At 40.0% G+C, this 107745-nt stretch overlaps 3 protein-coding genes across 5 annotated transcripts; all 3 read left to right on the top strand.

Annotated features, from left to right (window-relative positions):
* The first annotated feature begins 815 nt into the window (after nucleotides 1–815).
* On the top strand, nucleotides 816–29927 carry N4BP2 (NEDD4 binding protein 2). Its single transcript, XM_072125353.1, has 17 exons — nucleotides 816–962; nucleotides 5518–5790; nucleotides 5886–6771; nucleotides 8414–8538; nucleotides 10417–10505; nucleotides 15689–15765; nucleotides 16987–17136; nucleotides 18204–20089; nucleotides 20996–21081; nucleotides 21844–21889; nucleotides 22479–22657; nucleotides 22785–22897; nucleotides 23185–23302; nucleotides 25111–25299; nucleotides 25394–25562; nucleotides 26243–26366; nucleotides 27337–29927. Exons 2-17 carry the CDS (start codon nucleotides 5583–5585, stop codon nucleotides 27380–27382), a joined length of 4491 nt encoding a protein of 1496 aa, XP_071981454.1. The 5' UTR covers nucleotides 816–962; nucleotides 5518–5582; the 3' UTR covers nucleotides 27383–29927.
* A 4859-nt stretch (nucleotides 29928–34786) lies between these two features.
* On the top strand, nucleotides 34787–61014 carry RHOH (ras homolog family member H). 3 transcript variants are annotated; one of them, XM_072132431.1, is made up of 2 exons: nucleotides 34787–34864; nucleotides 60079–61014. In XM_072132431.1, the coding sequence occupies exon 2, from the start codon at nucleotides 60197–60199 to the stop codon at nucleotides 60767–60769; it is 573 nt and encodes a 190-aa protein (XP_071988532.1). In that variant the 5' UTR covers nucleotides 34787–34864; nucleotides 60079–60196; the 3' UTR covers nucleotides 60770–61014. The 3 variants fall into 3 exon arrangements, with proteins under 3 accessions (XP_071988532.1, XP_071988535.1, XP_071988514.1); XM_072132434.1 differs by lacking the exon at nucleotides 34787–34864 and adding an exon at nucleotides 54196–54327; XM_072132413.1 differs by lacking the exon at nucleotides 34787–34864 and adding an exon at nucleotides 58496–58617.
* Nucleotides 61015–79716: 18702 nt separating this feature from the next.
* Nucleotides 79717–100507, top strand: CHRNA9 (cholinergic receptor nicotinic alpha 9 subunit). The gene is made up of 6 exons (XM_072132395.1): nucleotides 79717–79813; nucleotides 81447–81722; nucleotides 98512–98657; nucleotides 98954–99108; nucleotides 99252–99784; nucleotides 99918–100507. Exons 3-6 carry the CDS (start codon nucleotides 98544–98546, stop codon nucleotides 100487–100489), a joined length of 1374 nt encoding a protein of 457 aa, XP_071988496.1. The 5' UTR covers nucleotides 79717–79813; nucleotides 81447–81722; nucleotides 98512–98543; the 3' UTR covers nucleotides 100490–100507.
* Nucleotides 100508–107745: the final 7238 nt, after the last annotated feature.

Below are 107745 nucleotides of genomic sequence, written 5' to 3'. Positions count from 1 at the left end.
GGAGCATCACTGTGATTACTGGCTACAGTGGCTACTGCAGCATCACTGTTTCCTGGGGGCATTATTGTTGCTACTGTGGACAGACACTGTGACTAATGGCTGCCGGGGCCTGTTGGTGTGACTATTGGGTACTGGGGATGGCTGTGAGTATTGTCTACTGTGTGGAGGATGGCCGCGTCTCTGCCGGCTGTTACAGAAGACCGAAAAAAGAAGAGGAGCATATAAGTTTTTTTTGTCCTGGGCTGGCCGTATACTACAGGGGGCAGGCTGGCCGTGTACTGGGGGGGGGGGGTTTAGCATTTTTGATTTTGATAGTAAATTTCCTTTAAAATGTATGAGTGTGCATCTCCAGAAATATAGTGCATGCAAGAAACGGGCAAAACTTTTGGCCACTTGCCCTTAATGGACATGAGGCCGCGGTCACACGTACCGCTAGACGTCCGTTCATAACGCGACGCTAGCGCACAGGGGGAGGTCCTCGGCCCGAACGCACATGCGTTAACAGGGAAACGCATGCGATCGGCTTATCAATCGCATGCGTTTCCCTGTTAACGCATGTGCGTTCGGGCCGAGGACCTCCCCCTGTGCGCTAGCGTCGCGTTATGAACGGACGTCTAGCGGTACGTGTGACCGCGGCCTGAATATCCACATTATGAAAGAAATCCAGAAACTACTCTCCAAATCCTAAAACAGGTCTGACTTCTTTTGTCCTCAGCAGCAGCAGTAACATCCTATAAAGAACATGAACTGCATAGAGCCCTCCACGCCGCACGGGGGCGCTCCGCAGCGGTGACCTCAGGCGGGCATTGTTGTCGTCCGCTCTGCGCGCTCCACCTTGTTGTGTACGTGAAGGTAGAGTCACGTGGTGCGCTCGGTGCGGCGTTGGCGATTCCTGTGCTCGGTGTATGTGTCTGGAGGTGGACGCCGCGGGGTGTGAGGGGGTGGAGTGCCCGGTGTATAAGGTAAATAGGGAGCAGGAGCGGTGTGTGCGGCTGCACGGCGGAAATGGGAAGGATTGTGGGACTTGTAGTTTACTTGGAGCAGGTTTCCTTTAGTCGCTGTGTGTGCCCTAGAGCCGTGTTCAGACACACCGGCTTGTAGTAAGGCAGCACCCGCAGTTACTAGCGGCTGAGGACCCCATATTCGTACAACACAGTCCACCACTGCCAATAACTAGGAACAACTACGTACAAAAGCCAATGTAGTAAAGTAAAAAAATATGGATATGAAAAAATAATCACCTATTCTGCAGAGTATGATGTTGTCAGGGTCCGAATACCTGCTGGACGGTCACGCTGATCCCAGATCCATTTATTTAACTTACAAGGTACGCAATATAATGTAGGCTTAGGCCGGCGGCGCACGCAGCGTTTAACGCGTTTTTGGGCCGCTTTTAAGCAGTCCGTTAAACACATGTGTTTTTGACCCGATTTAATTACGATAATTGGTAAAACCAATCAAAAATGCGTTTAACACATGCGTTTAATGGACTGCTTAAAAACAGCCCAAAAATGGGTTCAAAACACAACGTGTGCCGCCGGCCTTGGGTTCAGAAACCCAATTCAAGGGCGACAAGGAGAAGGTTCTCAAGATAAGACACGTTTAGACCTAAACACTTGCCCTCAAGAGACATGTGTTTTGCATTGTTTTTCGGTAAAACGTTCCGTGTGATCAGAGCAAACTCCTCCTTATTGAGCTTGAATCGGGTTATAAAGGCAGATTGTGAATGTGCCCTCAGTGCAGCTCCGTCCAATGAGGCTGCATTGTAATACCAAGTATAGCCACTGTACATTGTACAACGCTGCAGACTATTCCACTGATCCCGCACAAACCATTTAACACTGGGTCAGAGGTTACCTTTATACTGCACCCTAAATATCCAGGCAGAGCATGTAGTCAGGCCGCATCATCCCGCTGCAGTATAAAAACTTTTAGACCACCTTAACAAACAACTGCAATATGCACCCATTATTTCCACCAATTATTTTTTTAATCAGTTCTTTCCTCCTGTATATATCAAGCAGACTGATGAGTCTCCCCGTACTGACCTCACACTTTCTGACATCATCAAGGAAACTCTTCCATTTAATGTGGTTGTCCAAATGTTGAAAAACATGGCTGCTTCCATCCAAGACCAGCGCCACACCTAGCCATGATTTGTGCTGGTATCGAAACTCAGCTCTAGAGATGAGCACGCCCGACGATCAAGTTTGGCTAGCTGATCCGGACAGATTGACGGCCTAACAACCAATGCGGCAAATTGACTGCCATAATAGCTAGTTATTGGTCAGGGCCATGGCTAGTTGTTAGGGGGCGTCCATTTGCCGTATTGGCTCTTTGGGCGAATCAGGCAGCCGTACATGGAACACCAGCGCTCATTTATCTCTCAATATTGGCACAAACCATTGTCAGGCATGGGCGCTGTTTTTGGAAGAAAGCAGCCATGTTTTTCAAACCTCTGGACATCCCCTTTAACAATCTTGGGTTTCCAAACTATACAGAGGAAGCAGTTTTAAATACTCACTGGTAGTGGAAACTTCCTTTAAAAACTGCTGACACAGAGTTCACATTCACCAGCTTTATCTTTGGTAAAATAGGAGACTTAAATGTTCTCAGATTTAAAAAAAACATCACCAATCCTTGATAATTTTTACAACGGTGGCAGTCCAGTGTTCCCCTGCTGCTTGAAGAGGTTACAATCCTCAAACACTGTTACTTCCATTCTTGATATCCACTCTACAATGTGCAGTGAAGGGCCAACCAACACCCAACTGATCGCTGCAGTCTCTTTGTGCCATAGTTCCCACAATACCCCTCAGGTCCTGCCCCTAGGCTGCAGATACACCTGTCTACCAATTGCCTGCCTGCACATGGCCAGCCCCTTTGTGTTTTGGGACCACTACAGAAAGGGGATAATCCTCGCTGAGCGTAAAAACTGGCTCCGAAATTCACTTGTTGACTATCATTTTCTGTTACATACAACCCAGTGGCATAAAGAAGTCTAAAAAAAAGTGCAGATTGTGGAATACAGATGGTTCTCACACACAGATATATGCAGAAATGTGCACTAAAAATCAGGTGTGTGAACAGACACAATTGGATTGCAACTACAGGATTGGGCTGGTGACACACGTGGTTTTTTTGTTGCATTTCTGCTGCAATTTCGAATGAATTGAAAACACATGCGTTTTTTCAAATGTTTGCTTGTGTTTTTAAAGGGGGAGATTTATCATTAGTTCTATGTAGCTTCTTGGTGTATAATTGTCGCATCCGTTTTTGCGTTTTTTCTTAGCGGAAAAAAAAGGCAACTCTAAAGTCACGCAATGGTGGAAAAAATACACCACAGAACGTGCAACACCACATTTATCAACTGAGAATTTTCAAATGTATTTGCTCAATTTTAAAGTATTTGCTCAAAATCCTGCCTAATGAGAAATCTCCCCCATAATGCTTGATGTGCGGTAATTGCATGCAGATGTGTCTCTCGGAATTCATAAAAATGCCCTGCTGTTCGTACATGACATAGCATGCGTTTCAAAATGCAGACCACAATCACATGCGAAAATGCACCTCAGAAAGCACAGACCAAATAAACACAGGGGAGAAATCGCCAAGGTAAGACACTTCGAAAAAGCCAATATGCAAATATGATGCATTTTTCAAGCATGCAAATACGCAATGAAAAACATGTAACAAAAACGCCACGTGTGTCACCGGCCTTAAATAGCCAGGATCAGAGAGGTCAAGCCGCTGTATCTGTGATGAACACTCACCTTTGAGGCTACTGTCACAAGTACTTCAAGCGATCAGCAACCAGAAGCCGGTGTCTTGCATTGTTTTAATGCAAGACACTGGGTTCTGGTTACTGATCTCATGCATTTCCTTAGAAAATGCAACATTATAAATGCAACAGTATGTGTGACTGCACCCTGATATCAGCTTTTTTACCAGGGACATATCACATGATTGCGGGGCTCAGTATGAGAAAGTGATCTCCAAACACTGAACATTAAGGGCCAGTTCAGACAGTAGCGATTCTTAAATGCTCCTCAGAGCGTTAAGAGGCTAAGAATTAGCTAATGGTTTAGTGGCCCAAATCCCCCTGACAGGTCCTCTTTGAAAACATGGCAGCTTTCTTCCAACAACAGCGCCACACCTAACCATGGTCAATGCCGTTATTACAACTCGGTCGTATAGAATGAATAGACCTTAGTTGCAGTACCACAGACTACCCGTTGGTCAGGAGAGGAGCTGTTTTTGGATTAAAGTAGCCAAAACAACCTCTTTAACTTCTTACTGATGTTTGACGTACACGTTGGCGCACGAGAGAGAGGAGGAGGGGATACACAGCGCCGTATTACAGGGAAACATAGGACACATCCGCCCTTTGCCAGCTTATGGGGACGTATATACACCCCCTAGCGGTCGTGCAATGATGAAGTGAATGCATCATTACACAGACGATTATTGTGCTATTATAATTAACAACCTCTATATCAGTCATGGCAAACCTTTTAGAGACTGAGTGTCCAAACTACAACAAAGAGCCGCTTACTTTAGCTGTCACTTTAAAATAGCTCTGTGCATAGCAAGTCCTGGGCTGTCTGGGACTGCAGGAAGATACCTGGAGTCATCTCTGGTGATGGCCTGGGTGCCCACAGAAAGGGCTCGGAGTGCCACCAGTGCCATAGGTTAGCCATCACTGCTCTATATGTATAGGACATTAATAGCTTTTATAACACAAGAATCCTAATAATGTGAACAGTAAAGGGTGAGTGCTGGCTGCTGATAGTCTGTACTGAAGACCTTGGCTGCCGCTCGTGAACTGATAAGAGTTGCTAGAAATATGTTATTTTGCCAAAGGACAGTTTTCAGAAGAGCTGTGCACTTCTAGCAGGTAATAAAGGGCTGATTATTGCATTTCACTTCTCTATACATTTTCTGCCCTTTGACTAGGGATTGCAGGGTTGTGGAAGATCTTGGGCTTTAAATTGGTGTTTCTGCAAAAAGAAATTGGGGAGCATATGGTATATTATGTGGATATTCCACAGATGTTAGACTTTGTTATTTGGAATGTGCTGCTAGATTGGTCACTGAACAATACTATATAATTGCTGTATTTTTCGGACTATAAGACACAAAAAAAATTCTTTTAATTCTCTCAGAAATCAAAGGTGCGCCTTACAGTCCAGTGCGCCTTATATATGAACCGCACTTACAGACAACAGCTGTCTTGAACTGTGCACAGGTCTGCCACCTGCTGGTCATACATCCTTATAATCAGGTGCACCTTATAATCAGGTGTGTCTTATATATGAACCTAGACATTTTAGCAGGCATTTCTTGAAGGTGCGCCTTATAATCCGGTGCGCCTTATAGTCCAAAAAATACAGTAGCCAATTACTATATTAACCCCTGGAATCTCCTGTGGTCAACCCCTTTTAAGTATATATCTATCTGCAGTCAGCTACGTTTCTATGGCCTCCTTTCTTACATACAATACTTTTACCTTTCCAGGTATATTTAAATATTAACAATGGAGATTAAATAAAAGAGAAGATTGAAGGATTTATATAATTGAAATGCCTAGAAAAAGAAAGAGTTTATCTACAAGTCCTAAGAGAAGGGTTTCCATCAGCGACTTTTCTCCTGTCCCGTCTTCCTCGGGCAGCCAGCCGCGTCCTCCAGCAATGAGCAGTAACCGGGAGGAGGTTTTCATGAGTCTGTGCGAGATGTTTCCCCACCTTGACCCCTCCTTGGTTGAGATGGTGCTAAGTGAATCTAAGGAAGGTAAGTCAAGATCACATACATCTATGTAAATGTATAAATCTAGGAAGTGATATCGCAGAAAGATTTTAATTCTACTTTTGCGTCTTTGATCCTAGTCGACGTTGCGATTAGCTATTTATTGGAGCTATCTACATCTGCTAAAGAGAGTACTACAGAGTCTACAGGATTTGAGGAGGTCGCCTCCTTCCTTAATGGCTCTCGGACTGAATCGCAAGATCCGGAAAATTTTGGAGATGTCCCCGAACAAATAGAAGACGCCTCTTATATGGATGGAACTGTGTGTAATGACTTGGATACTTTGCTAGACGAAGCGCTTGATAGGTATGGCTTAAACATTGAAGAGGACAACGCATTGCTTCATAATGCAGGGCTGGATCACAATACCTCACACCACACCGATCATACGTTATCCTCCGATCAGTCTGTAGCAGAAGATTACACATGTACCTGGGACTCTGATGTGTATGAAACTGCCACAAAAGTAGAATCTGATAGGAAGACTGCACCAGATCCGATGCTCCACTCTGTAACTTGTTCCCAAGAAGATGTTGGGATTGTTGAGAAACCTACAGAGGTAGAGCAGCAGCGTACGGGGACACTACCACCAAAGCAACATATGACACCTCCAAGTGCATCCCCAGTGTCTCACATGAAGTGGAATCCCATGGCATCCTCCTTCTATCCAACTCCCAAAGGGAATCCTTCCTTCATAGCACCAGTAGTTGTCTCTCCTGCACAGTGGACATATATAACAGGTAGAAGAGAACCCGTTACAGGGGTTTTCTATAACCCTCCTCCTCCACTTCCTTGTGTATGGAATTTTACCAATTTCCCTCAATCCCATTGGAACGCTGTGAACATAAAACCTATAAAAACCGCTCCGAGTGGTCCGCAGGTCTCCAAAAAAGCCGTCCCGTTTGTAGGAAAAGTTCTTGTTCTTCTGCGCGGTGCCCCAGGCTCAGGAAAATCTACATTAGCAAGGTAACATACTTTGTCATTTGTTTACTGTCCTGTTTCTTAACCCTTCAATGACACACCTGAAAAAGCTCTAAAGGGAACCCGTCATCAGGAACCCTTTTTCTGATGAAACTTTACCTATCTGTATGGAGAACTGTGTCCCCAGTCCCATTGGAGTGGCCAGTGATCAGTGGTTCTGCCCCACTTTCAGAAAACTGCTCTCTCATATATCGATTTCAAATTTTAAAAAACCTCCCATCGCTTCCCCCCTCAAGACGTCATAAATGTCTGCCCCCTCCTCACTGGCCTCTCCCATGGGACTAGGGGTACAGCTCTGCATACAGAAAGATAAACTTTCATCTAACTTATCTTTTGTTCCGTAAAAGACAGTTTTATAATAAAAACTCTTTGCCAATGTGTACACTATTGGGGGAGCCAGAAAAGAGCTCTTGATGACAGGTTCCCTTGAATGACCAGGTCATTTTTTAGCAAACTTATATATGTTTTATGACATGATAAAATTAAATCTTGAGGTAAGCGGCGCTGTACAAAAAAACACCCACAAACCTGTATCACTCGGTGCAGCGCTCCTGTTTACCTGAGGCAGGGATGGCTGGTTGCGGCAGGTGGGTAGAATTTATTTGTACACAAACCAGAGCACAGCACCAAGGGACGGTGGCGCGGGACACCGGGAATGCCGGAAAAGGTAAGTACAGCTTTATTTTTTGTTCCTTAGCAAGCCTTTTAATGCAGATTTAAATTAAAAAGATGTATTGTATATCACTGTCCTCAGCTGGTTGTGCTACAAAACCTACTGTTTAGCTACAATCTAGTGCGTACTCCTTGTACATCCGGCACACAATTAATGGAAAGAGATGTATTGTCTTTGGATTAATCATTAAAGGGGTTTTCCCACCAAGCAAGTTAGGCCCTATCCACAGGATTGAGCCTAACTTGCTGATCAGTGCGAGTCTAAGTGATGAGAGCCCCACAGATCACAATAACAGGGGTCTGACTGGGTCTGAGGTACCTTTGTCAGACCCCTAGTTGCTCCCCGAGATGTCTTTTCTGCTCTATTCATCTCTATGGAGCTGATGGAGATTGCGCCCCATTACACCCTATATAGTTACAATTGTTATAATATGTAAAGCTTTTCCAGAGAGGACATTTATCACCAGATGAAGGATTGTAAACCAAGCATACAGACATACTGGTGTGCGCCCATTCTGGCAGGATCTGCTCTTCTTTATTCTTGTAAACAAGTGCACAGGAAGCTAAAAGGGCTTTAAAAATTATGAGGCTCATTTGCATAATTTTAAAAGCCTTTTCTTTGTAAAAACCAGGGCATAAGAAGCTAAAAGAAGAATAGATCTTGCCAGAGGGGGCGCCACCAGTATGTCTGTATGCTTGGTCTACAATCCTTGATCTGGAGACCGCTGTCCTTTGAAGAAGTGCATAGCAGAATGTCAAAAATTGATGTAGACATTCAGGCTTCAATGACCAACAGCGAAATGTACCTGCCTTTGCTAAAAATCACAGGGCTGGGCACATCTTATATATATTGGGTTTGGACCCTAAACCCCAGCTGTGATAACTGCACAAATAAATTATTATATTAATTTCTTGTATTCATTTTAATTTATTAGACAGCTTCCTTGTCTTCCAGGTTATTATTAGAGCAAAATCCATCAGGAGTTATTCTAAGCACTGATGACTATTTTGGCCAAAATGGTGAATATCAGTACGATATAAGCCTCCTTGGTGAAGCTCATGAGTGGAATCATAAGCGAGGTATGAAGAGTTTGTCATAATGTGAATTTTTTGCATCCTGTACTGTTAACTGTGTTTTTGTTTAATTAAATTGAAATGTTCAAGGGGCACATTTATCCTATGCTGCTGCTAATTGCGCCAGCGTATGATGCTGCCCCCGGCACGCGCAGGATTTATCAGGAGGCTCCGAAGGATCTGACCTGGCGTAGAATTGTGCCATACGCAGGTGTGGGGCGTTGCTGCACAGCGCGGCACTGTCTCCTCCAACCGCAAAATTGGCCCGAGAAGTCACAATTGCCGATGCCTCTATTCAGACGTAGAAGCTGCGATAAATGTGGCCCATAATCTGTGGGTGTCTGACTGCCAGGTTCCCCCACAATCCCTTACCCACAGCCCTTCTGATCTGTTTTACACGTCATAGTAATTCTAGGAATGGCTGTCCCGTAAGTTGTTTTGGAAGTCCCATAGATATAAAAGGGGCATAGGACCCTCCATTCTGTCCTATGGGAACTCTTGAACTGCTGTTCCAGGAATAAATACAAACCAAAGTATATGGGTTATCCATATAAAAATCAAAAATCAGAACATGAAATGTAATCAAGTATTTAATCCATATTAAAGGGGTTTTCCCACGAACAAAAGTTACACCCTATCCATGGGATAGGGCCTAACTTGCTGATCAGTGGGGGTCTCGGTGATGAGACCCCCACAGATCACGAAGTAAAAGGGGTCCGATGGGGGTCCCACGTACTTCTGTCGCGCATGACCCTTCTGCTCCATTAATCTTTGTGGATAGTGCCTAGCTTTTGTTCGTGGGAAAACCAATTTAAGGACAACAGTACAATAAAACCATGCACCTAAAAAATACAGAATACAACCAAAGTGGTGGTGGTGATGGTCAGTCCCATACGTTATAATGATAGTCCTACACAAGGTTCCCAACCACAGAGAAATCATACACAGTTGAAAGCAGATTCACCCACCAGGGCGTTGCACAATGTGTACACAAGGGACTCCTATGAGCACCACCACAGCACCCCGACCATACGGGCTGTCACCTCCTCAAAGGGGGCTTTTCCTGGAAGACCTATTTACTTTATGGGCGGCTAAGGGGGAAACCATTAGTTTATCTTTAATAAGTAAATTCTAAGAAAATTTTTACATAAATTTTTTTAACATTTTACACAAGCACAGTCCTAGAGACCACAGAACATAATGGGTATCACAAATACCACGTGAGTCCTGTGTTCTCCTGACTTTCAGTAGTAGGTGGGTGTACACAGTGAACGTCACCTACCTTTGTGAATTCTCTCTTTTTATCATTCACTGACTCGTGATTTAATCACAGAGGAAGTACAGCTAGCACAACCCCACGTGTAAGCCCTGTCATCATTTTTGCTAACAAATCATAGATAATATTTCGTTTAATATAATTGACATTGGATCTTTTTGAACTCCGTCTTGGCGAGCTCTGTGCAGCGCTGCGTAATCTGTGTGCGCTATATAAATAACAAATTATTATTATTATCTCCAGAGACAGAACATAATGCGCTGTCTGCCCACCCTAATGAGTTTCCTACCTCTGGCTTGTGTAGTTTGTATAGTAATAACCTTGTTACACAAGTTTTGCAGGTTGGACGCTGCTCTGTCTTTGTTTACTTATGGCATACACAGTTTTCCTCCTCTTGGTGTGTATATAATTTGTAGTAGACAAACAATACTGGGTTTCCTACCAGGCAGTCTCTTTTAGGACACATACAGAGACTAGATAGGATCTCACAGTAGCGCGATCTACACCCGCAGCCGCTCTACCTATCCACTTGTCAGTACATTGTAATTGAATATTGCATAGTATTCTGCGAGTACACCTTCACTCTATTGTATGCTCTTATGTTTCAGCCAAAGACGCCTTTGAGAAGAATGTCTCACCTATCATAATAGACAATACCAACTTACACGGATGGGAAATGAAGCCATATGTTTCTATGGTCAGAACTTAAAAAAAAAAGTTACCAAAAAATTCTGTTTAATGTCTGAATATTGTTACTGTGTACGCGTAATATCACTTGTGTTATTTGAGTATTAAGCAGATCTTAATATCTGCTGTTCTGTGCAAAGTGGTATCCCTAGAGCTGTAGCTATTTTTTCATGCATAACTATTGGGTCTTATGATACAAAATGTGGGATCACCATAGGGTCTGATGTTATTTGACTTAAATCTTTTCCTTTTAAAGGACCTGTGTCTTACATCCTGGCAGGGAGGCAGTTCAGTAGCTGAGGGCAGACGTAATATGGCAGCTTTGGATCTGCAGGAGCTATTAGCACACTTTTGAAGTTACTTTATATAAGAGAATTTTCCTCTTTACGACCACACCAGGATCATGATGCCAGGAGCTACAGAATTGGTGGTCTGGTCAGATATAAGAAAGTTTTACCACCGTACGTACAAGACACTAATATTGTTTTTCCCTGGTAAACATTCGCCTTCTGCTTGGAGAAGCCGTGTGTGTACTGGGCATGAGTATTATAGTAGTTATAGGACGTTACAGGAAGTCCCAAAGCACCTGTTGGGCAGGTCATGTGACCGGCAACTCTTCCAGACAGAAGAGGAAAGTTTACCAGGGTGAAAACCAAATAGGTCACCCTATTAGGGGATTGTACTTACCCTGGTTAACATTCTTGTGGCCAGCAAATTTTAAGGAAACGTCAGGAGTGGAGGCTCTAAAAGATGATGTTATTCTTAAAGGACATCTACCACCAGGATGAAGGATTGTAAACTAAGCACAGTTACATGCTGGTTTGTGTACCCTCTGCCAGGATCTTCTCTTCTTCTGGCTTCTTATTCCCTGATTTGTACAAAAATAGGCTTTTAAAATGATACAGATGAGTCTCTGGCTCATTTACATAATTGTAATAGCCTTTTTTCTTAAAAACAAGGGTATGGGACGCTTAAAAAAGAGCGGATACTGCCAGAGGGAGCACACACCAGTATGTCAGTGTGCTTGGTTTACAATCCTCCATCCTGGTGGTAGATGTCCTTTAAGTAATATTATCTCTTGTTCTGTAGTTCCTAGAATTACAGTTCTGGTGTGGTTTATATTATGAGGTTGTGGATTCTAGAGGCCACTGATCCGATTTTATCAATTGTTTTACATAAATCATTGGCTACTGGAGTGCCAGTAGCCAATGATATGATATGAGATATTTTACAGGGAAAGGATTGGGTGAAGGGTGTGTTAGTTGTGTCTTTTAAAATAGTGTGGGGTCCATGTGAGTATTAATACAAGTGCTTAAATGTGTATTCCAACCAAGTGGTATTGCCCTCTAGGGGTAGGTTGGTCAAAGCCTAAACAGGGGATTCCAGAATAGTTCCTAGAAGGGGGGGGGAGGTTGAATGGAGCTGAGGTCTAGCATTTGGTCTTTTGGCTAATAATGCTAGAAATGAGAGAGAATGCTGAGAAGTGAATTGGAATGGATGGTGATACAGTAGGAATTTTATTCTAACTATAAGCTTAGAGGACTCCAAGAAATGAAATCCTCAGCGGCTGCAATGTCTGCTGCCAGAGGAAGATATAGAGGCAATTACATTCCCCAGCTGCTGCTCTATATTATGCCCGGACTACTGCTTGTAAATGGGGATAATATGTTAGAGAACTAATAATAATTATATTATTATTTAATACTGTGTAGGTTCCCTGAATAGAGCTCTACATGAGATGCCTTGTTCTAAGTCTACGTTCACACGTGGGTTTACATTTTGTCATGAAACACAATACCTAATTACAGGCAGTCCCCGGGTTACATACAAGATAGGGTCTGGAGGTTTGTTCTTAAGTTGAGTTTGTATGTAAGTCGGAACTGTATATTTTAGCATTGTAATCCCAGCCAGAACTTTTTTGGTCTCTGTGACAATTGGATTTTAAAAATGTTGGGTTGTCATAAGAATCAATATTAACAATAAATCTTCATTACAGACACTTGTGATAACTGTTACAGCTGATCATTGTAGCCTAGGACTAAAGAATAATAAATTACCAACATCCAGAGGTCCCTTTGTAACTAGGGGTCGTATGTAAGTCGAGTGTTCTTAAGTAGGGGACCGCCTGTACATTGCTGTATACAGTCTATTTGGTCTTTTAGGGACAAGTTAACATTTTCCAGTTTGTGGTATATTCTCTTGTCATATTAGCCGTGTATACGCATATACAGGCAGTCCCCAGGTTACATACAAGATAGGGACTGTATGTTTGTTCTTAAGTTGAATTTGTATGTAAGTCGGAACTGTATACTTTATCATTGTAACCCCAGGCAAAAAATTTTTGGTCTCTGCGACAATTGGATTTTAAAAATGTTAGATTGTCATTAGAAACAGGATTAACACTAAAGCTTCATTACAGACACCTGTGATAACTGTTACAGCTGTTTATTTTAGCCTAAAGCTAAAGTACAGTAAATTGCCAACATCCAGAGGTCCGTTTGTAACTAGGGGTCGTATGTAAGTCAGGTGTTCTTAAGAAGGGGACCGCCTGTATTTTGTTTTGCAGAGTTGCAGATGGAATATGTGCAGTATACAAGTTTTACAGAAACTACAGAGATGTACTACTTCCGTAAATTCCATAGAAGCGGAAGGGAGTTTTGGAAATGGTGTAGAATAGTGTGTTACTCTATTACTTCTGAGATGTAGAAACATGGACCACAGCTGGATTTTACTAGATTTGTCAATGGAAAAATAGGAGGGAGTCTTGGGGGGGGGGGGGGGGGCTTATTAGAGAGTTAGATACAGATCCCACCTGAAACGCTTCTATTCTGATCTTATCTGCATGATGCAGAACATCATCATCCTTATGTAAAATCTACAGCAGATTTTTTGATTTGATCATTAATAAGCATAAGTACAGCTCCTTATTAGGACACTTACCCTTTTCTTTTTCTTAAATTAACCAGCCACGTTTGCTATGGCCCAGTTCACATCTGTGTTCTGCAGATTCAGTTACTCCTTCCAGAAAAATATCTCTGCGATCGGCATCTTATTTACCGCTATTAATAACTGATGGGTAACAGAAGATACCAGAATGTCAATTAACCCCTTTGTGACCGTTTTGTCATTGGTGCCTGAACGTCCAGGTCAATTTTTGCTGTTTTGTTATGCGCTTCTTTAAATGACGATATCTCAGAAAATACTTTACTTATAACAATCTTTTCAGTTTTTTTTTTTTCATGACATGTGGGACTTTAACTTGATAGGATAGTTTATTAATTACATATTTTGCCAATAATTGACTACAAATGTGAAAATATAAGCTTTTTTTGTCATTTTTCTGAAAAAATTGTAACTTTTTCTAAACTATTTTTCAGCTACAGATGCAGAGGGTGCATGTACTTCTACAAAATAAAAGTCTTTCCTGTAGCTCCTTCTACATTCTGCCTTTAGCTGGTGGGCTGGAGGGGGGCACATTTTCAAACAATTATATCTCCTGAACCCTGGCACCTAGAAACACAATTCAGGGAGAGTCTCCTTTTTAATATGATATATGGATTGTGCATGGCTGCTTAACAGAAATGTAGATATCCACTCTTAGTTACAATCTGTACAAGCCGTACATAAAAATCTAAATTTTTAGGACAACTTTAAGGGTGGGTATCTCTGGTTCTGTGAAGCATCATACACAATCCATCTCCAGGTTTTAGGAGAGAGAGGCTTTTAAAGTTGGCGATTGTCATAACGTTTATTAATGTTGTTTGTGCACAGGACATGTGCAAATAGGATATATACAGTAGTATGGTAGTCGTGGAGGGGGTTAAAGGACATCACTAGGATGACTGTATGCAAATGAGCCCGACGGGCTCCAGGCTACTTTAACACCTATAAACCCTGGAGACCCTCGGGCTCATTTGCATGGAGTCCTTCATCTTGGTGGTAGATGCCCTTTAAAGTCTATAGAGAGCTGAAGGTAAACAGGTGACCTTCCATCTTAAACAGAAAGGTGTGAACCGGGGCTAACATGTCTGATGTCTCATGAACAGTAAAACAAAATTACTCTTATTTCTGCACCGCTAAAATTATTAATAGAGGCTTATTAATCATCTACTGAAAATTAGAATTCTTCCCCCAAAAAAGCAAACGCTCATACGTCTGCATTGACAGAATAATGTAAAAATGTTATCTAATCGAAGTCGCAGACGGGAAGTAAAACATGTTTGCTTACATGGCCCCGGGTGACCTTGACCTTTTAGCTTCACATCAGGGGTAGACGTCCTATCATTTCCTGACAGGTTTGTGTGATCTGCTAGCACTCTTTAGTAGCCAGGCTTGTCTAGGAAACCCCCAAATATTACCTCATTAAACTACCAGCTGCCTCAGTTAGGGTAAGAAAGGTCCTTTCTAAAATTTATGTGAAATTTCTCCAATTTGCCTATTAAAAAAATCTTCAAAGGAATATGCAAAAATATGCACAAAAAAAAAGAATCCTATTTGCCTAAGATGAGTCCAGTTTAGAGGCCACAGGGGGGCATCCTTTAAGCAGCCTCTAAACTTGACTAATTAGTAAATCAGTAAAATGGGTGAGATTTTACAAAAAAAAGAGGGAATTCTAGAAAGGACATTTCATACTGTACCAGAAGGGGGCTGCTAGTTTAATGGGGGTCAAATCTGGAGAAAGTTCCCTTAAAAGTGCCCTCACCTTTTGCTAGCCTCTAATGATGGTAGAATTGTAATGACTTATTAGCCAGGTATTATTATTCATAAGTGGCGTAAAAATATTTGCTCTCAATGTGCAAAATCCACTGCAAAACTGTACAGGATTTAACCATTTGTTGACTATAGTGACTATAGTGATGATTCTTGCAACAACAAAAAAAACCAGTTATGCGCTAATATGTGCAACATTTAGGCTGTATTTTATATCCAAAACTAGTATAAAATCTATGATAAATTCTCCTCATAGTTGGGAGGGATGTGAATTTACAGGAGCCATTTATTTCCAAAGAGTAATCCACCCCCCAAAAAAACAGGTAACAGGACTATCACATGAGTGCTGTTGGATCTTTTTAGCTAAAATACTAAAACAGTAAATGTAATATTGATGGGCTGTTAAACAAAGCTCTACCTTGTTTCTATGTAATGGGAAGCGCAAATGATAACACAATAATATTGTTCTGTGTTTATTACTAGGCTATGAAGCACAAATACAAGGTAACATTTCGGGAACCTGACACTTGGTGGAAATTAAAGCCAAAGGAGCTTGAGAGGTAACATTTAGTACCAAGAAGTTTATATATGATGGTTTGGATCTTAAAGGGATTTTTGCAGTTAATTGATATGAAAGACCTATAGCAGAGGTGGTGGACCTTTTAGAGACTGAGTGCCCCGATTGCAGCCCAAAAATCACTTATTTATTGTAAAGTCCCACATAGTAAATTAAGTAGTAACTTATTGCTTATTGCTTATTGCTACAGAGGGACAGAGAAGACACATTGATGGAGGGGAAATGAAGGTCATCATTGTAGCTTCCCTCCAGGGGCCCCCAAACAAGAAAAAATGTGGCACCTGGAGCAGGATCTCCAATGATAATCCGACTTGGGACTTTTGAAGGCCCAATTTCTCCTTAAGTTGCAGAACATGAAGATTTTGACCCCCCCCCTTTCCTGACTAACAATCCCTGCTCTGCCTCCTTGTACTTGGGGACGGTTTGCACGGTCTGCAAGTTTTTACATGGTGACCAGTGACATCATTGCAGGTCTCTCAGCCTTCTAAGAATAGCAAACTGTACCCCATGTATGTGATTACATGAGATCACAGCAGCCTCCATGGAGGATAGAGAGGAGTAGAAGTTCATGGAAGATGCTGTGACTTCATGTGGTCAGATACATGCATGGGGTACAGTTTGCTATTGTTAAGACGCTAAAGTACCTGCGATATCACTCTGATCATATGACATGAACTGTGACCAGTAAGGAGGCATAAGGTATGGGGAGATTAGATGGGAGGGGCAGCTGAGCAGGACACCCCCCCTCTGATGCAAGGTAAGATAAAGATATAAGATAAAAGGTGATTTATGTGAATGTAACCAAAACAATTTTTAGCTAAAAAAGGTCAGTCAGTTAATAAAACTATATGGGAACCTGTCACTCGCTGTATATTTGTAAATGTGCTGACAGGTTCCCTATAAAGTGGACAGAAGGGACCCCATCCTTTTCCAGGTAAATTGCATTAAATAATTAGCCGTGTAATGTCCGACATATTGTATACAGCCCAGGGCCTATGGCCTTCTTAATCCCCCCGTGATACTGCTGCTCCTGAGACCTCAGCAGGTTATCAGTACAACATGGATTTATAACAGATATGGGGGATAGTATATCATGGGGGTAATGGCGTAGCATATCAATGAGACTAATGCAGTTTTTGGCTCCTGTTTAGTGAACGTGTAACTTTAGTAAATTATGTTGTTTTCTGTTTTTTTTTTTTGGTAGGCGGAACCGTCATGGCGTAAAAAAAGAGAAGATAATAAAAATGTTAGAAAACTTCGAACGTGTGACCGTCAATTCTATATTAAATCTCTCTTATCCCAAGTCATCCAAAAATGCTGATAATTCTCAAAGAAAAGCTGATGAAAAAACAGGGTGAGTTTTCTCCTTGTTTACTCAAACTACAAATTTAATCTGTTGTTACTAATTGCGGTGCAGCCACATAGCTGAACTAAGGAATCATATTCTATATCAGCAATTATAAGCCAAAATCAGAATTGCAAACAGAACTAAGGGCGCATTCACACTGACATATGCTCGCAGGGCTACAGCCGGTTCGGGCATACATCCAGCGCCGTGGAGAGGAGGAGGATTATTAATTAATTATTAATTAATAATTTCTTTATATAGCGCACACACATTACACAGCTCTGCACAGTGCTTGCCAAATCAGTCCCTGTCCCCATGGTGCTCACAATCTAATCAACCTACCAGTATGTTTTGTACTGTGGGAGGAAACCCATGCAAACACAGAGAACATACAAACTCTTTGCAGATGTTAACTCTGGGGCTTGAACCCAGGACTCCAGCGCTGCAAGGCTGTAATACTAACCACTATGTTATATAGAAATGCTTGTGATTTTTTTAACAACATATATTTTCTCCCTTCTGCCTTTTAAGAGAAATTCCCAGTTGAATCCATATACTAATGAGGCAGTTAAAGCACTAAGGCTGTGTCATCAGCACCTGAACCACTGCTATTCCTGATGAAAACCAATCCCTCTTCTTCCATTGTCTCTTTATAAATGTCACAAGGGATATGGTTCACAGGGGAATGACCCAGTCAGTGCTCCACATACTATGAACCTCATTTGCATATGGATTAAAATGGGAGTTTCTCATAAACCACAGAAATAATAATGGTATTTTTGAAATGATAGTTAACGTTTCTATATCATTAAATGTAAATGATCTAAGTTTGTATTTTGGGTGGAAGTGGCATAAAATTTTCAGGTTTACTTTCCTATTACCAAAGGCAAAAAAAAAAAACATTACATGGTTTCTATTTTACACCATGTAACACTTAGACATACAAATCCCATCTGATATATAGACTGTTTGTAACCTCTGTAAGAATATCTTGGGCTTCCTCTATTAACACCTACAGCTTATGATGCTTTATCTTAATTGTACTGATGTGTACAATGTTGTTGGCTTTATAGGGATGCCAGTGCCTTACCACAGTCCATAAAAGAAGGAGAGATGTCTCTTTCTGAAACCCCTGAATCAGGAAATGGTGCAGATTTGTCTAATGCATCACCAGACATGGAGAAGAGCACAGAGGTGTCTAAAGAAGCTCCAGCAAGGATGGATCCATCTAAAGACGAGGTGGCAGAATTGAACCTAAAAAATGTGACCGCTACAGAGGGTGACAACTATATGAGGAGTAGTGAAAACTGTTCTGCTGATGTTTCTTGTACAGAGGTGGTTGGAGATGAGCAGGTTCCACATATAGATGGTGGGTCATCCCTGCTAAGTCAAAGGCCAGAATTGCTTGACTTTGTAGGAGACTGGCCTGTAGATCAAACCATGAGTCAGAGGGCTCCAAGGAGTAGGAAAGCCAGAACTCGACACGAAAAACACAGTCCTGTGCAAAAAAGTAGTGAAAACGATAATCTCATAGACAACAATGAAGAACAAACCGATAAGACAACTGCCTATGAACTAATAGATAACGGATCTAATGAACAAGACCGGCAACCAGAACTGGAACATCATGTTGACTCTTCCGTTGTGAATTATGAATTCAAAGAACATTTATTGCAATTGGAAAATAAGTTAAGTACTTTATTATCGCTACAAAATATTGAAAATTGTGGTAAAGATGGTAACGGAGATGAAGATATGTCAGTTTATAAGAGCTCAGGTGTTCAAGAGCAAGTAGCAGGATGTACGGATGGCGTGTCTTGTGTTAATGAAGAAGTTAAAATGAAGCCAAGGCATCCCAGACGTAACTGTAGACAATGTAAATTAGCGCTAAATTTCACTAATCATTGTCCCGACTCATCCAGCCACAAGCAGCCATGCATCAGCTTGTCTAAGTCTTCACAAACCGAGCCTCAAGATTTTGCATTGGCATGGAGGATCGAGAGAAGAAACGCAGATATTTTAGACCCTGCAAAAATAATCCTAGGAAAAAGTAGTCGGTTTGTCTCAAAGTCGGTGGATGGCGGCTCAGAGCATATTCCCTACAGAGTGACGCACCATAAGAGCACCTTCGTGGAGGAGGATGATATCTCCACTTTAGGAGATGAAGACGGCTTAGATATTCTCTCTAAACTCTTTAGGTCGGTTTCTTTCGACGTATTGAAAGATTTGTTTGAAAGGTGCGATAAGGATATAGTGTGGACAACTAACCTGCTTCTCGATTCCGGAGAGAAAATGCATAAGGATGAGGAATGCGAATCTGAGGAATGGGAAGACTTAGAATCATGTTCGGATAAGGGTAACCTTCAGGATAACATTTCTGTAAGTGAGGAAACCTCTGTGGAAGAAGCTTCTGACCTTACAGAGGGCAGGGTAGAAGCTGCAGAATATTCTACCTTTGTAAACACGTTGCCCCTCGTTGTTGCAGAAGAATTAAAAAGTGGCAACGTTTTATCTTCTAATGAAATTAATCAAGGTAGAGTTTCTACAGAACTTCAAGAACTTTTTCCCAACCACAAAACCATAACCAACACCCTTCCCCCTGATATATTGTGGCCTACAACTATAGAGCCGGACCGTCCTAATCTACGCGATTCACCTCTCGACTTTTTACAATGCACCAACACATTGAAGACAAATAAGAAAGGCAGCACTGAAGATATTAGTATAAATCATGTAAATATGGCCCAAAAATCTGATGATTTGGAAATCTTGGCGGGAGTGAGCGATGAAGGACAAGAATTGGCAGCCCTTGTGGAAAAGGAAAGGAAAATGCCAAATTATAGTGACTCAAGGCCACAGCCTAAAGAGTCCTTGAAGTTTGATTATTTGGAGTTGGCTTTGCCTCCAGAATTTGCTTTTCAGCTCACCGAGTTGTTTGGCCCAGTTGGAATCGACCCAGGTAATTGAGAGATGAGGTGGTCCATAGAGCCACACCTTTTAAAGTGAATTCTGAATACTGCCACTGCTTTATAAAACTTTATTTCACATTACTTGACTCGCTGCCTGCAGCGTGTGGTGAGTCTTGGGGAGAGGGCAGCTGCAGCCTGTGTGTGCCTGTGTCTGGCTCCTCTCCACCACAATCATCCAGCACCCTGGCCCTCCACAATTCCTGCCATGTGCATTGAGCAGGCTGGGGAGGAAGGGGGTTGGTGCACAGGTGAGGAAGAATGCATCAAGGAGACTGAGACACAGGCTGCTGCAGCTGACAACCCCCTTTCCTTTCGGGACTCGCCACATGCTGCTGACAAGGAGCCAGATAATGTGAAATAAAGTTTTATAAAGTAGTTTCCTTATTCACAATGCTGACAAAGGAATTTTTTAAATCGCTATAGTATAAAATGACTTTCCTGGGCAGGAGGGCTACGCTTATCAGATAACTGGAATTGGGAGGCTGGGATCCTTAGCTATTGGGTACCTTCATTTTCTAAGGCAGAGCACAATAAAGCAGTATAGTACTGTGCACCAGAAGCCATTGCTCTTGGCTCTACTCCCATGCATATACTTTTTGACTAAATTCTCAGTGGGCAAAGGGGGAAAATAATCTGCACTGACAGTCTAAGGCTAGTGCCACGCAGGGAGTATTCACTGCAGGGTATCAGTGTTACATTGTACAATAGAAGTGTATTGGGTTAGACTTCTAAAAAATCACATCCACATACTACAGTAATAACCTGTAGGACACCAAATTTGTGCTATGAGGTTCAACCAGATATGTTTTAATGCAGAAGATTGAACGGGGGCACAATGTATCAGTTCCAGCCTAAAACTGATTATTTTACCACATGTATTCTGTTTTACCCTCCAGGCTCATTAACTATTGAAGATTGTGTTGTGCCAATAGACCTGAAACTGGCTGAATCTATCCATAAGAAGTGGAAAGAATCAATAATGGTTAGTAAATAGACTACAGTAATGTTTTCACTACTCTCTCCAGAGAATCTTGGTTCCAGTCCTGCCGCTCTGGTCCATGGGCACGAGTGGTGACATCACATAAATGTTACCTGATACAGTCACTGCCCTCAGCATCTACATTTTAGTTATCCACAAGACACTTTAAATTAGCGATTATTTAGTCTTTATTCTACATATTTGTTGGTCTAGTTTCCAACATATTTCTGCTTCCTTTTTGGTTCACCATCCAACCACCTTTGCAAAAAAGCAAAACTCTTGGTTGAACAAGGCACCAAAATGTTCAGAAAGTGTCTAAAACAGTTATAACAGTTATATGACCGTTTTAGTCATTTACACCAGAATTCTAGTGTTTTTTTAAAATTGGTTATGGAAAAGGATATCCCTTCTATGCTCGCAGCATTGAGAGACCTCCTTTACGGCAGTGACATGGAGGATTATGGGAGAGTTTCTAGACCTATGCATGGATTATTAGTTATTGATAGGAAGAAAAAAGATTTTGGCCTCACCTGTCCTGACTATCATTAAGAACTTTTCATAAGTTCGAAACACGTCAGACCATTTTTATTACCAATAGTACCACTTTCATGTTTAAAGAAGAATAAATATATAGAAGTTTTAAAGATAAAGATTCCTTCATGTTTGCCTAGTTGCTGGATTCTCCTCTTTTACCATGGATTATTAGTTGGCCTATGGTTATAATTATATTGTAAATAGTGTATATATTTTTTTTTTATTCCACAGGAAAGACAAAGACAAGAAGCGTTATCCTATCAGCTCATTTTCCAAGGTAAGGGTTTTTTTTGTTTTTTTGTTTTTTGGTGAATCAGGAAAGACACAGCACGGTGAACATACAATTGTCCCATTAGTAGTATGGTATAGAGCAGAAGGAGCAATTTTTTTTTTCTTTATCTTACCCTGTGCTAATGATTTATGGAAAGTTGTTTGTCTTTAGAAGAAGTTTCTATTTTATTCCTTTTCGTAATGTATGAAAAAATTGACAACTATGTCACATTTCCCATTGTCTTTAGAATGTATCCTGACACTGACAGTTTTTGATGTACTCCCCATTACCGTTCTTGTACCACTGTGCTCTTTGGAGTGGCTGCTTCCCAATGGCCACGCACAAGCAGAAAAGCTACTATTGCTTTTTAACCTGATGTCACAATAAAAGTGAAGTTTTACTATTACATTGGTGTCTTGGACTCTCAAACTTTCCTATTCCGTCTGACATTTTCAGCATTCAACTATCTGTATAAGATTGCGTGGAAACCCTCTATTTTAACAAGGGGACTAATAAGAGTCACTAGTCAATAAGTTTTATACATTTGCATTAGGAATAAAACCAAAATAATCTTATTTTTCCCTCTTTTCTGCAGACAGTTTGCCTGATCACTCATTCGACCTAGAAAATATTACCCAAAAATCAGAGCCTGACATATCCCAGAGAGATGCAGATTTGCTTCCATTCATGGATCAATGGAACACAAGAGTAAAGAAAGTCTCGTTACGTCAGATCATCGCGGAGGAGATGGCACTACAAGCCCACCAAGACTCGGTATGGACTGTCTTATCTAACAAATGGAGGCAATTCACTTTTATTTATTGAATAAACTACGACCCAGTATGAGAAATATGTTTGCCTAGTTTTAACTCTATACTATACATTTTTTTTTTATCCGTAGAAGAAGTCTTCATCAAGTAAAAACTGTGCAGAGAAACTGAAGGAGAAGCAGATCATAGAATTGTTCCCTCATGTGGAGCAGCAACTACTGCTGGATATCTTTAAGGAAAACAAGTAAGGAAGAGCTGAAACATGTGACCAACTATTTTTAATTACATTTCCGAATTATTTGCAAGTTAATGTTTGGGACCTGCATCTTCGATACGGGAGACGCCCATCTTGTGGTTGCAATGACTAGAGAGGGGGCTGTTTATGCCATACAATTACAAGAATAGCCCAAACTCCCTTCTCCGCTTTAGTTCTTGAAATAGATGCAGGTCCCAGAAATGGAACCAGTATCTTTTGGGTTTAAACTAACTGGCGATATATAACATCAAGTTATCTTATTCTTCGGTTCACAGTTATTCCTTTGAGAAGACTAAGGAGTTCATGAGCTCTGTCCTTGAAGCTGATCCTGTGCAAAATGTGATAGCACAAGGATTCAAGCCCGCTGCGTCCCCTTCGACTGACAAAAGCAAGGTAATTCTGCTTCCTTAATTGCTTCATGACTGTAATGTTTTAGGCTTGAAAGGGGGTTGTTCCAAGTTCACAAGTTTTCATCTATCCTTAGGATAGGGGGTAACAAGCTGATTGGTGAGTCCAACTGCAGGTACTCCCATCGGTCACAAGAATAGGACCCCCACTATCCAAAGAACGGGATCCCAAGCAATCCATTAAACATGTTTCTCCTTTTTACTCATATGTGGATCGGCAGGTCTAGTATGGGAGTATCAGAAATTGCAGACCAAAGCGCTTGGCTATCCATGGTACTCCCATTCACTTATAGTAAGGCCAGAGATAGGGAAGCACTGTACTCAGCAATTTCCAACACTCCCATACCATTGGACTGAGCAACAGGACACATGCTCGACCTTCACCAATTAGTGAGATCTGGACCCCAGTTTTCTCCAGATTGATAGGGGTTCCATTCTCATTATCTGTAGGGGTCCCAGTACGTAGGCCAATCACCTTGCTATCCTCTATCTTGTGGATAGGAGATAACGTGCAAATTTTATACAACCCCTTATGAGCCCTCTCCACACATAATGAATGATTAATAGATATTGCTGGCACCGATCGCGAGTGTTAACCATGTAAATGATGGCATGCGTGGCAACCCCGAGCTCTGTACACGGAAAAATGAGGTGCCCCACACCTCCCCCAACAGCAGCCACATTGCCCATCATCTTTCCCCCAGCAGCCAGAGTTGCTCATCATCTCCCCAGCAGCCACAATGGCTATCCCCCCCTCCCTCAGCAGCCAGTGCCCATCATTTTTGCTCCCTCCTCCTGCAACCTTAGTGCCCATCATCTTCCCCCCCCCCCCCCCCCAGCATCCACAGTACCCATCATCTTCCTCCCCTTCTCCCAGCATCCACAGTGCCCATTATCTTCCTCACCCAGCAGCCACAGTGTCCATACTCTTAGCTCCCCCCTTTCCCAGCTGCCAAAGTTCCCCACAGCAGCCCTTCCCCGCTGTGGAAAAAAACAAACTTTCACTTTCCCCACTCCCCCAAAGCCGCAGATGTCCTCTACATCCTCGCTCCTGTGTACGCCCGTTGTGCGTGAGGTAGGGGGGTGGGATGATGGGCACTGTGGCTGCTGGAGGAGGGGGGGGGTGGAGTTTGTAATTTTGAAATATATTTAAAGTACAACATGTGACAAAAAACATTCTTAAAATCACTTTGATAAATTACAGTGTTCAGCAGTCATAACCATATAAAGCGACGCATGTCAGATTATAAGTAATGGGACTGAGCCTTAGGGTGGTGCCACATGTTGGCGCTTTGATTCCGTTTTGTAACAGAATCAAAACGCACTGGGGCAGCCCGCAGAAGAGCACATATGCTTTTGCATGCATGCGCACGCAATCCGCGCGGGGTGTCTTGTATTGTGTAAATGCAAGACACCGGGCGCTGATTGCCGATTGCATGTGTTTGCATACAAAAGCATATCTGCTCGTCCGCGGGCCGCCCCAGTGCGCTTTGATTCTGTTACAAAACAGAATTAAAATGGGAACATGTGGCACCACCCTTAAGCTACAAAATGGCAGCGTCCTTAAGGGGTTAAAGTAATGCACAGTCATTGACTTTAAACCACTACACCCACAAATGCACTTAAAATGCCTTGGTTATTTGCGCCTTTTCCGGCTTTAAGGGGTTAAGATGTATCATTTGCAATGCAGAACATCATTAAACCAAGCACAGTTAGCCTTCTTTGTAATACTTTGTATTCCTATTAGACAGATCAATGACCATTAGATAAATGTGCTCATTCTATCATTAATAGGAGAAGAAATTGAAACCAGATAAGGAACCCATCAGTGAGCGCACCTTCCAGGACCTGGAGTACCCAAATTATGATGACTTCAGAGCAGAGGCCTTCCTCTATCATCAGAAGCAGCAGGAGAGCTACAGAAAAGCTGCCGAGGCTCATAACCGGGGAATGAAGCAAGTAGCGGCTTATTATGCGCAGCAGGTGAGTTGTAGTAAATGCAGGACATAGATTACAATTGTACATTGCACATATACAAGTCACTGACAAATCTGCAATGGACGTTTCTATACATCAGGGCTATCTATATGGGCAGAAGATGAAAGAGGAGAATCGGAGGGCAGCCGTACAGATCTTCGAGAGGGCTAATGAGTATCTATTGCCTGAGAATATATTAGATTTACATGGACTCCATGTGGATGAAGCAATGAAACACTTCCGCAGGGTGCTGCAGGACAAGACTGACGGTAATTATACTTCATTATATTGAAGTACTGAATGGTGAGAAGGAGGCATGGGGCCGAATAGAAGTGAGTGAGGATGGGAGGACACGCACCCTCTGACTTGCTGCTGTATCTGACTGTATGCCAGGAAAACTAATAAAGTTGATGAACAAATAGAAAATAAGCAGCACTCCAGACGTCCAGGTCAAGTAAAAAGTGGTCCTTTTATTCCATGTGCAGTAGCGACGTTTCGGCTCGTGTTGAGCCTTTTCTGGCTTGAAAAAGGCTCAACACGAGCCGAAACGTCGCTACTGCACATGGAATAAAAGGACCACTTTTTACTTGACCTGGACGTCTGGAGTGCTGCTTATTTTCTATTTGTTTGTGCATGGAGGAGTTACTGACCCGACTCAACAATGCTTGCACCCACAATTGATTGTTTACAACGTGTGCTGCCTGGACTTTCTTTTCGTAATAAAGTTGATGGCAACATAAGATAAATATTGATGAGGATGTGAGGGAAACATTTTTTAGCTAAAAGAAGGGTGGCATTTAGTTAATAGGGCTCTATGAGAACCTGTCATAAGCTGTATGTTTGAAAAATGTGAAGAACGGTTCTCTTTTAGCTTGAAACCAAGACAAAACAAGAGTTATTATAATGTTTCTTTACTTGCATGGTAAGAATATCTATCACTCTTTTCCAGAGTTTAAACAGAATGGAAGCAAGCCGCATCTCCTTGTGATCACGGGAAGGGGAAACCATAGCCAAGGAGGAGTTCCTCGCATTAAACCCGCAGTTATAGACTTCCTTACAAATCACGACTACAGGTAACATAACCACACACCATGATAAGGGTTCAGTATCAATGAATAAGGCACAAAAAGAGTTTCTGAAACTTTTGAAACGGTGACATATTCTTAGCCGCTCTCTCTGACTCGGAGACCGTTATAGGTTCGGTTTTGAGCTGAAATATTCACCCTACGGTTTCCAAAATCCACTTATTAACCACCAAATACAGGAGCCATTGTCTGCTGCTGCTGCTCTGACAGTTGGAAGCTGAGCTGTGATTGGTTGCTATTCTGCCACAGGTCATTAATATGAGCTCTGGGGGAGAGACGGTCGGAGGGGGAGACGGAGAGACGGTCAGAGGGAGAGACTAGCTTGAGCTAGTATATAATATATGTATTTATTATTTGTGATTAATAATGACAAAAAACTATGCACCAGAAAGAATGAAACTTTGTGAAAACATATTTGTGTATGTAATGATGAAATATAAAGGTTATCACAATATTGGAGTGCGGTATGCCGGCCATGCGCTGGAGAGGTGGAGGAGGTGACCCCTTCTCCCTCCATAGAAAACACCGGCGCACGGCCGCACACTAGGGAAAAGATAGTGCAGGCTCTATCTTTTCCTGGTTTACGGCACGAAACGGTGTTGCACTTTACCACCGCCGGGCAGCCATTGCCGTCTATGGGGACGTATATATGGGGCCGCAATTTTGCGGCCGCATGTACGTCCCCCCAAACGGCCATTTGAATGAAACCTTAGATTTTTACAATTTTATTGTGGAAAAAACTCATGGATTCTTATCCTGTAGTAAGGATAAGATATGATTGGGTTTGGAGACAACCACAGGTTCTTGCAGCACATTTGTCCATCAATATAGCTGATCACTTGCACATCTTCCTGAGACATAACTGCATGCTGAGTTTTACATGAATCTGACATTTCTATCTTTGTGCGTTTTTGCCTAAAACTACAAAATGAACATACATTTTTTTCCCCCCATTTAGATATCAAGAAAAGACTCCTGGCGTTCTCCGTGTGACACTGAAGTGAAACTTTTATTTTTGCATAATCGAATTCTGATCGAAGTCTGATTTGGAAATAAGGGAATAATGGTGTTCATGTTATTCTACTGCTACACCAGCATCATACAGCCAAGAGTATAATGATGTGATTCTTTACAGTATTTCTTTTTAGCAGGTTTGTGTTACATTGTATGTTAGGCTCTGACAACGTTGCGGTGATTGAAAGTGTCACCTTGCAATAACCATGTTCGGTTCACCAGCCGCAATCCTGAGTGACCTCTTAGAGAACATACATACGTCGCGGCACATATCTGCCTATAGCCACATAATGCTGCAGATATTACTGAGCTACTTCCTTTTAAAGAGGCTGTCCATTATTAAAATAATTGAGATTGTCGGGGGTCCCACTTCCGTATCAAAGGTTACTATGTGCTACCTATGTGCAGCTCAGTCCCACCCAAGTGAATTGGTGTGAGCTGCATTACCAAGCACATCCACTGTGCTACGTATGGCAGTGTCTCACTACACCTGGACAACCCCATAAAGCCATAAAAGGTTGGCTATTGCAGGTGATCAGGGTTTTTTTGACTTTCTAACATATGGACAAACTTTTCTATTTTAAAACCTGATGCTTATGGGTGGATGTCAAAATTGCTAAATTTTAGTGTGATCTTTTATGTTTCGATCGGCTCCATGTATAATATTAGTATTATGACGACGGGCTGATTTATATTATTGATTTTACATACTTCAGTTATTGGTCCCAATATTATGGATGATATTGAATCAAATGATTTTACCAATTTTGGGGAAAATGACGTATTCGTATTACCTGAATCTCGCTCACAGCACCCCGGGCGATCGGCTGTATGATGGGGCCGAGGCGGCGCTCGTGTAGGCGTTGCTGCTTCTTCGGTACACCCGCTCGTTGTATACTTTGTAGCTTCTGCACTGGATATTGCATTTACTTGAATGGTACAAAGCTGCAATATCCTAATGTAGATGTCTATGAAGTGAAACGGATGCAGTGCAGATCGCTGGGGGTGGCAGTCGTCCTAGCATCTTGTGGAACTGGAAAATCCTTTACAAAAAGCATGCTTTATCATGTGTGCTTATTATGGCGTGTCTAATAATGCGATTTCTTAAATGATGAAGGGATCAGATATTTCCTTGGAGGATATTACCGGTACACGTACGAGTCACACAGACACACATCCACATAAAGGGGGAGATTTATCAGAAGTGTCTGATGTAAAACTGTGCTAGTTTCTCATGGCAACCAATCAGAGCTCAGCTTTCATTTTATTAACAGCTGTGGGAAAGTGAAATCTGAGCTCTGACTGGTTGCCATTGGCGTTCTGCTCTCAGACACTTATGATAAATGTATACCCTATGTATATATAATTGTGTACGAGAATGTAGATTTTGCGTTCATTAGGAATTGTCTGCTCTTTCTCTATTTTTATATATTTTGGATTTTGGGGATCCAGAAAATTTTAAAAACACTGAAGATATGAAACATGGTTTTGTGGCCACAGTAAAGAAAAAACCTTAGCAGATTTTTCTTTTATAGGGCGCCACTGGAGCAATCAGTGGCCTCACTGGGAATGTCCACAAGAAAGACACTCACTGAACTCCATGGTGACGTGCCATATGTGTGGTGGTCACCCCTGTGGCCAGTGATTGGACCACCAGTGATCAACCCTCAGACTGCTGGAGAATAGGTTTGCCATTATCACTAATTGATGGAGCAGCAGGTTGAGAATGTATCCCGCTGCTCCAGTCGATTGTATGGCAGTGTTGAAAATTGCTGAGCACAGCGCTCGGGTTTCTACAGCACCCCCATTCACTAAGTGAGTGCCTGAGCATTGCCAACACTCCTTTACAAATGATTGGAGAAGCACAACCTGCTGCTCCTACCATTAGTGAGAATGGGCCTCAATTTTCCAGATTGCTGGAGGGACCCAACAGTCAGACCCTTAAAGGAGATCTTCATCCTGGTGGTAGGATGGTAGAGTAACCACACTTACATGCAGATGTGTGCCCCATCTTATTTTAGCTTTTTTTACCTTTGTTTTTACACAAAGAAAAGCATTAAGAATTATGCAAATGAGCCTGAAGGGCTCCATAGCTGGAGCCCCTCGGACTCATTTGCATAATTTTCTAAACCTTTTATTTGTAATAACAAGGGCATAACAATCTAAAAGAAGAGTAGATCCTACCAGAGGGGGCACACACCAGTATGTAAGTGTGCTTGGTTTACACTCCTCCATCCTGGTGGTAGATTTCTTCTAATAATCGGCTTGTCAGTAGAGGTTAACTTAAATAGTTGGTATATACCCTTAAAGGGTCATATTCAAGCAGCCATGTGTTTGAGCTGCCAAACCCCCTTTACATTTTTGGTGACAATTAGCCATGGTTTTCTAATGCCAAATAATCCCTTTAAATGAATCCATTTCTTAGAGGGCTGCGTCCGGCAGTGCTCTGTGGTCTACACCTTGGTCTTATTAACACTTCAGTCATTTTAGTCCTCCTCTCTTTTATCACAGTTTATAATATCACAGTCTTTATTATTTTTACAAGTCACTTTTTCTCTCTCTTATGTTCAGTCGGAACACTGATCCAATCTCATGATTCTTTGTAGGCTGAGATATTTTATTTTAATAGTTCTTATTTTTTTATTTCCCTGTTCTACTAATTATTTGCATATATATATACCTAAAAATTATTTTCTACCTTCTCCTCAACACTGTCTATTGAAAGTGACTAATTCTTATTGCAGGCCACAAGCAACACATGTATTTTTATCACCCACTTGAGTAGCTTTGTAAATAGATTTTTACACGACTGTACGTTTATTATGCCAAAGTGTTACCTCAACTCAGGTGTTTACTACTAATTTATGTATGAGAAAGAGAATAGAGCCATGCTTTAAAGGGAATCCATCAGTTTTGACCATAATAAAATGCAGACAGAGCTAGGCCATTGAGATTGCTGCGACCATACCTCTGTGTGCGTACAAGTAGCAGCAGGACTGTGAAAAATTAGTTTGCAGGTTGCTCTGGGCGGGCCTGAAGAACTTCCTGCTCTTTGCAATGAACTGTTCCACAGCCCCTCCCCTCTGCTCTGAGTGACTGCTGTAAGTATCTAACCAAAATCCTGATGCAGCTCCTATTTTAGCAGCACTGTGCAAAGAGCTGAAAGCTCTTCAGTTTGAAAGAACCGCCCTGTCACTATTAACATACGCAAAGGTATGATTTCTGAGATCTCCAGGGGCAATATCAATCACTATCTGCAGCTTTGTATGGTCAAAACTGCTGACAGATTCCCTTTAATGTATAAAATGAAAGAGTCTTAGGGCTCTGTTCACACTGTATAACATGGGGCCATGAAACAATTCCAACTGCTCCTTACTATCACTATGTGCTATTAATGATCTATCCTCACGATGGTAGGTGATCAATTTCTGGTAGCAAAACCCCTGCCAATAAGCTGTTTTAAAGGAAATCTACCATCAGGATCATGGATTATAAATCAAATACACTTACATGCTGCTGTGTGCCCCATTTATCAGGATCTGCTCCTCTTTTAACTTATGCCCTTGATTTTTAAGAAAATATGCTTTAAAAACTATGCAAATGAGCTTGAGGGGCTCCATTAACTTCTATGGAGCCTCATTTTGAAGCCTTTTTTTCGTAAAAACAAAGGCATAAAAAGCTTAAAGAAGAGCGAACCCTGACAAAGGGGGCACACACCAGTATGTAAGTGTAGTTGGATTATAATCCATGATCCTGATGGTAGATGTCCTTTAAACTATAAACACAGCAGCTCTGTCTGTAGTATATTAGCTGTCTGGCTGCACTGCAGTTTAAGTTCCCTGGCGCCTGCAGTAACCAGGAATGGCCACAACACTACAGACGGAGCTGTCTGCTTCTTGCTTCTTCTGTAGTATAAAACACCAACCCCTTATGATCACCTATTAATGGCTTATCCTGGCTACCGGTAGTTGTCGGTGTGACCAGAACCTTCTGTTTTTCTGGGATGTGAACAAATGTACAGAGTATTATATATAATATATTGTGTGTACATAATGAAATGGAATGTACAGATTTTGTATTCTCTCTTAAAACTTAATTTTCCTGTCATTGGTTCCATGATCAAAAAAACCTGTTTCCTAATGTCGCATCTGCCGTATCTTTGCTGTGCGGACTACTGCCTAAAAGGAAATTGTATATTCTATTTTTATAGTTTGGTAAAGTCATCTTTTATGGAATGTATGATGTTGAGCTTTTTTTCATTTGTAAATCGTTTTATGGATATTTTAGAATTTGACAAATAAAGCAAAGATAATTATATATTTTGTGCTTGAGTTTATTTTATTTAAAAAAAAAGGCTTATCTGCATTTAAAGGGGTTGGCCACTTTTCACTAAATCTTACTGATTAGACATGCAAGTATATGTACCAGCGTCTTTGCCTTTTTTTTTAAATCTGCAGCCTGTCCCTTTTCTCTGCATGCTGCCCTCGGCATACACACATCACTGTCCCCACTGCTTCATGACGTCATTGTGACGTTACCCTCTGTGTCTCTTTTCACAGTCTGTGCACAGTGACATGAGAGGGGAGCTCAGAGATGTAAAGAAAGAAGCATGGAGGGTCTGCACACAGTAACATAGTTCATATAGTCCATCAGGTTCAACCAAGGAAGGAAAGGGAATGGATGAAGAAGGGATTTACGGGAAACAATTCTATATAACATAACCGTCAATGTTATTTAGATGTAAAAAGACCCTTCTTGAAGCTCTGTTATCCCTGCTGTGACCAGCGCCTGAGGCAGGCTATTCCACAGATTCGCAGTTCTCAGAGTAAAAAAGCCATGTCACCTCATGTGATTAAACCTTGTTTTCTCCAGACAGAGACAGCACCCCCTTGGTATTTTTATTTGAGTTTGAACTAACATGGAACAACTTTCTGCCATATTTTTTGTATGGACCATTCATATTTTTATATAAATAATCATTCCGTCTCTTTTGGAGACTAAATAAATCTAATTGTTTTAATCTTTTATCATAACTGAAATCCCCCATTCCCCTTATCATTTTTGTGGCTCTAAGTTGTAATCTCTGCAGCTCCAGGGCCTCTTTTTTTTATGGACTCGTATATTCCGGAACGTTCCAGGTGATACCGAACCAATGCCTTGTACAGTGGTAATATTACATCCCTATCCTGAGAGTCCATACCACTTTTGATACATGACAAGATCTTGCTCGCTTTAGAGGCAGCTGACTGACATTGCATGCTGTTATTCAATCTATGATCTACTAGTACCCAGGTCTTTCTCAATGAGGGACACAGTACAAAAGTAACTAGCAGGACTGCTGAACCACTTGATGAACATTCAGGGACTAAAAAAGGCAGTAAAAACACATAGGCAACTTATTTACTTGTGTGGTCAAGCCATTTTAAGGCGCAAAACAGAAACTGGAATAGCTTTCTCACAGTATACAGACAGATAATCCTGAGTCTGGTGGATATCTTGCAGAAAAACCTGGGGCTTAGATAAAGTACATGGCTTATTGTCTTCCAGCCAAACACAGTTTTTCTGGGTAAAAAAAAGGAATTGATGCCCAACAAGCAACATAGTGACATGACTTGAAATTGAGCCCAACCAACCCCATCAGCAAATAGCCACAGTTGCTCCTCATCGGTGCAGAAAAAGGAACTAATTTAGCTAAGTGAGATGTTATGGATAGTCAGGAAGCCAAAGTACATTTCCTAAAAATGGGGTTTCCCAGCTTCAGTGTTTATGACATATACCTAAATATATATTGGGTATGGCTCAAACCTATCTTGAGAATGGGAGTCCGCTGACCAGCCTCCCACAGCCCCACAGATGAGAGAGTTTGCTGCATATGCGGGGCCACTCTCCATTCATGTCAGGTGTATAGCTTAATCACAGGGGGGAACTGAATCTATACTGTATTGATGGCATATTCTCTAGATATGTCATAAACACCCAAGCTGGGAAAGCCCTGGTAAAATAAAAACTGACATACCCTAAAAAAAAAAAAAATTACCGGTCATGGATAGAATCCATGGAATTGTAAAAAAAATGGCCCTCACCCTTCCCCCGACAACATCACTAACCCTTTACCTGCTATCCCTATAGCACTAAGCCTGTTAACCCTCTACTAACCTGAACCTGTTAACCCTTTACTTGCTAACCCCATGGGACTAACTAGACTACTAACTCTGTTAATCCTTTCCCTGCTAACTCTATGGCACTAAGAATAGCTGACTTACCCTAGCTTAACTAAAGCCTCCCCATTACCGGGGAACTAACCCTCTATCCCTCTCTCCCACCCCTCGGGAACCCAGGTCACCTTCAAACCAAAGCCCCTTACACATCCGGGGAATCTAGGCACCCCCCTCCCTACACCCACTATTTCCATCATCCCTGGGGAATCCTGGTCCTCTCCCTACCAAACCGACTCCCCGAGGCCAGCCTTAACATAGCAGAGGTGTGAGCGGATAGACCTCCCCTGCGTTCTCTGAAGGTGCGGTCACACGTCGCGTTTAACGCATGCGTTTAAAAACGCATTGCAATAGCTGAAGAGTGATTTGCCTAATTAAACAGCAGTTAACACATGTGTTTACAAAACGCAACCGTTAAGACATTGTTAACACATGCGTTAACATTTGCATTCTGTAAACACATGTGTTAACTGATGTTCAATTAGGCAAATCACTCTTCAGCTATTCCAATGCGTTTTTTAAACAAAGGCATTAAACGCAACGTGTGACCACACCCTCACTGGCAAAACAGTATGTAATGAGTGAATAATTTATAAAAACATGGGTGATTGGTGCCTTTCTGCACTAACCTTTTCCTAAATATCTCCAACATATGATACCTAACAACATTGCTCACATTCTCACCCACTTTTCAAGAGAGTGGTTAGCAAAAAATAACCTGCAAAATTTCACAACTGTTTTGTGCATAGGGGAACAGAAAGTTGTAAAATTCTATATTTTTGCTAATTTTCATTGCCTAATGAATAATGAGTTGCAATGACTGATAGATCCCTCCCCCCTGTTATGACGACGTATCTTTAATAAAGTTATGGTTCCTTTATTTAAAAAAAAAACTGGAAGTTAGTTTTCTCCATATGAAATATTAGTAACCACAAGTTTCCACTTCCTATAATTTTATAAAAACACCTGCCCCCCCCCCCCAAGCAGAACTTTGTTTACCTTGAGGGTAACCAGAAAGAAAATTAAGTAATTGATGGCAGTAATAGCACAACAACACTTCTCCTGAAACTCTGTGACTAAGTGTGACACTATTATTTCTGCTTTTACACGTCCCACAGCTGCATTTATGAAAACAGAAACCCACGAATAAACAGATGCCAACAGTATTACCGGTGCCTAAGTACATAGACCACAGCTGCTACCAACCCTACATTATCCTTGTACACAGCCGACACTATCAACCAAGCATTACACGGGGTAAGAAGACCGTTTATCTTATTAGATCTGAGATGGAAAAACCCACTGTTACAATTCAATAATCTAAACTCACAGCATTTGATGACCCATTCTCATATGGTCCATTGCCCAAACCCCCAACAACCCCCATCAAATATAAGAAGAGACTATCATTACCGTATATGTAGGCATCTCTATCCATTTACGTTGGGTTTACATTATGTTTTGTGCCGTACATTGTATATTTGTTATCCATGGCCTCCTTCCTTCTAAAATCTACTTTTTAAATTATGAAAATGAAGTCTGAAGGGCTCTGGGGGTGTTACCAGAGCCTCTCTGTGCTGTAGCTTCACAGGTCATTGTAATAAGCGTTATAACAATCACCATCATCCTTCTCTCATCCTCTCCCTCTGCCTGTGTCATCTAGCAGCCACAGGAAGTGCAGGAGGAGGGTAGACCTACTATGCTCATTGTAACAACCTGTGAAGATACAACACTGAGGGGCTTTACCTTACAGCTGATCATTTTGGAACTAACTCAGATTCAATAATACACCTTATTACAACGTCAAAGGTGTTGATACCCACACACTAGTTACAACAAAGTGCCTTATCAATTTCAATGTGGGGAAAATAAGGTATCCCAGATCTGTCACTTGGAGGAGCTGTCTAGCACACACAAACAGTTTGAGAAGGTGTGGAGACCTCAACTTGATTACTCTCCTACCTCAACTCCTGGGTAGGTAACGAAAAAAGCAGGATGGTTGACATCAAAGTATTAATAGAATACTAGAGGGCTGGAATGGAAAGAACAAACCTCTTTTCCCCCCTCCTTTCCCTTTCCCAATTACCCCCCACTTGTTTGGGCAGCTTGGTGGCTCTATGGTTAACACTGCAGCCCTGCAGCGCTGGGGACCTGGGTTCAAGTCCCAGGGTCAACATCTGCGAAGAGTTTGTATGTTCTCTCTATGTTTGCGTGGGTTTCTCCGGGGCCTCCAGTTTCCTCCCACACGCCAAAACATACTGGTAAGTTGATTAGATTGTGAGTCCCATGGGGACAGGGACTGATTTGGAAGCTCTGTGCAGCGCTGCGGAATCTGCGCGTGCTATATAAATAAAGGAATTATTATTATTATTATTATTATTATTATTATTGTGGCAATTTGCTGATCCCTTATATTACATTTGTGCTTCTTTGCCATCCTTTATGTCTCTGATTCGTTGTTTGTGAAATTGATATTGCTGTGTATGACCATTCAGGCTCTCGATAGAATCAGCTGCCTGTTACTTTGCTTTTATGTTGAAAACAAATAAAAACAGAATTGATTAAAAAAAACAAAAAACTATACTACATATTAAAATCATCACATTATTTTATCCACCCATTGAGACCCAAAAAAAGAACAGACGTGTAATACACTATACATACGCCAAAATTGTACCAGTTAAAACATCATCTCAAAATACAAATCCTCTCTGGAAGATAACGTTTATCATGCTTGATTTTGATGGTAGATTTATTTACATTTTTTTTGAAGACTAAAGCATTTTAAATAGGGACAGCTTTCTTTGTATTGTATTCTGTATTTCTTTTTAAGCCCTCTTGGTTTCTTCTACTAGGCCACACAGCCACTTCATCAATACAATGCAACCTCAACTGTATTGCATTAGTTCTGCAACCATGTTCTATAATATTTACATTTTCAATCTTTTTCTTATTTCCATGATCTCACTCGTATTTGCATATTTCTTTTGCTTTCTCTTTCTTTCTGCACTTCCTATTTGTTCAACCTTTGATTTACACTGAAATTTCCATTCATCATTCTCAGCTGACGTATGATGGTTCCTTTTCTGCAGTCCACATCTTTGCCAGCGCTGTAATAGTCTTATGTAATATGTAATATACGGGAAGAGTTTATCAGGTTCAGAATTGGTCACCTCCAACTACAGAGCTACAAACAATTCCCTGATAACATAGATATTGTAGAAATGTATGTGCAGGACACATAGTTCATAAAGAGGGAAAGGTTCTTTATTGGTATGTAAGTCGGAACAGGTATATTTTATAATTGTAGCTCTAAACAAATTTTTTTTTTTGTCATAGTGACAATTGGATTTTCAAAATTTTTGCTAATTTTTTTGATTAATTACAGACACCTTACAGGAGATCAGTGCAACCTGGGACCAATGTCAGATCTTTATAAGGCCGGGCGCCCGGGACCTTCAGCTTCCCAGGGGCCCACAAACGCCCTTACGCAGCCCTATATGAAGATCGCCGGGTCTAAATGTCTTCAGGTTAAAAAGAAAAAACTCTACACTCACCTCCGTCTTCTCCGTGTCCAGTCCGCCTGCATACACTATGATGCGGCATCGGCGCGACTACGTTACGTCATGGTGTTGCGCACGGACCAGAAGAGGAGAAGACGGATCTGCGAGGAGAAGAAGAGCCGGAGGTGAGTATAGAGGGTTTTTTTTCAAGGGGCTCTAATTTGGACATTTCTATAAAGGGAGGGGCCCTGCTGTGAACATTTCATTAAAGGGGGCTCTACTGTTCCCATTTCTGTAAATGGGTGCTCTGCTGTGGTCATTTCATCAAAGGGTGACCCTGCTGTGGTCATTTCATTGAAGGGGGGCTCTGCTGTGGATATTTCATTAAATGGGGGGCCCTGCTGTTGATAATTCATTTATGGGAGGAGGGCTCTGCTGTGGCCATTTGATTAAAGGGGGACCCTGCAGTGGCTATTTCAATAGAGGGGGCTCTTCTGTGAACAAATTTTTTGTAAAGGGGGGGCTCTTCTGTGGATATTTCTGTAAAGGGGGGCTCTTCTGTGGACATTTCTGTAAAAGGGGTCTCTGCTGTAGACATTTCTGCAAAGGGGGGCTCTGCTGTGGACATTTCAGTAAAGGGGGCTCTACTGTAGACATTTCATTATAGGAGGGCCAATACGGGCTGCGGTGGTGTCATTGGGCTGAGGAGATTAGGCCTTGGGGCACAAGGTTGGTTTGGATGCTGGAGGGCCCTATTCGTGTGAACAGCCCAGAGCCCATGGGACACTTAATCTGCCACTGCCTGGGACTATCTATAGAGCTTCACCAGAGGTTACAGTGGGCCTGTAACTAGGGGTTGTCTGTAAGTCAGGTGTTCTTGAGTTGGGGACTGCCTTTATGAGTATTTGATTCTCTACCTAAATGTCCAGAATTGCTTTAATTCTCTGTATGACCAAAACTGAGCTGCAGTCATTGCTGCGGAGCTTTTCTATGTGCATTGACTGGTGACAGGAAATCACTACCATGTTTAGTCAGATCTGTCGCTGAGGAAACCTAAACCATCTAAAGACACTTCCTGTTCTCTTCTTTTCTCATCTCTATCAATCTGAATTCGCCTTCAATATTAATAATCTCTGCAAAGAAGACATTCCTAAATTCAAAGTTTTTAACTAAAACCTAATATAATACTGATTTGTGATTAATTTTAAGGGCATTCAGAAACCCCTCTGTTGTCTACCTTGGTGGAGTATCTGACAGGAAGCGGACATGTACTTAATCATACATCACATATGACACATCTGGCGGAGTTCTTCCTACTTCCCCCTCCTCTACACCAAAGCAGCCCCTTGCAAAGTTTACAGCAAGTCCTCGTCTATTGTTCTTACACTAAGCCGATTTGAGGGTCTACAAGCAGCTATCTACTTCCCATGGCTTGAGTTATGCCTCGCTTGACATCTACAGACTCACAGCTTCTTCAGCATCCCATCAGTTTTTCAGAAATAGAAGGACCCGAGGTACAGTAATAGCTTATTGTATTTCCCATTAGTTTATTTTACTACTTTTAAATTACTTCTGATTTGATAGTAAATATCTCCAATTTTCTTATGACCAGTGATATACATGCAGGAGTGATATGAGACAGATAAGAGGGGCTCTTATACAAAGTAGATGTTGTTGTTGCTACAAGGACAATTGATTTTATACTTGATTCATAGATTGCAACTCTCCATCAAAAAGTTGAATAATAAGGAACAAAAACTATTGCTTTTATATTTTCCATAAGCAAACTCATGAAAACTATGCTAGATGCTGATATGGAAGAACAGGTTGTACATTTTATGTACAGGCGGTCCCCTACTTAAGAACACTCGACTTACAGACGACCCCTAGTTACAAACGGACCTCTGAATTTTGGTAATTTGTTGTACTTTAGTCCTAGGCTACAATAAACAGCTATAACAGTTTGCAATAAAGCTTTAGTGTTAATCCTGATTCTTATGACAACCCAACATTTTTAAAATACAATTGTGACAGACACCCAAAAAATTTTGGCTGGGTTTACAATGATAAAGTATGCAGTTCCGACTTACATACAAATTCAACTTAAGAACAAACCTACAGACCCTATCTTGTATGTAACCTGGGGACTGCCTGTATGTATTGTCTCTCTGTTTAATGAGTACAAAAAATTGTATACTTTTTAAATTTTATTTGATTGAATATGGGATTTAGTGAAAAATCCCCAGTTTTTTTCATCAACGTCAATCAAACTTTCATGAAAGTAGTCATTCATGTCCATCTTAATCTGCCGTGGGTACTTTTTGCTGTATCATACAATTTATCAAACACGAGATTCCTAAGGGATGGTCCACGAGTAGCTAATATCCCAGAAAAAAGTTTGCCCGCATGGAGACCTTGGACTTCCTGGAGACTTTCAGAGTTTTTGGATATAACCAATTTAGAGCATCAACATTTCAGTGCTGCCTCACTATTTATAATGTATAGTTCAATGTAAAATGTTCAAAACATTTTAAAATATAAATTTTTTTTCTCCTAACCCTCCAAAGTCTCATACGACAGACCCCCTATTTAGTGACAAATAAAGAGAAACCAGTCCAAAGCGCCAGGAAAATTGATAATTTTTATTTCAGAAGTCACAAAAATATACGGTGTAGAAAGGTAGTTGACATTTGAGGAGTGAGTTGGCTAGGCCAACCGCAGACTTTTATGTGGCAGTAGTTAAGATGGTTCAATGGGAGATCTTTATCTATATCTTAAATAAGAATTGAGCCCATGGAGCAAATATAAGGGAGACATTTTTAAAATCATTAAATGTAGTTTAATTTTTTTAATTAAAGTTATTCCACATACAGGTGGTCCCCCGGGTTACGTACACGATATGTTCTGTTGGTTTGTTCTTAAGTTGAATTTGTATGTAAATCAGATCTGTATACTTTATAATTGTAACACTAGCCAGAATTTTTTTGGTCTCGGTGACAATTGGATTTTAAAAATGTGTGGTTGTCATAAGAACCAGTATTAACAAAAATAATAATTGCAGACACCGGTGATAACTGTTATAGATGTTTACTGTAGCCTAAGGGTAAAGTACAGTAAATTACCAAAATCCAGAGGTCCGTTTGTAACTAGGGGTCGTCTGTAAGTCGCCTGTATCTGATTTTTTTTTTAAATTCTGACCCTTAAACTATCAGATTAACTAAATACATAACAATAATTTTCATGCACTTGTATACACGTTCACACTACATATGTGTTATAAATTGTGAATAAATAAACCATTATCCATTGTGCTATTTTACATTCTGCTCACAACGTCAGTCCTACTAAAACCAAAAAAGTCACTAGTTGAAGTAAAAGTAGTATGGTATTTATACTTATAGATCACAATCTTGCAAAACCAATTTGGGAAATGGACAATTCTGCAAAATACAGTCCACTTCTGGGCTACTTTTCATGGAAGGTTTGTCCAATCGTTGGAAATTGAATACCAAGAGCAACAAACCTGATGAAGGACATGGAGTACCCTATAATAGAGGGGGGAAGAAAACAAACTACAATTTAAAATTGATAAGTCTTGTGTAGAGATGTAAAAAAAATTTAATTCTGCACTTGAAAAAATGTAAAAATTATTTTAATTTTCCTACATGCCGCCCTTTACTCCTCCGCATTAACTTAATGGAATTTTTTTCCCCCAAGTTTTTCATCTACACGGATGGAAGGAATTCTATGGGGCATTCATAAAGTAGCAGTGGCACCTAGGCTTTGTTGTCTTAGGTGTCAAAGGAAACTCTTCCAATTTACATTGGGGCGTATAAGCGCCATGGTGCAACTTTGTTCCTATGTTACTATGAATGTGAGCCTACAAAATCTAACTGTGTATTGATTTCTGTGTTTTCCTTCTATGTAGTTATATCTAAATGGTCCTGGAAATCTGTGCAGCCTCTGCTCCTGGATCGGCTGATGCAAAAAAAACTTTAGTGCACTGACCGTTATATGTTCTAACAATATTACTTTTAGTATTACTTGTCTGGAGTCACTCACTGAGCTTTTGTTGTTGTTTCTTTTTTATTGTTTTGTGCCAAGTTTGTTGCATTTTTTTTATTTTAAACCAAAGCCAAGAGTAGATTTAGCAGGGATTTAGCTGCCAATCGGCAGCAATAAAATCCAACAAAAGCTTTGGCCTTAAACCATTTCTCTTCAGTTCATAATATACACAAGGTAAAAATAATTTTCTAACTTGGGTAATGAGATTTTTTTTCTGGCAAGAAAACATTTCTTGTAGGTGAGTTTCTTAATCTATACAGTAGTTATTTAGGAAAAAACTACAAGAAAAACATGAGCCACAACAAAAGGTCTATAAAAATATAACAATTTATCGCACTAGTTTATATTACATACACAAAATGAATATTGACTGAGGAAGTGGATGCAGTGATAAACACGGGAGTCAGCCCGGAGTTCCTGATAGGGCACATATCACAAAAATAAGGCCTACAAAGAATGTATAGTATATATCTACAAGTAATATGACTTATCTATATCAGGCGGTCCCTACTTAAGGAGACCTGACTTACAGGTGACCCCTAGTTACAGACGGACCTCTCTACCCACTGTGACCTCTGGTGAAGCTCTCTGGATGTTACTATAATCCCAGACTGCAATGATCAGCTGTAAGTTGTCTGTAATGAAGCTTTATTGATCATCCTTGTTGCCATGACAGCAAAAAAATCCAATTGTCACTGGAAAAAATTTTGTCAGGAGTCACATTTTTTAAATATACCAGTTCCAACTTACATACAAATTCAACTTCAGCACAAACCTAAACAACCTTCCGCATCTTGTACGTAACCCGGGAACTGCCTGTATTTTAAACAGAAGTAATAAAGACTTATATTTTTATAGATCTTTTGTAGTGTCTCATATTTTTCTTGTAGGTTGGTTAAGTGTATTAACATCCACTTTTGCAGTATTCATGTACTTTAGTTGACGATTTGTGGTCACTTTGCACTTTGGTTGATTTGCAAAATGAGCACTGCATTTGGCTAATATATACTATATATATATATATTGTCCTGTTGTCTCTTTTTGGTGTAGTAGTTATTTGTCATCCTTGTTCTTATAATTTGTCCAATCTTATCAGGAAAAGGAATGTACAAAAACATTATACGGTATACAGAGAGCATAGCCAACACAAACTAGGAATTTATGGATGATATGGAAGTATAAAAAGTATAGTAGACTTCCATAGAACTGAGGGTCAGTATATGTGCATAAATAGACAATAGAAAAGATAAAAAGCATTGCCATTATATACACGTTTTCTAACTTTTAACCCGTCATACAAAATGACACGTCAGGAATGCACCTAATTAAGGTATCATGCTGTACATTTACATGATTGTGATCACATATCATAAACTTGGCCTCTGTGATCACTGCAGGCATCTACTTTGCTAGTTTCAACAACCAGGATGATGCGAACACTAATCCTGGCTTTTTAACTCCTAAGATGCCAAAATCACAAGAAATAGCAACTCGTAAAGAGTTTGTCAGTCCTATGTGTCCCAGCCACCCAAATGTGGTCATGGAGGGCTGATAGTATATTGCCAATATACATCTGGTGCTGGTACTGCACTGCTGTCTTGAGGTGTGGAGTGGGGCCTCCTGTCTTTTGCCTCGTCAGTTGACATTCCTATTCCATGGAGTGGCTGCAGATGGAGGGCCATGTGGGCATTGTCAGGGCGTATAGGGCGCAGCGGTAGGTGTAGTAGGTGGGTATGCCGTTCCGGCCCTGTGCTTGCTCAATTTTGAAAAACCTGCAACCTTTCATTTGCTGGTGTCTTGAGTAAAACTACACAAGGTTGGACCTATCATAGTTTTGCAGAAGCCCCAGCGTATGATAAATCTCTCCCATAGAGCGTGCAGGGCCATCACACCTATTGTTCCATTTTTGTATATGTCCCCCAAGATTTGTAAAGCTCTACAGAATATGATGGCGCTATATAAATAAAGATTATTATTATGGGTAACTATGGCAGCTGAGAGCTAGCAATGGCTCAATGACTGCCATCCTAGATTTATGGCGTCCCTGTTAAAAATTTTTATTATATAGATGATTGTGTTCCCTTGTTGTAAAGTTTCCTTGGGGAAATATTCAAAAATATTTAAATTTTTTTTATAAAATGTAAAAAAAAAAAACTAATAGGAACAAACCATGTCAAATTCATAACACAAAAATATATTTTAGAATTTTTTTTTCACATTTCATCACCATTAGGTAAAAATTACTTTGACAAAAAATAAATTATATGAAATGCTGTTGAAAAATACAACTCATCCTGCAAATAACAAGCTCCCATACTGATATGTCAATAGAATAATTAAAAGTTATGGCTCTACCATAAGACTTGGTCCAAATGAGTTACATTTAGGGACACCCTGGGCCTTTTCTAACTGGCTCCAGGTGGCTCTATAACACCTGATGGTATCTTTGGAGATATGTCTCTGACTACACATATACCGTAACGTGAGGAACACCTACCGCCCCTTTTCTGCCCCACTCCCCTGCCTTCCCTCGCCCCTCTTCCCTGCCCTATCCTATATTTTGAATACTCTGTTAATGTATATATTTTGTTAGAGCTGGATCCCTAATTGAACATAATTGCTCCTATTTCATACTTCAACATGGGGCTGTGACCCAAATACCTACCCATCTTGTGGGTCTCCTGCTCTTCTCGTTGTGTTGTATTATGCACTTTTTTAAATAAAGGTATTGAACCATAAAAGTTATGGCTCATAAAAAAGGACTTTTCACCATGTCTCTGACTCCAACTTTTTGCATGATTTATTCATAGGCTCTCTTTGAATTTTTTAGCTCCTACCATTCCAGGTGCCTACCAAACAGTATAGAACACTATCTGTTTGGACCTGATAAAAGAGATGGCTGCTTACAGCTTACCTTATAAGGTACCAGTTAACCATAGAAGTCTATGGGGGATGACATAAACCCTCAGATGCTGCGATCAATTTATCACCTACTTTAAAAAGTTTGGGGGATGGGGGCCTCACCTCACATATTAAATCATATCAGTGCTATATACATTTTTTATCTCTATAATCGTTAGGCTCAAAGAATTTAGGGGATGTGTCATATTGACTGTACAATGAAAGGAGTAAAAAAAAGGATGTAAGAAAATGGGGAGTACATAGGATAATTTACTGGACCATATCATACCTCTCACCTGTGGAAATTCCTCCAGCCCCCCATTTTTTTGTTTCTTTTTTTTCTTCTTGGTGTAATATGTGCGCCCGAGGAATATGCAATTTGATGTTTTATGTTGCATTTTGCTTTATTGTATGTAAGATGTATGTGATTATTACGATATATTATGATGTCAAATAAAATGTGAAAAAAAGGAAAATAACACTACTATGTTTTTCCACCTTCCTGGTAATAACCACGCTGGATATTAAATGATGATCCTAGAGAGAACAGATTGTTAGGCTCAAAACAAACTATAAAGATAAAGCAAGTTGTAAAGCTGGCTTCCGAAAGATGGGGAGTAAAAATCAGAAAAGGACTGCTTCCTTAACCCCCTGCCCCCCATGCCCTTTTTCTATTTTGCTTTGTTTTTTTGTTCCCCTCCTAAAGCCATAACAAACCAATTAAAATTGCATACTTTGTTCCCCACCCGTTTCTCATATTCAATTTCTGCAATATCTGCAGGTGGCCTTAAAGAGGTTGGACACTCTTTTATATAAGTTGCCATGTGCCTTTACAGCCTTATTAATACTCCCTGAATGTTAATCAAGTGATTCAGCATTCCTACTACTTACTTCTGTACTGTCTGCAGCCTCTTCATGCTTCTCTGTTTACATGTCTGAGCACTGATTATGACTCATTCTGCTCCCTCTCTACTGTGCATCTCTCTCACAGTCTGTCTGTCTCTCTGACAGACAGACAGACTGTATGTAAGAGAGAGAGGCACATTGAGTGATGCCATTAGGACGAATTGAAGTGAGAAACAGGAAGTTGTGTATATGTGCAGAGGCCAGCATGGAGAGAACAAGTAAAGGCTGAAGCTCTCACAGGAGACAAATATACAGGTGCACATACATGCAGAAACATGTCTACTGGAACAGATTTATTAAAAAGTGACCAACCTCTTTAAACAGTGTGTCAGTGAAGAAAAAAGTATGAAACTATGTTAAAGACGTTGTCCCAAAACAAATAATGTATTCCCTATCTACATTTACAGATTGATATCTAGAGTTACAGATTACTGGGAATCATCATCTTTAATCTGTGGTTAGAAATAATGTTACTTTGATGGGACAACCCCCTGCATTGTCACTCAGGCTCCCTGTGGCATTAATCAATGGGACACCACATGTTCACCTGAATAAGTATCATTTATTAGTATCAAATCTATTTGTAAGCCTCTAGATCCTTCACTTCTTTGCATTTGATTCAGCTTGTATAATCTTCAACATATTACAAAATAATCTGAAAATAAATCTAAATTACTAGAAATGTTTTATTTTTTTTATATTTTTGAGATTTTCCTGTGCCAAAAATGTAATTCCTTTGCTGACCATATACCTTATCTCTTGTCCTGTGAAAGAACAGCAGTCACTATTTTGGGTTTAATTTTTTTTTTTAATGTCATTACATTACAGGGGATTTCCACAAGGACTGTGGCATATTTTTGGCAAATAAACATTAAACGTTCTTCTTTTCATATGTTCCAAATATAGAATTCTTGTAACTTATCATGAAATATACTTTGGTCTAATAACTTTTTGAAAATGGCAGTGCAGAGCCACGCCATTTTGTTGCTAGTGTCGGAACACATGATTTAGCCATTTAAATGCAACTGGCAGCTTTGGCAGCAGCATTTGAAGAGTTACTGATGAGTTAAAGAGTTAACTCAGTTGAGCTAAAACTGTACCCCGGTTTAGCTCTGCTCGGCACATCTCCCTTACTACTGTTATTTTTAGCATTATAAGGTTAATGATATCCTAAAAGGGGAGTGGGGCATGTCTGGCATATGTATCATCAAAGGAGAGCATACTGTTATGTCAAGGCTGTTCGTCCCCATGGTCCATGGGCTTGATCGTCTTTGTGACTGCTACAATCCTTAAAGCTGCAACACTGATTTTGAGCCTTAAAATGCTTTTCCAGGAGTGCAACAATTATTATACGAGGCTTGGAGTGGTGCTTTAAAAATAATAAAGAGCCTATACTCACCTACTCTGCTGCTCCCATTGAGTCGGGGGCCACCTGTCACTGCCTAGTCTCTGTACATTGAGGTGTCCACAGCCACGTGCCTGCCACAGCCTAAGACTCCTGCAGAAGGAGGCATGCAGATGTGGTCATCCTATCACCACTAGATTTGCTATACAAACAGAGACTAGCAGTGATGGGCAATGCCATGGCTAAATGGGAGTACAGAGAGAGGTGAGCATGAGCTCTTATTTTTAAAGCCCCCCATCCATAGATAAAAATATTTGTATTCCTGGACAACCCCTTTAACTATTGTGACTTATGTAATGTCAATATATGACACAGCACTGTACAAATATTGTTATGATTCACATTGTTCCTTTTCTCCACTGCACCCCCACTAACAGTGGTTGGTCAGTCCCACCATTGCAATACCAGCAAAATAAGTATGGAGCCAATCCAATCAGCTGTAGGTATAAGGGTTAATGGTCCACTTATCAATAACTTCACTTGTAATTTTTTATCTGATCAATATCATCAATCTTTGGAAACCAGAGTCAGAACTTGGGTCACTCTTCCACAGCAGAGAGGCTTCTTGTAGACCTTCAGGAGATATTGCAGTGATGGAGGAGAAGCAGCTCGGGGTTGAGATCCATACAAGTCTTCAATACTTCTTTTATTACTCCCTTTACTCCCTCCAGTATTGTTACAGAGCCAGGCATGACCATTCATTTAGAAGGACCCTACCTCTTCCCTACACCACCAACTTACAGGACCCAGTGATGAAAAGGAGGACATCTAGCCGCACTCTATAGACATGGGGGCACAATTACTTACCCGGTCCCTGCGCGATCCTCGATCTGGAATATCCGACGAGGATGAAGATCGTGCACCCGATTGCCTTCTTGTGTCGCTTCCCCGCTCAGGTCCGCCAGAGTTCACCATCTTCTTCCCGGTGCATGTAAGTGCTTGGCTTGCGACACAATTTTAAAGGAAACCTACCACTTTAAAATGACCCCTCTGACCCACAAATACCTTAAGCTAGCTCAGGATGAGCTGATGCCGGACCATATTTTCAATTAAACCAGAAACCGCTGTATTTGTAGAAACATTATTTTCTTGTGGTAGTAAAATCTCTCTTCGGCGCTTCTATAAGCGTCATACAGCGCGCACCCCGGACCCTGCTCCGCGATCACGCTGTCGTCAGCGCCGCTCCCGTCACTAATTTTGCTGTGCCCGAGAGCCGGTGACGTCACCGAGCTCTCGGGCACACTAGCGCATGCGCACCACCTCCTCCTGGCGCGTCGCGGCCGGATCCCATTGCGCATGGGCGAAGTATAGCGGCGAGCATAGTGGAGGTGGTCTTCTGGGTCTTCTCTCCGAAGCCTCGCGATACTACGAGGCTTCGGGACTTCGCCCATGCGCAATGGGATCCGGCCGCGACGCGCCGGGAGGAGGTGGTGCGCATGCGCTAGTGTGCCCGAGAGCTCGGTGACGTCACCGGCTCTCGGGCACAGCAAAATTAGTGACGGGAGCGGCGCTGACGACAGCGTGATCGCGGAGTAGGGTCCGGGGTGCGCGCTGTATGACGCTTATAGAAGCGCCGAAGAGAGATTTTACTACCACAAGAAAATAATGTTTCTACAAATACAGCGGTTTCTGGTTTAATTGAAAATATGGTCTGGCATCAGCTCATCCTGAGCTAGCTTAAGGTATTTGTGGGTCAGAGGGGTCATTTTAAAGTGGTAGGTTTCCTTTAAATGTTAAATGCTTTGCTCAGTCCGAATCCGTCGGATCGTCCGATGGCCCGCCCCCCAATTTGTGTTGCATGAAAGCCGACTCCATGGCGTCACAATACAATCGCGTGCGACGCAATCCTCACGATCCCCGAAAACGTTGTAAAAAACCCGACGGAAATGCGGCCGCGGGAACATAGTAAATAAGCCCCATGATGTTCTTGACCAATTTAATTTGGCATTAGAGTTTCTCACTCTACCCTATACACAAACATGTACGCTTGGCCGAGCTGTAATATCTATTACCGTAATGTACAGTTTCATTCTTAGGAGAAAAGGAAGCTGCCTTGCCACACAGATCAGTGATCACAAAAAAACATCCAATATCTTTAAGTTTCTTGCTCGAATTGGTAAAGGGTGTGAATTTCACCTAAGTATCTGTAGAGGTCTCTGGGTTTATAGAAATATTTTAATATCACATTTATTGTGTGATATTGTTTTATTATTTACTTTGCTATTGTTGCAGCATAAAGTGGTAATGTTGGGGGGAGTGAAGCTCGTCGCGTACAGTAATTTACTCATGTGAACACCTTCTCAGCTGTAGTTGGCTGCAGCTCTGTGCCAGTCAGCTCACACTTTATTTGAGGCTTGACAGTTGCGACTTTCCGTACAATACAATAAAGGCCCAAGCTTGGACCTACCAAGCCAGTCTGTAGGTGTTAAAATGGCTTCATACATTGTACAACCCTCTTAATGTATAGTACTGGTAGGCCGCCAAAGAATGCATTTCAACATAAAACAATACAAAATTGTATAAAACACCACAAAATGTTCCATAAACATTCCAAATACATGCCTAACATATAACTGCTCTCAGCTGTTTTATGACCTACAAGGACTGCCCATATTGTGGGCAGGACATCCCCGTTTACACAGAGAAATATGCTGAGGTCAACCAATGGGTGATGGGGGCACATTAGAGTAGAGTGTTTACTCATGTGTTGAGATATTGCTTCACAAGAAAAAAAGTTTTGTACCGTGTTAGCCAGTTTAAGAAATTCCTGTTGCTTTTGATAGGTCAAATGAAGTCACCTTCTTGAGATTGTGATACCTTTTAATGGTTAACTGAAATATAAGATGTTACAAGCTTTCGAGACAGCTATGGTCCCTTCATCAGGCAGGTATAACAGGCTTTCCGAAGTGACACAGATCTTATACACCATGAACAGAGAAGTGATGCAAACAAAATGTAAACAGGGCCTGTTGTCTCAACTTGTTATTTTTTATTGTCCTTTTGTTTACATTATTTTTGCATCACTTCTCTGTTCATGGTGTATGAGATCTGTGTCACTTCAGGGGAAGTCCACTTAAAGGGGGTAGTCCACTTAAAGGGGAAGTCCACTTTTTAAATAATGACGATAAAGGCAACTGAATATATCATTGGAAGATCTGCTATGATCTGTGAACCATGCCCTTGCCATCCGAATCTTCAGCACTCCTATCATTAAATCAACCTCTGATGCATATGTAATAGGCCATAGGCCATCAATCATATGTAATAGGCCTAGTTGTCCAGGTTATAACAATCCTCCTTATAAATCATGTCATTATTAAAAATGGATTCATTTACATTCTAGTCCCTGTTTCCTTTAATGAACTCGCTAACATGAATAGAGAAGCTAATCTTCTCTACTGTGACTTATTCCGTCCCTGGGGTGACCTGTATGGACATTTCATTTCTCTTTTTCAGTTCAAACAAGAACTATTTGTGTCCATAATATTTTTCTATTTTAAGTGCAATTTATTATCATTTTAAGGAGAGTATTTTGTATTTTTGTGCACTTTACCTGAAACTTTATGAAAATGTATTCATTATCATGAAGAAATTAATTGTCCTACAAAAGAAGCCACTTTTCAATAGAATTCTCTTTTTTTGTAGCATATCAGGATTGGGGGTCATTTTGGAGATATTTGTACTTGCGCCATGATAGTGGATGAGTCTACGTGGATAAGGTGTATACCTTATACAACCAGTGGACATATGTGAAATTTTTGGTTATTTAAGTGTCTTGGAAAATGCTTGTATCAGTTGTATTATCCTACACAGACTAGAGGTTGTCCCTCCTATTAAAGTTAGGATAGAGGATAAATTGGTGGTCCTGGGACCCCCACCAGTTACAAGAACTGCTGTATTCACTGTCAATGGTAAAGCTGAGATAGCTGGTTCCATCATTCCCAAAACACTGATGCATGCTTGTCCTGACAACCCACCCATCCTGTTTTCATGATTGGTAGGGGTCCCGGTAGTCAGACCCTCACCAATCAGCTAGTTATCCCCTGTAGATAGGGGATAACTGAAATGCTTGGGATAACCTCTTAAATGGAACTAGTCACCAGATTTCAGTAATAAGCCTAATGAAAAGTTCCCATAGCACTATACTAACTTGTGACCACACTGTTTTTAGCTAAAAAATGCATAGATCTTATCCCCAGAAAATAAACTCTGTAAGCCTACCTGGCACCCTTTCCAGAATGAGCAGTGAGTCCCAGAGGCTTGTTCTATTCATGCCAATCACTGTTTCTCTCATGTCTGCCTCATTTCTGCCTCATGTCTGCTGGCAAGTCCCTCTTCCCCCATCCTTCGACTGATGAGTTATCCTCTGCCTACAAAGGTAATTTTCTGGCGATAGAATTTTTTAGCTGAAAACAGATTGGGAACAAGTTAGTGTAGTACTGTGGTTTATTAGTGAAAATCTGGGGACACTTCCAGGAATCTTTGTTCTTGTTTACACTTCTTAAAGGAAATCTACCATTTGCTTTTATGCATTATGAACCAAACATACCTTGAGAATGCTGTAGCTACACTGATGCAGAAACATCTTATTTAATCTCTGAACTGAATGGTTTAACTGAAAAAAAACTATTATAAAATTATGATAATGAGGCTCTGTCAATCCCTGTGGCTGCCCTGGCGCTTCTCCTCTTACCCTAATTATGCAGTGCTCCAGCATTGTCCTCCCCAGCATAAGCCGAGAATATGTCATCACTCTGTTGTTCCTGACAGGCAAAAGTAATCAATGCAGCACCATCACCACAGCTGCTATGTATGAGTCATCCAGCTCAGGTTGAATAGTCCTGTCTGGACAGTTCAGATAGCTCCCTGTATGTGGAAGTAATGTGTTTATATACAGCAGCCAGTCTATACCCAGTTTTCCCAAGGTCTTGAATTTTATAATTGTTTTTTGAGCATAACCACTCAGTTCAGGGATTAAACAATATGAACAAGATATGTTTCTGCATCAGTGTCACAACAGCATTCTCAAAGTATGATTGCTTCATAACACATAAAAAGAAATGGCAGATTTCCTTTAACAACAACATTTGGGGTTTTCCCTACGAACATCCTACTTCCCAACTAACCCCCAAAAGGACTGTCATTTGCAGTACCAGAAGAATGGACATTTATCTCGAGCTATAGGATATTTTTCTAATTTTCTAGTGTCATGGGAACCTTATATATCGGACACTTCTGACATATACATTGTCCATGACAGTCACATCTACGAACTTGAGAATGATGCCTCTCCCTCCATTAGGGCAATACTTTCAAAAAGAGGGTATAACCGGTGGGGTAAAAATTGTTCTGATGTACCATGTACGAGTAGTGCTTCTATTGTTAAAGCGGTTATACTTTGCAGTATTTTTCACATGTCTGTACTGTATATACGCAATAATTAACATCTGGCGTTATGTGTTCTACACATTAAATGAGTTGCTGGTCTCTCCATAATCATTAAGGTGTGGCTTACGTCTAATGATCATAGTGGTCACCTTCACACGTGTGATATGAACAATTAAGCACGGTATGATACACTAGGTAAGATCAGGCCTCAATGCACCATTCATTGCTCATACCTGCCATGTCTTATCAAACATCTGATTTGTCGAGGCATCTGTACAGCTCATTGGCTACATGTAGGTTTTTATAGAAAATAATTGTCTGTTTAATGCCATAATAAGTTTTCCCTGATTATATATAAAGACCTGCAAGTGTGCAGGTGCTGGAGCAGATGGTAACTGTGCACAGTCATAATGTAGATTTATTTCAGATGATTTCGGGAAGATCTTGTGTTTAGCCTTTAACCCTTCCTTCAGTTTAATTAATGACTGCCGCCCTTGTAGCGGAACAATTAACTTAGAAAGAACTAAAATAAACAGAAATTTGCATGGAACTATTTAGGTCATGCTGACATGTTTTCTTAATTCAGGTTTTTCTCTTTTGCATTTTTTACCTTTTTTTAAACTTTCATGTGAAAACTTAAAACGGTGTTTTAGGCAAATTAATGTTATTGTTTGTGTAATGAAAAGTTATAAATTTTTCCAATATACTTTCTGTATCAATTCGTCACGGTTTTCTACATCTTGACTTGCTGTCATCCTGTCTATTTTTACTTCCAGTTGATAGGAATCTGACCATGGTCACACAGGTGCACGGTTAGTTATAACACAGAGAGTAATCAGAGCTGTGTGATATAACGAGCCGTGCACCTGTGTGACATCACATGACTAGGGATATAACGAGTCATGCACCTATGTGACCATGGTCAGATTTCTGTCCACTAGAAATAAGCAATGAAGCTTTCTATAAAATGACAACAAGCAGAGATCTAGAAAAACCATGAGGAACTGATACACAAAGTATATTGGAAAATTGTATATCTTTTCATTACAATAATGATAACATTTAGTTGCTAAGATTGGAATACTCCTTTAAAACATTGAAAAATAATGCAGTTTATAATAAAGTGGAACCTTGTATTACAAGTAATCTGGTCTACAAGTGTTTTGTACTTTAGAAAAATTGTAGCTTGGTTTACAAATAAAATTCTATAATACAAACATTATATGAGCTCTCCCAGCCTATACTCCCTCTCTCACAAAATTGTTTAAAGGAAACCTACCATTTAGAATGGTAGGGGTAAGCTGTAAGTACCGAGCACCAGCTCAGGGTGAGCTGGTGCCGGTACTTACTTTCGTTAGTGTTATAAACCGCGGTATTGCGGTTTTAACACTTTTTAAACTCTAGACCAGAACAGGCTTCGGCGCTGCGTGCGCACGATCGTGCGCGCGCCTACATAGGAAACAGTGGAGATGTCGCGCGCACGGTCGAGCGCAGCGCCAAAGCCTCTCCTGCTCTAAAGTTTAAAAAGTGTTAAAACCGCGATACCGCGTTTAATAACACTAACGAAAGTAAGTACCGGCACTAGCTCACCCTGAGCTGGTGCGCGGTACTTACAGCTTACCCCTACCATTCTAAATGGTAGGTTTCCTTTAACACAATATTGAAGAAGAAGAATAAAATAAAGGGGTTAGATGATATACATGACAAAATATTTTTGGGGCGTGGAACAAATTGTCTGCGTTTCAATTATTTCCTATGGGAAAACTTGCTTTGATGTACAAACAATTTGAATAATGAGCAAGAATTCTGTTTGTAATCCAAGATATCCGGTTATTGTGGAACCGATTGTCTGGGTTTCAATGGTTTTCTATAAGAAAATATGATTTGATATACTAGTGATTTGGATTACATGCATTTTCCTGAAATGTATTATGCTCATAATCTTATATGCCACTGTATATACATTTCATATTAATATTAAGTAATAATGTAATTTCCTTTTGGTAGAGCAATTTATCAAATGGGACCTTTCTACTAGAGCAGGCCTTCCAGTTTTTGACACAATCCTTGCTCATGCTTTGATGCTTAGATCGTAAATGTCCATAGGTAGGTAGATCTCAAATATTTCCATGATCGGCTCACAGAAAATAATGGGAGGAGGCCAAAACATTCAGAGCTGAAAATGTCTTTATGAAGAAAATGTGGTTCTGTGCCCACCACTTTCCCAAGCTCTTGTCTTTGCTGTGGTCCCTGTCACCTCTTCCTTACTTGTGGAGGCCACTTTTCATAATGTGACAAGTAAACACTAAAGTTTATTTTGGCTGTGGGTCATCATGCTGAGACCTCTCATTGATCACTAGAATTAGAGGGTGAATTATGTTGCAGCTCCTTTTTTCTCTTTGTCTCCTAGACATTGTATTAAGCCATCTTCAGCTAGTCGTGGTGCAATTCTCGATGGTGTCGGTGGCCTGCATGTAACATCATCTACTTACCTCTGACAGTCTTCTCTGCACAGTGTTACCTAAAGATCACCAGGGGTTATCCATCGTAAGGTAGCAGAGGGTGCACACTTGTTAATACACTTATCATATTACTCTATGGGAAGGTGCCTGAAGTATGTCGTATGCCTGTCCCTTTGGTACCATGCACCATCCACTCTCAAGCTGCTTGGGTCAGCTACCAGTGATTAATGGCATCTAATAATAATAATGATAATTCTTTATATATATAGCGCACACAGATTACTCAGCGCTGCACAGAGCTTGCCAAATCAGTCCTTGTCTCCAATGGGGCTCACAATCTAATCAACTTACCAGTATGTTTTGGAGTGTGGGAGGAAACCGGAGGACCCGGAGAAAACCCACGCAAACACGGAGAGAACATACAAATTCTTTGCAGATGTTGACCTGGATGGGACTAATTTAGAGGTGGCAGCCTGGTCCATCGCAAGGAAGTACATATACTTGTTTTGGGGTTATAGGGTATAGATTTTGGGGCAACTTAGACAATACTCTCCGGAATACCCCATAGCCATATCTGTTCAGTAGCTTATCTGTCCCATGAGATTTTTAACCCCATCTCGTTGCAGCATTTTATTGTTCAATTTTTGCTCTCCACCTTCAAAAATCTACTTTTTCATTTTTCCATGTACAAAACTGTGCTTATTTTCATATTTATTTGCATAATAAATATTTATTTTTAATAATTATTCCATGACGTGTCCTGGGAAGCTTAAAAATTCCAAATGTGGTTAAATTGGCAAAAAAAAAATGCATTTACATCACATTCTTCTTGGCTCAGTTTTTACGACTTTCATTGTGCGCTCCAAATGATATGTTTACTTTATTGGTTTATTGGTTCAGTACGATCACTGTGATACCAAACTTATATAGGTTTTATTGATTTTTAATACATTTAAAAAAATGAAAACAATGAGTAGGAAAAAAATAGTTTCACCATCTTCTGACGCTAATAACTTTTCTATATTATGGTGTACAGAGCTGTGTGAGGTGTCATTTTTTGCGGTATAAGCTGACATTTTCATGACTACCATTTTTTTTGTTTATTAGGTTTTATATTAGTTCTAGGGAAAGGGAGGTGATTTGAAGGTAAATAAGGCTATACATATGGAATCCATGGGAGTAAGGAGGGCTGTATCTAATGAATCAATAGGGGCTCAGCAGGTCTTTACATAAACTAACCTTCAGGGGGCTGATCATTATAATAAACTATGGAATATTTTAGGGAACAGGAGACTGTTTTAGTTTCAGAATTTTTAATGCCACCATGTGAGTTCACTGCAAAGGGGCCCTCTGAGGCTCTGTCACCCAGGAGCCTACTGAAACCTGGAACCGACCTTATTTTCATGAACAGTATCACATGACCTTCCATTTGCACCAATCACTGACTAGAGATCTCAGCTACTTATTGGCTGAAAAGGCTTCCCGGCTGCTTTTTTAAGGACATGGACTCATATAGACCCCAGGTTGCCATGGCAATGGATCATTGCTCCCTAATGAGGTTACTGGGAGCGAAGATCCTACCAAACATGGCGGTGATGGCTTTGCCAGTGGCAACCACCAATCTCAGGGGTCAGGGGTGGTTGTTGGCTGCATAATGCAGCCAACACCCACCATATATGAAGAGGGCTCAGCCCGTCAGCGCGTCCTCATTCTCAATGCATTACGGCGTAATGTACGCCGTAATGCGTTAAGTGGTTAATCTATATATTTTTTTTTTTTTTTTAAAACATCATTCTCTAAGTCTATGGCTAGCTTTAGTTTATATTTATTTATCTATATTATTCAGTCAATCAATCGGTCATGTAACTAAATAATCTGTTTATTATATAATAGTAACAAAAATTATTTATGTGGCGCCATTATATTCCTGCGCTTTACTGATCATGGAGGACGTATACAGAAAAAAAAATAGAGTAATAATGTGATCAGATGAAACAATCTTATTTTATTCTATCTATTATCCATTTATTGTATCTACCTATAATATCTCTACCTATCAAACTCTCATCTATTATCTATGTATTTATCTGAAAAAATCCAGAGCGGCGCAGCGTGAACCCAATTATAGGAGGGTGCTAAGCCACGCTCCAAGTCCCCACAAGAGGCAGCAAAAAAATTGGTGAAGTGAGAATAAACGGGGAGATTCTACTTTTACTAGGAGACTGGTGTGTCTTAGTGTTATGCTCTCGTCCTGGTATCGGGAGCCATAAAAGGGTTAATTAGAAAGTCACCTTTACAACTGAAGTAAGGACTGTTTTGAGCCCTGGATAAAAATCTCTATCACCATCAATATATCTAGTTCTCAGCCAGAGTATGTAAGTTATGATGATATTCTCTAGTCTTCTTCTACTACTTGCTGCATTGACAATAGTGAGACAGGAAAGGGAACGTTCTGGCTAAGACTAGATCAGTCTGTGGGACTAACACAACTAACCTCATGCGAGCAGAGAACATACTACAGCTTTGCCTGTGTGTAAGTAACGCATTGTAATATTCTGGTGTTCTCCTATATGGTGTTTATATACTATTATCATTGTAATATTAATAATAACGCATCATTTATGACATAGAGCACTGATTTAACAATGATACTAATGTAGTAATGCCTGCTCATTCATATGGACTGAATTGGCAAGTTCTGTGTAGCGCTGCACAATATTTGGGCACTATATAAATAAAGCAATTATTATTATTATTATTAGTGTATGTTACTGAACTTAGCAAATTGAAGGAATGTGAATCATATATTTTATTACTATTGTTTTGTTGATACTCTATGCGACTGAGTTCATACATGTATCTCTATGTAAATACGTAAGAATAATTGTCTAAGGACCTTTCAAAATACCAGAACAAATGTAACATTCCTAATCGTGAAGGCTTGTTGTATTAATGATGTACATTTTTGCGTAGACATTTTCTATCAATATGGTCACATGGCATAGTTAGCTTTCATCAGTGAAGCCGTAAAGAGAAATCTTATTATTTCATATTATGTGTTACCAATGTTTGTGAGATTTACTAATCCTTAATAGCAAAGTTATTCAAAATAATGACACCCAATATATATAACCAGTGAGTGTGATGTACAGTATATAAAGGGCACATTCATTACAATCATAGCTATTTCTTCATCTAGATCGCTCACATATTTTTTTCCATGTTTATTCTCCATCAAACCTTAGTAGTTAAATTTGTTTTATTCCGACCGAACTGTGACAATATTTGAACTACAATATAATAGACACTTAAACTTTCATATAGAAGTGCAATTTCCTTATTCTACTCACACGATGAACAGTATATAGTCTTTGTATGTGTTGTCTATAACTTTAAAATGATCCAGTTTCCACATTAGTCACATTTGTACACTGCGGGGACACTCAAATGATGTGTGTATATACATGAATATATGTTGAAGAGTGATTTAAAGTTTTCCAATATTGATGTTGAACCATAAAGTTTTCCAATATTCTATCTAGTCTATACTGTAACAGTAAATTCACTTTTACAGGAATTTACTATTTGGCATCCTAATTTATTTTTCAATTGATGATACAATTAAATTCCTAAATGTACAGTACAACTGGCCTTACACATTAGAGGGTGTTGTGAATGGGAAGAAGAGAATGAGCTGCCGACCCCTCTGCACCAGAATATCCGTTATTTGATGGAGAGAATTTGGTTAGCAAAAACAATAATCTGGCACTCCAAAGTATGTAGAGATACATATTACAATTTATTGAGATATATAGCAATCCAGAAACAGTATTGACGTTTCGGTCTATCCGACCTTAATCAGAAACACTACACAAAAAAAAGAACAAAGTAAAAGAGAGTCCTATAGATATGCATTTTTATGTGTTGTCCTACAGCCATGCGGTATGTGTATGTTATACTTATTTTTGAGCTTTGTGTTTTCTTAGTATATAGGGTTTAAGATCCACAACTTCATATTTAAACTGTGAGATTATGTATAATGGATAATGCAGGACGTACTCCTTCTATCTTTCTATCTCCTATGAACCTATTACATGTTAATCGAATATACTCTGCCTTTGGGGTACGTTGTAATACTCTGTATACCAATTTAATGCATATATTTAGCACTCTCTTTTACTTTGTTCTTTTTTTTTGTATTTACCTCAGTGTATAGACCGGTGGGATAGACTGAAACGTCAATATTGTTTGTGGATTGCTATATATCTCAATAAATTGGAATATCTATCCCTAAATACTTTGGAGTGCCAGGTTATTGTTTTTGGATCAAAGCACAAGGAAGATTCTTATCGGAGTCGCAAGGAATGGCGCTGCATACAGGTTATTGTTTTTGCAAAAGATTGGGGTGGTACACTATCTGTGCACCTTATACCCAAATGGAGTGACCTGTATTACATGCACTATGAGAGAATTTGGTTAAGCACCATACACTTAATTGATGAAATGATTCTTTGGAAATTTTGCTGACAATTATTTGATATCAAATTGCCACTTTCAGCTCTTTGTAACCCCTAATTCAGCTCTGATATGTTTTCATATGTTCTTAGTACGAAGCAGCATCCATGCATCTGCTATTCTGCATAATAATAAATAATAATTCCTATACAGGCGGTCCCCTACTTAAGAACACTCGACTTACATACTACCCCTAGTTACAAACGGACCACTGGATATTAGTAATTTATTGTACTTTAGTCCTAGGCTTCAATTAACAGCTATAACAGTTATCACAGGTGTCTGTAATGAAGCTTTATTGTTAATCCTGATTCTAATGACAAACCAAACAGCCAAAAAAGTTCTGGCTGGGATTACAGTGATAAAATATACAGTTCCGACTTACATACAAATTCAACTTAAGAACAAACCTACAGACCCTATCTTGTATGTAACCCGGGGACTGCTTGTATATATATATATATATATATATATATATATATATATATACAGTGCACACAGATTACGTAGCGCTTGTCACAGAACTTGTCAAATCAGTCCCTGTCCCCAATGGGCTCACAATCTAATCAGCCTACCAGTATGTTTTGGAGTGTGGGAGGAAACCGGAGGACCCAGGGGAAACCCACGCAAGAACGAAGAGAACATACAAACTCTTTACAGATGTTGAACTGGATGAACTACTCTGGCTCAAATGTGTGCTAATATTACAACTTGGTCCATTAATACTAATAACAGGGTTCCTGTATTTGTATCTGCCAGTGATATAGCCGCACATGACAACTTGTAAAGATTATAGGATAATATCATACAATAGATACTAATGGAAGATGCCTTAATTCTAGAGAAAATAAAAATTCAGGTATTTGGCTCATATATATTGCTCACCTGCAATGCATCTCTTACACCATCCATTAGTCATTAGGACTAGAGGTGAGTTGGATTATTTTTTAAATTCGGGTCTGGGGTTATGGTGCGTCCCGTGTGACCCAGACATATTGCTGGATTGGCAGCCACAAATTGTTGTCCCAACCTACTAGCCATGGCTGTGATTGGCCAGTGGGGCCGCACTGCCACCAATCCGGCAATATGTTCAGGTCGTGCAAGATACATCCGAACCTCAGGTCCGAATCTAAAGTACCGTAATGGTCCACTCATCTATACTATTTCAAGCAAATCTATTTATTGATTCTCTTGCCCTATAATTTGAGAACTATCACCAGTCTGCAAGGAAAGTATGCTAATTTTCTCACCATTGTGACGGTTTATGGATTAATGAACTCCCAAGTTGGAATTATATTAAACATTATTATTTCTTATCTCCTTCAGGTCACTGATCTATGAAAAGAAAAAAGTGGCAATGTCTTCATATAGAAGCATACTGTCAAAAAGGTGACTTTCTAAGAATTGATGGAAGAATCTCGCTAACTCTCTAGATCGCAGGAAGATGAATGCCATTAAATGTGTCTTGGTCGGGGACGCTGCTGTTGGGAAGACCTCACTTCTTGTCCGCTTCACATCGGAGACCTTTCCAGACTCTTATAAACCCACCGTCTATGAGAACACCGGAGTGGATGTTTTCATGGATGGAGTCCAGATAAGCCTTGGACTTTGGGACACCGCGGGCAATGATGCATTTAAAAGTATTCGTCCCATTTCCCTTCAGCACGCAGACATTGTCCTATTGTGTTTTTCCGTGGCCAACCATACTTCATTTCTAAATGTACGGAGCAAATGGATTGCTGAGGTAAAACACCAACTTCCCCAGGTACCAGTACTCGTTGTTGCCACACAAACTGATCAGAGAGAGCTGAGTCACTCTCGTGTGCCATGCATCAGCTCTGTGGATGGTAAACAGCTGGCACAAGATGTCCGGGCCAAAGGATACTTGGAGTGCTCAGCTCTAAGTAACCGGGGAGTCCAGCAGGTATTCGAATGCGCTGTACGGACTGTCGTCAACCAGGCGAAGAAAAGAGCAAGACGGAAGCGATTCTTTGGCAATGAGTGCAAAATTATGTGAACCGCTTCTTCGTCCAGGATACATTTCCTCTTCAGTGACAATTAAAAAAACTTAATAGACAACTTATTTCATTGCCCTCTTGGTCTCTAGTTGAAGATATCTAAAATTACATTGAATAAAATTCAAGACAGGCTCGACATCTCACAGCACATGAAGATTCAATTTTATGATATGTTATATTGCAAATGATTTTACCGTAATTGTAATGTGATATAGATAATGAGCCAAAACCCAGAAAAATAAAATTGCGGCCAGAAGCATGGAATTATTTGTGGAATTTTTTTAATACTCTGCAAAGCTTAAAATATTTATTTTACATTTAGAAGAAATAGTGTAGCATCAATATAAACCACTAAATATAATTATGTGATGCTACACATCAATCCCCTCCTGCAGGAAGTAGTAGATGTGAGTTCTATGTAGTTCAGGCAATGGAACCACATGAAAACCATAGGATGTGTATTGATGTTCTGTTACTATGTTTTTGTTATAATGAATCAGTGTCACTAAAGAACTTAGTGCTTCACTATTCATCCATATCAATATTCAAACAGGTTAAAGGCTTACACAATTACACATATGGCCTTGTCAGCAAAGCAAAAATTGCAAATTCTGTAGTACTATAATGCATGTTTGGCAGCTTGTGTAATAGATCTCGGTGCACAGAGATAGGTTGGAGGATTTGAAATGCTTAAATTTCAAGAAGTCAAAAGAAATCAAAGTGTTCTACAGCAGCCTATCGCAACTGCAACATCTACAGATATACCGCTGGCATTATACTTCTTTTGTACACATACTGGTAACTACAGCTCTCTCTGAAACTATACTTCTTATACTGCTGCTCCAATACTGAGTATTCATGCAGTAAGTATGGCTGTCATGTGCTAAGAAAAAAATATTTAATTAAATTCTTTTGATTACACAATGGGGGTCATTTACTAAGGGCCCGAATCACGTTTTGCGGACGGGTTATCCGAAAATTACTGATTTGCGCCGATTTTCCCTGAATTGCCCCGGGATTTTGGTGCACGCGATTGGATTGTGGCGCATCGGCACCGGTATGCACGCAGCGGAAATGGGGGGGTGTAGCCGTATGAAAACCCGACGGATTCGGAAAACCCACCGCATTTAAAAAAAAAAAAAGTGTCGCTTGACACGCGCTTACCTTCACCCACAATAGGACGGTGAAGTTCAGTGCATTCCGATGAACTTCAGCGCAGCAGCGACACCTGGTGGACATCGGAGGAACTACCCTAGTGAATCCCGGCCGGACCCGAATCCTCCGCAGAGAACGCGCCGCTGGATCTCGAATGGACCGGGTAAGTAAATCTGCCCCATTGTGTATGATTTATAATTAGACACTGATTTCAGTAGAGTGTGTCACACCCAACAATGGTCATGATCTAAAAAGTGTGACAGCTGTGATTCATTGTGCTGTTCTGCAATGTATGTTTATATTTGAATAATAAGTCAGACCTTTTTTTTTTCATACGAAACGTGTGAATAAATTTAATTGTATGAGAAAATTAATTTCCAGATGTCGAGCACCTAAGACCCATCTTGTAGGCAAAGTGCTACTTCTAAAGGAGTTCAAAATATTATCTGGATTGGGGCAGATCATATTCTGGGTAGGTAATAAATAAGCTTTTTTGCTATAATTATTGTGATTTATATAATATTTCATTCTGACATTTATTGCTCCATGTGAAAGGTATATACAGAACTATGTATGTAGACCTTGTGTCATTGTCACCCATTGCATTAGCTCACACATTACTCATAGGTGATCACATTGGTTCCTGTAGTGGGACTGAACACTCTTGCAAAGATGGGAAGGAAGTGGGGCCTGCGGTTGTCAGAGACATAACCAACATCTTTATGAAACTCTCCTACCAAATGGCTTTGTGTCTCTCTACTAAGTTTCAGTGAGTTTATGGATAATCTGAACCAACAAAGTTTGGTAATACTTTTGCCAGACACATTGAGTGACATTTGTCAGTGCGCCTACGCTTCTTGATTTATTTGCTGTAACAGATGGCCTTTATCACACGATCGCTGGCGTATGATAAATTCCTCCCATTGACTCTTAAAAAACAGAAGTCCCATAAAGTCTGTGAGACACAGACACAGCTACACAAGTGCCTGACATGTTCTGCTATACACATGTGTGAGACACAGACATCAGCTACACAAGTACCTGACATGTTCTGCTATATACATGTGAGAGACAGACATCAGCTACACAAGTACCTGACATGTTCTTCTATACACATGTGTGAGCCACAGACATCAGCAACACAAGTACCTGACATGTTCTGCTATACACATGTGTGATACACAGATATTAGCCACACATGTACCTGACATGTTCTGCTATACACATGTGTGTGACACAGACATCAGCTACACAAATACCTGACATGTTCTGCTATACACATGTGCGAGACATAGACATCAGCTACACAAGTACCTGACTTGTTCTGCTATACACATGTGTGAGACATAGACATCAGCTACACAAATACCTGACATGTTCTCCTGTTAAGGTAAACCTAGCTTATAGATCAAATCCTGTCAATTCTACTTGCTTATTTTCCTAAAATAAACTGTAATAGAAACAATTAACTCAAGATGGCACCGAGATCTCAGACCGCATCTCAAAGTTTTGAGGCTAAGGAATGTGGACGTGACGTTAACGTGTGAGAGCAGGGAATCTCTCCAATCAAGAAACTGTGTCTGATATTGTTATGCTTTATACACTCCTCCTTTTTCTGCTTTTCTCCAATGTTTCTATATAGACTGATAGAACACATAATGCTTGCGCAGTGCTGATTTTTGCCCAGTACCTGACATGTTCTGCTATACACATGTGTGAGACACAGACATCAGCTACACAAATACCTGTCATGTTCTGCTAAACACAAGTCTGAGACACAGACACCAGCTATACAAGTATCTGAAATGTTCTGCTATTCGCATGTGTGAGGCACAGACATCAGCTACACAAGTACCTGACATGTTCTGCAATACACATGTGTGAAACACAGACATCAGCTACACAAGTACCTGACATGTTCTGCTACACACATGTGAGAGACACAGACATCAGCTACACAAGTATCTGACACGTTCTGCTATACACATGTGTGAGACACAGACATCAGCTACACAAGTACCTGACATGTTCTGCTATACACATGTGTGAAGCACAGACATCAGATACAAGAGTACCTGACACGTTCTGCTATACACATGTGTGAGGCACAGAAATTAGATACACAAGTACCTGACACATCTGCTATACACATGTGAGAGACACAAACATGAGCTACACAATTACCTGACATGTTCTGCTATACACATGTGTGACACAGAGAAATCAGCTACACAAGTACCTAACATGTTCTCCTATACACATGTGAGAGATACAGACATCAGCTACACAAGTACCTGACATGTTCTGCTATACACATGTGAGAGACACAGACATCAGCTACACAAGTACTTGACATATTCTGCTATACACATTTGTGAGACACAGACATCAGCAACAAGAGTACCTGACACGTTCTGCTATACACATGTGTGACGCACAGAAATTAGATACACAAGTACCTGACACATCTGCTATACACATGTGAGAGACACAGACATCAGCTACACAAGTATCTGACGTGTTATGCTAAACACATGTGTGAGACAGACATCAGCTACACAAGTACCTGACATGTTCTGCTATACACATGGGATACTGACATCAACTACACAAGTACCTGACATGTTCTGCTATATACATGTGTGACACAGAGACATCAGCTACAGAAGTACCTGACATGTTCTAATATACACATGTGAGAGACACAGACATCAGCTACACAAGTATCTGCCATGTTCTGCTATACACATGTGTAAGACACAAACATCAGCTACACAATTATCTGACATGTTCTGCTATACACATGTGTGACACAGAGAAATCAGCTACAGAAGTACCTAACATGTTCTCCTATACACATGTGAGAGACCACAGACATCAGCTACACAAGTACCTGACATGTTCTGCTATACACATGTGTGAGACACAAAAATCAGCTACACAAGTACCTGACATGTTCTGCAATACACATGTGTGACACATAGACATCAGCTACACAAGTACCTGACATGTTCTGCTATACACATGTGTAAGACACAAACATCAGCTACACAATTACCTGTCATGTTCTGCTATACACATGTGTGATACAGAGAAATCAGCTACAGAAGTACCTGACATGTTCTCCTATACACATGTGAGAGACACAGACATCAGCTACACAAGTACCTGGCATGTTCTGCTATATACATGTGTGAGACACAGAAATCAGCTACACAAGTACCTGACATGTTCTGCAATACACACGTGTGAGACACAGACATCAGCTACACAAGTACCTGACATGTTCTGCTATACACACGTGTGAGACACAGACATCAGCTACACAAGTACCTGACATGTTCTGCTATACACATGTAAGAGACACAGACATCAGCTACACAAGCACCTGACATGTTCTGCTATACACATGTGTGACACAGACATCAGCTACACATGTATCTGACATGTTCTGCTATACACATGTGTGAGACACAGACGACAGCTACACAAGTACCTGACATGTTCTGCTATACACATGTGTGACACAGAGACATCAGCTACACAAGTACCTGACATGTTCTGCTATATGCATTTAAGAGACACAGACATCAGCTACACAAGCACCTGACATATTCTGCTGTACACATGTGAGAGACACAAACATCAGCTACACAAGTACCTGACATGTTCTGATATACACATGTGTGAGACACAAACATCAGCTACACAAGTACCTGACATGTTCTGCTATACACATGTGTGAGACACAGACATCGGTTACACAAGTACCTAACATGTTCTGCTATACACTTGTGTGAGACACAGAAATCAGCTACACAAGTATCTGACATGTTCTCCTATACACATGTGAGAGACACAGACATCAGCTACACAAGTACCTGACATGTTCTGCTATACACATGTGAGAGACACATACATCAGCTACACAATGACATGTTCTGTTGGACATGTTCCTGGAGTTGCAGTCATGTTGTAGCCAGTTGAATTTAGACACAGGCTGCAGGGGGTGCCAACACCAGGAAGCACATAGAGGAACCAGCACCAGGAGTGTCACATCATTATACAGGCTGTCAGTCAAGCACTGGGGGTGTGGCTGTGCCTCCCACTCATGAATAAGCTGGACTGCTGAATAAGATAATGATTCATTGAACCTCTCAGGTCATTTGCATACAGCTTTAGTACACATGTACGAGTATTACACTGGCACACCTCACATCCATTGTTCAATCACTGTTGACTATCACAACAGCCAAAAACTACAACTTATGAATTTCAATAAATTTTCCATAGTGTTGCACTACATTTACTGATTTTGTGGAATGTCAGTTTGTGGATTTTTTACCATCTCCAAATTTATTGTTCAGGGTGAAACATAAGTGTCTTATTTACAATCCCGGCATCAACATAACATAAAAGACATAAACCACTTCAAGTAACTTCTACCGACTCTCGTCTCAGTAATTCTACCTCTTACAAAGCTTTCTCACACTCCTCACAATCTTACGGCCGTCCTGCCTTGCAGCTGCTCTGCTTTGTTCGCTTCCTTTCTGAGCCGATTCTTATATTTGATGGTTTCTTTTATGTTATGTTCTCATTTCGATTGTTTATTAACATATAATTGTTGTAGGTTTCATATACAATTTTTGTAATCATCTTGGTTTGTAGTTTATGGAATGGAATCCTTGGGTTTGTAATGGGCTATATAAATTGTTATAACAGGATGGTGGATACATACTACCCCTACACCCCTAGAAAAGACATGATATGTGTGGGATGGGGCTGATACCTGTATTATTCTTTTTATGAATGCATTTTCAAATGAGGGCCTGGGTCTGACATTAATAACTGATTATTAGGTCCTCCAGAGGCTAACAGCTATAATACACTGCTGTACAATAGTATCAATTGAGCAATCACAGTTTATTCCCAGAATTTAAAAAAAAATCCTAATACTTTAAATGTAGATAAAAATCACTCCTCTCCATTTCACATATTGAAACTACTTTGTTGCTACAGGCGGTCCCCTACTTAAGAACACCTGACTTACAGACAACCCCTAGTTACAAACGGCCTCTGGATTTTGGTAATTTACTGTACTTTAGTCCCAGGCTACAATAAACCGCTATAACAGTTATCACAGGTGTCTGTAATGAAGATTTATTGTTAATCCTGGTTCTTATGACAATCCAACATTTTTAAAATCCAATTGTCACAGAGACCAAAAAAATTTTGACTGGGGTTACAATAATAAAGTATAGGGTTCCGACTTACATACAAACTCAACTTAAGAACAAACCTACAGACCCTATCTTGTATGTAACTCGGGGACTGCCTGTATTTATAATTATATATAAAAAATTCAACACAACAAAAATATCACATATTTCCACATACTTCCCGCACCTCCTAAAAAGTGATCAATAATCACATAGTTGTACCAATTAGCTGAGGTAGCTAATTTTACCACAACAATCTCGAAAAACCTATTGACTTGAGTATAAACCTAGTGTGAGAAATGCAGCAACTAGTCTTTGATAAAATGTCCAGCAGCAGAGCCCCCTATTAATATCCAACAGGAGCGCTCCCTTAATGTTCAGAAGCAAAGCCTAGGAGTGGAGTCTAAGAGGTACCTGGTTCTCACTATGACGTAATCAGGCAGCGAAACTCCGCGTCATAGTGTGTGCGCAGGAAGAGAGCGTAGACATGCCTCTGCACCCCTGCCACGATGCAGGGTGGTGTAGAGCCACAAGGAGAAGAGAATTTAAAAAGAGAAAATTTAATTTTGCATAGACTCACGTATAAGTCAAGTTTTTACAGATGGCCAGAAACAGTAGAAAGAATTTGATAATTAGGTTAGAGGCAATCAAAATTGCCACCTTGAAAATAACAATTCATATTGCAAAAAAAATTCCTCAACATACACACACAACACACAGCTCAGCTATACACACACATAACTCAGCTATACACACACACAGCTCAGCTATACAGACAACACACACAGCACAACTATGCACACACACAGCTCAGCTATACACACACATCTCAGCTATACACACATAGAGCTCAGCTATACACACACACAGCTCAGCTATACACACACACAGCTCAGCTATATACACACACAGCTCAGTATACACACACAGCTCAGCTATACACACACAACACACACAGCTCAGCTATACACACACACAGCACAGCTATACACACACAACTCATCTATACACACACACAGCTCAGCTATACACACACAGCTCAGCTATACAAACACAACAAACACAGCTCAGCTATACACACACACACTACACACACAGCTCAGCTATACACACACAACACACACAGCTCAGCTATACACACACACAACACACACAGCTCAGCTATACACACACACAACACACACAGCTTTGCTATACACACACACAACACACACAGCTTTGCTATACACACAACACACACAGCTCAGCTATACACACACAACACACACTGCTCAGCTACACACACACAACACACACAGCTCAGCTATACACACACACAGCACAGCTGTATAAACAACATATATACACAACACACACAGCTATGACGTAATCAGGCATCGACACTCCGCGTCATAGTGTGTGCGCAGGAAGAGAGCGTAGACGTGCCTCTGCACCCCTGCCACGATGCAGGGTGGTGTAGAGCCACAAGGAGAAGAGAATTTAAAAAGAGAAAATTTGATAGCACATTGTAATGAATGAGGAGAAAAATCCCCATATGCTGCCATACTGTAGTATGGCAGTATTTGATAGGATCGATCAGACCACTTAGGGTTGAAGTACCCTAGGGAGTCTTAAAAATAGTAAAAATAAAAATAAAAAAAAGTTAAAAAAAAAATTATAATAAAAAAACCTAAAATTTCAAATCACCCCCCTTTCCCTAGAACTGACATAAATATAAATAAACAGCAAAAATCATAAACACATCAGGTATCAACGAGTCCAAAAATGCCCGATCTATCAAAATACCATAACGGTTTTACAATGCGTTTAACCCCGTAACGGAAAATAGCGCCCAAAGTCAAAAATGGCACTTTTTTGCCATTTTGAAAAATATAAAAAAATCTATAAAAAGTGATCAAAAGGTCGTACAGTCCTAAAAATTATATCATTGAAAATATTATCAAATTTTGCAAAAGATTACACCACCCACAGCTCCGTACACCAAAGTATAAAAAAGTTATTAGCGCCAAATAATTTTTGTACAGGAAGTTTTAATTTTTGTAAATGTATGAAAACATTATAAAACCTATACAAATTTGGTATCCCCTTAATCGTACCGACCCAAAGAATAAAGTAGATATGTCATTTGGGGCACTCAGTGAAAAACGTAATATCCAAGCCCACAAGAAAATGGCGCAAATGCGTTTTTTCACCATTTTCACTGCATTTGGAATTTTTTTCCCGCTTCGAGTACATGGCATGGAATATTTAATACCATCACTATGAAGTGAAATTTGTTATGCAAAAAAACAAGCTGTCACACAGCTCTTTACGTGTAAAAATAAAAAAGTTATATATTTTTGAAGGTGGGGAATGAAAAATGGACATGAAAAAACAGGAAAGGGCCCGGTCCTTAACCGGTTAAACAATTTTCCAATATACTTTCGACATTCAACAGGAGGCTTCATTCTTTACTTCCTGTGTATAAAAACTGCTCCATGGACACTACCGGATACCTGGCAGCTACCCCCCCCCCCCCCACCTTAATAAAATACTGCACAATTTGTACTACATCACACAGAATACCTAGGGGCTCAGTTTGGAAGTACAATTTGTACCACACAACAGATGTCAGGGACTGGATGGAGAATAGGAAACATATGGGATTAGTGTTTAAAAAAGCAATGACCATGAATAAGCGCCATGTTCAAATTATTATTGTTGTTGACTACAAGATGTCCTCCGTGTCTACTCTATGCAATAGCTCGGCTCCTCTTCTTATCAGCAACATAAAGACATGCCTCAGCAGAACCTGAGTAGCTCATTAATACATTATACTTGTTATCACATCACCTTATATCAGTGGTGGCGAACCTATGGCACTGGTGCCAGAGGCGGCACTCTGTGGGCACCCAAGCCATCACCCCAGCATGAAGTTCACCAGACAGGACTCAAAGAATCTTCCTACAGAATCTTCCTACAATAATAGGCCAATTTTCCCTCCTCCTTTCAACTGTGTTGGTGTCCTTAGGAGGCTGAAAGATTGAAAGTTGTCAATGAACAAGGAGAAATACATTATTGCTTAAATTGCTGTGCTGGCACTTTGCAATAAATAAGTGGCTTTTGGTTGAAGTTTCGGCACTCAGGCTCTTAAAGGTTCGCCATCACTGCCTTATATTATTGGTTAATTTGGTCATCAATAATTCATGGGCACTATAAGGACAAATGACCATACAGCCAAAACATACAACCCATGGTTACTTACCCTCGCCCACCTACACAAACATCCCCATACCAACTTTATTTCATCCTTGAGTCTTCCAACTCCTTGCTTAATCTTATAGTAATGTAATTATGTGTCCATTGTCCTGCTGGCCCCTAATGACCTCCAGTCCCCAAGTCCCCCCAACCATACTGAGTAATAAACAATATGTATCCTACGTGTCCACAGATCACACTCCGCAGCTAGGCAGCCATACTACACAAATGTCATCAATCATTTCTCAAAAATCCATCCTCCTACACACCTGAGTTGAGTGCAGCGCTGCTCTCCTTCCTCATTGCCTCATTATTTTTGCTTAGCGTAGGAGGGCCAGAAAAGCGAATTGGGCTATACCCATGAACCCCTGCACTTGATGATGATCAATTGAATATATTTGATCATCATTTAGTGCACAGGCAAAGCAGACTCAGTGTTGGACCTGGTGAAATAACCGGAGTGCAGTAAGGTGAAAGAGGACACAAGTCATTGGGCTTAACAAAGTGACATCATTAATATCAGGTGACCTGGCGCTTCTTTCTATTGAAAGATGCAGCGCCATTCAGCTGCTTTGTCCTAGGTGGATGGTTGTGGTACGTTCAAATTTCCAGTACTGTATGTAATTGATTTGTGGCCCCCAAGACCAAGAGCAGAGGTTGGGCCCAAGGTGATCATCTACCGCTGCCTACCCATAGACCCATCTCTGGATGCATGCCTCATTACATAACAGAGCTGCGTGTTATAACGAACCATGCACCTGTGTGACATCACATGACCAGGGATTGGTAAACATTCAAGCTTACCATGGAATGACAGGAAGCAGAGATCTAGAATACAGATGAATTATTACAGAAAGTATATTGGAAAATGGTAGAACTTTTCAGTACAAAAACAATATCAATTATTTTCTGGCTGAAGGAGGACAACCCCTTTCGATGGAGATGCTAGGAAGTACAATTTGTCCCTCAGATAAATATGAGCTCAAAGGGGTTCTCAAAGCTCAAAGTTTCTTAAATATGGTTCCTCTCCTGCTGCCCCAGTTGTAGTGCCCCCCCTCCTGCCCCCAGTTTTAGTTCCCTTCCTTCCTGCCCCCAGTTTTGGTCCCCCCTGCTGCGTCCAGTTCTAGCCCCCCCCGCTGCCCCCAGTTCTAGTCCCCCCCTGCTGCCCCCAGTTCTAGTCCCCCCTGCTGCCCCCAGTTCTAGTTCCCCCCTCCTGCTCCCAGTTCTAGTTCACCGCTCGTGCCACCCGGTTCTAGTGCCCCTCCCCTCCTAACCCCAATTTTGGTCCCCCCCCCCGCCTCCAGTTTTGATTCCTCCGTTTGCTGCCCCAGTTGTAGTGCCCCTCCCCTGCCCTCAGTTTTGCCCCCCCCCTCCTACCCCCAGTTTTGGTCCCCCCTTGCTGCCTCCAGTTCCAACCCCCCCCTGCCCCCACAGTTGTAGTGCCCCACCTCATGCCCCCAGTTTTAGTTCCCTTCCTTCCTGCCCCCAGTTTTGGTCCCCCCTTGCTGCGTCCACTTCTAGTCCCTCCCCCCTGCTGCCCCCAGTTTTAGGCCTCCCCCCTGCCTCCAGTTTTGGTTCCTCCATTTCCTGCCCCAGTTGTAGTGCCCCCCTGCTGCCCCCAGTTCTTGTCCCTTACCCCCTGCTGCCCCCAGTTTTGGTCCCCCCTGCTGCCCCCAGTTCTTGTCCCTTCCCCCCTGCTACCCCCAGCTTTAGTGCCCCCTTTCCTGCTCCCAGGTCTAGTTCCCCCCTTCCTGCCCCCAGTTTTGGTGCCCCCCTTCCTGCCCCCAGTTTTGGTGTCCCCCCTGCTGCTTCAAGTTCTGGTTTCTACTCACTGTGAGCAGAGCAGCCTGTTCCACGGGAGTCTGTATAGAGGAGAAGCCAGAGGGTCATGTGATGATGACATTACCACAGGTCCTCCAGCTTCCCCTGCATACAGCAGCCACAGGTTCTCAAGCAGTTTGTGCTTATTGCACACATGTTTTATTCCGTTTTTGCCGCGAATCGCGCCAAAAACTTAATAGAGTCGTGACCCCTGTGTTTTGGTCGTTCGACCCACAGGTTGAGAACCGCTGCACTAGAGGGATCATAATGGTACACATTTACTTACCCCGCCCCCAAGTTCACAGAAAGTGCATTGTCCACTAAGATTGTGCGCAAGATATCATGAATGTGTTGCTTCCCCGCTCAGGTCTAACAGAGTTCACCATCTTTTTTGTGGTGCATCTTAGGGCTAGGGCTTCCGACACAATTTGAAAGTTAAATCCTGCGCTCAGTCCGAATCAGTCGGACTGCCTGATGGCACGCCCCCTAAATTGTGTCACATGGTAGCCTGGGCAGCTGTGCCAAAAAAATGGCGCGTGCTACATTCTACTGACTTTAATTTTGACTTTTTGGCTTCCATTAGCGTATCCGTAACTATACTGGACAAAGTCCCAAACTAAGGATTTTTTCGGAGATCTATGATGCAGCCTCTGACACAGATCTGAACCAGGTCCAATAATTCTAGCATTGTTTTACACTCTGTGGGGGCATTACACTGCAATTACAATATCTGCCCCTATTGTTTCTATCTTTGTGCTACCGGTATCTGTGTTGTCTTTGTGTGTTATCATTGTAGCAGCAGCTAGAATTCTGCAGTGTCAGACCATGTTTTTGTTGAATAATAAGCTTTTTATGTATAATATATAAAGACGTACAGGAAATCAGATGAAAAAGAATAATCATGACATCATCAATGAGAGGAAATTCTTGTAAATCCTTGTATCAGTACTATACAGCAGGAGACCCAACCTTTATCACACATCTTATTGTGTAAGGTAATCCCCAGACTGGCCTCCCACTATTATATATAAGCCTGTCTGTGAGGGTTGTTTTGTACCTATGATTCACACTAGGTGTGAAATATCTGTGTCCTGATATTATTATGTGTCATGACAAGAAGTATTTCCCAGGAAAGCTCTTATTCCACAATAATTTCTGTGTTCTGAGATGTCACAGAGAGGTAAGAAGATGTTTCAGTCTCAACCAACCAAAAAAAAACAAAATCAAAGAGAAATAGAAAATTTATAAGCCAAGTCATTTCTGTCAATGGAAATCCCCAACACAAGCCTTGCAATGCTAACCCCTATGTCTTTAACTCCTTAAAGGGGTTGGCCAGTTTTCAATAAATCTGTTCCATTAGGCATTTGCAGTATACGAATCTGTGTCTTTGCCTCCTTTAAGAGCCTCAGCCTTTCCCTGTTCTCATCAGGCTGCCTTCTGCATATATACTCAACTTCATCCCTCTCACAGCTCTAGGCCATCCTTATGGCGTCTCCCACTATATCTTTCTTATAACAGTCCATCATCACAGACAGAGACAGTTGAGGAAGCTGGATGATTCATAATGCTCCTGTTGTAGCTCATCAGCAGAGCTCAGCCATGTAAACAAAAAAAAATCTGCACAAATCACAAAAATAAGTAGCAGGACTGCTGAATCACTTGATGAACATTCAGAGATTATCAACAAATCAATAATGGCATATGGGCAACTTATGGCCAACCCCTTTAAGGACACAACTCAGTTTTACCTCTACTACACAACCCTATTTCTCAAATCTGCCAGGTGTCACTATGTTGTTATAGCTTTAAATTATCCAGGTGATTTTCAGATTGACTTTCCTTGACATTTTGTATTTCATTTTTGTACCATTTTGGTTCATATACAGCCCCCATAGATTTAATATATATATTGCCCGGCATAGTTTTAGTCTATAGAGCAGCATTCTCCAAAAAATGTTTATACTCTGACCAAAGTCCATCAAAGGTATGCAGTAAATAAAATGGCAGCACTCCGAAATTATAATGTGAAACAAGCTCATGTTGTAATAAATCAGTACGTTTGTTTCACACTATAATCTCGGAGTGCTGCCATTTTCTTTACTTTATACAGGCGGTCCCTGACTTAAGAACACCCGAGTTACAGACGACCCCTAGTTACAGACGGGCTTCTGGATGTTGATAATTTACTGTACTTTAGTCCTAGGCTACAATAATCAGCTGTAACAGATATCACAGGCGTCTGCACTTAAGATTTATTGTTAATCCTGGTTCTGATGACAACCCAACATTTTTAAAATCCAATTGTCACAGAGACCAAAAAAAATGTTTGCTGGATCTACAACAGTTCCGACTTAACCCCTGTAACCCCTGATTGCACCCCTTATTGAGCATTTAAAAACCACAGATGTTTTATAGAAAGTACTAACACTGGCTCTTATTAGTGAATTTTTTTTTTTCCAAAAAAACTTGATTTAGCACCTTAAATATATATTTTAACCCGTTAAGGACTCAGGGTTTTTTCGCTCATTTCTCACTCTCCACCTTCAAAAATCCATAACTTTTTCATTTTTCCATGTACAGAGCTGTGTCAGGGCTTATTTTGTGCGTAACACATTTTACTTTTCCGTGATGTTATTTATTATTCCATGCCAAATAACACCTCTCCTTTATTCTTTGGTTCGGTGCGATCGCGGTGATACCAAATTTATACAGGTTTTATTGCATTTTAATACATTTTAAAAAATTAAACAAATGTGTATGAAAATGGGAAAAAAATGTTGCCATCTTCTGACACTAATAACTTTTTCATACTTTGGTGCACGGAGCTGTGTGAGGTGTCATTTTTTTGCGAAAGGAGCCGACGTCCATTTTGAGGGCTAAGCGACATTTTGATAATTTTTTATTACATTTTTTATGTCATGTAAAATGGTGTAAAAGTCGCATTTCGGACATTTGGGCGCCATTTCCCATCTCGGAGGTCAGCGTCGGCAATAATGGTTTTTATATTTTGAAAGATCGGGCATTTTGGGACTCGGCGATACCTAATGTGTTTGTGATTTTTACTGTTTATTATATTTTATATGAGTTCTAGGGAAAGGGGGGTTATTTGAAATGTTAATATTGTATACATTTTTTAAACTTTTTTTTTCTTTTTTTTTTCACTATTTCTTAGACCTTCTAGGGTACATTAACCCTAGATGGTCAGATTGTTCCTACCATATACTGCAATACTTCTGTATTGCAGTATATGGAGTTTTTGCAGCTCATTCATTACAATGAGTCACTGGCTCATTGTAACGAATGTGCAGAAGCCATTCAGCCTCGGGTCAGACGAAGACCCGAGGCTGTCATGGCAACCGATCGCCGCCCCCTGATGATGCTCGGGGAAGCGACGATCGGAGGTAAGATGGTGGCGCCCATGCGGAGGTAAGATGGCGGCGCCATGCTTTTAGTGCCGCCGGCAAGCACAGACCGTGGGTGATAGCGATGGGTCTTTGCTGCGATATGCAGCAAAGCCCATCTCTATATGAAGAGGGCTCAGCCCGTGAGCCTTCTTCATACAACCTTCACAGCTCCATGGCGCATATATCCATCACAGAGCGTGAAGGGGTTAAAAGGGGGAAAAGAAGAAAACGCTCCCCATAGTTTGTTACCCCAGTTTTACCCCAGGGAAGGAGCATCTATTTGCTTTTGGGAGGTGGATTTTGTTGGAACAGATTTCAGGTGCTGTGTCACATTTGCTGAGCCCCTAAGATAGTAGGACAATAAAAACCTCCAAAGAGTGACAAAAAGCCTGCCAGTGCAGTCAGCCAGCAGAATCAGAATCAGCAGAATCAAATTCCAGCACCATGATGATGGATATGATGCAGTTTTTTGCTAGAAATGTCAGATCATGTGAACCAAAGCAGGTATTAAAACACATGAGGAAAAGCGCCATGTAAATATGCATCAGAAATGCTCTAGAAATAACACAAATCAACATAAAAAAAACTTTTTATATTTGATTTTGTGCTGATTTTCCACAGGACAATCCGTAACATGATAAGATACCCTTATAGCCCACTCCAGGCTCTGCCTAATATCTTCTGATCTCCTCCTCTTGTCCCCCAATGATGTCCCAAATAGGTAATCTTAGTTGTACAAGGTGACATGAAGTGATTATTGTCTGGAGGATACACATCTTGTGTCTTTATAGTATTACATTGTATTTATTATGTTGTTTAATTATATTTTCTGCACAAATATAGAACTGGCATGTGGTGCAGTAGGATCGGTGTCCCTCCCCCCATGGTTGGTGCAGTATAGCCAGGGTAGGCTACAGGTTTCAGCAGGCCCCTGGACTACAGCTCCTCACTGGGCCCCTTTGCAATGACAGCATAAAAAATTTTGAACAGAGTCTCCTGTTCCCTAAAATATTCCCTACTTTATAAATTCCAAACAGCCCCCTCATGGTTATTTTATATACAGACCCCTTCAGCCCCTATAAATTCATTAGATATATCCTCCTTCATCCCCAAGGATTCCTTATATGTGAGCCCCCCAGCAGCTCTGGGCCCGACACTTGCCAAGGTATGCCCTGTGCTTGCACCGGCCCTGAGTATGGCAGCATTATATTTGCACAGTACAATGCACCATACAGAGTCATTATGAAGGATTTATTTAAACAGAAGCATATATGTCTCATATTTTGGTACAATAATAATGTTCAGCATTGTTCTTGTGACTCATGTGTAGGTGGGTCTCCCTTATATGAAGGTGACAATATAAAATTCCAGGTAGGTGGAATACTTTTTAGCAATAACTGGTACCTTTCCATAGCAAAGACCTACATAACCACAGAAAGAGAAAGACGTGAAAACAACAGCAAGACAGGTACATTCATACATTCTCGTTTTCATTTTGCATAGAATATGTATTATTTCACAGTAGTTTCTGTCTTTGTAGAACTGCTTAAGTATTATAATAGTGCATTGGAGAGACATCTAATTCCTATTAGGGACAATATAGGTTTAGTGGGTACAGGCAATCCAACACCCAACTTACAGACGACTCCTAGTTACAAACGGACTTCTTGATTTTGGTAATTTACTGTATTTACAATGAACAGCTGTAACAGTTATCAATGGTGACTGCAATTAAGATTTATTGTTAATCCTGGTTCTTATGTCAATCCAACATTTTTACAATCCAATTGTCACAGAGACCAATACATTTTTGGCTGGGGTTACAATTATAAACTATACAGTCCCGACTACAGAGCCTATCTTGTATGTTACCCGGGGACTGCCTGTATTACATTATGATTATCTTTGTAAGATCTGATACTATATAATTCTGTAATGTTAAATTATCTCTCTCAAAAAAACCTTTGTGTAACAAGATATGAAAATTTCTCTGCAGAATAGATACCGTATATACTCGAGTATAAGCCGACCCGAGTATAAGCCGAGATCCCTTATTTCAACACAAAAAAATGGGAAAACCTATTGACTCGAGTATAAGCCGAGGGTGGGAAATGCATTGGTCACAGCCTCCCAGTATATAGTCTGCAAGCCCCTGTAGTATACAGCCTGCCCAGCCCCTGTAGCATACAGCCTGCCCAGCCCCTGTAGCATACAGCCTGCCCAGCCCCTGTAGCATACAGCCTGCCCAGCCCCTGTAGTAGGAAAAAAACACTGTACTCATCTTTCCAACGTCCCCTGTAGGTCCTCTTCTGTCTCAGACTGTCTCAGACAGAAGAGGACCTACGGGTGACGTCAGAAAGGTGAGTTTTGTCTTTATGTTTTAGTTGACTCGAGTATAAGCCGAGTTAGGGTTTTTGAGCACAAATTTTGTGCTGAAAAACTAGGCTTATACTCGAGTATATAAGGTACATATGTGGGTATCTAAGAAGTAAGAGCCAGTGACAACTTCAGTAAGTTACAATGTACAGGAGACCTAATAAAACACAGGAACACCAAAAAATATACTTGGTACAAGAGCAGCCAAATGCAAGAAACAAGGAGCAACCATCCAAGAGATGCAAAATAACTAACCAAATAATGTCTGAAATAAAAAACCTTAATAACATGCCAAAAATAATGGAGAGTTTTGTAATTTTTTGTGATATTGTTTGGCAGAAGAAAACACACAGCGATGAGATAATAGAAGAATGTAAGAATACTTCCCATTTTACATAGGAATGATTGTACTGCACATTATAATTTGCTTTTGCTTTTTGGAGTCACATCTTAAGGCTTGTTTGTTAAATCTTTTTCCTCATTAATGGAATAAGAGAAGAATCCCAGTTTTCCATATAATGCAACAACACAATGCAGTTTTTTCATAGAATCATAGAACTAGTTCATGTAGTAATAACCTTAACATATGTCTATCCATATATATCCATCTATCCATCTGTTATTATCTATGATATACAGCGACACTATGGCACATGGTCCTCTCTCCTTTTGAAGGGTTTCAGGGTTTCCATTAAATACTTTTTATCTGTTTTTATTACAAACTGTTACATATATCATTGATGCTAAAGTGAAATACGGTAAACTGAAAGTAAAGTTATACATTCAAGAATAAAGGCAGTCCCCGGGTTACATACAAGATAGGTTCGGTAGGTTTGTTCTTAAGATGAATTTGTATGTAAGTCAGAACTGGTATATTTTATAATTGTAGCCTCAGCCAAATTTTTTTGGTCTCTGTGACAATTGGATTTTAAAAATGTTGGGTTGTCATAACAACCAGGATTAACATAAAGCTTCATTACAGACACCATTAATAACTATCATTGCTCTTTAATGTAGTCTAAGGCTAAAGTACAGTAAATTACCAACATCCAGAGGTCTGTTTGTAACTAGGGGTCAGCTGTAAGTCGGGTGTTCTTAAGTAAGGGACCGTCTGTATATCTACGTATCTATAAAAATAAGACAAATAACCTACTACTTATTTTAGTTATTATTTGTTATGCTTCTTTTTTATGTTTTCATTTTAATTTTTTCTTATACTTTTGTTTTATTGGTCCCCTTTTACAAACCAGGAGGAATTGCAAGTTGTTTGAACAGTTTTTTTTTTCTCTGTTTCTGTTCTATATGAAAAAGTAATAAAAACTGTTAGATCTTAAAAAAAAAAACTGTAGAAATAATGGATGGAAATGAAGGATTCTGTAATAGCATCCAATTATTATACATTACATGACATAGACGGGAACTTGAAACCTATCATGCTTCTGTTATAATAAAGGGTGACAAACTTGCTACTGAAGAAATTAAAGGGGTCACCCACTTTCAACAAATAATTGATATTGTTTGTGTAAGGAAAAGTTATACAATTTTTCATATATTTTCTGTATCAATTCCTCGCCGTTTCCAAGATCTCTGCTTGCTGTCTTTCTTTAGAAAGCTTCCATGTTTAGCAGATAGAAATCTGTCTCGATGGTGATGTGATGTCACACAGGTGCACGAGCTGTTATTATCACACGGTTCTGATTACTCTCAGTGATAATAATGGATTGTGCACATGCATGTCCATTACATCACCATGGTAAGATCCATGGTAAGATCCACTTAGAGTAAACACAGAAGCTCTATAGAAGGACAGCAAGCAGAGGTCTTGAAAACGGTGAGGAATTGATACAGAAAATATATTGGAAAACTGTATAACTTTTCTTTATACAAATCATATCAATTATTTGCTGAAAGTGGACAAAATGAATCCAAATCAAGGAAAATTTTTACATATCCATTATGTTTGCGCAGCTCAGTGGATGTTAATGATATAGCTGTAGGCTGTTTTATAATACTGCTGCTGCTACAACTACTACTACAAATACAATTACTATTTCTACTGACTGTTGAAATAAGCACAAATGGCCTTTTGATAATAAAATAAATAATGTATTACCAGATTCACTTGCCTCAGCCTGCATATTATGTAGAAATAGAGAAAAGCATCATTTGTGTAAACAGGAAGACTCTGATCTAAATTCAGCTACTAGAAACTCTGAATACAAGCATTTACTTTTATAGTTACACTTGCTGACCATTTTTTGGGTTAAAGCAAAAACATGCTTGGTCAATGAAACCCGGATCATGCAGTGGCTGCATTTCACCGAATTAACAGTGTTCTGAGGACAGAAGTCCAAGCGTCATAGTTATGGATGATGCAATGAACCACTAAATAACCTCTGGATAACATCACTGCACTGTAATCATGTTGCCAGTGTAGCATGATTGTCCCACAGGAAGCAGGGAATCCTTGCATCATATAAAATTATCATGCTTGGAGTCCTGTTATTGGACAGAGTTCTTCATAGAATGCAGTCACTACACAATGGCCCACAAAGTCAGACAGTAAACTGGTGGAAACGCTTTAATAAATGTGGACCGATCTGCTATCCATGGATCCAGCACGTTTCTGTGCTTTAGCCCTAATTCTGTTGTAAGCATAATGGGGTTCAGAGATATTTTTGGTTTTCACGGGCAACTAGAACAGTTCTGCTCTCACTTCTGATAAATCTGACCCTATGGGGGAGATTTATCATCAAGTTTCTGAGGTAAAACTGTTCTAGTTGCCCATGGAAACCAATCAGAGCTCAGTTTTAATTTTATAAATGGCTGTGGGAGAATGAAAGTTGAGCTCTGATTTGTTGCTATAGGCAACTTGAACAGTTCTGCTCTAAGAGACTTATAATAAATCTCCCCCTTTATGTTTAATTCACATTACATGGCTCCTTGGCGGCAGCATGTTGTGCGCCCCAGCTGCAGCCTGTGTGCGCCTGTGTCAGTCTCATATACTCCTCTCTTATGCATCTTCCTCCCCCCCTACCCACGTCCTGCATTGAGCAGGGGATGGTGGGGAGTAAAGGAAGAATTTATGGGGAGACACAGGCAGACACAGGCTGCAGGTGCCCCTCCTTGGAACTCACCACATGCTGCTGGCAGGGAGCCAGGTAATGTGAAATAAACCTTTATAAACTACTGAAATAATTCAGAATGATGATAAAGGCATTTTAAAATCAGCATAGCATAGGCTAATGGAGCCAGCTAAAAATCCCATTACTGTGACAGGTTCGCTTTAAGGTTTTCCATAAACTATGGGAAGATTCTGGTCTGTAAAACATGGACAATGCTTTTAGGGAAAACTGTCTGATATTGATGTGATTTTTGTAACACATGTTGTTTATTATATATTTTTATTGAATTTTGCTACCAAGGTCTGTTCTTATCTTTATTGCAATTTCATGTTGTTTAAGGTGGACGCTGCTGTAGTCTTACATGAACACATTCTGATTAAGATAACATAAGCGATTTATTGAAGAAAGACAGATACACAGTGAAGAATTGAAAATCTGGCCCAAAGACTTGGATAATACAAAAAATTAAGAGTTGACAAATACAGGTCTGAACCAATAGTACAACGCAGTACAGAATCAAATTGACAAATGAAGGGTCAGGAAACAAAACAGTCCAAAATGTAGACTTCATAATAGATGCCAGTAAGCTCCAAATAAGAGAAATAGCAAGCACAGGTAAAATGGCGGGCAAACCTTATACGAGAGTTCATTGGACAAGTTCTTTGACATATAGACAAAGCAAAGGAAGAGTAGTGAGAGGGGGAATTATCCCTCCACTGTAGCTAACTGAATGGTAAGAAATGAAAAGCAAAATCAAGAGCGGACAGATTGGAATACAAGGTGGTCCCCGGGTTACATACAAGATAGGTTCTGTAGATTTGTTCTCAAGTTGAGTTTGTATGTAAGTCGGAACTGTATATTTTATAATTATAGCTGCAGACAAAATTCTTTTGTTCTCTGTGACAATTGGATTCTAAAAATGTTGGGTTGTCATAAGAACCATAAATAATTATAAAGCTTAAATGCAGACACCTGTGATAACTGTTACAGCTGTTTATAGTAGCCAAAGTCTAAAGTACAGTAAATTACCAACATCCAGGGGTCCGTTTGTAATTAGGGGTCGTCTGTAAGTCGGGTGTTCTTAAGTAGGGGACCGCTTGTAGTGGAATTCAATTAAGTCAAATAGGAAGAAAAATAAGGAGTGCTCAGACAGAAATGTAACCTAAGAACAGACAGAATGTAACCTAAGAACAAAATAACAGTCATCAGTACATCCTTAGTAGTACTTTACGGACAGAGGATGGTGCTGAAGCCCAAATGGGTACAGATGTTACAATGGCCTTGAAGAGATCTTTGCGTTCAGCTGTTCCAAAGTTCTTCCCCTTTTCTGTAAGTGACGGCTCTATTGTGGAACCAGATGCCCGTCACACATGAATCTAAGAGGTAAAGTGAACCCCCAACTCAAATATGAATGGAGCCCTAAAAGTTCTTCTAACTACTAAAACAGTACATGAGCAGTGAAACATTAAAACATTTTGGTGAAGGATTTGCTTATTTGACACAAGAGTTTCTTCTGATACTGTACGAACTTGCAGGTTTTCTCTATTTTTTCGATATTGCTCTTCTGGTTTCATCTCTTGGGGAATTACTAACGTCTAGAACATGTGAGTCACAATGGAAGATTAACCAGAAAATAGTTCTGAAAGCTTCATATCCTCCCAAATGTTTATATTGAATTAGCACCTAAGTAAATGGTATATTCTCCCTTCTGCTCTTGGGATCTCCTTTGCTCTCATATCGTCATACCTTACCTACAACAGAGGGGTTAAGAGTAGCAACAATGTAGTAATAAGGGACAAACAGTGTAAGCCTGTGGGGAATAGACTTTTGAGTATAGTCACTTTCCGCACCAGGGTTCTGCATCTCATATAAGTTTTTCTGGACCGAGGCACTTTCCCTCCTATAGTCTTGTACTTGACTAGCTGTATTTATTCTGTTATCTGTGTTCTGGTATCTGTCACGGGCGCACCTGTGTGGCTCCGTGCGCCCCACCATGCCAGCTGCAGCCTCACGTGTCTGCGTTCCAGAAACGGCTCCTCTGGTCCGGCTCTGTGAGATTTAAAGGGTCAGCGCCTGCTAATTGGTGCTGTCGGCCGCCTGACCTGATAAGTAGCCAGCCTCTTCCTGTGACCCCTTCCCGGATCTTCGTGCCTCATAGCCTTAGAGAAAACGTTCCTGTTGCGTTTCTGTGTATTATGCGTTGTGACCTTCTGCTACATTCCTGACCTTGATTCCTTGCCGCCTGTCTTGACCTTCTGCTACATCCCTGACTCTGATCCTATGCCGCCTGTGCTGACTTTCTGCCTGTCCACAACTCCATGATTTTTCCTGTTGATTCTGTACCTCACCTTGGCCACCCACCTCTGACCCTGACAGTATCTTTGATAATTTTTCCTGTATCCCTGGCTATCCATGTGTCTGGTTATTTTGTGCATTGTCTTCCTAGTTGTAAACAATATTTGGTGACTATTCCTTTACGTTTGTGTTGTCATTGTCGCTGTGTTTTGCACTTTAGAGTTTAATCTCAGAGTCCACTGTCTTTGTCCATTCCCAGATCCTGCAGAACACTTGGCACAGTTTATTGTAAACTTGGTTGATCAAGGCGTCCCTGCCTTTCAGGCGTTAAGCTGCTATGTTCAATTCAAGGCGCAAAAAGGCAGAAAATCTCTGGCCCAGGCACCAGAAATAGTGTTTTTTTTAATGCTTTTTACTCCAAAAAAATTGGTGCATAAGCCCAAATTAAAGTTAAACAGTTCTCCTAAGAAATAGTACTAGCAACTACTTAAAGGGATTCTTAATCATTTTCTATTGATGGCCTGAGCTCATGACGGCCCATTAATATCAGATAGGTAGGAGGACAAAACCTGGCCCCTGCACAGTGGCCGTATGCTGCAACTACATTTTATATCCACTTCAATGAGAACTCTGTCTTCCTAAACTATTTAGAGTAGAAAGTATGCTACTCTCAATTTGATAACTATAACTGGTATAAAATGCCAGACCAATAAAGTTATGATAAATATTTAAACTTTATTAAACACAAAGTCATTAAAGTCAATAAAAGATTAAAACAATTAGGTGGATAAAAAACATAATTGGTTATAATAATAAAAATGACAGTAATCATGATAATGTAAATCTTTATTTATATAAACGCCAATATATTCTGTAGCACTTTATACTATTATAAACAATCCTAGGCAAAAACTTAGCCAACATAAATATTACAGCCAGCCCCACTCTTAAGGTATGATAATATGAATAAGCAAAATATAGCATCCAGTACTTTAGCGGCAATGTGTGCATTAAATACCAGGAATCCCCCACTGCAGCCAATTTATGCTTTGCCAAAGGTCTTGATAGCAGCAGTGATATGTTCCAATGTTGGAAAGACATCACTGTGTCAGAAAGAAGAAACCAATAGGAGAATTAAAATGATTGGGATTGGTTGTAACATCTGTGCCTATTTAGAGCCACTTAGTTTGCATTTTGTACTTAGTTTGCATTCTGTCCTGCAGTCTGAACACTGCCTTATTTCACTCTTGCCTTTCTTAATTGATTTCCTCCACACCAGTCTGCCTACTCTAGACTTTGTTATAGGCTACAGACAATAAAGCTAGCTGCGAAGGACAGATGCCTCCGGCACATACATTCCTCCCTTGTAAGTTTGGTTTGTCTAGAAGTCAGGGGGCCAGTCCAATCACTTTCCAGACCGGGACTCTGATATCTCATAAGAAGATTACCGGTTATAAAATTTCCTAATTAGACTGCTCGTTCCGGCTGTTTTACAAAGTTTATTAATAAAGAAAAACATGTTAAAAACAGTCCCTGCCATCCCCTAGACCAGTGATGGCAAACCTTTTAGAGATCGAGTGCCCAAAATGAGACACAAAACACACAAGCTTTTCCCAAAGTGCCAACACGGCAATTTAGGCAGTAACAAACTTATTGCTACCAGAATCTTGGATGGATCACCTTAAAATAGCAGGGCACTACTTGGACTGCCTGAGACTGCAGGAAGATGCCATGTCAGGCAAACTCTGTGCCTGGGAGACAGCCCGTGTGCCCACAGAGAGGTCTCCGAGTGCCATCTCTGGCACCAGTGCCATAGGTTCGCCACCACTGCCCTAGACGGAACGAGCAGCCTAATTAGGACACTCTACCACCAGTAATCTGGTTATAGATGTAATTTAAGGTGATAGCACATGTATTACAGGTACATTGTGTATCTTCTGATTTAATGTACACTACAGTTGTTGGGAGTGTCCCAAATTGTTAATTTTTTTTAGTACACAAATGAGATTTTGAGCTTTTCTTCTATTTTTTATCAGTCTTCTATAAACCTCTATGTCCCAATCACATGCAGTGCACCTTTGTATTGCTGAAGAGTAAACTTCTGCCTATATCGAGCTCAACGCGTTTCTACTTCAACCACATTTATGTTTTTCTTGGTTGACAGGAAGCACCTGCCAGAAAAGCGCTGAGATGCTCTGTCACAAGTACTAATCTACTCTTATCTCCCTCACATCTTAAGATGCTACACACGTTGAAGAACATGGAGACAAGCTCAGTCATACTCTACAGCCACAATATATGCTTGTGGCTAGGGAAAAATATTTCTCCATGAAAGCTAAAATATTGCTCTGTTTCGGCAGAATTATACTATTAGTATTACATTAGTTTTGCTACCCAGTAGTCTATTATATTTTATAATATATTGTTGTTATGAAGGTTAGACATAGAGATAAATCCATGAGATTCAGATAGTAGACTACTGGGTATCCTCAATAGGTCGTGTACCATCCAGACTTAGGTAAGTTCTGCAGGTTACCAGATCATCAAACATTTCCGTAAAACTTAAAAACTTACAGGGGGGATTTATTTCAATATAATGTTCAGACCGAGATCTGGTGATAAAATATCAGAACGTTTGTTGATTTTCACAGCCACAGGTTATGAATATTATCTATTTTTATCAAATTCTTAAACAGTCCCTTTCCATATACAGAGATATATTTGCATATATCTCTGTACGGCACATTAATGTCATACAGTAGCTTCACTCTGATTAGTCCATATGTTTTACTCTGCACTGTCTTATTTAATTGTAACTGTCCCCCATAATTTGTAAAGTGCAACGGTACAGTATATTGTGGCACTATATATATATATATATATATATATATATATATATATATATATATATACATATATATATACATTTACAAACCAGGTGAACCATGCTGAGACCCTCTTAATCTTTCTCTCTCTCTCTCTCTCTCTCTCTCTCTCTCTCTTTATATATATATATATATATATATATATATATATATATATATATATATATACACATGACCTTGTTTGTAAATGCATGTCAATTATCTGGAGAAATATGTATATACTTTTTTATGCCTTGTTTTACTGTATGGGGGATGAGATTGTTTTAGATATGATATTGGTACATACAAGTTAGATATAATAACATACAACTTAGTTTAAATTTTTAATTTTGTCTTGCTTCTTTCTTTGACTAAATATTTGGTAATTTTATTGTCTACAAAAAAGAAAATTGAGAAGATAAAAGGATTCAACTGTCCATTCGCTGTGGATTGTGAGATACATTCCTATATGACTTTCCTCCCACACTCCAAAAAATGTACTGGTAGGTTGATTAGATTGTGAGCCCCATTGGGGACAGGGACTGATTTGGCAAAACAGTGCTGCGTAATCTGTGTGCGCTATATAAATAAGGGAATTATTATTATTATGACTTTGGCATCTAATCATTGCTCACTCAATCCATATACCATATACATGTAAGCTGAAACTTGAAGGACCAATAGCAGTGGATTTTTTTTAATTCTTTTATTATTTCTGGACCTAGATAACGCAGTAATCCCTACTGCCAATTATAATTATTATCAATGTAATAATGTAAAATCTAAAATGTGATAAAAATGTCAGTTATATTAAATACAGTATAAAACTATACTAATATAATATAAAGCTGTTTGAGATTTCTGAGTAGTTGGAGCATAGTGATAACAGTAATAGTGTAAAAATGTCCTCTGCCCCTAGCTTCTTACTGTCTATACCAGTGATGGCCAACCTATGACACGCGTGTCAGTGCTGACACGCATAGCCATTTTCAGTGACACGCGGCCGCCGGAGAGTTAAGTTTCATCCTCGGCTCCTACACGGCCAGGTGCAGTAGCCGGGAGGCTGAGAGATTGCCCAGCACATTGTAATGAATAGATGATGTGGAAAATCCCCATATACTGCCAGACTGTAGTATACTGTAGTATGGCAGTACATGGTAGGATCAATCACACAACCTAGGATTAAAGTACCCTAGAAGTTAAATAATTATACATATTTGTTATTTAAAACTATAAATATCACAAAATTATGTTTTTTTTTGTCAAGGTGACACACCACCCGAGTTATGCTCGGTTTTTTGGCGAATTTTGACACACCAAGCTCAAAAGGTTGCCCATCACTGGTCTATACACATAGCATTGTTTAGGATGTTATGTTTGCGTCTATGCTAAAAATGGCAAATGGCAGGTAGTTATTTCTCACACTTCATACTATAAACGTTGTAATATATAAATTAATTGGTAGTTCAAATATTCCATATGAAGGCAAATCTGTTACAATAAAAGAAGTGAGCAGAGTGTAATAGGAAGAGAAAATAGGAATAAAAGTGTAAAATAAAACAAAGGGCACAAATAGTAAAATCATTTTTAATTTTTTTTACTATCGCTTTCAAATGAGCTAGTTCATGTAATATTACATTCCACCAATTCATCATTGAATAACTCAGAAATCATATAAATACACAAGGTTTCACACAAAATTAAAAGTTTGGTCAAAATTTCTATAGAGATTATATTTTGAAGCATACTTCCCATTGTGCTTCTCCTGTTATTTTTCTTGACACCTGGGTGGAGTTTAGATGGAGGTGGTGGCGTGTCCATACAAAGTGCCAGCACTGATTGGATTATCTCTGATTATTTTGTTGTCAGGAAAGTCAACTCTTTAGGGTAGTCTGGAATCATAAAGAAGGAACAGAGGTCAATGATATAAAGTAAAAGCTGACGTTTAGGTTTGGGTTTGCTGTATTAAAGGGAACCTACCACCCCGATTCTACCTATAAAGGTAGAAGGGGTGGTAGGTGGATGGATGGGACGCCCCAGTAGCCACGTTACTCCGCCTACCAGATAATCTTCGGCGCGCAGCTCCTGGTAGAACGCAGAACGCAGGCCTTCGGCTGCGCGGCCGTGGCTCCGGGGCCGGAACTACTGCGCATGCGCAGTAGACGGGGGACTCAGACGAGGGCGCGCAGCTACCAGGAGCTGCGCGCCGAAGATTATCTGGTAGGCGGAGTAACGTGGCTACTGGGGCGTGGAGTAGCCACGACTAGTAGCCTCATGTCCGGCTACTCCACGCCCCAGTAGCCGCATAAAAAATTAGCATATAGCTACAATAAAGTTTTCTAAAAGACACCCGGGACTTGAGGATTAGCCCAAAAAAGGGCTATCCTCACGTCCCATCCATCCACCTACCACCCCTTCTACCTTTATAGGTAGAATCGGGGTGGTAGGTGCCCTTTAAGCTGAAGCTTGAACATAGGTTCAGTTTGGACACCCAGACTTGAACACCCATCGGTAGCACTCACGATCAGTGACTGTGGTGGGTCTGCTCATCACTAGTTAACACCCACGATCAGTGTCAGAACCGATTGCAGTTTTAATATTGTATAAATTGTTTTCAGTGCCAATTTGGATGTTATAGCATCCTATACTTGTTTGTCTGTACTGTACAATATAAAAGTGTGCAATTTTTTTATTTTATGTCTCCAAGTTTACAATTTAAATGCCCTTTTTTATACTGAATATGACCACTGACTATTAGGCAAAATTAAAATTGTTTGGGGGTTGCTGCCTAACAGGTAAAGTCAAAACACATCTTCATAACTATATATAGATTATTTACATGTTGTGTTCTATAGTTTAATTGTGCAAGAAATACAATAGAAGTATAAAACTATTACATTCTGAAGGTTTCGATCACAGATGGAGAAATTTACATAGTTAAAGAATTTCTTTTGTTCATCGTATTATAGTATTTATGACATTTCTTCACATCTGCAGAGTTGTTTGTGCATCTTTCTCATGTATCTCCTCAAACAGGAAACCCATAGAATCATTCTCTGAGCAAGTAACCGGGGGTCTAGTGGATATTTACAAATTGTAGGTAACAACCAGAACAATTATTATATAAATTTTAGGGTGGTTTCACATTTTTTTTTTCACATCAGTGATTTTTCACGGAAACCATTTTGGCTTATGGACACGTACAGATTGGTTTTCTCTTCCTGCATTCAGTGATTTTTCACTGATACATTACTGATCCATTCTGTACTATGGACTTTTTCACACTACAGTTTTTTCCACTGACCCACTGTTGTCAATTAACACAAAAAGAACAGGTTCTAAACTGACCACTGATCAGTGAAAAAAACTAAAGTGTGAAAAAGCCCATTGAAAAGAATGGGTCGGTAAGGCATAAGTGAAAAATCACTGAAGCCAGGCAGAGAGAACCAACTTGTGTGTATCCAGAAGCCAAAATGGGTGAAAAATCACTGAAAAAAATGCCAACTTGAAACTCCCCTTAAAAGGGTTTCCCATGAAGGCAATTTAACTTTCTGATCAGTGAGGATCTCGACAATTTCCGTCAGCTCCAAATGGATTAATGGATTAACGGTCATGCACGCCCGTCTGGAGTGACAAGGGGTTGGTCAGATCCCTCGTTCTCGAGATCAGCACTGAGACCCCACTGATCAGCAAGTTAGGCCCTATCCCATGGCTAGGGCTTAACTTTGCTTCGTGGGAAAATCCCTATAAGTATAAATATCAAGTAGTGAATTATATAAAACAACAAATGAACTGAAATAGCACTGATTTAATTTTCCTGAACAGAATCTTGGGGAACTAGCATATTTGGTTTTTATTATATAATATATTACCATAAAGTAAGAAAATATTTTAGAAAATCATTAGAGATTATCTTTTTTTCAAGTTGAAAAATCTGCATCTTGATGAAAAACAATATGGCAGCCTTTACACATTGTCAGTAAATATCAGTTGTCAGCATTTCCAGCAACTCTGAATAGTAACCATATATAGTTATAGGCATTTTAGTGAGTCAGACCAAAGGTGTATGTAGGTAGGTGAGAAAAACATTGCAGGGGTTTCCCTCAGATAATAATGTCATACAGAAACATTAAACCCATACCATACAATACCTACTACATAATACTGCACATAGCCAAAATATTGAAGTGCAAAGAAAAAAAAACACCTCTCCAGTAAAACAAAAATGTATCTTAAAGTATTCAGCCCTTTGCCGCCCTACTGTTCCCTTTTGCATATTGTTATGTTTTACTGAAAAGATCCCCATAAATCATTTTAATAATTTTACCTGGTATCCAGGGATATCTATAGATACTCGAGGGGTGGAGGGGTGGCCTCCTTGGTAGGAATCCAGCAACTCATCTCCATGCTTTCTCAGTATGCAGCAGTAATGTCATGTGGCCAGGGTGACCAGGGTGATCATCTCAGGTTATTAAGCCTCCTAACATTAGCAAACAGTACATCATGCATAAATATGATCACATGAAATCACAGCAGCCCTCAAGGAGGCATGGAGAGGAGTATAAGCCCATGCAAGTATTCTGCTGATCAGATATATTCCTAGGGTACAGTTTTCTAATGTAGAAGGATAAAGGACCTGAGATGATGTCATCCTGGTCACATGACATTACTGCTGCATGCCAAGAAAGTTATGTTGCTGGATTCACATTACCCTTGACACACTATAGATATCTCTGAATACCAGACAAAATTATAAAGATGATTATATGGGGAACTGAGGGAAACAATTTTAGCTAAAAGAAGGGTGTCAGCTAGTTAATTGGTCTTTATGGGAACCTGCCATTAGCCGTATTTGTGACAAATGTGGTCACAGAATAGTTTGGATTTGCATGGTAACCTCATGGTAAGCTCACCTCCTTTCCAAGTCATCTATAGTTATTTTGCAAGTTTTGAAATCTTCGTCTAAATCTTTGTGTAAATATTTGTTATTTGTTTTGTGCTTTCTAGAACCCCATTATTTGCCAACTATGCTGTCAGTGTATTTGTTTTAGATCATTGTGGTTTTTGGGAGTGGTTCTTCTGTTTCCGGGAACATCAAAGCAATTTAGCTGTGGGCAAGTATTAGGTTCCAAATATGTCCCATCTCTAAAACTGTCCTGATTTTATGTTCATAGTTACAAAGTCTTGTCCAGAAAAAAGCTACAACCTATAAAGTTACCATATCTATTGTGTTTGGCTATTCTCTATATTGCTCAACAAGTTCTTCACAAACATAAGTTAATAGAGTCACTTCCATCATGAGTAGTAACAACAACTGCTAGTCACAGAAATATTAAACTCCATAGCTGATTCATAGCATTATACCTTGTGCAGGGCCTGAAGGGAGAAGCAGGACTCTAGGTTGGAATACAATGAAAATGGCTCCTGCTCCTCCCATCAGGCCTTGCACCATGTATTCAATGAATTAGCTGTGACTGGAGTGTTCCTGCTGGACTTTGGTTCTGATGCGGTTCCATTATTTTCATGTACGAGCCAATGCAGGTCCATTTACTTACATTAGTCACTGATTGGCTTGTAAGGATGATTCTGAGAAAGGCCAGCCCAAATTTACACAGAAGAACCTGATCAATGACCTGAAGTGAGCTGGGGTCAAAGTCTCAAATATTACTGTAACACACTATACCATCATGGATTAAAATCCATCATGAAATGCAAGGTCCCCCCGCCTACGCCAGCAAATGTCCAGGTCTGTTTGAAGTTCAACAATGAACTTGATCTTTATGTTAAAGAAGAGGCACTCAGAGTGCTTGGAGGAGGAAGAAGGATAAGTACAACCCCAAGAAGACCTTCCCAACCATTGAAACATCATAAGTTTGGGGGCAGTTTTCTGAAAAGGTGATTGGACAACTACACCATATTGAACGGAGGATGGATTGGGTCATAAATGACAAGATTTTGGTCAACTACCTCCTGCCTTCATTAAGAGCATTGAAGATGGGTGGTGGCTGGCTCTTCCAGCTGGACAATAACCTGAAACACACAGCCAGGGCAACTAAGGAGCAGCTCCGTGAGGAGCATTTCAAGTGGTCTAGCCAGTCTCTGGACATGAGCCTAATGGAAAACCTTGCGAGGGAGCTGTAACTTAATGTTGACCCACAATACCTGAAAGATCTGCAGAAGATCTGTATGGAGGACTTGGCCAAAATCCCTGCTGCAGTATGTGCAAACTACAGGAAAAATGTTCAGGACATCCGTCTCTTCTTAGTGAGCCGGCTCATCTGGCTTTTGGATTGCTCCCTATTAAATATATAATAGGCAGTCTCAGTCCTGCCAGTACCCCACTCCACTCTTAAACCAATTTTATCAGCGTGGTGAGTCAATTAGGGGCAGAGTTAAGTGAGCTGTCAGCTCACTGAAAGCATAAAAATGAAAGATGCCTCCATTCTTTGTAGGTGGGAAAACGTGCAAAATCGGCAGTGTCCTTATTTTCTTTGCTCCAACTATTTTGGCCCTTGTAGATTGTGAGAAACTCTGGCAGTCTGGGAATTCCGTGAATTACATCCTCATATGTTCATTGAAGTGATTCTTCATCCTCTTTGATAAAAGATTTAAAGAAAGTTTTATATGTGTGAAAGGAAAGCTGAACGACTGCTTTTAACCCTTAGTGAAGAAGTTTACATTTGTCCGATTGACCTTTTCATAACAAACATTTTCCATGAACTGTGAAAAAGCTAAAGGTGTTTTACCTACCAAAGAACTCCCATAAGTGTCTTATACTGACAACTGCAGGTCTACACACTCCTACTCAATCTATTTATGTGTCCTTGACGAGCACTAATTTTCTACATTAGTCACCAAGTATATATATCCTGCATGTAGGATGGAGCTGATGTACAGAACTGCAAAAGCAAATGTTCACTTTCTTCTTACTTTGTATTACTATTTGGTGCAATTTCATGAGTGATCCAAATGTAAAGGTTAATTTGTGTTTACTTGTCTGACTTGGAAGTATGAACAGTTTCTTGAGACCAATTCACAAGAAAGTGTAAACAGGTCATGCATTACTAATGTATACAGCAGGCAAGGTAAAAACCTAATCTTGAGGATGTAAAAAGTATATTAGATGTAGAGAATGCACTCTGCCTGCACACACACTATGACAGGGTGGTGTCCCCACCTGATGACATCACAGTGTGCACATGGGCAGAGCACATGGACCTGTCTCTACCACCTGGAAAACAAGGAAGCTACAGGGAGTGCGGGTAGGTGAGTATTCATTTGTTAATTTGTGCTGTTACATCTGTATACTGGGGGCATTTGCTGGGCTACCCAACATACTGGTGGTAGGTGCTGGATTAACCTACAGTAGGAGGAATAAGTATTTGATCCCAGGCTTCTGCAGGGCATTTCATTGGTGGGGGGAGGCTGACGGTCATTTCATTGCAAGGGGAGGCTATGACCAATGCATTTCACATTCTAGACTTGCCCTCAAGTAAATTTTTCCCATTCTTTTTAGCTAAAATTTGGTGCCTCTGGCTTTTTTCAGGTCGGCTTATACTCAAGTATATTCGGTATGTTGGTAAATATTCTGACCCCAAAAATTACAAAAAAGCATAAAGTAAAGTGTCCAACCCCTTTAAATATATGGAAGTTTATATGTGAACTAATTCATACTAACCTGTATTATACAGAAACACCCCCAAGTCTAGTAAGAGTTAATTCATTAGTACTGTATCTTTTGAACAGGTAGAAAGATTTGAAAATTGTACAGTGATTAGATCAGGGGCAGCTATCACAGGATAGGGGTACCTATCATTTAGGACTAATAACATGATCTTATCTGATGGCCTGTGTGATGTCTATTATTAGTAGCAGTTGTTGGAACAGTGGGATAAGTTAAGTATTGCATGAAAACCTTCATTCGGTGTAACACATTCTTTATTAGCAATTAAAAAATATCCATGTTGTCTTAGCTGCGGTACACCGTCTCATTGAACCGGTTGACACATGAGAACACACCGGCTGATGGTGGACTAGATGTCACTGAGCCGTGACACTGTTAGATCACATTTGTAAGTTGCTTGATCCCTTCGGTATCAGTTACTCCTGGTCACAGTACACTGGATGTATTGCTTGTACATTTGAAGTACTATAGATAGACTGTCCTTACTACGGTAAGAAGAATGAATCGCTATGAGAAGATGCTCGAGCCTTGAATGATTGTCAAGTGGAGAAGTCAATAGATACAGTCTACTACAGAGACCTGTATATTCAGAATGAAGACTGGTGCAGCTATTCTCTGTTGCTTATTATGGCTTATCTCCCCGATCCTGGATATGAAAGGTGAGCTGAGACACACAGAATTATTGTATGTGGAATACTTACCAAAAAGAGATATTTTTTAATCTGATCATGTGATCGATCTTAAATTGGAGGTTGTCTGATCTCATTGGACACACCCCTTTTTTCAATTCTTTTTAAAACATTTGTAGAAGGGATAATAGAAGGAAAGGCACAATACAGTTATGAGCACTGTATAATTTTTATTTCATGAAAAATAGAATTATTTACTGCAACAAACATGTCCAGAGAGGTGACAGATCATCACTTGTTACACTTTGTTATAGACAGATCATCACTTGCTGAACTTTGTTATAGACTGATCATCACTTGTTACACTTTGTTATAGACAGATCATCACTTGTTACCCTTTGTTATAGACAGATCATCACTTGCTGAACTTTGTTATAGACTGATCATCACTTGTTACAGTTTGTTATAGAGAGATCATCACTTGTTACACTTTGTTATAGACCGATCATCACTTGTTACACTTTGTTGTAGACAGATCATCACTTGTTACACTTTGTTATAGACAGATCATCACTTGCTGAACTTTGTTATAGACCGATCATCACTTGTTACACTTTGTTATAGACAGATCATCACTTGTTACACTTTGTTATAGACTAGAGTATGACATAAATATAAATAAACAGTAAAAATCATAAACACATTAGGTTTCGACGCGTCCGAAAATGCCCGATCTATCAAAATATCATAACGGTTTTTCAATGTGTTTAACCCTGTAACGGAAAATAGCGCCCAAAGTCGAAAATGGCACTTTTTTGCCATTTTGAAAAATATAAAAAAATCTATAAAAAGTGATCAAAAGGTCGTACAGTCCTAAAAATGATATCATTGAAAATATTATCAAATTTAGCAAAAAATGACACCACCCACAGCTCCGTACACCAAAGTATAAAAAAGTTATTAGCGCCAGAAGTTGGCAAAATCAAAAAAATTATTTTTGTACAGGAGGTTTTAATTTTTGTAAATGTATGAAAACATTATAAAACCTATACAAATTTGGTATCCCCTTAATTGTACCAACCCAAAGAATAAAGTAGATATGTCATTTGGGGCGCTCAGTGAAAGACGTACTATCCAAGCCCACAAGAAAATGGCGCAAATGCGTTTTTTCACCATTTTCACTGCATTTGGAATTTTTTTCCCGCTTCCGAGTACATGGCATGGAATATTTAATACCATCATTATGAAGTGCAATTTGTTACGCAGAAAACAAGCCGTCACACAGCTCTTTACATGTAAAAATAAAAAAGTTATAGATTTTTGAAGGTGGGGAGTGAAAAATGGACATGAAAAAACAGAAAAGGGCCTGGTCCTTAACCGGTTAAAGGGGTATTCCAGGAATCAGCATAATTCATATACAAGTGGGCACTCAAAATATAAGCTAATGTGTAATTAGTTGTTATTTAAAATTTTGCTCCCCTTAGCAGAAAAATGCTGATGACATAGACTGCAATGAAGAATTAAAATGCTACTGGCCCTTTAATCAGTCCGTTAATTTCCTCCGCGTGGTCCGTTGCAGGACAGAAGATGGCCGCCGGTCACATGTCCACATCACATGTCCTGCACCTGCCTGGGCAGGTCATGTGATCACCACCAAGTTTGGCTGTAGTCAGTTGGTTGCGATGCATCCAGTATGGCCATTGTTTTGGTGATTGCAGTTACACATTATTACTATGGTAACAGAGCAAGAAAACCTGTTAGATCATCTCTGTGAGAAGAGCATAAGAGGGAGGAGGAGTTACTGAGAACTAAAGGATCATGGAACTTGTAGTTTCCAGTGGCGGCCATCTTAGTGATAACTCCACCTACTTTAGAGAGGCCATACATTTTGCAAATCATAAAATCAAACTATTTAAGCTCCGTTTTGTGACTAATGACATTGAGTATTGTTGTATTCATTTATTTATATCATCATGGGTTTTTGTGTCAGACATTCATATTCCCGGAATACCCCTTTAAATTGTTATTACAATATTTGTAAATTATGTAACACCTATTTGTCGCATTATCAGAATAGGGGTCCTTTGTATATGAGTGGAGTGGCTGGTTCTATAGCATTTGCCATCTCCAAATGTAACATATTGGAACAGCCAGGGGCATACGTTAGTGGGGATTCAATTAGTTGAACTCCCACTAATTAAATAGTTATTCATTAGGGGATAACTTAAAATAAAGAATACCCCTATTTGATACCATTCATATCTGTGCAAGGATGGACCTCTATGTCCTGAAATGTTAGGGAGGTTTAGCTCTGTGCAGTGTAATGCACAGAGCTGGAAGGTCCAATGGGAATCACTGAGCAGCATCTGGAGGCAAAACATCCCAGTTTATAAGTTCTAAACTTGTTTATACACTATATGCCCTTAGAGAGGAACAAGGATCAGCGAAATTCTGACCTTGGACTGTTAACCTCTTGTATTCTTAGATCTATTTGACCACACCATTTAAGAGGTTATAGAGGGAAGGGTTCCCTCAGTAAATGGAATTCTTTGGTACCAGTGTTCCAATAAAATACCCACACAGAAAGCCGATGAAAAATCTAGTATTTTTTACTGTGCAGAAATAGCAAAATAAATAACAAATGTAACAAATGTGGTATAAACTTACATAAATAAATTTTGACAATTAAGAGCTGGAAATGGCTTGCACATACATGTGTAACAAGTAATTGGGGGTCATTTATTTTTAACTTTTCTTTGTGACTTTATTTGGCACATTTGTATATTTGTAACAACATTTTTCCACATGCCTAGCAAACATAGCCTTGCAAGAAGTTTTCAGTGTTGTGCCTGATATATCTTTAAAATCCAGATATCAGTATGTGAAAAAGTAGCAAATTTTGGCACAAATAATGGTTAAAAAGTTGCAGATAAACTCCGGTCCCGATCAGGTGTAAGAAAAACTTTAGAAGGAGTTGCAGATGAGTTGAATAATTTAATATACCTTTTGTGCGACTTTATAATAAGAAAGTCCCACAGACTCAACCTCTAAGATAAATCAAACAGGTCCAATAATCAACAAAAGACACATACAAATGTCCTGTCTTAACCCCTTAATGCTCTGCCCCGTAGCTCTACGGCGAAGAGGTACACGGAATGTATGAAGAGGGCTCACGGGCTGAGACCTCTTCATACAAGGGTGGGGGTTGTTGCATATTGCAGCAAACCCCCACCGCTTGTTGCATTTAAAAGACGGCGCCGCGCGGGCTCTGCCATCTTTATTCGGATCGCCGCGCCCCTGAACATCATCGGGGGGCGGCGATCGGTTGTCATGGTAGCCTCGGGTCAAACGATTTGCAGATTTGTTGCAATGAGCCAGTGGCTCATTTTAAAGAATGAGCTGCAAAAATGCCATATATTTGACCATGATCACACAGGTGCATGGCTCGTTATATCACACAGCTCTGATTTCTCTCTGTGACACTAACGAGCCGTGCACCTGTGTAACCATGGTCAGATTTCTGTCACTGGAAGTAAACATAGAGGCTTTTTATAGAAAGACAGCAAGCAGAGATCTAGAAAACCGTGAGGACTTGGTACAGAAAGTGTATTGGAAAATTGTATAACTTTTCAATACACAAACAATATCAATTATTTGCAGAAATGGGAATACCCCTTTAAGAGTAATGACCCCCAGTGATTTGTATGGATATATACGCAATTATATTTCATTTCTTTGTTTTTGGACTGGTGTATGGGCTATTTGAATGCAGTTCTTCAAATGATTTTGCCATGGTTAATCAATTACTATAATTTATGGTTATATTATTTCATGCTTATGCCTTGGCACAGGTAACTTGGTTATCTAAATAATGCACATAACACTATTATATTAAATTTTATATTTATTATTTTCTTTCCATGTATTTGAAGGTGTAGAATCAGCAAAAGGAAAATATGCCCAGATGTTATTTCGAGACTTATTTGAAGAATATTCTAACGCCCTGAGACCGGTGGAGGACACAGACAGAGCACTAAATGTTACTCTACAGATAACATTGTCTCAGATCAAAGATGTGGTGAGAATTTTGCCAATTATTGTTGATATCCTCTGGTATGGTATGTCTGCTGGATCATTGTGCGATTTTGCATTGGTCCATTGATTATATGTGTATATCAGTAATACCCTGTAGGTCATGGATTATGGAGTATGGAGAACACTAGGGTGATCAGTCCTACTGAGTCCACTCCAGTAAGAAGTATGTTCTACTATTTTGGTTTTTTTTTGGTTCCATTAATTATCGCTCTTGATTACATAGCACCAATATATTCCCGAATAATTTCTTATGGTCCCTTCTTACTGATTTATTTCCAGGATGAAAGAAACCAGATATTAACAGCTTACATATGGATCAGGCAGAGCTGGTATGATGCTTACCTGACGTGGGACAAGGATGAGTATGATGGTCTAGATTCAATCCGTATTCCAAGCAACATGGTATGGAGACCAGATATAGTCCTGTATAACAAGTAAGTGGACAATATTATGGATTTATTTTCTGGGATATTATCAGGAACCTAATAAAAAAGCAGGAGAATCCAACTTCCATGATTATTCAAGTAAAATTGAAAAATATAGGCACATGAATTTATTTCTCTTTTTTATTTGACAGGGCAGATGATGAATTTTCTGAGCCGGTGAACACGAATGTTGTCCTCCGTTACGATGGAAAAATTACTTGGGATTCTCCAGCTATAACCAAAAGCTCTTGTGTAGTGGATGTCTCCTACTTCCCATTTGACAACCAACAATGTAACCTGACCTTTGGCTCATGGACCTACAATGGTAATCAGGTGGACATCATTAATGCTATGGACACTGGGGACCTCTCCGACTTTGTGGAAAATGTGGAATGGGAAATGCAGGGTATGCCAGCAGTGAAGAACGTCATCACCTATGGCTGCTGCTCAGAGCCTTACCCTGACGTCACCTTTACTTTGATCCTAAAGAGGAGATCTTCCTTCTATATTTTTAACTTGTTAATCCCCTGTGTTATGATCTCTTTCCTGGCTCCGCTTGGTTTCTATCTTCCTGCAGATTCAGGGGAAAAAGTTTCCTTGGGAGTTACCGTGTTGTTGGCTCTTACTGTCTTTCAGCTAATGGTAGCCGAAAGCATGCCCCCCTCTGAAAGTGTGCCATTAATAGGTAAGTCCTAAATATCATCCATGAGTAAGTCACACCACACGTAAAAGGCAGCTCTGATCGGATGTTTCTCTCTTTTAGTATGCATGTGGTGTAAATAAGGAATTTTGACATAATGTCTTCATCCATATTTTAGGTAAATACTATATCGCTACCATGACCATGATCACAGCGTCCACAGCTCTAACCATCATCATCATGAATATACATCTTTGTGGAGCAGAAGCAAAGCCCATCCCTCATTGGGCCAGGGTCATCATACTCGACTACATGTCTAAAATATTTTTTGTATATGACGTTGGTGAGAACTGTACCACCTCACGCAATGACTGCGATACTATTTCCCAGGACAGTGTTCATTCCTATGATGATTATGAGAGAGAACCTGTTGTCTACGACACATTAAGGCGCCCACTTTCTATAAGGACGGACTTTGTATGTGACATTGACATCAATGCTAAACTCAACGGTCACGCTGATGGAAACAAGGCCGGCTTAGATCAACAATACTGTAACCACTGCATACACTACAAAACCTTATCAAGTAACATTGAATACATAACTAACTGGTACCGGGAACAGAAATCAATCAGTGCCATGGGAATTGAGTGGAAGAAGGTGGCCAAGGTAATGGATCGGTTCTTCATGTGGGTCTTTTTTAGCATGGTCTTCTTTATGAGCATCTTAATTATAGCAAAGGCAGTGTAACTCTATATCCTTAAAGTACAGACCCCATTAAAATACAACGCTAATACAATGTATGAATTTTTTATGTGTTCCAGCCTAAATTTTGTAGGATTTTAGATTTTACTTTAGCGAACTTCCAACCCCTTCATTTAAAGGATTTTGTTCTATTTGTTCTTTGTCTATTAAATCAATGATTGCTCAATGTACTTCCAACAAAGGGCACTGAAAGCACAAGGACATAACTTATAGACATTACCTGACTTTGATTTTAACAAAAAGTCTTATCCTTGAACTGTACTGCACTTTTTATACATGAATCATGGTAGGGGGGGGGGGCTTACCCATTGTCCAAAACCTGGCCGAACAGACGATCAAAGATCACCTCATACACTGGCAAAGTCTGGTTAAACATTCCCCAGATCTGAAGACAATGCAATGTGTATGAAGGCCTTCAAATCCGGAGAAAAGAAGGATCAGGTGTGTTAGATTTATGTCCAATCACACTGACAGAGGTGTATGATGGTGGTTTATTCCACTCACCCTACAACAATAAAACGGCATTATGCGGTGGATCAGAACCAAAAAGAAAAATATGCAAAAGCCACATGTACGCCAGAAAATTTGATCAACTAAATTATGTATCTCAATCAGGACGATCCTACTACTCCATGATCCCATCCCATATCCTCAAGCACATGGAACCCGATAACGATAAGTAGAGTTGTGTCAATCTGACACAACTCCTCCAGGTGAGCGCATTACGTTTTTTCAGGCTCTTGCTCTGATATCTATATTTATTATGAACCCTTTTGTTTCCATGAGGCTCCATTTGTCTTTGATATTTGGAGCTACAGTTACAGCTCTAACATGTCTTGCCTCTGTAGTAGGCTTCTGATACTAATGAGGTCAAGAAAGAGGATGTGGACTGGTTTGTCTCGGACTACATGTTGTATCACTACCTTAAAATAGCATTGTGTGATTGTACATGGAGGCTGCAGACGTGACCTGCAAGAAGTCCTCAGTTAGTCCTTGTAATAGTACATATCAGCTAAGTCTAACTTTAGAGGTGGGATGTCCTATCCCATATACAAAAAGTCCTTTCCGTGAATCCTTTATTTCAAAACACTGTAACACTTGCCCATTGGATGATCCTAATATTACTGCATAAAGGAAACTGTCAGTAGTGATGATACAAATCTCCAGGGCTTCAGACAGTGCTCGGTACCAGCCCAGAAGTTCTGTTTAGTTATACCTTTGTCTTTGTGGTTAGTAGCAGCAGAACTGTGGAAAATGCATTTGTATTAGGAGCACTCTGGTGCACTGGATTGTAAGATTTCTTCAATGTACTTGTACTGTTTGAATACTGGAACAATTATTTAGGGTGGGAGGGGATCTGCTGTGTTATTATTTAATTTGGCTAGAATAAGGGACCCGTGCTCACTGAGTGAGGTCCAGCATGCATCCTGCCACTTCATTCAATACTATGGGAGTGTCAGAAATTGCTAAGAAGTTCTCCCTCTCTATCATTCACTTTCTATAAAAGTGGCAAAGATAGAAAGTTTCTGTGCTCAAAAATGTTCCATCCATGTCAATTAATTGACATTGTTACTCTTGGTCATGTGAATATAGTCTTATCCTTCAGTTTCATGTGAACCCAATACAGGAGTTGTACAACATTGTCATTTATTTTGGTATGCAATTTTTGAACCAGGGATGTTCAAAATATACTTATCCTCCATTATTTCTAATGTTCACTGGATTTTAGAGAAACACAATTAAATTATTACTGTAGTGTTTATATGGGAAAACTGACCCCTCAAGTGTTGCGATCATGCTGACCTATCACTCATCTAGATTATTCGGAATCATGAACAGTATCAAGAAGCTTTTCCAGGATTAAAAACACATACGTAGTTCATTTATTTAAAAAACAGTGCCACACATGTCCATTTGGTTGTTGCTGGTACTGCATCTATTCTCCATCAAGGTTATTTGGAATTGTGAAGCTATTGTATCATGTTTGAAAGAAAGTAAGAAGCCATGTTTGTCCTATCCTGGAGATACCCATTGCCCAGAAGCCCTGCTAAACCATAGATATATTATTATTATCCTGACATAGAAATATTCCAAACAAACCTGGGTATAAACCGAGGTCCCTAATTTTGTCACATACAACTGGGAAATCATATTGACTTAAGTATAAGTGTATGGGGAAAATGCATTGGTCACAACCTCCCCCAGTAATGAAATACCCCTTGCAGCCAGCCCCCCCTTCCCCCCGCTACTGATGAAATGTACTAGCCCCCACACTGATATAATGTCCTAGGCAGCTTTCGGCCCCCCCTCCCCTCTAATGAAATGTCCCCTGGCGTATAAAAAAATAAACATCCTCACCTTCCATCGCTGCCCGATGATCCCTGCAGCTCCTCTTCTTTCTTCTCTTTGCGTGTAAAGCAGGCAGACACATGACCATGCACTCTGCTTGCCGCCGCACACTATGACATCATCATGGTGTGAGCTGGCCGGTAGAGAGCATAGACACGTCTCTGCCCGCTGTTACATGCAAAGAGAAAAATGAAGAGTAGCTGCGAGGAGTATCGGGGAGCACTGGAAGATGAGTATGTAAGTTTATTTTTTTATATACTGGTGTATAAGCTGAGTTGGGGTTTTTCAGAACATTTTTTGTATACATGGTAATTTGCTCCTGTTCTATTACAAGCCAAGTGAATGAGAGAGGAACTGGGAAACAATTTGCTTTTTATATGACGCGGCTCAAAATACTTATGACCCAATTTGGAAACATTGTTGGATATGACCTATGTAGTTATCAACTTCTTCTTTCCGGTGTTTTGCTGTAAGACCCAAGACTTCAGACTATTTAGTGGCTTCTGTAATGCAAGCCGTGCGAAAGAACGATGTGACTGTAATAGGATACAATCACAATGTGCGCGAGCTGCAAATCTCATTTTATATCCTAGTAACCCTGGGTTAAATAATTAAAGCAATTACTCTTACTTGTATTACATATACAGGGACACACATCCTAACTACATACTCCATTCCTCTGAGAGAAATAATCCCCATTGTCTTACTCATAAAGCCCTTTACATACCTTCTTCAAAGATGCAAACGTGTTTAGGGCCAGGAAAGCACACAATTAAATATTTTATTATATTTAATTGTTAAGTAATTGTTAAAGGGGTTTTCCCCACAAAACAAATTAGGCCCCATCCACAAGGTACCCCCTGAGGAAGCGCGGGCGAAACGCGCGTTGGGGTGTCTGTGAGCTGCCCCTACCTACACCACATTATGGGTAAGACACTGTTCTTTTACTTGAATTTTCACCAAGGCTAACTACCATATATAGTAGGTGGATTCTATGAAATTATGCACTTTTTAAATTGATTGAAAAAAAAGCATTAACTGTGATAGGTGAATATACCCTTTGTGTTAGTGAGGTGGGCAGCTAATTCAGACCAATATTGTTGGATATCTTCCATTTAATATCCATTGTAATCATTTTTAACATATTAATGAAATAAAAACTGTGATTTTATTGGAGAATTGAGTGACTCCTTGTTTTTTCCTATGGTATTGCACAAGATAGGATCTAACTTGTGGATCAATCGAGGTCTCAGTGATGAGACCTCCACATATCAGAAAAATGAGGTCCCATAGGGGGTACACCGGACATGCACAGTTCACCGCTCCACACCCTATTCCTGCCTGTATTGCGACTCAGCCACTCAGCTCCTTCCTTCTCCAACAGCCCAAAATGGGCTGCAAACATTACCCTGTATGAACATCTCATGTCTAGTATTCAATGTCTATTAACAGAGATCTTGAAGGGGTTTTGCCCACGAATCCACAGGATAGGGCCTAACTTGCTGATCGGTGGGGGTCTCAATTATCCTAGGATACTATTAGGATAGAGGTTAATTAGCAGTAGTTAAGCACAACCTTTGATCATCATTGGTCCACCTATATAAGGCCCCGCAGACCACACAATCATTGTATTATCTGTAGCAGTAAAAATTATCATACAGATGGAAAGTTATGCTGCCTGAGGTCTCCAGGAAATGAACATTTCGGTAAGTAAATATCGTTTTTTTTCTGTTCGTCCTCAGTATGCACACACAAATGGGATCTGAACTACAGTTAATATTTGGGGGGATGTCAATTATATACTGTACCCGCAAAGACTTAAACCTTCAGATGTGACTGACTCAGTATATGACTCTGCTCTTCCCTGGACATTGTGGTGCATGGATCCTATCCTACAACCTGGAGAGAAAATAAAAATATAAGGATCAGGTCTGCTAAGGTTTGTATAGGCGGTCCAATGATGATCAAAGGTTACTTAACTACTGCTAATTAACCTGTCTTTCCTGATAGTATTCGGGGGAAGTTGAAACCATTTGTATGGAGAATAACAATATATGAAAATCAATATCACAAAACTATATAGCTCTCTCCAAAAGCATCATTGGGGAAGTGCCAAGAACGTTATTCAAACGATGGGAGAAACCTTTAGGAGTTCCAAACACACAAGCTTTAATCTTGAAAGGGTGGGAGATAGTTAGACAGGTGATTACCAACGAAAAATGGAGGGAGACATACTTTAAGCTCATGCACTGGGAAATCTTTGATTTTGTTTTTGTCTATGTTTGTTGCCTGTTAGAGTTATCAGATCCTGGGGACCACAAGAAAATAAGTTTCTTTTTCTTTGGTTAATATAGGTAGCACATAACTAGTGTCAAGACTAACTGGCTTAAACTAATGGTTGCCCTAACATAATGAGACAAAGCACTGCATATTGGCAGCTAATATGGGACACAGTGCCAAGTAGGCGACACTGTCCAAAAACATTAGGCCTCCCCCTTGTTGCACTCCGTAATTCAGAGCAAGATGGAGAAGATGGTTATAATTCTCTATATGAAGCGCTGTTGCCTCTGACCTCTGATTATATTTAGCCCTTGAACTCCAAGAAAAGTAAAAAATAAAGTGATAATGTTATACTATGATAATGTACCTACATTGAGCTTGGAATGTATCTAAATTGTGTTGTAATAATATTATTGGAAAATCAAATCAAATATTTTGAAAAAAAAATATCATGGTATATCCCATTATTATTATTGCACTGACATATTCTATAGTGCTGGATACATAAAATTTCTACTGTACCCATATAATAAATATGTGTATTTTTTTTCATATACAGGCAGTCCCCGGTTTACGTACAAGATAGGGTGGAGGTTTGTTCTTAAGTTGAATTTGTATGTAAGTCGAAACTGTATATTTTAAAATTGCAGTTCCAGACAAAAAATTTTTTGGCCCCAGTGAAAATTGGAGTTTAAACATTTTTTGCTGTAATGGGACCAAGGATTATCAATAAAGCTTCATTACAGACACCTTACAGATGATTATTGCAATCTGGGACTATAGTAATGTATCCAGAGAGCTTCACCAGAGGTCAGAGGGGTCTGTCTGTAACTATGGGTTGTCTGTAAGTCGGGTTTCCTTAAGTAGGGGACCGCCTGTAATTTGTTCCCAGAAATAATAAGTAAAGTAATAAATAATGTAAATGCACCGTAAAATCCTCGGTCACACTGAATTACATGTGATCCTGTAATAAAATAATAATAAGGTAGTGAATTTACACTATTGTAACCACAATGTATCCACCTCTACGTCATTTAGTTGTTGAATAATGCAAGAAACACATCATTCAACTATCTGCTCCCATGAAGTACTGTGATTATATATATATATATATATATATATATATATATATATATATATAGTGATTAAAAAACCCTCACATACTACTTTGTTTCCCCCAACTTGATGTGAAAGTGGAAAATTGAAGTTATTATTGGATAGGTGCCTCTTCAATTTCCATAACTCATCTATTACAAGAGTATCTTATTAATAAACAATACACAGAAAACCAAATATGTGCAGGTCTGTATATTCCAAGTGTTTTGTATTGTACTCAAATTATAATATATAAAAACAAAATAAAATGTATAAATATACATAAAATTGGCACTTGTTGAGTTATTAATGCAGCTTCCATGTACTTAATATGGCAATCAAAGAAAAGTATTTATGTTGCATGAATCCACATAATTTGCTTATCAATTCAAATATGTTTTGTTCATCAGTTATATCAGCTGTATATAAATATTGATTAATGTATCTGATATACTATGTAACATGTTTCCTGCAGGGAGTAATTCTATAATCCTTATGTATTCAGAAAAAGATGCAGTTTGTGATGATATACAGAATGTTTATTCCTGCAGTTACATTTTAACTCATTTGTTACATATTTTCCATACAAAGGTTCTATGTATTGAATATTTATGAGCAGATTGAGTATCCTGTGGGAAAAAGCAATGCAGAGAAATCAAAGCGAGCTAGGAACATACCTGCAAGGCGAAAATGTCTTCTTTCGTGCAAAAATATAAGAAATATAAGTGGTTCAATGTGCATTGCATAATAGCAGCAATAATAGTAGTAGTAGTAGTAGTAGTAGTAGTAGTAGTAGTAATAGTAGTAGTAATAGTAGTAGTAGTAGTAGTAGTAGTAGTAGTAGTAGTAGTAGTAGCAATAGTAGAAAATAAAGTCCAGTCCAGTCCTTAGTTGATATAATCTTTAGCTGACTACTGTAGTTAGTAAAATAAGTCAGTTTTGCACTCTTCTTGTCAAGACTCTCCACCGGTTGATCGCCTTTATCCATCTAGGAGTATATATGGTGATAATTGCCAAACACACCAGCGCGTTGTTAAGAGAGCTACTAAACGTTTTATAAGTAGTCATATTAACCGTAAGCAACACCAGTCACCAAAATCCTTACTTTGCAACGTGGTGATTTCTGCTTCCATGTTGTCACTGAGTAAACAGCGCCCCCTAGTGAAAAAAAGTAATTATCGTATTCTTCGCCATTTTGCTCTTTTCATAAGACCAAACGCAAAAACGTATTCAGCTCTCAGAAGTATCAGAAGTTAATTTCATTATCAGTAATGAGATATTTGCAAATATTTGCCATTCAAAGTAATTTCAATGGACGGGGGATTCGCAGAGCTTTTATGCTGACACATTGGCACACACCACCACAGGGCAATATGGTATAAGTCAAGGGATTGTACACGTCCTATATAGACAGTCATACACAGGGCAGGTGCTAGCACTGGGTATACCTGGGCAAGTGCCGGGGCCAAGAGCTGCTGGGGGGGGGGGGGACCCACATGAAGAATCCACGAGGTGAG

Source organism: Engystomops pustulosus, chromosome 1, assembly GCF_040894005.1.
Source record: "Engystomops pustulosus chromosome 1, aEngPut4.maternal, whole genome shotgun sequence".
NCBI lineage: Eukaryota > Metazoa > Chordata > Amphibia > Anura > Leptodactylidae > Engystomops > Engystomops pustulosus.
This window is presented reverse-complemented; position numbering and strand designations above follow the sequence as displayed.

What these genes read in the sequence shown, in the direction of transcription:
- N4BP2 (XM_072125353.1), top strand. Translation starts at nt 5,583, where the DNA reads ATGCCTAGAAAAAGAAAGAGTTTATCTACAAGTCCTAAGAGAAGGGTT. An exon ending in GGAAAATCTACATTAGCAAG is followed by an intron (nt 6,772 to 8,413) that starts GTAACATACTTT and finishes CTTGTCTTCCAG; the next exon opens with GTTATTATTAGAGCAAAATC. An exon ending in CGGCTTATTATGCGCAGCAG is followed by an intron (nt 25,300 to 25,393) that starts GTGAGTTGTAGT and finishes TCTATACATCAG; the next exon opens with GGCTATCTATATGGGCAGAA.
- RHOH (XM_072132431.1), top strand. Translation starts at nt 60,197, where the DNA reads ATGAATGCCATTAAATGTGTCTTGGTCGGGGACGCTGCTGTTGGGAAG.
- CHRNA9 (XM_072132395.1), top strand. Translation starts at nt 98,544, where the DNA reads ATGTTATTTCGAGACTTATTTGAAGAATATTCTAACGCCCTGAGACCG. An exon ending in GATATAGTCCTGTATAACAA is followed by an intron (nt 99,109 to 99,251) that starts GTAAGTGGACAA and finishes TTTATTTGACAG; the next exon opens with GGCAGATGATGAATTTTCTG. An exon ending in TGAAAGTGTGCCATTAATAG is followed by an intron (nt 99,785 to 99,917) that starts GTAAGTCCTAAA and finishes TCCATATTTTAG; the next exon opens with GTAAATACTATATCGCTACC.